At 43.7% G+C, this 144179-nt stretch overlaps 1 protein-coding gene across 1 annotated transcript; it reads left to right on the top strand.

The window, feature by feature from the left end:
* The first annotated feature begins 45911 nt into the window (after positions 1-45911).
* LOC143958846 (Fc receptor-like protein 2) lies at positions 45912-132169 on the top strand. The gene is made up of 8 exons (XM_077467827.1): positions 45912-46203; positions 61448-61591; positions 69956-70222; positions 72971-73021; positions 78638-78868; positions 80891-81169; positions 122351-122632; positions 131841-132169. Exons 1-8 carry the CDS (start codon positions 45912-45914, stop codon positions 132167-132169), a joined length of 1875 nt encoding a protein of 624 aa, XP_077323953.1.
* The last annotated feature ends 12010 nt before the right edge of the window (positions 132170-144179 follow it).

Raw genomic sequence — 144179 nt, 5'->3', positions numbered from 1 at the left:
CTACATGGCAAAATATACAGTTTTCTACAAGGACAATGTTGTCATTCAAAGCTGGAGTGACACACCTGAATTTCATGTAGGAATTGCAAACATGATGAACATTGGGAATTACAAATGTGCAAAGGGAATAACTTTTAACAAATATGAATATTCCACAGCTGACATTTTTATCTCCATACAAAGTAAGTCATAGAATATTTCCATATCTAAGCTTTAATATAGCCAAAGGTTTTTAATTAAAGCCTTTAATGTCATTTAATGCTTTTATGCACACATGTTTAATATATTTATTTCTTAAAGCAGAGACCCTGGACCATAAAATGGTGGTAGTTGCAATTTTTTTTTACATTACACAATGTCAGCACAATGGTTTATCAAACCCGCAAAAGTTTATTTTAGTGCACACAAACACAATATATTATCCAATTTTTGGAAAAATATAGAAGAGTTGCATCAAGTAAATAGATACCAAACATATCAAGTCTTAAAGTGGTTGTACCTACTGGTAAACCTATATTAAGGCTTACCTGTAGGGGCGGGAAATATCTCCTAAACCTCCACTGTTTAAGCCCTTGTACACACGGTCAGACATTCTGACAACCAAATCCGTTGGATTTTGTCCAACGGATTTTGTCCGACGGATTTTGTCCGAAACTGTTGCATACACACGGTCGGACAAAGTTGTCGGAAAATCCGATCGATCAGAACATGATGACGCTATTTCATTACAACGGGACTATGTTCAGGCTAGTAGCCAATAGCTTTGGTCTAGGAATTTGATCTGAGCATGCATGGCACTTTGTCCGATCGGAATTCTCTACACACAATCGGACAAAGTCCGATCGTATCATGTTGTCGGAAAGTTTTATAGCCCAGCTATAAAACTTTGTCCGTCGGATATTGCGATGGAAACAGTCCGATGGAGCCAACATCAGACAACACGGTCCGATCGGACATTTTCTGATCGGAATGTCCGACCGTGTGTACAAGGGCTAAGAGATATTTGCAATAAAGCCATGCTCCGATGTCTATGGTGCATGCGCACTTTAGAAGGGGCAGATCGTGCCGTTTCTAAAGGGGTCATGCTGTGACTGGCGGGTCCCACGCTCATGCGCGGGAGTGACATCAGGGAAATAAAGAGGAAATAAAACACATCAGGGTTTACTTCCTCTTTAAGCTTGCATCCGTGAAATGACAACAGACTTGGGTACAGGCGATGCAATTCTTTACAGGTCATCAGTTTAGAGTTAAAGAGAAGTATAGCCAAAGCTATGTTGAGTTCTTTACTCAGGTTAAGTACATTGTCACCAAAGAAAATCTGTAAGTATGAAAAAATACTTGATGGTTCTGATAGAAATCCAGTTTGCTTCCTGTGCACTGCGCCCCAAGCTCACCCTTTTTTTTTTGAAGCCTATTAAAGCCTCAGATTCTAATCACGTGCTTAAAAAACAAAGTTAGTCAAGTTGTCAAGTTAGCAAAGAAAGTGTATTATTAACAGGATTAGAAGGTAAAAATGAATGATAAAGTCCTGTAGGCCGGTGCAGTCTATTTTCTCCACTGTAGGTGGCGCTCATCAGCAGCGACATTCCAGTTGAAGAGAAAGTCAAAATAAACATGGTTCCTCTATGGTTTACTGGTTCACTGGGGAAGCTATCTGATTGGATGCTGCCAACCGATGTGACTATGGAGGGCGTTTTGGGTCAGACCTTGGCTTCCAGACATGGTATTTAAGCCCAATGACTGGAAAAGAGTTTAAAAAAAACAGTACAAGGAGAAAGGTGCTAAGTACAAAATATTGCACCTGCAGTAATATACAAGAGATTATTTACTGTTACAGAATGTCTATATGATTGTTTTTTTTTAGATCTATTTGAAAATCCGAAGATAAAAGTGACCAAGTATCCAGTGGTAGAAGGTGATGAGATGACCCTGACATGTGAGACTATTCTCAGTCCACTCAGACCGAGGACAGAACTGAAATTCGCTTTTCACAAAGATGGACGAAATGTCCTAGAATCCACTTCATATAATCAATATGAAGTTCAGTCCGCTCAGGTGAAGGACTCTGGGAAATATTCCTGTGACGTGTCAACCGCAACCAACAGTGTAAAGAAATTAAGTCAGGAGATATTGGTCAAGATAAATGGTGAGTCAATCACAGGACTAACCAAGGGATTGAGTAATGCCGCGTACACATGGCCGGAATTTCCGATGGAAACAGTCCGATGGGAGCTTTTCATAGGATATTCTGAATGTGTGTACGCCCATTGGTCCTTTTCTGTCTGCATTTCCAACGGTCTTTAGATTGAGAGACTGTTCTTAATTTTTCAGACGGAAAACCTTTATTGGATTTTTTGCTTGTGTGTATTCCGACACTCAAAATTCCGACGCATGCTCGGAAACAATTCAACACATGCTCTGAAGCATTAAACTTCCCTTTTTATAGTGCTGTTGAATGTGTTGTATGTCGCGGTGTTATTGACCGTCAGAATTTGGTGTGATTGTGTGTAGGCAAGACAGTTTGAGCGAAATTCCGTCAAAATTCCGACAGGGAAACCATCAGAGCTTTTTCCGACGCAAATTCCGATCGTGTGTACGCAGCTGTACATTTCATAACCCAAATTAGAAGACTCAGAGTTGTGAGGATCAGCACTGAATATCTAACTTCAAACTTTCTTAGCAATAGTGCCCAGTCTTAGCTGTGATAGTCTCTACAAAACCACAAGTTGGACAAGTCTTTTGGTATGTAGCTCCCCCTCACCCCCTGGAGGCAGTTAGGGACCCTATGTGGCTCAGTGGGCTGACATTTGACCTCAGGGTTAGATCCCGGTCTTGTTGTAAAGTAGGGAAATTGGGTGGTAGTCACTTTAAGACAGTCCAACAGAGTTTGTTATACAACCAAATAAACTCAGGGGGAGAGATGTTAGGGCACAGAATACCCAAAGTCAAAAAATAGAGACTCCAATAATGAAAAAAAAACCTTTAATTGAAATCGGAGCTCTGAAGTATTCAGACTGTAGAGCAGCTACAATTCAGCACACTGAGCTCTTGGATGAGCCAATAGAAATTCATGCAAGGTCTAGCAGCAGTAGCTTCCCCACAGATGTCCAGGACACTTCAGCAGCAAAGTCTTCAACCCTGGTGTTCTCACCCATGCAATCACCTTTACGGAGGACAGCAGGAAACTTCAGGCTCCAGAATTAGGCTTCTTTGCAGCACAGTGTACAATCTGCAGGTAGCAGACCAAAGAGGACAGGAACGCACAGCAACGCACCCTTCCCAGGCAAAGCCTGAGAGACAACAGTGGTTTTCAAAGTCACTCACTGATATTTATACCCTTCTCCAGCATGCAACACTGCCAATGAGCCTCCTAGTGATTCGCCAGGGAGATATGGATATTCATAACTGCGTTTGCTGGATCCCCTTACACAATTGCCACAATTGAACTAAAAGTATAGGCCTTTACTTTCACTTTAACTCTTAACCTGTCCTTTAATATTTACCCTTCAAACCCTACCACTTAGAGTATATCTAAATCCAAGTACAAATTTGTAATATATTAGAGCGTACAAGCCCTTAGATGTGAATGCTTTCTAATGCAACCACCAGCTTACTATCCATTTTTTTCATTCAGGTTAAAGCAGAAGGTTAGGCATGACAATTTTTACATAGTTACATAATAAAAGTATGTACATGCCATATCAGTGGGATCTCCATGGAAGCTGAAAATCCTTGTGGTAGCCACCAATACTATAGTGATCTTTGCTAACATCTGTGTCCCATGCCGAGCAGCTGCCCTGCTGCATTGTGAGCACAGGAGGTTGTCTACTCAGCGTGGGTGTTATTCATGCCGCGTATACACGATCAGACTATCCGGCGGACTTGGTCTGGCGGACCAGAGTCCGCCGGACAATTCGCCCGTGTGTGGGCTCCAGCGGACTTTTTCTTTCCAAAAGTCCGGTGAACTTAGAAAGAAAGAAAAAAAGGAGCAATGGTGGGACTTTATATGAAGCATGTCACTATATTTATTGAACCACTCGATTTACATATCATTCCATTTATTAATACAAGCTATGCATACAATGGGTAAATAGTACATTAATAAATTAATAAATAATTCAGCTAAAGAATCATAATCATAATACATAATATATAATTGATTCAAAAGTATATAATAAATAGTAATATAGTAATCTCATACAAAAAACTATATTAAATATAAATTAATAATTATAAATCCATAGAAAATGAATATTTCATAATATAACATAAAAAATTCCATATAGTATGCATAGAATTTGACCTTAGTATATAGACCTAAAATTATAATGGTACCCGCATGTAGACCTCAGTAGAAAATAGGTTCGTTAAAAATAATGAATATTAAATAATAAATAAAAACTGTGACAACACATCAAAGGTAAGCTCTATGCGTTTCGTGGTTATATACCACTCATCAGGAGCAGATGCAGAAAATGGGGGTATCTATAATGAGATAAAAAAAGCCAAATAAGTAAGAGGTATATGGATAACATATAATATAATAATAATAATAATATAATATATAATATATAATATATATGGTTATATGAAAAGGGGGGAGCAAGGGGGACATAAATAGTCCCAAACATTCTCACCTATCCATAATATCAAAGGTACATTTGTTTGTAGAAAAATAAAGGCGAGAACCATTATAGAACATGCTGTCCCCGGAAGCTGAGATGGAAAACCTCGGAATGCACAGCTAGCTCTTTTACTAGCGGAGGAGCCCAGATTTTTTCTTCGCCGTTGCTGCCGGAGGTCTTCTTCCGACTTCGGGGGTCTTGTCCTCCTTTTCGCGGGTCTTGTCCCCCTCTTTTGTTCTTCTTGCCAAGCCTCCACTATCTTCTTCCAGCTCTTTCACTAGCGGTGGCCCGGTCTAATGTCACTGCCGCCGCCTCTTCTTACGACTTCGGGGGTCTTGTCCCCCTCTTCGGGGGTCTTGTCCCCCTCTTCGGTTCTTCTTGCCGGACCTCCGCTTTCTTCTTCCAGCTCTTTTACTAGCGGTGGCCAGGTCTGCTGTTGCTGCCTTCTCTTCTTCTCTTCTTCTTCTTCTCTTCTTCTTCTTCCTTGAGATGTTGACTCGACGCTCTCTCTGGCCGCAATGACAGGGACGCATTGTGCGTCGACTTATATAGGGACAATGGGCGGGGTCACCGGGTGATGTCTCACGGTGACCCTGCCCCCTTATGATGTCACAGTCCCAGCATCCTCCCTGTGTTCACTAAGCAGCTGGGCAACTGCTTGGCACAGAACCCAGAAGTTAGTAGAGATCACTCCAAGGTGAACAAACATAACATAAATTCAGCTTAAAGTACATGGCCTGTAAGTATGAAAAAATACCTGATGGTTCTGATAGAAATCCAGTTTCCTTCCTGTGCACTGAATGGAAATCTCAACTTTCAAAAAACAAAAACAAACTTTCCAAGCCATCTTCTGTGAACTATGCCACACCTTCCTTCTATGTGTAGTATCCTCCAGTGTACAGTTTGATTGCGAGGAAAATGTATTCTGACTCACAGCAGTTGAATGAGTCATTGGACTGAGATTACTGTAGGTCAGACTGGAGGGCTCTACAGGTCAGGCCTCTGGTACCCCCCAATTTTGGAACTTACCAGAAGTTTCTAGAGGCCAGTGGATGGAGAGTAGAGGTGAAGAGTTGCTGATCTGCATATTCATGGGAATCTGACCAATCCCCAGGCAGGAGGCCTGGCAGGGTTGTTGGGTCAGCCCATAAATATTGTGGAATCTGGCCAGTGAGTTGTTGTCGGGTGGAAGAGGTTGTGTCGTGGAGCCTGTGAGGACCCCAAGGCTGGGGGGCTCTGCCTCCAGGTTGGAGCTGTGGAAGGAGAGAAGCTGAAGATGTAGACTATCCATTAGTCTCTTCTAGGAGACACCCTGTCTATCATGGGAAAACCTGGCCAGCAGGAAGCCTGAACAACAGTCTTCTCCAAAAGCAGCAGGATTCAAGGGACAGTGTGAGTACGTTTACACCCCCAGGGCTTACAAGGGAGAAGACTGCTAGATGCAATGTCCAGCATGCTTTTGCAAAGGACAGTGTCACAGCTTACCTGACAATGGGTGACAACACTGCTCCTCCACACATACAGTACATTAAATTAGCACTGTTCCTTCACACATACAGTACATGACAACGCTCCTCCTCCACACATACAGTACATTAAATTAGCGCTCTCACCTTATAAAAACAAAGTGTATTATTGGCAGAATTAGAAGGTGAAAAAAATGGAAATAAGCCTGAAAAAGAAAAGGAATGCAGCTACTGCATCTAATAACTGGTAATCTGCAATATATTATGTTTTGTTTGTTGGGTTTATAGAAAGGAAAAGAAGTGACTGGATTATCGCACCATGCCGGCCATAAAAAGGGAGTTATGATATTTTGTTATAATATAAATTTTATTAAATTAAAAGAATTAAAAAGTAGCAAAAATAGATAAAACCAAATGTGCTAAAGAGTTGTACAATTGAGAAAATGAGATTCAATGCTGATAGAACAAGCCTCATGTACTGACGCCTTTCGCCAAATTGCTTCCTCAGGGCTTATGAGGGACACATAGCACACATCTGTCAGAAACCATGAATCAGGCTGAGACAGAAGTACAATTAAATCACACTTGTTTATTAATAAAAAATAAAAAGGTAAATAGAAAAAGCGTAGTCAAGCATAGCCAGAGTCCAGTAACCAGATCGGGTAGTCAGCCAGGCCAGAAGTCAGGGATCCAAGTAGAGCACAGCAAGCAGGATAAGGAGTCAGAAGGGATGTCAGCAAGCCAGTCTTTAAACAAAGCACAGGAGATGGTTTATTGTGATGTGACCAAGGGGAAGGAAGCAGTGAAGTGAGCTAGAAGACTTTAAGTAGGCAGGTCAGACGAGCATCATCAGGAACAGCTGGTAACTGTGGAGAGAGAAGAGAGCTGGTAATTATCCGACAGCTGAGCGGCCAGCCCAGAGAAGGAAGGACTAAGCCAGCCATGACAGTACCCCCCCTCAATGACCCCTCTCCCTCAGAGGGCTACCAGGCTTGAGGGGAAACCGTCTATGGAACTCGTGGAGGAGGACAGGGGCATGTACGTCAGAAGATGAAACCCAGGAGCGTTCCTCCGGACTGTACCCCTTCCAATGTACCAGGTACTGTATGCACCCATGGAACCTACGGGAGTCAACAATGGATTGTACCTCATACTCCTCATGGTTCTCAACCTGAATAGGGTGAGGACATGGCACAGAGGTGGTAAATCGGTTACAGACCAACGGTTTCAATAAGGAGACATGAAACACATTTGAGATGCTCATACTAGGAGGAAGGTCCAACGCGTAAGCCACTGGGTTAATCCTGCAAAAGGATACAGAAAGGCCCAATAAACCGAGGTGAAAACTTCAGTGAGGGAACACGAAGCCGGAGGTTGCGAGATGACAGCCAGACCCTGTCCCCAACCTGGTAGGAAGGCGCAGGCAGGCGTCTGTGGTCAGCATGGAGTCTGTACCTATCATTAGCATGACGCAAAGCCTCCTGGACTTGTACCCAAGTGGAACGAAGACCACGGAGATGCTCCTCTAATGCAGGAATACTCTGCGGAAAAACGAGTCAGGCAACATGGAAGGTTGGAAACCATAATTCGCCATAAATGGAGACAATCGGGAGGCAGAATTCAAGGCACTATTGTTAGAAAATTCTGCCCAAGGTAATAGGTCAGACCAGTTGTTATGATGGTCAGAAATATAGCAATGTAGGAATTGCTCCAAGGACTGATTGGCTCGTTCTGCAGCCCCATTAGACTGCAGGTGATACGCAGAAAAGAACGCAAGCTGGATTCCCAACTGTGCACAAAAGGCTCGCCAGAACTGGGAGACAAACTGACTGCCCCTGTCCGAGACAATCACCTTGGGTAGCCCATGTAAGCAAAAGATCTCCCGAGCAAAAATGGAAGCCAGTTCCTTAGAGGTAGGCAACTTCTTAAGTGGAATACAATGACACATCTTTGAGAACCGGTCAACCACCATAAGGCTAACAGTATTGCCTTGGGAGTTGGGTAACTCCACAATTAAATCCATAGATGAGTCCAGGGCCTCTCTCCATTGGGTATGGGTTGTAGGAGGCCCACAGGAAGGTGTCGTGGAGTCTTACTCTGAGCACACCAGGGACAGGCAGCTACGAAAGCAGTAACATCAGCCCATAGACTACGCCACCAGAATTGTTGGGAAATGGCCCAAATGAGTTGATTCTTCCCAGGATGGCCAGCTGCCTTGGGAGAATGGTAAGTCTGGAGCACAGCAGTACGGAGACTCTCAGGGACAAAGCAGCGGTCACAAGGTTTTAGACATGTGCATTTCGTTTCGTTCCGAATCGAAATTCGGACGAATTTTCATTATTCGGACATTCGGATGCATCTGAATTACCGAATTACAATGCTAACGAATTCAAATGAAATTCGAATCAAATTCGAAAAATGACATTTTGCGGCCCGACTTTGGGGCCACGTATCTCGGGGCCACCTATAGCTAGGAAACCCAAATTTGGTATGCAAACACAGTAGAACTAGCACTACAACATATCCAAATTTTTTCCTAGCTATAAATGGCCCCGAGATACGTGGCCCCAATGTTGGGTCGCAAAATGTCATTCTCTTCTGCAGAAAAGTAATATAAATGAAATAAGAGGTGTGTTTTTTTGCACTGGTACACTGCAAGTATGAGAAGTTGATGTGACAGATATATATAAGTAACTAACCATCTTCCAAAATTTCTAATTCAAATAGAAAAGATTAGAAAAAAATATAATTTAATAGAATAAAATAGAAAGAATATACAACCATCTTCTGAAATTCAAATTTCAAATAGAATAAATTTGAATTTCGAATAGTATGAATTCAAATTGTTTAATTAATTAATTTTAAATTTGGATAAAAAAGATTATAATAAAATATAAAATAGACTAGAAAAACGACAGAACAGAACAGAATAGAATATATTATATTTTATTCTGTTCTGTTCTATTGTTTTTCTAGTCTATTCTTTTATATTCTATTAAAATCTTTTCTATTAAAATCAAAATCATTACATACTAAATTCAAATTTCAGAAGATGGTGGTTTTATAATATATATATATTTCTTTCCGACATTCGAATTTCTTATAGAATGAATTAAAATTTGAATAGAAAAGATTAGAATGGAAATAGAGAGACATAGATTAGAAAAACAATAGAACAGAATAGAATATAGATACTATCTATTTCATTTTTAATTTCTTTTGCAGATTACTATTTGTTTCCATAAGATCTCCTGCAGACTATTAGCATCTATTTACATTTTTTGCAGATCTCCTGCAGACTGTTAGAATCAATTTAATTTTTTTTTGGGAGATTGCTATTTATTTCCATCAGATTTCCTGCAGTATAATAACATATGTTTCATTGTTTGCAGATCTCCTTCAGACTATTAGCATCTATTGCTAAAGGAAATTGCTGTTCTAATGCAAAAATATAAAAATATAAAAAATGAATGAAATAGATGTTAATAGTCTGCAGGAGATCTGCAGGAAAATGAAATAGATGTTAATATACTGCAAGAGAACTGATGGAAATAAATAGTAATCTGCAAAAAAATAAAAATGAAATTGATTCTAACAGTCGGCAGGAGATCTGCAAAAAAAGTGAAATGGCTGTTAATAGTCTACATGAGATCTGCTTAAAAAAGAAATAGATGCTAATAGTCTGCAGGAGATCTGCAAAAAAAAAATTAAATAGATGCTAATAGTCTGCAGGAGATCTGGTGAAAAACTGAAATAGATACTAATAGTCTGCAGGAAATCTGCTGCAAAATGAAATAGATGCTAATAGTCTGCAGGAGATCTTATTAAAACAAATGGTAATCTGCAAAAAAATTAAAAATGAAATAGATAGTATCTATATTCTATTCTGTTCTATTGTTCTAGTCTATTCTCTATTTCTATTCTAATCTTTTCTATTCAAATTCAAATTCATTCTATACGAAATTCAAAAGTCGGAAATATATATATATATATATATATATATATATATATATATATATATATATATATATTTATATATATATATATATATATATATATATATATATATATATAGATAGATAGATATAGATATAGATATATATATATATATAACCATCTTACGAAATTCGAATTTAGTATATAATGATTTTGATTTTAATAGAATATAAAAGAATAGACTAGAAAAACAATAGAACAGAGCAGAATAAAATATAATATATTCTATTCTGTTCTGTTCTATCATTTTTCTAGTCTATTTTCTATTTTATTATAATCTTTTCTATCCAAATTTAAAGTTAATTCATTTAAAAATTTGAATTCATATTATTCGAAATTCCAATTTATTCTATTCAGATTTGAATTTCAGAAGATGGTTGTATATTCTTTCTATTTTATTCTATTCAATAATTTTTTTTCTATTCTGTTCTAATCTTTTCGATTTGAATTAGAAATTTTGGAAGATGGTTAGTTACTTATACTTACTTATATATATCTGTCACATCAACTTTTCATACTTGCAGTGTTCCAGTGTGAAAAAAACACACACATCTTATTTCATTCATATTATGGCATCAATTAAGTTGTAAGCATGCCTGATTGAAGAAGTCACAGATGTCGATCGCAAGGCAGGTGCATATGCTGTATGTCATTGTCCACTTGCCAAAAGATGTGTATTGTATTTGTCCACTTGCCACGTCACCTGCCACAAGTTGTGTTTTGTCCGCTTGCCACGTCACCTGCCACAAGTTGTGTATTGTCCACTTTCCACGACACCTGCCACTAGTGCCACGTGACCTACCACGAGTGCCACGTGACCTGAAACGAGTGCCACATGACCAGCCACAAGTGCCACGTGACTTGACACGAGTGCCATGTGACCAAGTTGTGGATTGTCCACTTGCCACGTCACCTGCCACCAAGCGACCCCAGATATGGGCAATATAAAAGTACTTTTCTGCAGCAGAGAATGACATTTTGCAACCCGAATTTGGGGCCACATATCTTGGGGTCACTTATAGCTAGAAACACCAAATTTGGTAAGCAAACACAATAGAACTAGCACATATACAAATTTGGGCTTTCTAGCACCAAGTGACCCAGAGATACATGGCCCTAAAGTCGGGTCGCAAAATATTTTCGAATCCGGTTGAAATAGTTTTGAATGCGGTTGAAATAATTTCGAATCATGTTGAAATCATTTCGAATTCGGTAGAAATATTTTCAAATTTGGTTGAAATATTTTCGAATGTGACAGATTTTTCAAATTCGGCAGAAAACTAAACGAAATACGAAAACGAATTTAACAAATTTAACGAATATAACTAAACAAAATTAATTAATTAACGAATTAAAACGAAACGAAACTAAACACATTTTTTCCTTTTGCACATGCCTACAAGGTTTATCAGCAGGAGCATGGACCTGAGCAGCAAGAATTTTGTCACCCAAAGGAGAAGTAAGACTGGTGCGAACTATAGCCAAGATAGGATCAGGAGGAATCATAGGAACCGGAACCGACTCCGACTTGGAAGTGGAGGAAAATTGTCGTGACAAAGCCCTTACATTCTTATTACCGGGTAAGAATGAGACAATGTAATTAAAGCTCGACAAGAAAAGAGCCCATCGTGCCCTTCTGGGAGAGAGACGCTTAGCCTCAGACAAGAATGGAAGATTCTTATGGTCAGTAAGAATAAGAACGGGCACAGTGATACCTTCAAGGAGATGTCTCCATTCTTTCAGGGCTAAAATGATCGCCAACAGCTCTGTGTCACCAGTCTCATAATTGCACTCAGCAGGTGACAATTTCTTGGAAAAGTAGCCACACAGATGTATAGCGCTCTCAGAGTTAGGACGTTGAGACAGAAGGGCACCAACTCCAGTCTCAGAAGCATCAACTTCTAGGATAAAGGGCAACGTAGGATCAGGATGTGCCAACACAGGAGCAGAAACAAAGGCAGCCTTGAGAGTCTCAAAGTCCTTAATGGACTCCAGAGACCAACTCTGTGGGTTACCGTCCTTTCTAGTCATATCAGTCAGGGGCTCGACCAGAGACGAGAAGTTACGAATAAACTTCCGATAATAGTTGGCAAAGCCCAGGAAATGCTGCAGAGGACGTAAACCCACGAGTCGAGGACACTGTACGACTGCCGAAAGTTTCTCTGAGTCCATCGAAAAACCAGCAGTGGAAATGACATAGCCCAGAAATGTAACCTGTTCACGATGGAACTCGCACTTCTCCAGTTTACAATAGAGATTGTTGTCTCTTTGTTTCTGAAGCACACGACAGACATCTGTGTGGTGGCTCTCCAGGGACTTGGAAAATATGAGGATATCATCGAGATAAACCAGCACACACAACTGCAACAAATCTCGAAGGACATCATTAATAAATTCTTGGAAAACTGCCGGGGCATTACAAAGGCCAAAAGGCATTACCAGGTATTCATAATGGCCTGTTCTGGTATTAAACACAGTTTTCCACTCGTCGCCCTCCTTAATACGCACGAGAATGTATGCCCCTCTCAAGTCAAGCTTCATGAAAACCGTTGCTCCCTTGAGGCGGTCAAATAACTCTGTAATCAATGGAATCGGGTAGGCATTCTTAATTGTGACACGATTGAGACCCCTATAATCTATACAAGGTCTCAGTTCACTGCTCTTCTTTTTCACAAAGAAGAAACCAGCACCAGCAGGAGACAAGGATTTGCAGATGAAACCTCGAGAAAGTGCGTCAGCAACATACTCCTCCATGGCCTTATCCTCCAAGACCGACAAAGGGTAAACCCGGCCACGAGGAGGTATGGCACCAGGTGGAAGGTCAATTGCACAATCATAAGGGCGGTGTGGAGGCAAATTACCGGCTTGACCTTTATCAAAGACATCGCTAAAATCATGGTACTCCTCCGGCAGGGAGGGAAGTGAAGAGGTGCACAGGACCTTGATTACCTTCAGGAAGCATGTCTCACTGCATTGTGGTGACCAGGAGAGAACCTCAGCACGGAGCCAAAAGAGGGGTTGTGCCTCTGTAACCAAGGATAACCAATAACCAGCGGAAACCTGGGAGAGGAAATAACTTTAAATTGGATTATCTCATGGTGAAGAGCCCCTACGACCATGGACAATGGAACCGTCTCATGAGTCACATGGGCAGGCTGTAAAGGTCTCCCGTCAAGAGCCTCAATGGCAAGGGGAGTGTCACACAGCTGCAGCGGAATCGAGTGCTGCGAAACAAATGCACCATCAATGAACAGGCCTGCAGCCCCAGAGTCGATTAGAGCCTGTATCTCGATGGACGATTCAGCCCAAGAAAGGGTGAACAAAACCAGGGGCTTATCATTCTGGATAACTGGGGACGAAACAACGCCACCTAAGGTCTGTCCATGACAGGACCTCAAGGTTCGGGCGTTCCCTGGACGGGTAGGACAAGACTTCAAAAAGTGACCTGCCTGGCCACAATAAAGGCACAATCTCTCCCTCCTCCTAAAGGCTCTCTCATCCGCAGAGAGACACGTAAAGCCCAGGTGCATGGGTTCATCTTCACTGACCAACTCGGTACCAGGAGGCATGGAAGGTGAGGGAGGCATGGGCGGGACTACAAAGCTCAGAGGCAAACGTACAGGAGGCGTCCGAAAGCGATCCTTAAGAGAAAGTCTTTCTCTGAGTCTGGAGTCAATGAGGATGGCAAACGAGATCAAGCTCTCCAGCTCAGTGGGTATATCTCGGGCTGCTATCTCATCCTTGATGGAATCCGAGAGACCATGAGAAAAAGCAGCCATGAGGGCCTCATTGTTCCAAGAAACCTCTGCTGCCAGAGTACGGAATTCAATGGCGTAGTCGGCAACAGTTCTCGTACTTTGTTTGATGGACATGAGGCGCTTGGCAGCAGAAGCGGAGCATGCGGGAACTTCAAAAACCCTTTTAAATTAGGCCACAAACTGAGGTTAACTAATGACGACAGGTTTTTGCGTCTCCCATAGAGGGTTAGCCCAGGCCCAGGCTCTCTCAGAAAGCAAAGATATCAGGAAACCTACTTTGCTTCTATCCATGGGAAACGCCTGGGGCAGCATCTCGAAGTATATCTCAACCTGATTGAGAAACCCTCTGAATTGAACTGGATCGCCCCCCAAATTGCTGGGGAAGCGGAGCAGAACCAGACATACCTCTTATAGAGGTAATACTCGAGGCGGGTGCCTGCACAGAGACTGGCGCAGCAGCAGGGAAGGCCTGCGACTCAGGTTGTACCGGAGCAGCCACCGTGGGGGATTCCAGGTGAGCCGTGCGACTCAAGAGCATTTGTAATGCCATGGCAAACTGATCCATGCGGTGATCTTGCTCATCCAATCTGGAAAAATATTACCAACAAGTGGATTGACTGTATCTTCTGAATTCATGGCCTTCACCTACTGTCAGAAATCATGAATCAGACCGAGACAGAAGTACAATTAAATCACACTTGTTTATTAATAAAAATAAAAAGGTAAATAGAAAAAGCGTAGTCAAGCATAGCAAGAGTCCAGAAACCAGATCGGGTAGTCAGCCAGGCCAGAAGTCAGGGATCCAAGTAGAGCACAGCAAGCAGGATAAGGAGCCAGAAGGGATGTCAGCAAGCCAGTCTTTAAACAAACTGCAGGAGAGGGTTTCTAGTGATGTGACCAAGGCGAAGGCAGAGGTGAAGTGAGCTGGAAGGCTTTAAGTAGGCAGGTCAGACGAGCATCATCAGGAACAGCTGGTAACTGTGGAGAGAGAAGAGAGCTGGCAATTAGCCGACAGCTGAGTGGCCAGCCCAGAGAAGGAAGGGCTAAGCCAGCCCTGACAACATCTCAACAAATCTTTTTTTTTGCGGTTTAGATATGCTGAGGGCCCCTTTCAGACGGGCAGCTTCCATTCTGATCAGCAGGTTATCTGTCCACTGTTCCCCTGCTGATTAGAGCAGAGTGTCAGCTCAGTTTACACAGAGTGGACCTGGACAGATCCCACTGTGCGTTATGGGTCGCCAGGAGTAACTGTCCCTTTAGACCCAGGCACCTCCAATCTGCTCCACCCAAACAGAAGAGGATGCAGACCTTATCAATTTTTTCTTAATGGGCCTGATATAAAACCAAGTGCTAGGTGGGTGTCAGACTGACAGATGGACCTGATAAGATTGCCCGTATGAAAAGAGCTCTTAACCTTACCATGCCTTAATATTTAACCTCAGAGTGCAATCCCTAGAAAATTGAACCCTATGCCCAATACTAACCTAATAAAACCTCTAATCTAAGCCATAACACTAATTCACCCTTGTTGCTCTGCATAGTCACCTCACCCGGGGTTTGAAGTCCCATAATATGCCGGTATCTCACCTCTTGTATTTGTACATTGAGCATTTATAATTTTCCTTCTGGATTTCCTTCTCTGCAGAACTGTTTGTAAATCCATCAATCATGGCAATTCGATGTCCAACGACAGAAGGAGATGATATGATCCTGATATGTTTCTGTATCAGTCCGCTCGGACAGAGGACAGAACTGCAGTTTGCTTTCTACAGAGATGGACGGAATGTTCAGGAATTCAGTTCATCCGATCAATATGGGGTCCAGTCCGCCCAGCTGGAGGATTCCGGGAATTATTCCTGTGATGTGAGATCTTCGGATGGCAAAGTGAGGAAGAGAAGTGACTTCATCTCTATTAGGATAAAAGGTGAATATGATTTATTCCGGGAACAGATCACAAATATACCCCCAGCTTTATGGTAAAAATCAATCTGTGCAAAATTCAAGACTGTCACCCAACTGTTACAAGTGTTTCTGGCAGATGTAATTTAACCACTTCAGCCATTGAAGATTTGGCTGCTCAATGACCAGACCATTTTTTGTGATACGGCATGTTGCTTTAACTGACAATTGCGCAGTGGTGCGACATTATCCCCAGACAAAATTGACGTCCTTTTTTTCCCACAAATATAGATTTATTTTGGTGGTATTTGATCATCTCTGCGGGTTTGAATTTTTTGCGCTATAAACAAAAAAAGAGCGAAAATTTAGAAAAAAACACTATTTTGTACTTTTTGCTATAATAAATATCACCAATTTTTTCCTCAGTTCAGGCCGATATGTATTCTTCTAAATATTTTTAGTAATAAAAATGGCAATAAGCATATATTGATTTGTTTGCGCAAAAGTTATAGCGTCTACAAAATAGGGGATAGATTTATGTCATTTTTATTATTATTATTTTTTTTTTAGTAGTGGTGGTGATCTGTGATTTTTATCAAGACTTCGACATTATGGTGGACAGATCGGACAATTTTGGCACTGTTTTTTGACCATTGACAATTATACAGTGATCAGTTCTATAAAAATGCAAATGTCACTGACAGGGAAGGGGTTAACTCTAGGGGGCGATCAAGGGGTTAACTGTGTTCCCTGACTGTGTGTTCTAACTGTGGGGGGAGGGGACTGACTAGTATAAGAGATGACAGATCGTTGTTCCTAGCTATTAGGAACTCACAATCTCTCTCTCCTCACAGAACAGGGATTTGTGTGTTTACACACACACGTCCCTGTTCTGACTCTCGTGCCCGTGATCGCATGTGGCTGGTGGTCATCGCGCCCATGGCCATGAGCATCAGCACCTCCGCAGTGCAGCGGGCGCATGCGCGCCTGCTATCCCCCTTAAAGGGAGCGACGTATATCTATATGCCTTGCTATATGCCTTGCATTATTGTTTCAAGCTGGACCAATGAAACTATGCAATAAAATTCATACCTGGACTGAGCTAATGGGCACTGGTGGGGCTGCATTGATTAGCACTGGTGATGCTGCATTGATGGGCACTGATCAGGCTACATTGATGGGCACTGTTCAGGCTGCATTGATGGGCACTGGTGAGGCTGCATTGATGGACACTGATCAGGCTGCATTGATGGACACTGGTGAGGCTGCATTAATGGGCACTGTTGAGGCTAGATTGATGGACACTGATCAGGCTACATTGATGGGCACCAGTGAGGCTGCATTGATGGGTACTGATTAGGCTGCAAAGATGAGCACTGATGAGGCTGCAGTGATGGGCACTGCTGTGGCTGGATTGATTAGCACTGGTCTGGCTGCATTGATGGGCACTGGTGAGGCTGCATTGATGGGCACTGATCAGGCTGCATTTATGGGCACCGGTGAGGCTGTATTGATGGGCACTGATGAGGCTGCATTGATGGGCATTGACATTGATGTATGTATGTATGTATGTATGTATGTATATATATATATATATATATATATATATATATATATATATATAAAATTGTGTTTTATGGTTGGCCCCCTACTTTTGTCCCTGTCCCTCCCATGTTTCCCCCTTAAATATGAAAGCTGGAGACGCAACTGTCCCTTCCCCGACCTAATCTAACTCACCCTACCTCTCCATGATCCATATTTACTTCAATCTGGCAGCATTGAATCCGCAGTGTAAAGCTGGCCATACTTCATTATGACTATTGTAGACGTTTTTGGAGGTCTAATCAGGGCCGTCTTTACCGCGGGGCCTCTGGTGCTGGTCGCATGCTGGCTCTAATACACACACGCTCCTCTCTCTCATCCCTCGGGTACACACATTGCTCTATGAAAGAAGAGGAGGAAGGGGGCGGGGACTCCACACAGAGGAAGCTGCTTCTGGGACTGGCACTCTGCACAGACATCAGAGGACAACATGCTGTGTCTGTGAGTAGCACTTGGGACAGAGGAAAACTCTGTACTGGAATGGGGGGATTTGTGGGAGGACAGCCTTGGAGAGGAGCTCTGTCCTGGAATCTGGGTGGGAGGAGAGCTGTGAACCCACCTCACTCTGCACCCACCTCACTCTGCACCCACCCCACTCTGCACCCACCTCACTCTGCACCCACCACCCCACTCTGCACCCACCTCACTCTGCACCCACCCCACTCTGCACCCACCTCACTCTGCCCCCACCTCACTCTGCACCCACCCCACTCTGCACCCACCCCCCTCTGCACCCACCTCCCTCTGCACCCACCTGACTCTGCACCCACCTCACTCTGCACCCACCCCACTCTGCACCCACCCCACTCTGCACCCACCCCCCTCTGCACCCACCTCCCTCTGCACCCACCCCACTCTGCACCCTCCTCACTCTGCACCCACCTCACTCTGCACCCACCTCTCTCTGCACCCACCTCACTCTGCACCCACCTCCCTCTGCACCCACCTCCCAGTGCACCCACTTCACTCTGCACCCACCTCCCTGTACACCCACCCCACTCTGCACCCACCTCACTCTGCACCCACCCCACTCTGCACCCACCTCTCTCTGCCCCCACCTCACTCTGCACCCACCCCACTCTGCACCCACCCCCTCTGCACCCACCTCCCTCTGCACCCACCTCACTCTGTACCCACCTCACTCTGCACCCACCCCACTCTGCACCCACCCCACTCTGCACCCACCCCCGTCTGCACCCACCTCCCTCTGCACCCACCCCACTCTGCACCCTCCTCACTCTGCACCCACCTCACTCTGCACCCACCTCACTCTGCACCCACCCCACTCTGCACCCACCCCCCTCTGCACCCACCTCCCTCTGCACCCACCACACTCTGCACCCTCCTCACTCTGCACCCACCTCACTCTGCACCCACCTCTCTCTGCACCCACCTCACTCTGCACTCACCTCCCTCTGCACCCACCTCCCAGTGCACCCACTTCACTCTGCACCCATCTCTCTGTACACCCACCTCACTCTGCACCCACCTCCCTCTACACCCACCTCCCTCTGCACCCACCCCACTCTGCACCCACCCCACTCTGCACCCACCTCCCTCTGCACCCACCCCACTCTGCACCCACCTGCCTCTGCACCCACTTCCCTCTGCACCCTCCCCGCTCTGCACCCTCCCCGCTCTGCAACCACCTCACTTTGCATCCAACTCACTCTGCCCCCACCCCACTCTTCACCAACCTCAGTCCTGCACTCTGCACCCACCTCAGTCCTGCACTCTAAACCCACCCCACTCTTGCAATCTGCACCCACCTCACTCTGCACCCACCTCAGTCCTGCACTCTGCACCCACCCCACTCTGCACCCACCCCTCACTCTTGCACTCTGCACCCACCCCTCACTCCTGCTCTCTGCACCCACCTCAGTCCTGCCATCTGCACCCTCCTCAGTCCTGCCATCTGCACCCACCTCACCCCTGCACTCTGCACATAGTGCACCCCTCAATGCTAGCGCAGTTTGGCCACACCCGCAATTTGCACTGTAGTAACCTCTAGAAACTAATCAGTGAGCAATAATGATATGCAGTAACCTCTAGAATCCAATTAGTGAGCAGTAATGATGTTCTGCCCAATTAAAATCTTTGCCCAGGGTCCAATCAATATTAAAGACGGCCCTGGGTCTAATGTACAGCAATGCCAGAGCAGTAAAGACTCGAGGTGCAGGATATAAAAGAAAACAGCAGTATTGTGGCCATGGAATTAGGGTAAGTATGTATCTGTGGAGGAAGAGGGTGGAGGTCAGGATAAGGGACAAAAAGGATCATTGCACTTTGCTTTAACTTATCTTTTATGACAGTGGTCTCCAAATTGTTGGCCCATGTGGCCCTTTGCTTGCCTTTATCAGGCCCCTGAGGCACTGTTCCTCCTACTGATAGAAGGGACTATTCCCAGCTTTGACATGGGGCACTATTCCTGCCACTGACACCAAAGATGGTGCACTATTTCTTCCACTCACACCAACAATGGGACATAAATACCTCCACTGATACAAACAATGGTGCACTGTTCCACCCAATGACACCAAAACAGGGTACAATTCCTCCAAGGAAGACCAATGATGAGGCATTATTCCTCCTCCTATTGACCAAAGGCACTATGTACTTTTTTACTCCTACCAGCCACCAAGCTTGAGGAATTGTTTACTACCACTGATGCTGAGACATTTTCTACTCCAACTGACCACAGTCTGGCCCTCCCGAAGTATGAGTTACAGTAAACTGGCCCTTTGTTTAGAAAGTTTGGAGACCCCTGATTTACACTAATACTAACTTATAGGAATGTATTGAAATTTATTTGATAATCAACCCATTAATTTACTTCAGAACTAATTTTGTCTTTGTTAAATTTATGGGACATTTTAGAAAAAATTTATTGAAACATCAATTTCACCAACATTTCACAGAATGTTTTTTCATTACTCATTTTTAGAGCTGTTTGTCACACCGGTGCTAAATGTAAGCAATTTTGAAGTCCTAGAAGGTGACACCGTGACCATGACATGTAACACAAGTCTCAGTCCGCTCGGATGGTGGGCAGAATTGCATTTTACTTTCTACAGAGATGGACGGAATGTTCAGGACTTCAGTCTATCTGATCAATATGGTATCCGATCTGCTCATCTGGAGAATTCTGGGAATTATTACTGTGAAGTGAGATCTGCAGCCAACATTTCTAAGAGGAGTGAGGATGTCTTTGTCCAGATAAGAGGTGATTCTTTTAAAACAGAAAAATGTTTAACGTGTATTTTCTCCTCTTGCATCTGCGACGGGGCCCTGGCGTTCTGCCACCCCCCAAGACAGCAGGAAGGGGGCCTGCTGCAGAATATGTGAAAGGGTCCCGCTGAGTGACTGTAAGATTGGTTCACATTGCAGTAACCCCCAAAGTTTTGTGACTTCCTTGCACTTTGCTTGGAACTTCCTTGTGATCTCCTTGCGACTTTTGTGATTTAATATTGCAGACTATGGCACTTAAGTCGCACAAAAGTAGTGCAGGAACCTTTCGGAACCCAATGAAATGAACGTGTTTTGACTTGTCGTCCGACTTTTTGGGGTTGATTCACTAAAAAGGAGAGTGTAAAATCTGATCCATCTGTTTATGGTAGCCAATCAGCTTCTAACTTCAGCTTGTTGATTTCAGATTTGACCAAAAAAAAATGGAAGCTGGTTCCAGACTTTGCCCTCTCCAGTTTTGGAATTTCCTATTAGTAGCAGGGCTCGAGTGCTGCGGGAACGCATGGGAACGGCGTTCCCGTACTATTTCCACAGCGGGAACGCCGTTCCCATTAGCTGTCTGAGCAGGGCCGGCTGAGGCTATGCAGCGCGTAGTCCGCGCCGCTCCTCAGCCGCCGAGTGACTGGTTGCTAGGCAGAGGCCGCTCCGCATCTAGCAACCGGTCACATGACTTCGGCGTGGGCACGCACTGGCACGAGCCCGTCAGTGTGACACACGCTGCGCGCCGGACTGTCCTCCCGCTCCCCTCTACCCAGTGCCTCCTGGGGAAACAGCCGCTGCAGTGCACTTTGAGTTTACTGAGAGAACAGAAGTTTATTGAGAACAGAAGGGAAGAAGAGAATACCAGGAGGTCAGTCACTAGTAGTGTCATGTGTAAGTAAGTTGCATTCTGCAATACCCTGCCAAATTGCCAATACTCATCCATACTCTGCAATACCCTGTCAATACTCATCAATACTCTGCAATACCCTGCCAATACTCATCAATACTCTGCAATACCCCGCCAATACTCTGTAATACCCCGCCAATACTCTGCAATACATACCCTGCCAATACTCTGCAGTACCCTATCAATACTCTGCACTACCCTATCAATACTCTGCAATACCCCGCCAATACTCTGCAATACCCCGCCAATACTCTGCAATACCCGTCAATACTCTGCAATACCCTATCAATACTCTGCAATACCCTATCAGTATCAATACTCTGCAATACCCTGCCAATACTCTGCAATACCCTATCAATACTCTGCACTACCCTATCAATACTCTGCAATACCCTGCCAATACTCTGCAATACCCTATCAATACTCTTCAATACCCTGCCAATACTCTGCAATACCCTATCAATACTCTGCAATACCCTGCCAATACTCTGCAGTACCCTATCAATACTCTGCAATACCCTGCCAATACTCTGCAATACCCTATCAATACTCTGCAATACCCTGCCAATACTCTGCAATACCCTATCAATACTCTGCAATACCCTATCAGTATCAATACTCTGCAATACCCTGCCAATACTCTGCAATACCCTATCAATACTCTGCACTACCCTATCAATACTCTGCACTACCCTATCAATACTCTGCACTACCCTATCAATACTCTGCAATACCCCGCCAATACTCTGCAATACCCCGCCAATACTCTGCAATACATACCCTGCCAATACTCTGCAATACCCTGCCAATACTCTGCAGTACCCTATCAATACTCTGCAATACTCTGTCAATACTCTGCAATACCCTGCCAATACTCTGCAATACTCTGTCAATACATACCCTGCCAATACTCTGCAATACCCTGCCAATACTCTTCAATACTCTGCCAATACTCTTCAATACTCTGCCAATACTCTGCAATACCCTGCCAATACTCTGCAATACTCTGTCAATACATACCCTGCCAATACTCTGCAATACCCTGCCAATACTCTTCAATACTCTGCCAATACTCTTCAATATCCTGCCAATACTCTGCAATACATACCCTGCCAATACTCTGCAACACCCTGCCAATACTCTGCAATACCCTATCAATACTCTGCAATACTGTGCCAATACTCTGCAATACTCTGCAATACCCTGCCAATACTCTTCCAATAAATACCCTGCCAATACTCTGCAATACCCTATCAATACTCTGCAATACCCCGCCAATACTCTGCAATACCCCGCCAATACTCTGCAATACATACCCTGCCAATACTCTGCAATACCCTGCCAATACTCTGCAGTACCCTATCAATACTCTGCAATACTCTGTCAATACTCTGCAATACCCTGCCAATACTCTACAATACTCTGTCAATACATACCCTGCCAATACTCTGCAATACCCTGCCAATACTCTTCAATACTCTGCCAATACTCTTCAATACTCTGCCAATACTCTGCAATACCCTGCCAATACTCTGCAATACTCTGTCAATACATACCCTGCCAATACTCTGCAATACCCTGCCAATACTCTTCAATACTCTGCCAATACTCTTCAATATCCTGCCAATACTCTGCAATACATACCCTGCCAATACTCTGCAACACCCTGCCAATACTCTGCAATACCCTATCAATACTCTGCAATACTGTGCCAATACTCTGCAATACTCTGCAATACCCTGCCAATACTCTGCCAATAAATACCCTGCCAATACTCTGCAATACCCTGTCAATACTCTTCAATACTCTGCCAATACTCTGCCAATACTCTTCAATACCCTGCCAATACTCTGCAATACCCTGCCAATACTCTGCAATACCCCATCAATACTCTGCAATACTGTGCCAATACTCTGCCAATACTCTTCAATACCCTGCCAATACTCTTCAATACCCTGCCAATACTCTTCAATACCCTGCCAATACTCTTCAATACCCTGCCAATACTCTGCAATACCCCATCAATACTCTGCAATACTGTGCCAATACTCTGCAATACCCTGCCAATACTCTGCCAATACACACACTGCAATACCCTATCAATACTCTTCAATATCCTGCCAATACTCTTCAATATCCTGCCAATACTCTGCAATACATACCCTGCCAATACTCTGCAACACCCTGCCAATACTCTGCAATACCCTATCAATACTCTGCAATACTGTGCCAATACTCTGCAATACTCTGCCAATACTCTGCAATACCCTGCCAATACTCTGCCAATAAATACCCTGCCAATACTCTGCAATACTCTGCCAATACTCTGCAATACATACCCTGCCAATACTCTGCAATACCCTGCCAATACTCTGCCAATACACACCCTGCAATACCCTATCAATGCTCTTCAATATTCTTCCAATACTCTTCAATATCCTGCCAATACTCTGCAATACATACCCCGCCAATACTCTGCAATACCCTGCCAATACTCTGCGATACCCTGCCAATACTCTGCAATACCCTATCAATACTCTACAATACATACCCTATCAATACTCTGCAATACCCTGCCAATACTCTGCAATACCCTATCAATACTCTGCAATACCCTGCCAATACATACCCTGCCGATGCTCTGCAATACCCTGCCAATACTCTTCAATACATACCCTGCCAATACTCTGCAATACCCTATCAATACTCTGCAATACCCTGCCAATACTCTTCAATACTCTGCCAATACTTATTCCTGTTTGTGGGATATTTTCTAATGGGCTGTGTAACAGAATTTGGAACAGGGTGTATTTGTGGTAGAAATTCCCTGCGAGGGAAAGATCATCACCCATTGTGTTGATTGTTTTGTTTGACACGTTATTTTGTTTTTGTAAACTGGCACTTTACAATAAATGTTGTACTGTATTTTCTGTGAAGTATATATGCATACGAGCGTACCTTTTTTTTTTTTTGGTGGGGGAATGGATCTTGGGTGGGAGTTCCCACACTTTTTTTCCCAGGACTTGACCCCTGATTAGTAGGCATTGACTGGAAATGAAGTCTCTATTCCCAGTCGATGCCTTTCGATGAGGAAACGCATCGGGTAGGAGCCAGTAGACTGACATCAACACACACGGACCATTCTGCAGCCGGCCGTATATATTTGATACTTGTCTGCCTTATACAAGCAACTGTTCTTGAGGGATGTGAGCCTGGATATACCTTTGACCCCGAGACTGGATAGCAATCAATAATATAAAAAGAGGCAATCAGCGCACACTAGACCCTAAAATACATACAAATTGCAAGCTGAACATCATAAGGTAAATCACAAATCCTTAGAAATAAGTAAAAAATATGTAAAAGTGCAGCACAATACAAATCAAATTCACTTAATAAATTTCATAAACCATTACGGTGCCAAAAAACACCCAAAAAAAACAAACAAAAAACTTGTCACATAATAAATATAGTCCATACAGTTCATAAGCTGATAAATGGCTGAATATTGCTGTAGGAAAACACCCGGTGCACGCCACACTTAATATCGTGACATTTCTGTGGTACTTCCTCCACCAAGTAGATAAGGTACTCTTACCAGATACGTGGGACCACTGAGTTAACAGATGGTCATAAAAGCTTGTTTCCACTCGTAAATGAAGGCGATGCTCCAATCCAAGCGGAAAAACGTTCCCAAGATCAGTCATACGAAGGGAAAGGGAAAAAAAAACGATCTCAGTGTAGACTGTACCGATCGATTTATTGATAAAAATGTAACAGTAAACAAACGAATGAACAGCTGGGAAAGTAAAGTGCCTCCAGTATTGCTCCACAGCCTACAGTACTTTAACAAGCAGCAATAACAAAGTGACAAGTGCAAAAAGCTCCAGATGGTACGCGGGTAACGACTACGATCAGTAGCTCTTCCCCCGCAATCAACAATCAGCAATCAACCCTTGCCTGTGATCTTGTCCATGCACATTAGACATGTGCGATTAGTTTCGTACAAATCGAAAATTCGTACCAATTTGTGTAAAGTCGTACATTAGGGAGGATCCGAAATACGAATTTCTATCATTCCAAATTTTGTACAAAATACGAAATTTAGTTTACAAATTTCGGATCCAAATTCCGTTACAACGGAAATGTGACTGGTGTTTTGTTGACCAATCAGAGGTTTGGAATTGAGGGTTGGGAAAACAACCTTTTTTAATATGGGAGTGGGAGACTGGTACTGGTAGTCGATGGGAGATTCAGAGAATGTTCGTTAATTACAATTATTCGTTATGATGTAGTTAAAAAACCCAGGAAGTCAGCAAAGCACAGGGATGGTGGGAGCCCCTCATAATGATAAATTCATCATAATGAACATTCGTAATTGTTACGAAAAGTTAACGAACCTAACGGAAATTCATATTTTGTACGAATCCAAATTCAATTTCGGACACGAATTACGAAATACAAATTAATTCTAATACGAAACGGAACGAAACAAAACAAATTTATTGACGGCGCACATGTTTACTGTGCATAGGACCCCTTAGTGGGATCTATTTATCTGATAAGTGGACATCCTTTTGTCGTGGAGCACAGTGGTGATGCACAAGCACTTTGACTTTTTCTTTTATCTTCTCTCATGTGGGGAAGTTGGAACTACAGTTCAAGTTTATTGAAAGAAACTGTATGAACTGTTGGATCACACTTTTAATTATATGTGCTTTTAAATTACATGTTTACTGCATTTATGGCAAAATGTATATGCATATTTGATTATTGCACATAGCATTTTATCTGCAAGTGACAGATTTTGTAGAGTTTACTATGGGCAATTAAGTGGATTGTCACTTTATGTTGTTAGATTTTTGATGCAATTTTTTTTAAGTGCATTAATACACGGGAGATAGATCATCAAAAATAGCGCAACTATTACAGGATTCTACAAATAATGTAAAAGGTATGGAATATGGATGCAAGCTAACAATGTGAGAGGTACTGTACGTAAAAAAAAAAAGTTTAGCATTAGATCAGCATAGTGTACAGTCCGACAGATGTGCACTCCTCAAACTACTTTGCAGACTATTTCTGACTTTACCATTTATGACAGGGCCTCATTAGAAGTCTTTTGAAGACCCTGTGCTAGTAAAGGTTTATTATGCCTTTCGTACAGTCTAGCATCTCTGCTTTCTATCAGATGTGCCTTAAGCAGTCCACCTTTCTATTAGCATTTCTACCATTCCATTATCATTTAGCATGACTAATCTCCTTTACATTAGCATTCAGAACAGCGGCGGCCCATCCATAAGGGGCGCAGCTGCGCTGCCCCTCTAATCCATGTGTCCGGCCCCCTAATCTACATGTGGGGCACAGGATGCATGGATTCCAATGGGGTTTTTTTTTTTTTTAGAAGCATGTGATTAGAGCCAGAGGCTCTAATAGGCTTGAAAAAAGTGGGGGCTCGGGGCGCAGAGCATTTCTCCTCCTGGCCAATCAGGAAGTGGTTCCTGAGACCTGTAACCCAGCTGAGAGGAGAAGCGATCCTATTGGCTGCCAAGGAGGAGGAGGGAGGAGACGCATGGGGAAGCCACTGTGAAGGAGGAGACGACGCCCACTGCCCGGAGGAAGTGCAAGGGTAAGTGCGAGGCTGGTAACTGACCGACTGACCGACTGGGGCAGTGTGTGCCTATGATCTGACCAACTGGGTGGTGGCAGTGGGTGGATTGTTTGCCACCCCCCATAAAATATACCACCAGCCGTGACTGATTCAGAAGGGTCAGAAGAAGGGTCCATTGTACATTAGAAGTCAGTGGTATGGACCACATTATATTAGAATTCAGATGGATCATCCACTTTTTTTTTTTTATTATTATTTTTATTGAAGATTTTTCAACATACAAACACATGTAACAAAAGTGCTTACAGTATACAAGAAGAGTTGTTCGAAATAAATAAAATTATGCATTGCAAATACGATACTTCAGTATTACAGTATATATCTATAAGGGTACATCTCTGGTAGCCCCAGTCCAACAGTCGTGATAGATCTTGATCCCCTGCAGGGACCTACTAGAACTTGAATAGGCTTGGGACCTTCTGGGGAGGGGGGAGGGAGCACAGCCCCATCAAACAACTTAATTCCCCTCCTCTATTTAGGCTGTTTCAGGTTCAGCTAACCAAGTGTGGGATCATCCACTTTAAATTTGAATTCAGAGGTATTGTCTACTGTACATTAGAGTTCATAACGTTCATTCACTTTACAATTCGCTTTCAGAGGAATCATCCATTTTATATTAGAGTTCAGAGAAATTGTACGCTTTATATTAGAGTTAAGAGAGATCATTCACTTTACATTAACGTTTAGAGAGATTTTCCACTTGAAGCAAGGGAATTCCCCCATGGAATATTTTCCTCTCTATTCTTGTTTTGGGGACAACCCATAATTTGGGATTTTCTTTCACTTTCATTCTCAGTGATAACAATAAACAGAACAAATAGAAAGGGTGAATCTACTGAATGGGGCACAGACAGCAATAAAAACCTGACAGGGGTTCTAACCCCTTTCCACTCTATACAAAACATTAAAAAAGAAGTTATACTTTCATGGTGATAGCTATTTCATATGTTCCTTTTTTTTATTTTTTAAGGTGAAAAGGCCACGCATTACACATTACTAAACACACTTCGATTGTTGGCATCTGGGATCATAATACTTATAGGAGCCTTTATTGTCTACTGTCACATGAAGACTGTAATGGTTTCCAAGACCAAGAATGGTGAAGACGCAGCGGAAAGAGTGGAAGAAAACCAGATGTCTTCTTTATGACTATAAAGCACCAACTATACTGTATGTTGTCAGTATTAGGGAATTATGGGAAAGAAGAAGCCATGACGGTTAACAGATTTATCCTTAAAACTGATTTCTAGTCAGATATGAAAGACACAAATTATTGCAGCTCTGTAATCATTAATATGTTATCAAATAAATGCATAAATAGAAATGGTGTATAGTCAGTACCCGAGTGTGATTGGTATAGGCCAACTGTAGTGCCTGGAGTGTGAGAGCCAATCAGTCGATGTGCTGGCATGGTAAAAGAGAGAGCAGAGTGACAGAGAGATGAGCTCATCACTGTGCTGCTTCTCCATTCACTGTGCAGTCACAGGTTGGGGGCTGGTCCGGGATTAATTGGGATCAGAAGAAGTGGGTTGAATGATGCTGGCTATTCAACTGAGGACATTTATTTTCGGAAGATAAGTACTGTGGAGAAAATATTTGTATTGAAGATGAACATTGCAGAATTTTTTTTTTTACTTTATCTTTTAATAGGCTATTCAATTATATTGTGTTATTTTTGGCTCTAAGAAGTATAGTTATGTAACTGTCTCTGACAATGTATAGTAATATATTACACTGTAGGTCTATATACTGTAGATATAAATACAATTTTAAAAAGGCAAAGCTGTAACTCCCCTCCGCCATCGCTTAACCCCAGGGGCGGACTGACCATTCAGCAACTCTGGCACTGCCCGAGGGCCCCGGACCACTAGGGGGCCCCATCAGGGTTGCCAGCCTCAGTAAAACCAGGGACAGTATGTAAAAATCCTCTCCAGTACCTTCTCAGCCAATAGAAACATGCCTGTGTATACTATGTGTACATGTATGTGTATACTGTGTGATTGTATACTGTGTGTGTTTTTTTGTATACTGTGTGGCCCCATAATCTCTTATTGCCTGGGGGCCCCATAATCTCCTATTGCCCGGGGGGGCCCCATGAGTTGTCAGTCCGCCCCTGCTTACCCCATATGTGGCAGTGTAGACCACAGACTAGGGAAAAAATGTTTGGACAGTGGTAGACCACGTATTCTTTCTTAGCTTCATCAAAATTATTTCTTGCCAAAGCCTAAAGTATGAAAATATAACAGATCTGTACATAGAGAACCATTTTATTTTATACCGGGTGCAAATAATGATACCACCACTTGTCTCTATATTTTTGTAAAATATGGCAATAAAGCTTTTATCAAACAAACTGTATTGCTGATTTGATTTGTTTTTAGGCCCAACCCTATCCAAAAAATTTTTAATCCAATAAACAGTTAGTAAGGGTTAGAACCTCTTTCAAATGTTCATTATCCCTTTTGTCCCCATTTGTGAGATTTCTCCTTACTTCCTGTGTGCTGATGTCAGATGGGACAGGATATAAGAGGGAATTCTCACAGGCAGAAATTAAAACATTTTCCAGCATAAAGAGCAAGGGTTAGAAACTCTGTAGGACTTTATTCTTATCTGTGCCTCCCATGAAAGAAACCTTTCCTCGCCTTTTTTTGTACATATAATGGAAAGGAGATATGGAAAGCTGTTTATAAAATAAATGTTTTGACATAAAAAAAAAAAGGAAAAAATAATAAAAATAATGCCATTTAATACTGATATATATATAATATATATACATTGTGTCCAGCTCTGCGTACAGATAAATTAAGCAGAGGCTGCAAAGTGAGAGACATCAACAGCCATTTCCTGTAGACATGAGAATTTCTCACATATAGATATGTAGCAGTCGGGTGTTGGATGGCCGTGGTCCACTATACACCTCAACATAGAAAAAAACAATCTATAGTCTTTAACCTCTCCAACACCTCTATTCCCCCTACAGACCAGAGCACTTTACATTACTACTATGCATGCATTTTTTTGGTAATAACTTTAACTTTTTTAATTACTTAGGATAACAACATAATACATATATTGTATTGTTTAACAAATGAGGCTTTTATTTAGTAATATTGTCTTGCATTGTATTTATTTTCTACATTCAAAAACAAAAAAAATGCAAAAAAAACAAAAAATTCAGATTATTTCTACTTTGACCAGTAGTGTGTTTTTATAAAAGTTTTACTTTAAACAAAAGTTTCACTGTTATTCAACCATTTCTCCTGTTTATAGTGACACTAAAAATACTTTCTGGTACAAAGCACTGCATTCATTTACAAATGAATTTATGCCTTCTTTTTTAAATTTAACAATTTTTTTTTTTTCGTTTAATACATTTTTTATTATAATTTTGACATTCAAATGATAAAGAAATTGTAAAATTAGCATTACAATCGGTAAGGAAAATTAACATGTCAGTAAATGAGATTGAGAGTAATTGTAAACTGGTCTTCAATATAATAAGTAAAGCATCTGTGCTGTGTCAAAAAAATAAAATACAATACCAAAGGTAGAAAACACATAGGCAGTATAACAAACCTCAAAAAGCATATATATGTGAAAGTGTGGTCTTCAATATACAATATGTTTGCATAACAAATATTTTGACATATCAAAGTTTTCCATATAATATTACAGAATATAAAATAGTATGTAGCACCCTCTACCAATAGGTAGGTGCTAGTAATAGATTTTTAATAGGAAGTTGGAGCTGTCAGCACAGGAAAATTTAGTCAGGCCTATGCTGCAAGCTAGGCTTGTCTGTTTTGATCTGGGGGCTGGAAATGGTCAGAGTAGCAGTGGGTGTGGCCACCTGTGCTCCAGTTCTGGGGCGCCTCCCCTGCTTCCAGGGAGAATGTTCTGGAAGAGGGGCTGGGCCTAGAACTGGAGTGGCAGGCAGCTCATGTGGGAGACTTGACCAATCCCCATCTGGTATTGGCAGGGGGCGGGCCTCCTATATAAGCTGAGGTAATATGCCACTGGAGGGAGTTGTCGGCTAAGTGAAGTGGAGGGTGGCATACTAGATAGCAGCAGGAGGGCACCCCCATCTGGGGGGGTGCGCCAATCGCAGGAGGAGGCCCAGGGAGAGCTGTGAGGGAACTTTGCCATTACACAGTCATTGGCAATGTCTTTATCATCACACGGTCGTTGATAAAGAACTCCTAGAGCAGAGGGGCAGGTGAAGCTGTGCCAGAAAGTCTGTGAGGAAATTTTTCTTTTACACGGTCATCAGCAAAGTCCTTCATCATTACACGGCAACGATGGAGAGTCTTTGGCAATGCCTTTGTCATCACACAGTCGTTGATAAACAACTCCTGGAGCAGAGGGGCAGGTGAAGCTGTCGGAACGTATGGTCCAGTCAAGTTCTCCATCAAGAACTCAGGTCAGAGAAAGGTCAGTGAGTGTACCACAGTGGAGGGTTGGATGTGCCAGGAAGTCTGTGAGGGAACTTTGCTTTTACACGGTCATCAGCAAAGTCTCCATCATTACACGGTCAATGATGAGGAGTCCTGGATCAGAGGAGAGACTATGGGGATATGTGTAAAATCGATGTGGCCTGAGGGCACACAATTTGCAAGTGGGCTGGCTGGGAACAGTAGTCCATCATTCAACATCTGCTTCTAAAGTACTAGGCATCCGGGGAGAGGTGCTGCAGGCCAGAGCCAGCTTTCAGGATTTATTCAGAGTGGGTCCTTCTAGCTTATAGAAGAAGATGTACAATATAAGATTTGTACAGGAGGAGAGGAGTTCTGGGAACATCACCCTTACATGGTCAAGAGTGATGTCCTCATCCCTTACACAGTAATGGAATGCCTGGAGGTAATAGTCTGCGGGAGATAAGCAGAGGAGGAAAAACAGTCTGCATGGTGATACAGGAGGAAGATCATAGTAATTAACACATGCCCATCATCTCTGCTGGTTCTATGTGCTAGTGAGTCAAATCTTTAAAGTATGATGGAAAAATCAACTATCTTATGGGCATCCCATATACCCTTTTCCCCAGCCAAGTTGTACCCCCCCAATAAACAAAAAACAAAACCAGCAAAAGACTGTTCATTTTTCTGTAAGTGATGTATGGGAGTCTGGCAGCGGGGTGATTTGGTGGATGTTAGTAACAAGTGGCAACTACACCGCTACAAGTAAAATAGAGAGAAAAATTAAACACGGTTGAGGTTGAGAGTTGTAAAAAAAAAAATCTAAACGTGCATATCCCATTTTAATTTTTAATTTGGGAGGGACATGAAAAGGTGCCTAAAACTAAGTAAATAAAAAAAAAGTGGAAATGTGGAAGAAAAGGAGGGATGGGGAGGGTGGGATGTAATCCATCCATACCAGTTGGCAATCAAATACAGTAAAAACTTGGATTGAGAGTAACTTGGTCTGGAGAGTGTTTTGCAAGACGAGGAACATACATTTTTTATACATTTTGACTTGATAAACAAGCAATGTCTTGATTAGGGATGAGCTGGGTGTTCGAGTTGAACGCATGTTAGACTCGAACACTGGCTGTTCGCCCGTTCGGCGACACCAGAACTTTATGGGCTGTTCGCGCCAAATTAGAGTGGTGCTCACGGCCCAAAATGCACTGCGGCATTGCAGTGCATTGCTGGCTGATGATTGGCCAAGCATGCATTATGACCCGCATGCTTGGCCAATCACAGCGCCGTCAGCAAGGAGAGCCATAATTGGCCACAGGCAGGATGCTGGTGTTATTCTGGCCCTATACCACAGGCAGCTGCAGCAGTTACAGTTGGTGTATTGTGCCATCTGCACAGTGTACACCTGAAGCTACCCCAATTGCTGGTGTTGTTCTGGTCCTATACCACAGGCAGCTGCAGTAATTACAGTCGGTGTATTGTGCCACCTACACAGTGTACACCTGAAGCTACCCCAATTGCTCGTGTTGTTTTGGTCCTATACCACAGGCAGCTGCAGCAGTTACAGTCGGTGTATTGTGCCACCTGCACAGTGTACACCTGAAGCTACCCCAATTTCTGGTGTTTTTCTGGTCCTATACCACAGGCAGCTGCAGCAGTTACAGTCGGTGTATTGTGCCCCCTGCACAGTGTACACCTGAAGTTACCCCAATTGCTGGTCATGGACGGAGTGCATAGGCATCAGCACGTGGCCATGGGACATGCTTGTCCTTATTTTCAGAAGCTGGACGCGTTGAGCCGCAACATGCCAAAGACTTGGTAGAGTGGATGACCAAGCCCTCCTCATCCTCCTCATCCTCTCTCATCCAGGCTCAGACTAATGGCAAAGCAGCTGCCAACACGGCATCTTCCCTCATCTCAATGGCATCAGTCATTCCTTCCCTAGACCCACCATGTCCTCCTGAGGTGTCCCCCGAACTGTCTGAGCACAGTGTTAGGTACATGCCCAGGGTTTTGAAGGCTCTGATGATGATACCCAGCTAGAGAAAGGCAGTAGCGTGAGCCCAGAGAGAAGGGATGCCCAAGTAGGACAGCAATCTGGCAGTCATGTTCCACCAGCTGCAGCATACTGCCAGGTTTTCTCCAGTGATGATGAGGGGGGGTGATGAGGTCATTAACTCCACGTGGGTGCCTGATAGGGGAGAGGAGGAGGCACATCTCCAATGAGGATGCCCTCCAGGGGCCAGCTTAAGGGCAGCACACCAACTGAATCACACCACAGAGCTCTACCTGTGCAGGGCGCTGCCACTGCGCGTTATTCCAAAAGTTCTTTGGTGTCGGCATTTTTGAGACGAGTGCATCAGATCGCACTGCTGCTATTTGGAACATAAGTCTCAAGCGTATCTCTCATAGCCAAAACATCAGCTGCTCGGGAACCATATGCTTGACCAGACATATGTTGACCTGCCATGCAGTTCATTGGCAAGCGTACCTTAAAGGCCCACACCAAAGAACAAAACAGACCTCTCCTTGCTCATCATCAGCTGGGATCTCCAACCCCACTATACCTTCAGTCCTCTCTGAAACCTGCACTGAGAGGAATGAAGGTGTAGAATTAGGTGTGTCACAACCAAGTACTTGTGGGCAATCTGCTAGCGGTACACCGACGTCTGATTGTAGCAGGCAAATTTCCCTGCCCCAGCTACTGGACCGTCGAAAGAAGTTCACTCCCAGCCATCCACATGCCCAGTGGTTGAATGCTAGCTTGGCTAAATTGCTAGCACTTCAACTGCTACCTTTTCAGTTGGTAGACTCAGCCCCCTTCTGTGAGTTTGTGCAATGTGCGGTTCCTCAGTGGCAGGTTCCCAAATGCCACTTTTTCTCGAGGAAGGCGATTCCGGCTCTCTATCGGCATGTGGAAGGCAATGTCTATGCCTCGCTGGACAAGGCGGTCAGTGGTAAGGTGCATATTACCGCTGACTCATGGTCCAGCAGGCATGGACAGGGACGTTACCTATCTTTCACGGTGCATTGGGTGACTCTCCTTGATCCACGGTACAAGGGTAAGGTTGCGGACCGTATCTTGCCGTCGCAGAGGGAGCAAAGGATAAGACATCTCCAGAAGTTCTTGCAGAAAGGTCTGTGCAACGCGTTCCCAGAGACTGGGAGGTTACAAATTCCTGGTCCTGGACAACGTGTTTGTGAGGCTTCGGTCAGTCATAGAAGGTGCAGTGGATAAGCTGGCCGTCTGACCAATGCGTTAAGTCAATTTTTTAGTGCACAGCCCCAAGGTATGATCGGTTCCAGCAACCATCGCCAGCGTCTGATTTACATGGTGCAGGAATGTTTAACAGGGGCATGTAATTACAATTTTTGATGCAATACTTTGCAGCAGGGCTCATTCATGCTCTCAAACTAGAGTATCTGTGAGGGGTTGCAGTGTCATGGCACCAGCACCAGTGCCTAAGGCCCAATTTTTCAGCCCCTGTTTAACAGAAGCGTGTAATTACAATTTTTGATGCAATACTTTGCAGCAGGGCTCATTCCCGCACTCCAACTAGAGTATCTGTGAGGGGTTGCAGTGTTGTGGCACCAGCGCCTATGGCTAAGGCCCAATTTTTCAGCCCCTGTTTAACAGGGGCGTGTAATTACAATTTTTGATGCAATACTCTGCAGCAGGGCTCATTCCTGCTCTCCAACTAGAGTTTCTGTGAGGTGTTGCAATCCTGTGGCACCAGTGCCCAAGGCCCAATTTTTCAGCCCCTGTTTAACAGGGGCATGTAATTACAATTTTTGATGCAATACTTTGCAGGAGGGTTCATTGCTGCACTCAGCTACAATATTTGTGAGTGGTTGCAGTGTCGTGGCACCAGCACCTATGGCTAAGGCCCAATTTTTCAGCCCCTGTTTAACAGGGGCATGTAATTACAATTTTTGATGCAATACTTTGCAGCAGGGATCATTCCTGCTCTCCAACTAGAGGTTCTGTGAGGTGTTACAGTGTTGTGGCACCAGTGCCTAAGGCCCAATTTTTCTGCCCCTGTTCAACGGGTGCATGTAATTACAATTCTTGATATAATATTTCACAGCAGGGCCCGTTCCAGCGCCCACCAAGACTAACTGTGAGGACTTACAGTGTTATGGCACCATCACCACCATCACCAAAGGCCCAATTTTTCTACCACTGTTCAACAATGTCACGTAATTACAATTCTTGATATAATAGTTCACAGCAGGGCGTTCCAGCGCCCACCAAGAGTCCCTTTGAGGGCTTACAGTTTTGGGGCAACACCAACACCTTAGGCTCAAATTTCTGAAGAGCATATAGGGCAGCCCCCCACTTTCAAGCATCCAATTTAGAAATGTCTCCTACTTGCAAACGGAAGGAGACAACAGGAAGTGAGATTAAATCTACAGCTAGGAAGGGAAATTCTCTCCTGTAAGAGTTGATATGGGAAAAACATGTCTCCTCTCCACTAATGCTTTATCCCAATACTTGTTTTACTAAAAAACCCAACTTTTTAAAAAACATTTGTCATTGGGACAGAAAGTGAGGTGAAATCTTCTGAAGAAGTGCACTGATGGAAAAAAAAATGTTACAGGGGTGATAACCCTTTTCTATGTTTTCCAAAAAGCTTGAAAATGTATCGGTTCAAAATTACAAACAGATTTTACTTAACAACAAACCTACACAGTCCCTGTCTTGTTTGCACTGCCTGTATACTGCTGTTCTGAGTATATAGGGCCTGGGGGCCCTACGCTTTTCCATTTTTTAAATTGGGTACGGGTTCCCCTTAATATCTGTACAAGACCCAAAAGGGCTGGTAATGGGCAGGGGGACTACCCATGCCATTTTTCTCAATTATTTTCATCCATATTGCCGGAACCAGACATTACATTAAAACCGCAAGCATTTTTAAATGACTTTTTTTCCGTTAGAAATTTCAATTACAGGGACTGTTCTAAACACGGGAAACATGTGCCACTTCACAGGCATACTATAGACACCCCCAGGCACGATATTTAAAGGAATATTTCACTTTTTTTTTTCACTTTAAGCATCATTAAAATCAGTGTTCTCAAAAAAAACTAACGTTTTTAAAACTTATTTTGGCATTGATACATGTCACCTGGGGCAGGAGCCGGGTCCCCAAACCCTTTTTAGGACAATAACTTGCATATTAGCCTTTAAAAGTAGCACTTTTGATTTCGAAAATTCGAGTCCCATAGACCTTAATGGGGTTCTAAAGTTTGCACGCATTTTTCGGGGGTTGTTCGGCTCATCCCTAGTCTTGATATAAAAGTAGTGTCAAGTCACATAAAAGAGAAGAGGGGCTCCTCTAAGTGTAGTGATATGGTTACATTTAATGAAGGTACAACATTTAGCAACTCACATGGTTCATGATTAAAACAGGCACATCTGAGTATGCAGGTATCCGGGGGAAAAGCTTTTTTATAACGGAGTTAAAGAGGAAGTAAACCCTGATGAGTTTACTTCCTCTTTCATTCCCTGCAAAGATAAAGCATAATGGACTACTATGCATTGCACTTACCTGACACAGGAGACAGCAATGTCACCGCTGCCCCCTGTAGTCCAGCGCATTCATCTTCTCGTGGGTCTCGCTGCTCCGCCGCTGTCATTCGGCAAAGCCGCGGTGACGTCATTCCCGCGCATGCGCACGGGAGCCGCCACACGCGGCATATTCGCCGTTGACGGTTCCACGCTCAGTGCGCCTGCGCGCCGCTATCTACGGCGCATGCGCCGTAGACAGCGGTGCCTGTCTTTCGGGAAATATCTCCTAAACCGTGTAGGTTTAGGAGATATTTCTTGGACCTACAGGTAAGAATTAATCTAGGCTTACCTGTAGGTCAAAATGTGTTGTAAGGGTTTACAACCACTTTAAGCTTTAGAGAGAGAACATCTTTACATGTCACTTGCTTAGTTCCTGTTTAATTATTTTTAGTTATGTTGTTAGTTTCTTAACTCTTCTTTGTGGGTGTTAATAACATGAACCCTCCAGGTGTCCCGGAAAACCCAACACTTCTTAAAGTCCTCGTTCTTTCTACACTCGTTAATACTGAACCACAAAGTTGAAATGATGGTCCGGACCACAGCTCTGATAGTCTTCATCTGTAAGTATCTGCTTTGATTATTGTCAATATATTAAATTACTTATTTACCTATTTGTTCCATATCTACCAAATGTTGTTACGTATTTTAGTTAATCAATGAACAGTTAACTAGTAAATATTTTCAAAAGAACTACAAAATAGAAGAACTTTTTACTTGAAGTTCTTGTAAGGCAACACCAGTTGAGTATTGTCCGTGATACTTTTTTACTTGCACTAAAATACAAATTTTCAGGACGAGCTTTCGCGGTGTGTCTCCTTCAAGGTCCAAGTCGTACCAATACCAGCATGGACCTCGAAGAAGGGGGTACACCATGAAAACTCCTCCTGAAAATTTTGGTTTTATTGCTAATTAAAAAAAGTATAATGGACAGTTCTCAACTGTTGTGCACTAAAACAGCCACAATCACCTCATACGAGGCAACAAAAACCTTTCTAGTAAAAACCGAGACAACATTTGTATTACTTAGAAAAGTGGATAGAAGGTGCCAGAACTCTGAGGATTCTTTGTGTGATTGCTTTGTATCCTTGTTTTTATTATCACAAAGTGTAGAAGTAAAGTGTAGGTACAGTGGGTATAGAAAAGAATCACCCCCCCCCCCCTTTAAAATAATCACATTTTGTTGCTTTGCAGCCACAAATTAAGACAGACACAGTTTTTTGTTTCATCCAGTTGTATGTAGTCAGTGCAACTTATAACATCCAAGTGAAAGATATAACACTAACATGTCAGAAATAAAAAAATAAAAATAAAAAACAATTACTGAGTTGGATAAAGGATCACCCCCTTATGTCAGTATATTGTTGGACCACCTTTTGCTTTAATTCCAGCCTTTAGTCTGTTGGGATTTGTCTCTACTAACTTTGCACATCTAGACTTTGCAATATTTGCCCGCTCTTCTCTCTGAACTGAACTGCTCATGTTCAGTTACATGTGATGGTGACCGTTTGTGGACCGCGGTCTTCAAGTCATTCCACAGATTTTCAAAGGGGTTTAAATCTAACCTCTGACTAGGACACGCCTTTTTTCTCCTTCATCCACTGTGGGGTCATTTTTGCTGTGCTTTGGGTCATTGTCGTGTTGGAAGGTAAACTGTAGAGCTGTAGAGAAACACTCTCATAAAAGGGATAATACCACCTCCATGCTTTCCTTTAGGAATGGTGGTATTTGGATCGTGAGCTGTATTGGATTTCTGCCAGATATGGTGTTGAGGCCAAATAATTGAATTTTAGTCTTATCTGACCATAACACCTTTTTCCATGTGGCATTAGAATCTCCAAGATGCATTTTGGCAAAGCTCAGTGGTGACTGTATGTGGTCTTTCTTGAGGAGCGGATTTTTTCTTGCACTTTTCCATACAAGTCACATTTGCGGAGAATTTGTGGTATTGTTGTCACATGCACACAACGACCACTCTTTGCTTCAGACTTGTTGTAGACCTCTTGGTGGCCTCTCTGAACAGTTTCCTCCTGACTCTTTCATCCAGTTTGAAACGACGTCCTTATCTAGGGAGGGTCTGTGTTGTACCACTTCTTAATAATTGACGTCACTGAGCTTCTAGGCATTGATAAAGCCTTTGAAATGTTTTTGTATCCATCTTCTGACTTGTGCCTTTCCACAATTTTATTCTGGAGATCCCGGTGATAGTGCCTTGTCACCCATAGTTGATTGTTTGCTTCAGTTGCAGGAATGCTCCAGGAAAGCTCTCTTCATGCTGAGCTAATCAAAATGACCCCAGCTGATCACAGTTGAAAGTCAAATGGTTTTGTGTGCCATTGAGAAGGTCATTAGCTACACCTGATTGATTCATTTTTAGGAGGGGGGGGGGGGGGTGATCTTTTTACCAACTCAGTATTTAGATTTTTTTTAAATGTTAATGTTATATCTTTTACTTGGATGTTATAAGGTGCATTGAGTAAGTACAGCTGGATAAAACAAAAAAGGGTGTCTTCATTTCAGGCTACAAAGCAACAAAATGTGATTATTTTAAAGGGGGTGAATCTTTTTTATACCCACTGTATAAAGAATCTGAGTGTTGGGTTGGCGGCTTCTTCACACTTAATGGCTTCCACAATGACCTTAGCTTGTGGTAAGGATGAGTGATTAAAGTGATTGTAAAGGTATATTTAAAAAAAATAATAATATATGTGTATATATATATATATATATATATATATATATATATATGTATATATATATATATATATATATATATATACAGTATATATAGATATATATATATATATATATATATATATATATATATATATATATATATATATACAGTGGTGTGAAAAAGTGTTTGCCCCCTTCCTCATTTCCTGTTCCTTTGCATGTTTGTCACACTTAAGTGTTTCGGAACATCAAACCAATTTAAACAATAGTCAAGGACAACACAAGTAAACACAAAATGCAATTTGTAAATGAAGGTGTTTATTATTAAAGGTGAAAAAAAATCCAAACCATCATGGCCCTGTGTGAAAAAGTGATTGCCCCCTAAACCTAATAACTGGTTGGGCCACCCTTAGCAGCAACAACTGCAACCAAGCGTTTGCGATAACGTGCAATGAGGCTTTTACAGCGTCCTGGAGGAATTTTGGCCCACTCATCTTTGCAGAATTGTCCTAATTCAGTTACATTAGAGGGTTTTCGAGCATGAACGGCCTTTTTAAGGTCATACCACAACATCTCAATAGGATTCAGGTCAGGACTTTGGCTAGGCCACTCCAAAGTCTTCATTTTGTTTTTCTTCAGCCATTCGGTGGTGGACTTGCTGGTGTGTTTAGGATCATTGTCCTGCTGCAGAACCCAAGTTCGTTTCAGCTTGAGTACACGAACAGATGGTCGGACATTCTCCTTCAGGATCTCTTGGTAGACAGCAGAATTCATAGTTTCTTTTATCACGGCAAGTCTTCCAGGTCCTGAAGCAGCAAAACAGCCCCAGACCATCACACTACCACCACCATATTTTACTGTTGGTATAATGTTCTTTTTATGAAATGCAGTGTTCCTTCTACGCCAGATATACTTGGACACACACCTTCCAAAGAGTTCCACTTTTGTCTCATCGGTCCACAGAATGTTGTCCCAAAAGTCTTGGGGATCATCAAGATGTGTTGTGGAGAAATTGAGACGAGCTTTGATGTTCTTTTTGCTCAGCAGTGGTTTTCTCCTTGGAACTCTGCCATGCAGGCCATTTTTGCCCAGTCTTTTCCTGATGGTGGAGGCATGAACGCTGACCTTAACTGAGGCAAGTGAGGCCTGCAGTTCCTTGGACGTTGTTGTGGGGTCTTTTGTGACCTCTTGGATGAGTTGTCGCTGTGCTCTTGGGGTAATTTTGGGGGGCCGGCCACTCCTGGGAAGGTTCACCACTGTTCCATGTCTTCGCCATTTGTGGATAATGGCTCTCACTGTGGTTCGCTGGATTCCCAAAGCTTTGGAAATGGCTTTATAACCCTTTCCAGACTGATAGATCTCAATTACTTTCTTTCTCAATTGTTCCTGAATTTCTTTGGGTCTCGACATGATGTGTAGCTTTTAAGCATCTTCTGGTGGACCTTACTGTGTCAAGCAGCTCCTATTTAAGTGATGCCTTGATTGTGAACAGGTGTGGCAATAATCAGGCCTGAGTGTGGCTAGAGAAATTGAACTCAGGTGTGGACAACCACAGTTATAGTATGTTTTAACAAGGGGGGCAATCACTTTTTCACACAGGGCCATGATGGTTTGGATTTTTTTTCACCTTTAATAATAAACACCTTCATTTACAAATTGCATTTTGTATTTACTTGTGTTGTCCTTGACTATTGTTTAAATTGGTTTGATGTTCCGAAACACTTCAGTGTGACAAACATGCAAAGGAACAGGAAATGAGGAAGGGGGCAAACACTTTTTCACACCACTGTATATATATATATATATATATATATATATATATATTATGTTATACTTACCTGCTCTGCAAATTGGTTTTGCACAGAGCCTCCCCCGATCCTCCTCTTCTGGGGTCCCCTGCTAGTGCTCCTCCCCTCTTCTGGGTGCCCCTATATCAAGCTGCATGCTATGGGGGCACTGGTGTGGGTGTCGATCCCAAGCCAGTCTCTGTGTGTCCATTGATGGTCAGCCCTGCCCCACCCTTTCCTCTAAGGCTGTGATTGACAGCAGCAGGAGACAATGGCTTCCTTCCATTTCTGCCTGCTTGTCCAATGAAGAGAGATGTAAGAGAGAGATGCTGCTCTTGGGCACAGGGCTGGATAGAGATCTGGCTCAGGTGAGATGGGGGGGGGGGTTTGGGGGGGCTGAACACAGAATTTTTTTTTTACCTTAATGCAGAAATGCATTAAGGATAAAAAAAAACTTCTACCTTTTACAATCACTTTAAGAACTGCAGTGCCACACAGTATTATTAAAGTCGAAATACAAGTTTATTCCAATGATGAAATGTTTGTCAAGCCAAAGAGTTTCGGGGCTGTATACCCTTCATCAGAGTTTGAAAGAATAATACATTGTAACGGTCTATATCAGTGATTCTCAACCAGGGTTCCGTGGAACCCTAGGGTTCCTCCAGTGGTTGCTGGGGGTTCCTTAAGCAATGGGCAATTCCTGCCTCTCAGATAAGTTCCCACTGACACCATTGATCTTTTTAGCTATCTGTAAGGAGGTAATTCTTCCCGATGACCACAAGTGTAAGGACCATTCTTCCCACTGACCATCACACTAATGTATCATGAGTTGTAGATTTCTAATTTTTACCAGGGGTTCCCCCGAGACCAGAGAACTATTTCAAGGGTTCCTCTGTGTTGAAAAGGTTGAGAAAGGCTGATCTATATGAACTAAAATTGGTTTATAGTTATGTATTGTTGGTTTGATTTTCTATGACAATCTGTTGGTGGCTAATTTAGATAATAAGGCTTGGGGTCGTCTGTATCTTAAAGAATGCTTAAACCGGCTGCTGAAGGATAGCTGTGCAAACTCACACTAACAGTATACAACTATAAACCGATTCTTACCTCCATATACACTGTTACAATGTATCATTATTTCAAGCCCTGGTGAAGGAGGTGGAGATACAACCCCCAAAGTGTGTTGGTTTTACAAACATTTTTTCATTGGAAAAATCTGGATCCTTAATATTACCATATGGCGCATCAATTCTTATTCATTCACAATTATTAATACATCTTATATTTATATATATATATATATATATATATATATATATATATATATATATATATATATATATATTGATTTGTTCTTCTTCTAGACACAATATCGCATTTTTTGCATAGACTGCAGTTTGTATTTCAGACATGTAACAGTTTTTGTCTTATTTTACAGCCACAATACTGGGGCACACAGGTGAGTCTTTATTTTATATCAATCAATCAATTAATCAAATTGATCAGTCAATTACTATAGCAAAATTATAGAAACTGAGAGCCTGAGCCGGCCGCTCCCGACCCCTCCACAGCCCAGCACTCCAGTGAGTGAGGAGGAGGCAGAGCAGAGACATCAGCTCTCCGCTCATGGAGTTGTATCAGTGTTGCCGGGGACAGATGCTGCATCCACCTAGATAAGTATGATTCTAAAAAATAAAAAAAAATACTTCTATTTTAATAAATGAAATCATTATTTGAAAACTGCATTTTGTATTGACTTGTGTTATCTTTGTGTAATATTAAAATTTGTTTGTAGATCTGAATCATTTCAGGTGTTTGTTACCCCAACATTTCTTATTCCTGATTAGGGATGAGCTTCGAGTTCGAGTCAAACTCATGTTTGACTCGAACATTGCCTGTTCGCCCGTTCGCCGAACAGCGAACAATTTGGGGTGTTCGTGGCAAATTCGAAAAGCCACGGAATACCCTGTAAAAGTCTATGGGAGAAATCTAAAGTGCTAATTTTAAATATGCAAGTTATTGTCATAAAAAGTGATTGGGGACCTGGGTCCTGCCTGAGGGGACATGCATCAATGCAAAAAAAGATTTAGAAAATGCAGTTTTTTTGTGAGCAGTGATTTTAATAATGCTTAAAGTGAAACAATAAAAGTGTAATATTCCTTTAAATTTCGTACCTGGGGGTGTCTATAGTATACCTGTGAAGGGGCGCATGTTGCCCGTGCTTAGAACTGTCCCTGCACAAAGTGTCATTTCTGCAGGAAAAAAAGTCATTTAAAAGCACTCGCGGCTATAATGAATTGTCGGCTCCCCGTAATACAGAGAACACTCATTGAAAGTCATTGATAAAAAAAAAAATGCGTGAGGTTCCCCCCAAATTCAGTTACGAGGCCCTTCAGGTCCAGTATGGATATTAAGGGTTACCCTGCGTCAAATTATTTAAAGAAAATGACGTGTGGTTCCCCCTAAAAATCCATACCAGACCCTTGAAAGTGAAACAATAAAAGTGTAATATTCCTTTAAATTTCATACCTGGGGGGTGTCTATAGTATGCATGTAAAGGGGCGCATGTTTCCCATGCTTAGAACTGTCCCTGCACAAAGTGTCATTTCTGCAGGAAAAAAAGTAATTTAAATTCACTCTCGGCTATAATGAATTGTCAGCTCCCGTAATACAGAGAACAGTCATTGAAAGTCATTGATAAAAAAAAAAAAAAGCGTGGGGTTCCCCCAAATTCAATTACCAGGCCCTTCAGGTCTGGTATGGATTTTAAGGGGAATTCCATGCCAAATAAAAAAGTAGTTCCCCTTAAAAATCCATACCAGACCCTTTAACCCAAGCACGCAACCTGGGAGGCCACAGGAAAAGAGGGGGGATGAGAGAGCGCCCCCCCTCCTGAACCGTACCTGAACCTGAACCGTACCTGAACCGTACCAGGCCACATGCCCTCAACATTGGGAGGATGCTTTGGGGGTCACAGACCCCTCAAAGCACCTTGTCCCCATGTTGATGAGGACAGGGACCTCATCCTCACAACCCTGGTCGGTGGTTGTGGGGGTCTGCGGCGGGGGGCTTATCAGAATCTGGAAGCCCCCTTTAACAAGGGGACACCAGATCCTGGCCCCCAGAATGTTGAAAAGGCAAACACACTTTTGAAAAAGTCCTTTATTAAAAATAAAATAAAAATAAAAAAAGATTCCAGCGGTGGTAATCCCCTCTTGCTATACAGCGACGCATTATCATCTCTCCGGGGTCCAGCGATGGCTGATCTGATCCAGTGAGGGGTGATCTCTCCCTCCAGCGCAGCGCAGTCCATCAATCCTCTGTCTCCACTGGCGGAGACACTGCGGAGATCCCGGCAGCCTGACATTTCTTATATGAGGAGGGCGGGGTCACCCGTCACCTGACCCCGCCCCCCTCTGACGCAAGTGGGGAAGCCCAATGACGTGTGGGTGACCCCGCCCCCTCTGATGTAACAGAAACCTATATATAGCGGGATCTGGCAATACATCACAGCCGTGAGTAGTTTTAAATTACATTTTTCCTTTAGAAATGTCATTTCTCTGCAGTACTTTTATAAAAAAATGGGGAAATGCGCTACTTTACAGGCATACTAAGGGGACCCCCCAGGCACAATATTTAAAGGAATATTTAATTTTATCCATCATTCTTTCATTTTAAGCATTATTAAAATCACTGCTCCCGAAAAAACGGCCGTTTTTAAAACTTTTTTTTGCAATGATACATGTCCCCTGGGGCAGGACCCAGGTCCCCAAACACTTTTTATGACAATAACTGGCATATAAACCTTTAAAATGAACACTCTTGATTTTTCATGTTCCTGTCCCATAGACTTGAACAGTGTACACACATACTTTTTGTCTGTTTGGGGGTGTTTGGCTCATCCCTGCTAGCTATGTAGATGAATTAAACACAGTGGTGTAGTGGGTAGCACTTTCACCTAGCAGTAAAGAGGTTTGCTGGTTTGAATCCCAACCGCCTGCCTGGATGTTTGCATGTTCTCCCTGTGCCTGCGAGGGTTTCCTCCGGTTTCCTCCCACACTCCAAAGACATGCTGGTGGGTTAATTGGATCATGTCTAAAACTTGGCCTGTGAGTTAGGGACCTTAGATTGTAGGCTCCTTGAGGGTAGGGACTGATGTGAATGTATAATATATATGTAAAGCGCTGTGTAAATTGACAGCGCTATAAAAGTACATGAAATAATATTAATAATAAACTGAATGTTCAGTTGGCTGAGTACCATGTCATGCAACTTTCTGAGAACATATTACATTTTATTGTGTGGAATTACCATGGCAGAAGTTACAATTCCACTTTATTCCTCTTCAGGATGGGCAGTGAGTCCTGTGGTCAACTTCACCCCAAACTGGAAGAAGATCATCATAGGAGACTCTATAACAATGACGTGTGATGTGGGGTCCTCTGGAGGAGAAGATCTGACCTACGCCTGGTACAAAGATGGTAACTGGATGTATATGGAAAAAATCTTCACCATTACACCTGCAATCGCTTTGAATAGCGGGAACTACAGCTGCGAGGCCGGTATAGAAAGAAGTGGCACTGCCAGACTGGACGTTGTTGCTGGTCAGTTGATTATTTCATATTTGGAAATATATAATTTATTATGTTCTTCACACATTCCAGACATGATAAAAGAAACCCAGCATCAAACAGTACCCACATGTTTCTTCTTAGTGTAGCCAGCAGTTGACTTTATTAGGGGCTCCCATGTTATAGGAATTGTTTTACCTGCCAAAGGATTCATATTTTGTCTATGCAGTGATCAGATTTGCAGAGCTCTGTTACACAATACAATCCTGTCTGGCAGGACAGAAGACCTTATTTTTTTTCTTCTGCAATTCAGTAACACCTACAGGTCTTGTCCCTCCCCAGCCAGTGACTGAGAAGCAGCAGACTGATGAGCTCATCTATAGCTAGAATCTCTCCTCCTATCAGCAAGATCTTTGTTAGAACTGTAGATCTTTGTCCCGATTTTCCCTTCCTCAGTCAGACCTTAGCTGTACTAGCAAGAGTCTGATACAAAGTCAAATTCAGATACTTATGCCGCGTACACGCAGTCGGAAATGCCGCCAGCAAAAGTCAGATGCAAGCTTTTGGTTGGAAAATGCGACCGTGTGTATGCTCCATCGGACGGAGCATGTTCTCAATTTTTGAGACGGAAAACGTTTCTATCGGAAAAGCCCTTCGTCTGTATGCAATTCCGCCGCGCAAAAAAACACGCGTGCTCAGAATCAAGTACGAGACGGAAGTGCCCGGTCTGGTAAAACTAGTGTTCATAATGGAGATAGCACATTGGTCACGCTGCAAATTATTGGATTTTTTAATGAAGCGCATTCTTTTGTTCTTTATAATGCTAGAAGAATTAATTTGTTTTGCTGCTGATATTTACACACAGTTCTGACAAACTGATTTCTTTATTATTTCTCGTGATCTCCTGAATAATATTTTTTGTTTTTAAAGCCAGATATCCATAATAATGTTTAGAAGTATTTTTTATATCTTTTATTTTTTTTTTTTATCAAGATCTCCTGTTTTTTTTTTTATTATTATTTTTTTATTTTCTAGTGATCTCCATACTTTTTTTTTTTTTTTGGTGTGTCAAGTTTCCACAACAACGTTATTATCTTGTATTTTTTAAGCTCAAGGAGGTTGGTTGGTGTCCCTTGTTAATTTCACATTGTATTTTGGAAATGTACCTGCCTACTCACAAACTGTCCTATTTGAATAAAAACACATAGGCAAGTATTTTCATAACAAAAAATCTCTATTTATTCTGGCTCATAAAAACAAAATAAAGAGGGAAGGCAATGCTGGAGAAACGGCTTCAATTTGAGAAGCTTTTTGCCCCCCAGAGCAGACATCAACTTTGTAAAGAAAAATTGGTAGCTTGAGAAGTCCATTTTGAAGGAAGCATAATCTGGTCCAGGACTCCCAGACATCGGGAACAGCAGCAGATGACATCTATGTCCCCAGGCTGTGGTACTACAAAAGGCTGCGTCTTCTGTCAGACCAGACTGAACCCAGGTCATCACTTTCATATATTTCCTGCAGCCTTCCTTGGAGGCTGTGGCTCTGGAGGTAGACTTGTGGCAGAAGAAGGAGGATGGCCGAGCACACATAAGTGGACGTCATCGGTCATTTGGCCCCTCAACCCCTTATGAAGGGCCTCAAAAAATGTTTTTTCGCAGTTGAGACGTTGGCCCTCCACCATTTTTTGCAAATTTGCAGCTATATAGAAGCCATAGGCCTCTACAGCGTCGAGGGGTGGCTTTTCAGGGCCGCATTAACATCCTTAATGAGGGCAAGTGCTGCCTCCTCCACATTACTCAACTTCTTGGCCCTTTTGGGTGGAAGGCGGAGGGGAGGCACCTGGGATTGGGTGAGACTCCTACTGGGTCCACTTCCTGGTGGCAACTTCCCCCTGCCTCCTCCTGTCTGCCACATTTCCCAGCCTCGTCCTGGCTGAGGTCTTCCTGTGTATGAAAAAGGGACCTAGTTTTAGTTTTTGGTTCATCAATCACACACAATTTTCAACTCATGACTGTTACAAATTGAATGTTAAGAAATAGAAAAGACTATCATTCTGACCCCAGCATTTTTCATTCTTGTCACAATCATTTTTGGCCCCTACTGTCTATTGATAAGTGAAACACTTTCTATGAAATCATTAATTTGTTATCAATAATAACATCTAGTTAACCTCAGCTGGGGTTGAGGGAAGGGTGGATGGAAGTGTAGAAAGTGATTCCCTGGCTTCAATCTGGCCTTCCAGAAACTGCATCCTGTTGTAGTACCACAAACTGGGTACATACACGTCTTCTGCTCCTGATCTCATGGAAGCCTGGATCTTATTAAGCTCCTTCCTATTCGTTCCTCTCAAGTTACCAATTTTCCTCTCCACAAAGTCGATGTCTGCCTCGTGGACCTGCGTCTTCACAAATTGCAGCAGTTTCTCCAGCGATGCCTTCCTAGCTGGTTTGTTTCTATATAAAGGGTTTTTTACCTCCCACTAATTTTTCATATCCCTGTATTTGTCAATAAATTGGCCCATGAATTCCGGGTCTTTGAATTGTATCATATTTTCTGCAAGGCAAAACACAAGACAAATAACACTAATATCAGGCTAAACTATCATAATCTTATCCCAATATAGGTCTCAATCTCTAATCAGTATAGGCCACTGATGTCCCAAGTTCAAATGTTACCTTCGTTATCACGATCGGCACTTCCTCCACTCACAGATCTTACATGCGACAAATGTGTGTTATCTTTATATACACTGCGCATGTGTGAAACTCCGCCCGCGTCACCCATCCCTAACGTTCTTTCGAGAATCTTCCCCGCCCCTTCTCTTTTGGCGCAGTGGGAGATGACATGGCGGAGACACAGCAGGTGTGTAATAGCAGTAGCGAGGAGGAAAGCCCAGAGCAAGAAACGTCTCGATCCCGCAGGAGATTTAAGGCCTCAAATATGTCCTTTGTAGAGATGGAGGACATCTTGAAGAGGGCCGACTATGACGAGAAGTATGGACCTTACCTAAACCCAAATGTGAGAAAGGAAAAAGATGATGACTAAAGTTGTGAAGAGTCTGGCCAGGAATTTTGGGGTATGACGATCCAAGGAGCAATTGAGGAAATGCTGGTCAGACCTGAAATTGAGGGAGCAGGAGCAGTATAGAAGGATCAAGAAAGTGCTTCTAAAAAGTAAGTATTTGTCCTGTGTTCCTATTATTATTATTACTTGCATGTTGTGCCATGTGCTTTTCTTTACTGTTGTACACTTTTAAATGGCTACTTTCATGTTCGTGGGCACAGTAATCGGTCGCAGTAAACATTGTTCTGTTTGCAAAATAAATACAATGTTTTTGGCAGATACAGCGTTAACTACATTTGGTCATGATAATTTGTATTAAAAGTGTAGCGCTGGTATTTTTGCCATATAATGCTATTAATAGGACTATGTTAATAGATTGGTATTTGGCTTCCTCTACTGGTTTACAATGGAAAGAGACTTGTTTTAACTTTCGTCTAACAGCTAAGCAGGAAGTGACTTAATTGTTTACCTTGTGAAGGGACTCACCCACCCACAGTGCCCACTCACCTACCCATGAACACTAGTGGCTGAACTGCATGCTGGGTAGGTAATAAAAGGCCCAGCGCGGCCATTTTATGTCTCTTGCTGGGACGCGTGGCCTGCATACAGGGATCTGTGGGTGTGTGTCTGAAGAGCCGCGGCCTGCTCGGTGCGGAGCAAAAGTTGAAACCACCAAAGACAGTTTACACCACAGCATGCTGGAGCAGTGGCATGGTCAGATTGGGAAGGATCCAGAGACACCTGACGGAGCCCGACGGAGGTCCCAGTCATCTTGCGGAGCAGTGCAGCGTGAGGGAGCTGACTGTGGCAGGACTGGGAACCAAAGGAGCGGAGGCATCCATCTGTCCAGGCCTGGTGTGGTGAGAGGGCTGTTGCCCAGAAGTTAAATACCGCACTTCACACATTTAGACTAATCTTATGGCATTGCTGGGACCTGTAGTCCCACGGATCAGTTCTTTTCGGTTGAGTTGCACTCACACAGGCCTCAAGCCTAAATTCCAGTAACAAGGGACTGACGCTGGGAGTACATTCCCAGGGAAGGAGTTCACAAATACATTGCACTATCGAAGTTACTGTTTTGTAGACATGTGCAGAGTAAAATATTTCGTTTCGGAATTTCGTTTTCGTCCGAAAACTTAATTTATTTAGTTACTCCCGAAATTCGTTTTTATTTATTTCGTTTTTCGTTCAAAAATTGCATTCGTCCGAAAATCCACATGAATTACGGTCGAATCTGTCTTTGAAGGCTTATGGTGTCTGTCGAATGTATAAAGAAGATTCGATGGAGCTAGAATATAGCATACTTTAGAACCCTATTAAAGTCTATGGGACTCCAACGTTCAAAATTTAAAGTGCTAATTTTAAAGGCTAATTTGCAAGTTACTGTGCTAAAAAGTGTTTGGGGACCCGGGTCCTGCCCCAGGGGACATGTATCAATGCAAAAAAAAGTTTTAAAAACGGCCGTTTTTTCGGGAGCAGTGATTTTAATAATGATTAAAGTGAAACAATAAAAGTGTAATATTCCTTTAAATTTCGTAGGGGGGGGGGGGGGGGGGGGTTGTCTATAGTATGCCTGTGAAGGGGCTCATGTTTCCCGTGCTTAGAACTGTCCCTGCACAAAGTGTCATTTATGCAGGAAAAAAAGCCCTTTAAAATCACTCGCAGCTATTATGAATTGTCGGCTCCGTAATACAGAGAACACTCATTGAAAGTCATTGATAAAAAAATAAAAATAAATAAATAAATAAAAAAGCGTGGGGGTCCCCTAAATTCAATTACCAGGCCCTTCAGGTCTGGTATGGATATTAAGGGGAACCCTGCCTCAAATTTAAGAAAAAATTTGACGTGGGGTTCCCCCTAAATATCCATAACCAGACCCTTCAGGTCTGGTATGGATATTAAGGGGAACTCCGCGTCAAATTTAAAAAAAAATTGACGTGGGGTTCCCCCTAAAAATCCATACCAGACCCTTTATCCGAGCACGCAACCTGACAGGCCGCAGGAAAAGAGGGGGGGACGAGAGAGTGGCCCCCCCTCCCTCCTGAACCGTACCAGGCCACATGCCCTCAACATTGGGAGGATGCTTTGGGGGTCTGTGACCCCTCAAAGCACCTTGTCCCCATGTTGATGAGGACAAGGGCCTCATCCCCACAACCCTGGCCGGTGGTTGTGGAGGTCTGCGGGTGGGGGGCTTATCAGAATCTGGAAGCCCCCTTTAACAAGGGGACCCCCAGATCCCGGCCCCCCCCTGTTTGAAATGGTAAGGGGGTACAAAAGTACCCCTACCATTTCACAAAGAAAGTGTAAAAAATGGTTAAATAAAACAAACACTTTTGAAAAATTCCTTTATTAAAAATAAAAAAATAAAAAAAAGATTCCAACGGCGGTAATCCACTCTTGCTATCCAGCGACGGACGGTCATCTCTCCAGCGATGTCTCATCTCATCCAGCGCAGCGTATCCATCCTTCTTCTGTCTCCGTGAAGGAGACACTGCAGGCATTCCGGCGGCTGACGTTTCTTATATACGGAGGGCGGGGCCACCCGTCACCTGACCCCGCCCCCCTCTGACGCAAGAGGAAACCCGGGGTTCCCTGTGACGTATGGGTGACCCCGCACCCCTCTGATGTAACACAGGCAGGTTTCCGTTACATCAGAGGGGGGCGGGGTCACCCATACGTCACGGGGAACCCCGGGTTTCCCCTTGCGTCAGAGGGGGGCGGGGTCAAAGTGACGGGTGGCCCCGCCCTCCGTATATAAGAAACGTCAGCCGCCGGAATGCCTGCAGTGTCTCCTTCACGGAGACAGAAGAAGGATGTATTCGCTGCGCTGGATGAGATGAGACATCGCTGGAGAGATGACCATCCGTCGCTGGATAGCAAGAGTGGATTACCGCCGCTGGAATCTTTTTTTTATTTTTTTATTTTTAATAAAGGAATTTTTCAAAAGTGTGTTTGTTTTATTTTTTTTTAACAGAAACGTTTTTATTGGTCATAAAACGGATACAACAATACATCACAGCTCGTTTTTCCTTTTTACATAGAAACTACAGCATATCAAGCATTAGGTAGAAACGAAAAGAAAACTCAGAGAGTCATCACATCATACTCATACATTAGCATGTTTCATATAGACACATTCAGCAGTCACAGTCCTTGGAGCATTTCTCCCCCCCCACCCGAGCCACTATCTAGAGGGGCAGCACTCGAGTGTATTTGCCACAGATTTCCAGGGCAAGAGACCGAGCATATATATAGACTCCCACTCCAAAGCATAACAGGGATGGAAAGGGGGGTCTCTGGAAATGGGAGGGTTCCAGAAACCTAAGGACCACGCGCACAGGAGCGGACAGGCTAGTGTCTCACTCCCGTACCCAGCAACCCCAGATCTTAGTAAATTTCTTGGGGCATTTACGACTCATATAAGTAAGCTTATACAACGGAAGGGCAGCATCTATCAAAGCCTTCCAATGAGTTATACTAGGTGGGTCCGACTTCTTCCACTGCATGAGGATAGCCTTTCGGACGTAAAATGCTGCATAGAACACAAACAACTGACGATGTATGTTCGGTGTCACCCTATCACACACACCTAGCAGTAGGACTACCGGGTCCAGGCCCACAGAGAGGCCCCCGACCTCATTGATCTCCCGTACCACCCCCTCCCAAAATTGATATATAGCCGGACATTCCCATACTACATGCAGGAAAGAGCCCACTGTGGTAGTACACTTCAGGCACCTATCCGAGTGTCCCGGATATATTCTGGACAGGCGTTGCGGGGTATAGTATGCCCTATGGATGAATTTTAACTGAATGAACCTGTCCTTAGCCGAGATCATCAGCGGCAAATACTGTTGTATACCCTCCTCCCAGTCATCTGTCGCCAGGGTGGGGAGGTCCGCCAACCATTTCTGGAAGAGACCAGTTCCCCCTCCGGGCGACTCCATCGAAATCCTAAGGTAGAGAGACGATAGAAACACGGTCTGCATCCAGGGCCAAAAGAAATCTCTCAACATTGTTAGAGTGGAGGATTACTCCTGCAGGAAATTGAGCTCTAAGGGCATGGCGTAGCTGTATATAGCGAAAAATCATTCTGGAGGGGAATTGACAGTCCTCTCTAAGGGAATCAAAGGGAATGAGGGAGCCCCCAGGCATCACCTGTTGCAGAGTAGTGACACCATATCTAGTCCATAGAGCCGGATCAGGAACCGACTGGAGATGTTTCAGTCGAGGATTCCCCCATAGTGGAGTATGTGGTGACAATGCGGCGTGTGGGTCTAACCGAGCCGCAACCTGAGTCCAGACCCGAAGCGTAGTTCGCATAGGGGTGGTGACCTCAGGGCGAGCCCTCGGTCCCTTGTATACCAAGGCACTCAATTCAGCATGAGAGCCTAGAATCGCCGCCTCCAGATTAACAGATGGGTTAGAGCGGATCTGCCGGAACCACCACCGCACCGTGACCAGTACAGCCGCCCAGTAATATTCCTTGAAGCAGGGAAGGGCCAGGCCCCCCGGGACAGAGGCAACTGGAGGGCAGCTCGCGCTATCCTCGGGGTCGCCCCAGCCCAAATGAAAGTAGACACCACCTGATCCATCTTTTTGAAAAAGGAGTTTGGGATCGGAACTGGGGTATTACGAAATACATAAAGAAACTTTGGAAGAAACGTCATCTTAAGCAGGTTGACCCTCCCCACCGGGGTGAGGGGTAGGGCCTTCCACACTTGGCACTTATCCATCAGGCTCCGGAGGACAGGATAGACATTATCTGCGAGATACTCCTTGGACCCCCTCTGCACCTCTATGCCCAGGTAGCGAAATTTATCTACCGTCCGCAAAGAGGTACGGGCAGATACAACCAGGGGAGCGGGAGACAGGGGAAATAGCAGAGACTTGTCCCAGTTAATACGTACCCCCGATAGGGAGCCGAACTCGTCAATGAGCCCGAGGGCCGTGTCCAGCGCAGCGGAGGCATCCGGGAGATACAGGAGGGTGTCGTCCGCATAAAGCGAAATCTTTTCACACACCGGTCCAACCCACAGCCCTCCTAATTCCACCGAGTCACGCAACAACACTGCTAGGGGTTCAATGGCAAGTGCGAACAAGCCCGGGGAGAGAGGGCACCCCTGTCTAGTACCCCTACCCAAGGAGAAGCTTTCAGACAATAGGCCGTCAGTGCGCACCCTGGCAGTGGGAGCTCTATAGAGCAGTTTAACCCAAGATATAAATTGGGGTCCGAAGTTAAACCTCTCCAGAACTTTCCAAAGGAACTGCCACTCAACCGAGTCAAACGCCTTCTCGGCGTCCAAGGAGGCGACGACTTTCTGTGAGTCCTCAGTCGCAGCCAGGGATATGTGAGTATATAAACGTCTGAGGTTTATGTCGGTGCCTTTACCCGGCATAAACCCCGTCTGATCCCCCTGAATCAGTGTTAGAATGACCGAATTGAGTCGGGTGGCTAGGATCTTAGTGACAATTTTAGCATCGACATTAAGTAGTGAGATTGGTCGGTAGGAGGAGCACAGACCCGGGTCCTTGCCAGGTTTGGGAATCACCACAATGATCGCCTCGGACATCGTGGCCGGTAGCTCCCCCTCCCGTAACATGGAAAGCAAGAGGGCGTGTAACTGTGGCACCACCACATCGGCATTCGTCTTATAGAACTCCGCGGGAATCCCATCCGGGCCCGGGGTCTTCGCCGACTGGAGTGTAGCCACCGCCGTCTGTACCTCCTTAAGCGTAATGGGGGCATCTAATCTAATACGGTCCGCCTCAGAGAGCACCGGAAGAGCCCTACGGTTGAGAAAGTCCTCCAGAGCCTCGGGGGCGGCCGTAGCCCTAGACGTGTACAAAGCTCGGTAGTAATCTGCAAAGCGACTATTTATAAGCTGCGGGCTGGAAATCATCTCCCCCTGTTCCCCTCTAATATGGGCGATATGGGAGGCGTTCGATCGCTCCTTGGCCAACCAAGCCAGAAGCCGACCCGTCCTCTCACCCTGCTCAAATATGCGTTGGGACTGGTTAAGAAGGAGTTTTCTAGTGGCTTCGGTACGGAGCAATGAAATTTCCCTATGAGCTCTCAGGAGGTGTTTGTTTTATTTAACCATTTTTTACACTTTCTTTGTGAAATGGTAGGGGTACTTTTGTACCCCCTTACCATTTCAAACAGGGGGGGGCCGGGATCTGGGGGTCCCCTTGTTAAAGGGGGCTTCCAGATTCTGATAAGCCCCCCGCCCGCAGACCTCCACAACCACCGGCCAGGGTTGTGGGGATGAGGCCCTTGTCCTCATCAACATGGGGACAAGGTGCTTTGAGGGGTCACAGACCCCCAAAGCATCCTCCCAATGTTGAGGGCATGTGGGCTGGTACGGTTCAGGAGGGAGGGGGGGCCGCTCTCTCGTCCCCCCCTCTTTTCCTGCGGCCTGCCAGGTTGCGTGCTCGGATAAAGGGTCTGGTATGGATTTTTAGGGGGAACCCCACGTAAATTTTTTTTTAAATTTGACGCGGAGTTCCCCTTAATATCCATACCAGACCTGAAGGGTCTGGTTATGGATATTTAGGGGAAACCCCACGTCAAATTTTTTCTTAAATTTGAGGCAGGGTTCCCCTTAATATCCATACCAGACCTGAAGGGCCTGGTAATTGAATTTGGGGGAAACCCCACGCTTTTTTTTAAATTTATTTATTTATTTTTTTATCAATGACTTTCAATAAGTGTTCTCTGTATTATGGAGCCGACAATTCATAATAGCTGCGAGTGATTTTAAAGGACTTTTTTTCCTGCATAAATGACACTTTGTGCTGGGACAGTTCTAAGCACCAGAAACATGTGCCCCTTCACAGGCATACTATAGACAACCCCCCCCTACGAAATTTAAAGGAATATTACACTTTTATTGTTTCACTTTAATCATTATTAAAATCACTGCTCCCGAAAAAACGGCAGTTTTTAAAACTTTTTTTTGCATTTATACATGTCCATTGGGGCAGGACCCGGGTCCCCAAACACTTTTTAGGACAGTAAGAATATTTTCTCTCTGTCAAATCTTTTTTCTCTGTCGAATATTTTCTCTATATAATCTTGTACTAATAGAGGTAAGGTTAGGCACATTCGACCACAGGTTCTATAGACACAGATTGTTGTCAGAGTCATGTCAAATCTCCTATTCTATATCGAACTGTTGTAACAATGAAAACGAAAATAAAGCATTTATTTATGTCGGATCTTTCGTTTTTCGGATTTTGTGCTTTCGTTATCGTTTGTCAAAACGAAAACGAAAATAGCTGAAATTCGGACGAAAATGCATTCGGACGAAAACGAATGCACATGTCTACTGTTTTGTACTATTCTACATTACATTACTGCTTGGAAATCCTGTGGAATATAAATACTGCAGTATAAATGGCTAGTTGAAGAAAAGAAGACAAGAGACTATATCCCTTACTGTAAGGCCTTACAGTGTTGCTACTACATACTAGAAACTGCAGGGGGAGCTTTGAGTAATTAAACTGCATTATATAATCTTGTCAAATACTGTGTAGGATATTACAGATCTTATCGTGTCTGCACTGTGTACTGGAAGTGGGAAGGTGCCCAGGGCTGAGATCTTATTGCCTGAGCATTATTCCCACTTGGAGACACGCCTGCAGGAGCAATCCAGGTTTCATTATTGTGTCAGAATTGTATGTCATTACGGTTCTTATGTTTAATGCTCAAACCTGTTCCAGTAAACTTATATTTTGGTTTAACACAATCTATCCTGAGGTTTGTTCATTCCGCGTACACGCGATCGGATTTTCCGATGGGAAATGTTGGATGTAAGCTTGTTAGCGGTAAGTCCGACCACGTGTATGCTTCATTGGACAGTTGTTGTCGGGCTTTCCGGCAACAAATTTTGGCTAGCAGGTTCTCAAATTTTCCGCCAACAAATGTGTGTTGTCGGACTTTCCGATCATGTGTACACAAGTCCGTCAGACAAAAGTCCAAAGTACAAATACGCATGCTCGGAATCCAGGATGAGCCGGAAGCGCTCGGTCTTGTAAAACTAGCATTTGTAATGGAGATATCACATTCGTGACAAAATTATGAAATCTCTCAATGTAGAGCATTCTCTTCTTCTTTATAATGTTATATTAATGAAGCTGCTTTGCTGGTGATATTTACAGAGTTCTGACAAACATTTTTATTTTTTTTAGTGATCTCCAGAATGATTTTTTTTTTGTGTTTTTTTTTCCAGTGATCTTCAGAAGAATATTTTTTATTTTAGTTTTTTCTACTGATCTCCAAAATAATATTTTTTGTTTCGTTTTTTTCTAGTGATCTTCAAAATAATATTTTTTATTTAGTTTTTTTTCAAGTGATTTAATATATGTATATATATATATATTTTCTAGTGATTTTCGGAATAATATTTTTTATTTTTTATTTTTCTAGTGATCTCCAGAATAATGTTTTTTAGTTTTGTGTGTCAAGTTACCACAACACCATTATTATCTTGTATTTTTTAACCTCAAAGATACAACTATGTTGGTGTCCCTTATTAATTTGACATTGTATTTTTGAAATGTACCTGCCTACTCACAAACTGTCCTTTTTGAAGTAAAACACATAGCCAAGTATTTGTCAAATCAAAACTATTTAATTCAATAGAGAACACAAGGTCATATCAAAATAAAGAGGAAGGCAATGATGGGCAAACATTTGGAATTGGTGATGCCTTTGTACCCCAGGGCAGACATCAATTATTTGACAGTCAAAATTGGTAACCTGAGGAGTCCACTTAATAGGGAGCACAATACGGTCCAGGACTCCAAGAGATCGGGAGCAGCAGCAGATGACATATATATCCAGAGGCTGTGGTCTTCCAACAGCCTGCATTTTTTTCCAGACCACACCGAACCCAGGCCATCACTCTCAACACTTCATTCCACCCTTCCTTCCATGCTGCTGTGGTGGGTGGGGTGGATGTGTTGTTGGTGGAGGTGGTGGAGGAGCATGGTCCAACTCGCAGAGTTTTTTTCCGGGTGATTTCAACCCTTTGTCCCCTTGTTTAGAGTCTGAAGAAGTATTTCCTTGCACATAGTGCGCTGGTCCTCCTCCATCTCTCCATATCAATTTATTGCCTGTCAGGCATCCAAACACCCCCTGGCCATCAGGGGCCATGCTAATAGCAGCTGTAGCTTTGCAAAGAAAAGCAGCCGTGGCATCGCCCAGGTTCCTGGACTTCCTGTCCCTTTTTGTTGGAGGGCGGAGGGCAGGAACCTGTGATTCTGTCAGGCAGCTTGCCATATCATCCTCTTGGCTAAGGCTGAGACTTACCTGTGTATAAAAATGGTACATATTTTTAGTTTTTTGGTCATCAATCACACACAATTTTGAGCTCATGACTGTTGCAAATTGAATGCTAACAAATAGAAAAGACTATCATTCTGACCCCAGCATTTTTCATTATTGTCCCAATCATTTTTGGCCACTTCTGTCTATTGACATGTAAACCACTTTGTTAAATCATAAATTTTTGATTAATTACATCTAGTTAACATCATTCAATTTTTGATAATACATATGTTGAACAATGCTATACCTGGGTCAAGCTGGGCTCCTCCACATCTTCTTCCTGGGTGGAAGGCCCAGGGTGGACCTCAGAAGCCTTAGCCGATGTGAAAGGAAGTGTTGAGAGTGATGGCCTGGGTTCCATCTAGTCGGACAAAAAACACAGGCTGTGGTAGTACCACAGCCTGGGGACATATATGTTATCTGCTGCTGCTCCGGATCTCTGGGAATCCTGGACTTTCTTGCGCTCCTCAGGCTACCAGTTTTGCCCTTCAAATAGTTGATGTCTGCCATGGGATAAACAAGCTTCACCAATTGCAACAGTTTCTCCATCGCTGCCTTCCTATTTAGTTTGAATAGTCCCTGCATTTTACTTGCAGCTCCCGGTATTTTTCGATAAACTCAAGCAGGAAATCAGGGGCCGTAAATTTATCAACTATTTTATCTGCAAGACACAACACAAGACAAGCCCTAATGTCAGGCTAAACTCTCATAATCTTGTCCCAATATAGGCCTCAAGCAGTATAGGCCACTAACCACTGAGGCTCCAATTTACAATTGTAGCTTTGTTTGAATGATCAGCGATAACGATCCTCTGTCCTCCACTCACAGATTGTACATACGTTCGTTACATCACCCGCGTGTTATGGCTTTATATACACTGCGAATGCGTGAAACTCCGCCCCTGTCCTTCTTTCTAGTGTATTCCCCGTCTCTTCTCTTTCCGGGCAGTGGGAGAGCACATAGCAGAGATACAGCAGGTGCAGCCCGGAGCAAGGCAGTTACTGACCCAGGAGGATATATAAGGCCTCAAATATGTCCTTTGAAGAGATGGCGGAGATGGACATCTTAAATAAGACAGACTACAGAAACCCAAATATCAGAAAGGCCATTAAGATCATGGCTAAAGTTGTGAGAAGTCTGCACAGGAATTTTGGGGTACGACAATCCAAGGATCAATTGAGGAAACGCTGGTCATATCTGAAATTGAGGGAACAGGATCAGTATAGAAAGATCAGAAAAGTGCTGCAAAAAGTAAGTATTTGTCGTGTGTTCCTATTATTATTACTTTCATGCTGGTCCATTCTTTACTATTGTACAGTTTAAAATGCCAAGTTTGAGGTTCGGGGACACAGGAATCATTTGTATTAAACATTGTTCGTTCGACCATTAATACATAATTTTTGGCAGATGCAGGTTAACTACATTTGTTCAGGCCTATTATGATTAACTGCTTCATATCCGCGCTATAGCCAGATGACGGCTACAGCGCGGATCTGCTTTGCCGGGAGTACATCTATTGACGTCCTCCCCTTTGCAGGCTCGTTACGCTACCCTGAAGGGGGCACGGGGTGCTCACTGTGATCGCCTAAGTCAATGAGACTTGGGTGATCACAGATCTGAGTAAGGGGTCGATCCCGGCCCCTTACCACGTGATCAGCTGTCAGCCAATGACAGCTGATCACATAATACAAACAGAAGATCGGTAATCGTTTTTTATTCTTCTCACACTGACAGCGTGAGGAGAAAAAAAGCTGATCGCCGGCTTCTGTTTGAAGGGACATCGGCCCCGAAGAGGAAGAGAATCATATGTGCCATATGTACCACCTACCAGTGCCACGAATCAGTGCCCACAGTGCCACAAATCAGTGCCCACAGTATGTAAGTGCCATCAATCAGTGCCACCTATCACTGCCCACAAGTGCCACCTATCAATGACAAGTGCCACCTATCAATGCCCACCAGTGGTGCCAATCAATGCCTCATCAGTGCCCATCACTGCCACCCATCAGTGGCCATCAGTGCCCCTATCAATGTCACCTATCAGTGCCACCTATTAGTGCCCTTCAGTGCCACCTATCAATGCCCTTCAGTGCCGCCGATCAGTGCCACCCATCAGTGCCACCCATCAGTGCCATCTCTCAGTATCCACCAATGCCACCTTGCAGTGCCCACCAGTGCCACCTATCAGTGCCCACCAGTGCCACCTCGTCAGTGCCCATCAATTCAGCCTATCGGTGCCCAGCAGTGTAGCCTCATCAGCGTACATCAATGAAGGAGAAAAATTACCTGTTTGCAAAATGTATTAATAAAATATAAAACATTTTTTATTTATTTTTTTAAAATGTGGCCTTTTTAAAAAAATGTAACAAAAAATAAAAAACCCAGAGGTCATCAAATACCACCAAAAGAAAGCTCTATTTGTGGGGAAAAAATTATAAAAATATAATTTGGGTACTGTGTTGTATGACCGTACAATTGTCGTTGACAGCACTAAAAGCTGAAAATTGGTCTGGGCAGGAGGGAGGTTTAGGTGCCAAATAAGCAAGTGGTTAAAATAGGTTTATTACATTGTTGTCTAGATGTGTTTGAAACTATAATGAAATGACAACTCTGGACGCAGGAGCACTAGTGTGGGACAGCATAACAACCTTGTTATGGTGTCCCATGCAGGTGCTCCAGTGGATACTAGGGGTCTCTCCATGTGTGAAACTTGCACAAAACAGGTAATTATTCCAGCTTTTGAAAGGGAAAAAATCATGTATTCAGCTTGGAACTCTGCCAAAACAGACAATTGGAAAACACTTCCAAGCAATGTTTCATATTACTATTTCTAGCCAAACATATCTGTCTGCTAAGTATGCATTTTTTGCATTCACATAGGGGAGAAAAGAATAGGGACATCTGAGAACACCAGTAACCCCACACAACCGAATGAAGAAAGGCAACTCACCACACACCCTGAAGATGTGGATGCAGATGTTCAGGAAGTGCTGGGTGAAGTGGTAGCAAAGGTGTCGACAACAGGTCAGTGTTAGGTAATAGATGGATGCCTGCATATTTATAATACATGGTGTGTTTTTTTATTTTTAGGTGATGTGGATGTTGCGGAAAAAGAAACTCACTTCAGCAGTGCAAGTGCACAAATCCTGAGCAGTCAGATCATGGCTTGTAATCGTGATTTGGAAAAGATGAAACAAAACATCCATGATGTTCAAAAAAGACTGAGCAACATCATAGATATTTTAGGAAAAAGCTAAACAAAAAAACATTTTAAAGTTGTCGTTATGGTGTACATGTTTTTCCAGTTTTAAATGAATTGCAAAGCCAAATTTTGAAGATGCACACAGTGTGTCAACATGTGCTATCTCCCATCCTGGGATATCAATGTACATGTTTTGTGGGTGCAACCCCCTTCCTCCAAACTAAAGTAGGTGAGAGGAAGGGGTTGCACCCCTGAAACACGTCCATTGATCCCCCATGATGGGAGCGAGCACATGTTGACACACTGGGGCTTATTTCAAACAGGCAAAACCACTTTTCACTACAAGTGCAATGCAAGTGCACTTGTAGGGCAAAGTGGATTGTCCTTTCTGAAATAAGCCCCAGTGTTTCAACATGTGCTAGCTCCCATCATGGGGGATCAATGGACATGTTTTTGGGGTGAAACCCCTTCCTCTCGCCTACTTTAGTTTGGAGAAAGGGGTTGCACCCACAAAACACGTACATTGATATCCCATGATGGTCAAGGAATAAGGGTTCTAGGAATACCGGTGCAATTGCTGAAGTTGCTCCCTTTGTATCCACACCCAAAAACGTTTTGTTGTATGGACTATCTTGGTACTTGGTAGAAAATGCACAGAAAAAATTATAAAAAATTACAAATAATTTAATAAAGATAGACAGGAGTGTAGCGAGATTTCACTCCTGTCTATCTTTATTAAATTATTTGTAATTTTTTATAATTTTTCCTGTGCATTTTCTACCAAGTACCGAGATAGTCCATACAACAAAATGTTTTTGGGTGTAGATACAAAGGGAGCAACTTCAGCAATTGCCCCGGTATTGCTAGAACCCTTATTCCTTGACGATTATTAATCGGGATGGTGGTACTTTTATGTGTATTGTGTCTAATATTTACTTGAGGCTATACTCAAGTTTATGGCAATATCCCATGATGGGCGATAGCACATGTTGACACACTGTGTGTTTTGTGGCTTTAGCAAAATAGATGTAGGGAAAAGACACACATTTTAGGCATGGGACCATGAGGGAAATCCAAATTTTGAGTCCCAATTTGTGTGTATCTTCAAAATTTGTCTTTTAGAGGGGTGAGATCACCCCATCTAATGAAGGCAAGATCAACACAGTTTTGACATACTAATGTCTCATATGGCGTTCACTTTAGCAAAGTCAAACTTTGTAAGTTCCTGAGTTGGGGATGTGTATGTTATGTTTTTAAACATGCCTGTTTAGCCCCAAAAAAGTCAAATATATGTCAAACATACATGTTATACACCAAGATGTTGGTTTGTTCTAAAACTGTTTATAACGTACATGTGAATGTGCTTGGAGTAAAATGTTTTATACTCAACAATGTGTCGCTTCTTATTTCAATGCTCATTACCAGTTTATTTGTTACGTTGGTATAGTTACAGTGACAATGGGTGTTATTTACTAAAGGCAAATCCACTTTGCACTACAAGTGCACTCTCAGTGCACTTTCAAGTGCACTTGTAGTGCAAAGTGGATTTGCCTTTAGTAAATAACCCCCACTGTGCTGTAAAATGTGCCAAAATCAGGCCATTTTAGGGACTTCAAGCAATTAATTCATGGAGTTGAAAAAGATGAATATTTTTATCATTAATGCATTACATACATTAACAACAATTACATTGTGTGTGTGAGGCAGACCCACAGCACAACATAATAGTTAGCTGAAGTAGAGATTGTCACCTCATGTATCAAATAAGTTACGTTTGCAATATTGAAGAAAATGGCCAAAATTAAAAGGCCATTTGAGAACCTAGGAGACAGATAAGAAACACAAACAGTAATTCAAATGAAATATGAGTTTAGTTTTTTGAAAAAATTGTCATTACACATCCACAAGATTTTGTTGTAAAGCAATTGCCACTCTACCCACAAAGTACTCTACATATTTTTTCCCTGACTTTGCGGGTGCTTTGGGGGGATAAGCAAGGATAGCCACTTTCGAGCGCAGTCATTGCTGCAGGTTCTGATGAAAAGTCGGCCTCAGTCGGAGGCCAGATAGCTGGCTGCATTCTTTCTTAGGTAGTTGTGCAGAATGCAGCACCTCAACACAATGTGGTTAAGTTTATATTTGGCCAGGTTGATGGGCGTAAGGAAGATACTGAACCGGCTGGCCATAAGCCAAAGGCATTTTCCACCACTCTTCTGGCACGTGCCAGCTGGTAATTAAAAATCTTCTGCTCTGGGGTCATATATCTCTTAGATGTTCCTCCAGAGCATAGGCCTCATCCGCGACAAATATGAAATTGAGACCCTTGACATTCTCCTCCGGAAGTGGCAACCGCAATGTGCCATTTTAAAGATGCCTGTAGAACATCAGAGTTTCTGCTGTTCTTCCCAACATCCAGGTAGCGAAACTCATAATTGGCCGACAACACCGCCAACATCACAATACTACTAAACCCCTTATAACTATTAGTAAGACCCTGAGTTGGGTGGTGGTACGATCCTTACATGCTTCGCATCTATAGCACCACCACAATTGGGAAAGTCCCACTGGTGATGAAACTGGGAAGCCACGGTCTGCCAATCCTCTAGGTTGGAAGGAAACTGTGGAGTCAAACAAGAAAAAAATAATTAGTACTTTTGCACATAACATTGTAAGCAGATTAGACAAAAACATTCTTGGCCAACATAAGTATTACATTTTTTTAAATGAGTATTTAAAGACAAAAGTATGAGGTCAACTTATCAAATTCCTCACCCCCTCCGATGGCTCATTTGAAACATTTTATGCTGGGGGGGTAGATGTTTTGGACAGGTAAGCCTCTCTACTTCATTGAGAGCTGAATGCATAAATAGTGTGTGTTACTTTGGCCTGCCCCTCCTTACTTACAATATTGGCAATCAACTGGACAGGTAAGAAGTGTCATAATCCAAAAATATGAATACGCACTGTCCAAATTGAAGCACATTTTTACATTCTGCAATTACCTATCAAGATAATAGGAGAAAAAAAACTTTAATGACTTAAGCCCCGGACCATTTGGCTGGCCAAAGACCAGAGCACTTTTTACGATTCTGCACTGCATAGCTTTAACTGACAATTGCATGGCGTGAGACGTGGCTCCCAAACAAAATCAACGTCTTTTTTTCCCCACAAATAGAGCTTTCTTTTGGTGGTATTTGATCACCTCTGCGGTTTTTATTTTTTGCGCTATAAACAAAAAAAGAGCGACTATTTTGAAAAAAAACAAGTACTAATATCACTGAACAATATATAAAAATATTCCTCATTGATCCCAGCGCTCAAATAAAAGAAAGTTTTCAAAATCCAATTGTAAGCTGCTATCATAAATTAAAATCATAAATCACATAGAGATATATAGTATACATCATCCGTTAACCCTTCATCAAATAAAATATACTATATTGAAAGCGCTAAATATTCAATAAATTCCAAAACAAATACACATAAAAAGATGACAGTTCGTAATTTTCAAAAAATCCACCAAAAAAGTTTTTTGAAGCCCAAAAACGTGATTATGAACTATCCACTTCAATGTTCACAAGGTGATGAAAAAGAGAAGAAAGTCCATCTCCAAGCCAGAGACACCAGTGCACAGAAGTTTCACAATCGGTGATACCCCTTATGGTAAAAAACTTACCAGAACTCAAAGGGTTACAGGCACATCATAAAAAAAAATATTATTGGTTCCTCGGATTCCTTATAGAAATGCTTCTCAATATAACCAATACCAAAACGGTTGCCAACATGAATAGTTAAAGGTTTCTTGATCTCCTTACAACAATATCTTTCGATTTACAGTACTCCACTCAGCACGGATTCACATGTAGGAAAAGATGAAAAACATATTCCATAGTGCAAACCGTTTTTTATTTAATACATTTCTCATGCGCTGATAAAAACATACGTACACAATTTAAAATTGTAAAATCATTATCATCATTAGTGTCACTCGCAGTGCGTTCAGGTTTGTCTCACCACAGTCCTGAGAACAAAAGATCGTACACGGTCTCAGCGTCCACGGCGGGTCCCGGGCTAACAATCAAACCCTCTCCTCTGCGATGACGTACAGCTGCTTGGTCACACCCATACGCGTTTCGTCACTATGTCTTCATCTGTGGGCGTGGCCAAGCAGCGCAGCTCGTACGTTTATATACAGAGCGGAAGGCGAGCGGACACAAAGTCACTCCTCCGTCCCGCCTACTCATCTCTCACACTAATACTAGAAGCGGAAGTGCCAGGACACGCCGTGCACGCCGTCACCATGCCAACGCGCCTCATAGCGCAATGACTCAGAAGCGCATTTACGTCAGACAGACTAGTCATCAGTACGCTGCTGAATCACCCGGCGCCATCTATAAACAGGTACAGCCCTCACCTTATTATCAGACGTGCCAATACCTATTCAACACACTTTATCACTCCCACTTCCAGAATCTCTGGTAATGCTGCATATGCCAACAACCGGCAAATGATTAGCAAAAAAAGCAAAGAGTAGTTACTACTTTGAATATGTTCTGGACAGCTCCAGACATTACATCACCTTTCTCTATGCTTTATAAACATTTTCAAAGAAAAAATATATAATAACATTTTCAAAGAGAAAAACAACATTAGTATCTCATACATTTTATGTATGCATAATTTACGATAGAGTAAATTAATACAACAATTAAAATTAACACTCAAAAACGACACAAATAAAATTATAGAAACGGAAGTGAATTACTCCTCCCGTACAGATCTTAACCACCTTTAGATTATAATAATGGTTCTCCACAGATACCACTATATACACTATTATTGATAACAGTGTGATTTAATACCATTCCTACCTCAATTACCACTCCTTACCACTCCTTACTAAAAAATAAAAGTAAAAATAAAAATTCGCTCTAAAGATAGAATAGTTCAAATTCCATCAAATACCACTAATAATATCTTAATACCATTTATATAATTGTTTATCAAAAAAATACAAGTAAATTGTTATAGCCTGTGCAGGGCATATTCTCAACTGAATCTCAACCTTATTTCTGGTGCGTTAACATGCGTTAACGCCTCCTGCCAAACACAAATAAAAATAAAAATAAATAAAAATAAAAGTAAATAAGAAAATAAAAATAAAAATAAATAATAAAGATGAAAAAATAAAAATAAAAATAATAATGATATAATAAACATAAACATAAAACTAAATAATACAATTGAAAATGAAATAAAAATAAATATGAAATAAAAATGAAAATAAACATATATAAAATTAAAAATAAAATAAAAAGATGTGAAAAAAAAGAAAAAATATATATATATCTAAAGAACCTCGAGAATCCTTAAGAGCAAACTAAACAATACCGTCAGTAATCACTGATAAAGCAGTTAACGTCCACCTCTATATTTAAGCCATGGGGACTCAATGTATTAGCACGAAAAATCCATTCAGTTTCCCGTTTTGATATATCCCGAACTAGGTTACTCCCCCTCCAAGCTGGAAAAATCCTATCTATGCCCCAAAACTTTAGGCCTGTAGGATCCCTATTATGCTTAAGTCTGAAATGCAAAGAGACACTGTGGTCTCTGTATCCGATAGAGATATTATAAATATATTCTGCCACCCGTTTACATAGCTTTCTTTTCGTTCGCCCTATATACATAAGGCCGCATGGACACTGAAGAGCATACACCACATGCGTCGTTATGCATGTGATGTACTGCTCTATTTTAAAATTGTGTCCATTACCGGTAGAGGTAAATTGGTCAATCCCCCTCAGATGGCTATGTACCGACTTACAGGCTTTACATCTACGGCAGATGTAAAGATTTTTTTTGAAAAAAACACATTATTTTTTACTTTTTGCTATAATAAATATCCACAAAAAATATATTAAACAAACATTTTTTTCCTCAGTTTAGGCCGATACGTTTTCTTCTATATATTTTTGGTAAAAAAATCGCAATAAGCGTATATTGATTGGTTTGCGCAAAAGTTATAGCATCTACAAAATAGGGGGTAGTTTTATGGCATTTTTATTAATATATATATATTTTTTTTGTTTACACACACAGTTCCGGGTTCGCTGTGTGCCCCGAGCGATCGCAGGAGCCCGGCGGTGATCGAGACCACCGGGCACTCACATCAGGCAATGAATAAACAGTGGTTCTGGACAGCCACACTCTGAAAAAAAGCCTTTTATTCAAAAGCTATGATTAAGCACTGTGTGTAATGTGAAACGCATCAGTTTCCTGTTCTGCTGTGACATGCATTTTTGGACTTTGTGTTTCTTTGAATAAAAGGCTTTTTTTCTGGGGTGCGGCTGTCCGCACTTGGGTGAAGAGTAGTGTTATCAGATGATCCTCCTGGAGCGGTGACCCCCCTTCTATCTCGATTCTTGGGCACTTGCATCAGCTCGGGGGGTGAGTGGGGGGCCCACAGGGCGAAGAGACGTTACATAACGTTGTTTCGCCTAGCTATGCCATTCTGCCACAGTACAACTGTGGCGGCTGGTCGGCATGTGGTTAAACAGTACCATTTGAAAGTATTCAGGCAGGCACTTGCACTACATGCTTTGGTGAATTCATCCATAAATATGACCACAAAAGAGGTAAAGTGTGTATGGGTTTGGCAAAGTCAGCAGATAGAGTATTGGAACTGGTTGACTTAGCGGTTGGGGGGGAGGGAGGGCTCCAAATGAGTTTGGGCCCCCAAAAAATAGCATCTTGCACTCTGCCTGAATTTAAGGACAACAATAACATTTGTACACATTTTAGGGGGTGTTTAGGGTAAGCACTAAAATGGAGCTGACAAAATACATTGTTAAGTTACTAGGCTAGGTATGTATGGGCCCAGGATAGCATGCTAGCGAGGTTAGTGAAGGCAAATATGCATGAAGGACAAAAAAGGAGCATTAAAAGCTTACAGCATGCATGAGGACAAAGAGGACATTCACAGCATATTACAATCATGGTAATTATGGAATGAAGAAATTAATACAATACATTAGCAAACATTGTTTGCATGTTCAGCTCCTTGTTGGTGGGAACTGAGGATCATATATAGAAATGGTTACATAGTTAGTCAGGTTGAAAAAAGACACAAGTGTATTTTTGAACCTTGCTGAACCCTGAAGAACATGGCTGAACCTTACTGAACCCTGCAGAACCTCACTGAACCTTGATGAACACTGCAGAACCTTGCTGAATCTTGCTGAACCTTGAATCTTGCTGAGTCTTGCAGAACCCTGCAGGACCTTGCTGAACCTTGCAGAACCTTGCTGAACCCTGCAGAACCTTGCTGAACCTTGATGAACCCTGCAGAAGCTTGCTGAACCCTGCAAAACCTTGCTGAACCTTGCTGAACCTAGCAGAACTTTGCTGAATCTTGCTGAATCCTGCTGAACCTTGCTGAATGTTACTGAACCCTGCAGGACCTTGCAGAACCTCGCTGAACCTTGCTGAATCCTGCAGAACCTTGCTGAATCTTGTTGAACCTTCCTGAATCTTGCTGAACCTTGCTGAACCTTTCTGAATCTTGGTGAACCCTGCAGAACCTTGCTGAACCCTGCAGAACCTTGCTGAATCTTGCTGAACCTTGCTGAACCCTGCAGAACCTTGCTGAATCTTGCTGAACCTCATTGAACCCTGCAGAACCTTGCTGAACCTTGCAGAACCTTGATGAACCTTGATGAACCCTGCAGAACCTTACTGAACCTTGCTGAATCTTGCTGAACCTTGCTGAAACTTGCTTGAAATGAGCCCAGGGCAGTTTGGTTCATCACTACTTAGCTGTTGCAGAGCTACAGGCACTACTGCTATCTGACACTTCCAGTCGTGTTAGGTAGTGCCCCTTGCGGTACTCTGGGGCTCCCCCTGCTGGCCAATACAACATGTGGCAACACCTGGAAGAGAAGATTGGACTCACTGCCTGCCAGACAGATAAGTATTGGACATCTTCTCTTACAGCCTTTTCTCCTAAATTGTTATCCTAGTGATGGGATCACTTTAATTCCGACTAATTGATAAATGGAAGAATTATGATAAGTCCTGGAGGTCACACACAGGAGGCATCTACTACACATCTATACTACAAATGGTTGTGGGAGTAATTCTGTGTCAGTCCTCCATCTTCTCATGAGATCTTCTCTGTGTTCCAGACCTGGTGATCCTGCAGGTTCCTCTCGATGTTCATGAAGGAGATGATCTGACTCTGAGATGTCTCCACCGTTATGACTACACGGGAAGATATACAGAATTCTACAAGGAAGATTCTGTCATTCAAAACTGGAGCGAAACATCTGAATTTCATGTAGGAATTGTAAACATGATGAACATCGGGAGATACAAATGTACAAAGGAAATAACTCCGAAAACTTGGAATACTTATGTACCTTACACAGATGAAGCTTTTATCTCCATACACAGTAAGTCATGGGATCTTTACTTATCTACCCTTTGGATAGCTCAAAAAAAATTATTATACCCTTTCCAAATGCACATTTTAGGCCTGAAGATTAGTTACACTCCCAAATATTATGTATTTTCTGAAAGCAGAGACCCTGGAGAATAAAATGGTGAGAATTTCAATTTCATAATTTCACAGTAAAAATATGTTAATTTTAGTGCACACAAACACAATATGTTATCCCATTTTTAGAAACATATAAAAGATGGAGTTATGTCAATCAAATAGATACCAAACATACAAAGCTATAAGCCCACACCTGTGATATGGTAAAAAATATTGGTACCCGAAATTTTTACAGATCAAGAGTTTAGAATTAATCATGAAGGATGGCCCCAGAATCATTGCTGTCAGCACTAGACAAGTGCAGAATGAAAAGAATGGTTTAATTTTGATTTCTTATTTAAATAACTTTGTTTAGTTAAATTAATTTAATGTGTTTAATTCTTTTTCAGGTTTCATTTATTTTAGTTTATTCGAATTTCACTGAAACACAGAGTATCAAATCAAGATTCAAATTTATTGTATTTGAATTTCGCAAGACAGTTCAATTATTTCTATTTTATTCCATTCTATTATGTTCTATTATTTTCTATTTTATTTCATTATTTTCTAATCTATTGTATTTTTTTCTATTCTATTCCATTCTATTCTTTTATTTTATTTTCTGTGTTACTCTACTCTATTCTTTTCAAATGTTGGAAGATGGCTATATTCTAACACTAATGCACATTCTTTGAAGGAAATCAGCAATATTCAGCGATATGTTTATATTTTGAATTTGTTTTCAAATTTGCTTTGAAATCTGGCCAAAATTTTATTTAGTTATTTGAGATTCATTTAAATTCATTACTATTGTAATTCGGAAATTTGGATACATCCAAATTTGCAAAAAAATGTGTCGAAAAATGTGTCGAAGCACATATGTCTGGGTTAGCACAACTGTAATTTTTATGGGTTTTTTTTATGGCCACACTCAACACGTGATTATGTTCTTATGCACTTGAAGACCAGACTTTTTCTGCCACTTTTTGTTTACGAGTTTAAATAAGTATTTTTTATTAGAGAATTACTTATAACCCCCAAACATTATATATTTCTCCTTTACATCAGACTCCGCGAAGTTTCCCCTATACATCAGAGTCCCCAGAGTTCCCCTCTACATCAGATTCCACAGAGTTCTCCTTTACATCACAGTCCACAGAGTCCCCACTTACATCAGAGTCCACAGAGTTCCCCTTTACATCCCAGTCCACGGAGTTCTCCCTTACATCAGACTTCACAGAGTTCTCCTTTACATCAGATTCCACAGAGTTTCCCCTCTACATCAGACTCCACAGAGTTCTCCTTTACATCAGAGTCCACGGAGTTAACCCTTACATCAGACTCCACAGAGTTTTCCCTTACATCAGACTCCACAGAGTTCAAACTTACATCTGACTCCACAAAGTTCCCTTCCGTTACATCAGAATCCTCAGGGTTCAGTGTAAGAGGGATCTCTGCAGATCCTAATGTCAAAGGGAACATTTTGAACCCTGATGTAAAGGATAACTCTGATGTAACAGGGTCTCTGATCACCAAACCCCCCCTCTCCCTTACACAAGAGTCCATAGAGTTCCCCCTTACATCAGTGCAAGGGGGAATTCTGCAGACTCAGCTGTAAAGGGGAACATGGATGTAAAGAGGAATGCTGTGGACAATGATCAAAGGGGGGATGCTATGGACAATGATCTAAGGGGGGATTCTGTGGACTCTGGGGTAAAGGGGAACTCTGAGGGTCACCAGTGCCCCCCTTACATCAGAGTCTACAGAATTCCCTCTTACATCATGGCCCACAGCATTCCCCCTTTACATCAAAGTTCCTTTATATATCCAGGTCCGCAGAGTTCCCCTTGCACTGTAAGAGGGAATCCTGCAGACTATAAAATGAAGGGGAACTCTGAGGACACTGATTCAAGGAGGAGAACTGCAAACTCTGAATGTGGGGGGGGGGGGGGGGGGCTCTGGTGACCACCTACCACCTTCTGTATAGTGAATACACTAAGGTAAGGGAGAGTTATTGATATAAGGGGGGACCTTTATATGAGTGTCCTCCCTTACCTTAGTATATTCACTACCCCCATTACATCAGTGACTTCTTCCCCAGACTGTGTGGCCTGGCTAGAGCTGTCACACTGACCTCCTCCATAATAGCTTGGCCTTGGGTGCAGGGAGGGCACTGAGGACAGGCTCAGTCAGCCTTGCTTGCCTTTGATCCTCTTCTCCTCCTTGGTCAGCACTTCCGCTCCCCCTCTTTGCATTCTCAGACAACATTTTTGGAAAAGGCACCAAGCGTTATGACGTCACCATGCACCCGCCCCCCGCCCAGGGCCAAGTATGTCTGACTCCAGAACTGCACAGTGTTAAAGATGACTGCAGCCATCTTTTTTATGGGCACTCGGTACCCGTTCTCAGTCACTTACAGACAGGTAAAAAATAGCTGATTTTTACAAACTGTCCTTAAATTTATGGTCGGTTGGCAACCCTGGCTGATACAGATGTAGCATTTACGCCCATGGCAGTGATGAGGTTGAAAAAAGGAAAGCACCAAGTACAGAATAATACACCTGCAGAATTTTGTACGGGTGTGATGTGAATTCTGCACTCAGTAATGATCAATGCAGGAGATACATTATTATTACTGTTTGTCTATGTGATTATTTTTTAGATCTGTTTGAAATTCCAAAGATAAAAGTGACCCCGTATCCAGTGGTAGAAGGTGATGAGATGACCCTGACATGTGACACTCGTCTCAGCCCGCTCAGACCGAGGACACAACTGAAATTTGCTTTTTACAAAGATGGGTGGTATGTCCAAGGATTCTCTTCAACTAATCAATATGGAGTTCAGTCCGCTCAAGTGATGGACTCTGGGAATTATTCCTGTGAAGTGACAACTACAACCAACAGTGTAAAGAAGAGGAGTCAGGAGACATTGGTCAAGATAAACGGTGAGTCAACCTCAGGACCAACCAAAAGGAATGAGTAACATTTTATAAACCCAAAACAGAGGACTCAAATTTGTGATGATCAGCATTTACAGTAACAATGAATTCATGAGAAATCTACGTTACACAAAGAACGAAAAGTGCAGACTCCAAATTTCTATTTACAGTCAATACAGAAAATTAACTTTAAATGATATTGGAGCTGTGTACTATTCAGACTGTAGAGCGGCCTCAGTTCACACAGTGACCCCTTGGATGAGCCAACTCCCCAGCTTCCCTTCACTAGAAACGTAAAAAATGTGCACAAAAACCCAGAGGCAGGGACTTAAAAAGACTATGTATGACCCAAGACGGCCGCCAGGGACACCTAGATCCAGCATAGCCAACCGGAACGTTGCTATAGGGAATCATAGAGAAACCCAGTTTCCATTGACTTCCTCCTTCAGCTGCATTGCTGTTCCAGACTAGCGCCACCTGCATTGGAGAAAATAGACTGCACCTGCCTATACACCACTAGCAATAGAATGCATTAAGGTGAAAAACCTTAATGCCACGTACACACAATCGGATTATCCAGCAGACAATCCGCCCGTGTGTGGGCTCGGCTGACTTTTTTTTCCCCCAAAAGTCAGGCGGACTTAGAAAGAAAATTTGACTCAAAATTGTCCGCCGGACTCGGCAATCCGGCGGACAATCCGCCCGTCTATGTGCTAGTCCGCCCACACACGGAGTAAAGTCCGTTCATTTTGAACGTGGCTCCAGGTAGACGGAACTAGCAAAGGAAGTGAATGTCGCCACCTCCATCTGTGAGATTTACACTTCGCTTGCCCCGTCACCGGGTATGGATTTAAAGGGGAAGCCCTACGTCAAAAAAATGGTGTGGGGGTCCCCCCAAAGTCCATAGAAGACCCTTCTCCGAGCACGCAGCCCGGCCGGTCAGGAAAGGGGGTGGGGACGAGCGAACACCCCCCCTCCTGAGCCATACCAGGCTGCGTGCCCTCAACATGGGGGGGTGCTTTGGGGAAGGGGGGGCCCTGTGGCCCCCCACCCTAAAGCTCCTTGTCCCCATGTTGATGAGGACACGGGCCTCTTCCCGACAACCCTGGCCATTGGTTGTCGGGGTCTGCGGGCGGGGGGCTTATCAGAATCCGGGAGCCCCCTACCCTATGTAAATGAGTATGGGGTACATCATACCCCTACCCATTCACCTGGGGAAAAAAGTGTACATAAAAAAAAACACAACACAGGTTTTTAAAATACTTTATTAGACAGCTCCGGGGGTCTTCTCTTCTTCCGTCTTCAGGGGTCTTCTCGCCAGACTCCTCCGCTATATTCTGCTAGCTCTTTAACTAGCGGAGGAGCCCGGTTTTCTCCTTCGTCGCCGCCGCCGTCCAGGGGTCTTTTTCTGACTTCGGGGGTCTTGTCCTGCTCTTCGGGGGTCTTCCTGTGGTTCTTCTTGCCGGGCTTCCGCTTTCTTCTTCCAGCTTTTTTACTAGCATTGGCCCGGTCTTCTGTCGCTGTCGCCGCCGCCGCCTTCTGCCACCGCCATCGCCTTCTGCTTCTTCTGCTTCTTCTTCTTCCTTCTTCAGATGTTGACACAATGCTCTCTCCGGCCGTAATGCTGGGGACACGTTGTGCGGCGACTTATATAGGGACAAGGGGCGAGGTCATCAGGTCATGTCACATGGTGACCCCGCCCCTTATGATGTCACAGTCGATGTACCCCATACTCCTTCACATAGGGTAGGGGGCTGGGATCTGGGGGGACCCCTTCTTAAAGGGGGCTCCTGGATTCTGATAAGCCCCCGCCCGCAGACCCCGACAACCAATGGCCAGGGTTGTCGGGAAGAGGCCCTTGTCCTCATCAACATGCGGACAAGGTGCTTTGGGGTTGGGGGACTGCAGGGCCCCCCCTCCCCCAAAGCACCCCCCCATGTTAAGGGCACGTGGCCTGGTGCGGCTCAGGAGGGGGGCGTTCGCTCGTCCCCACCTCCTTTCCTGACCGGCCGGGCTAAGTGCTCGGATAAGGGTCTGCTATGGACTTTGGGGGTACCCCCACGCCGTTTTTTCGGCCTAGGGCTTCCCCTTTAAATCCATGCCAGGTGACAGGGCTATCAAGGTGTCAATCTCACAGATGGAGGTGGCAACATTCACATTCACTAGTTCCATCTACCTGGAGCCACATTCAAAATGAACGGACTTTACTCCATGTGTGGGCAAGTCCGTTCATTTCAAAAGTCCACCAGAAAAGTCTGGTCGTGTGTGTGCAGGTCCGCTCCTTTGGAAAGTCCGGTGGACCTCCGCTGCAAAGTCCATCCAGATAGTCCGATCGTATGTACGCGGCATAAGGCTTTACATATGTTTTCAAGCACACAAAAAAGCTGACTGACTGAGCCTACCTAGAAGAGCTTCAATAAAACAGCAACTATTGGGACTATGAACACATGGGTCAGGACTATGTAATCTACATAAAATGTATAGAGTGCAGGGGTCAGGAGTAAGTAACATGCAAAACAACATATAGAGTGCATCAGTCAGGATGAACCCTGTGGTCACATCAAAGTCCCCAGTATTTCCCTATACATCAGGGTTCTAAGAGTTTCTCCTTATATCAGAGTTCCCCTTTACATCAGACTCCACAGACTTCCTCCTTAGATCAGAGTCCACAGAGTTACCCCTTACATCAGAGTCCTCAGAGTTCTCCTCTAAATCAGACTCCACAGAGCCCCCCTTACATCAGAGTCCACAAAGTTCCCCTTTATATTGCAGTTCACAGAGTTTTCCCTTACATCAGACTCCACAGAGTTCACCCTTACATCAGAGTCAAGAGCCCCCCTTTACATTAGAGTTTGCAGGGTTCAGTGTAAGGGGAAACTCTGCAGATCCTGATGTAAAGGGGGACACTGTGGACACTAATGTAAGGGATGACTCTGATGTAATGGGGACTCTGATCACCAAACCCCCCTCTCCCTTACACAAAAGTCCACAGAGTTTCCCCTTACATCAGTGCACTGGGGAATTCTGTTACATGCAGAGGTCAGAGCTGTAGAGGGGTGAAAGTGAGATGTGGATAGGGGAGGCCTCATACACACAATCTGACTTTGTACAAACTTTCCCGTGGACTTTTGTACAAAGGGTGTAGTCCACAAGTTTGTATTGCACACACATGATCTGACTTTTTAGGCAACAAACACGAACGTAGTGACGTTTTAACATACTGGCGACACTTCAAAAGAGGAAGTTCAATTACTCCAGCGCCACCTTTGGTCAACTTCTGTATTGTTGTCTGATCTTTTGGTTCTGAGCATACATGTTTGTACCTTGTACAAAAGTCCGATGGTTTTGTGTACACGCGATTGGACTTTGCTCCATCGGACTTATGTTGTCAAAAAGTTTGTCCGTTCACACAGCCAACAAAAGTCTGATGAAAATGGAAAAGTTTGTCCGATGGAGCGTACACACGGTTCGGATGTTGCTCCAAAACAGTTAATTTGCATGTTTGTTGACAAAAAGTCTGATCGTGTGTACGGGCCTTTAGACTTACCAAAACTATGTAGTGCAAGGGCCTGCCTGATTGCATACAAATTGAAAATGTTAAGGTTTAACCTCATATTATGTGGTTTTGGTAAAAAGGATAAAATCTAAAGAAAATTGTATAATGTGTATGGACCCTAAGCCAGAACACTAGTGAACCTTTGTGGATCTGTGTGGTCACCTCACCATGTGTTAAGGCTTATACACATGATCTGACTTTTTGACAACAAACATGCAAATTAGCTGTTTTGGAGCAACATCCGACCGCGTGTACGCTCCATCGGACAAACTTTCTGGCAAAAAAAGTCAGATGGAGCAAAGTCCGATCGTGTGTACAGAAAACCATAGGACTTTTGTACAAAGTACAAACATGCATGCTCAGTAGACATGTGCATTCGTTTTCATCCGAAAGCATTTTCGGCTGAATTTCAGGTATTTTCATTTTCGTTTGGACAAACGATAACAAAAGCGTAGAATCCAAAAAACGACAGAGCCGACATAAACAAATGCTTTATTTTCTTTTTCGTTGTTACAACAGTTTGATATAGAATAGGAGATTCAACGTGACTCTGACAATAACAATCTGGGTCTATTGAACCTGTGGTCGAATGTGCCTAACCTTACCTCTATTAGTCCAAGATTATATAGAGAAAAGATTCGACAGAGAGAAAAGATTCGACAGAGAGAAAAGATGACACCTGACACTGTGAGACTAAAGCCTCATACACACGATCAGACTTTGTACAAACTTTCCCTTGGATTTTTGTACAAAGGGCGTCGGCCCTGAACTTGTATTGCATACACACAGCAGGACTTTTTCAGCCAACTTTCACCAAATCATGTGGTTTTACTGCTCTTTACCGCCACCTTTGGTCAACTTCTGTATTGTTGTCTGATCTTTTGCATTGGTTCTGAGCATGCCTGTTTGTACTTTGTACAAAAGTCCTATGGTTTTCTGTACACACGATCAGACTTTGCTCCATCTGACTTTTGTTGCCAGAAAGTTTGTCCGTTCGCACAGCCAACAAAAGTCCAATGAAAACCAAAAAAGTTTGTCCGATGGAGCGTACACACGGTCGGATGTTGCTCCAAAGCAGCTAATTTGCATGTTTGTTGTCAAAAAGTCTGATTGTGTGTATGGGCCTTTAGACCATTCATTCAACATGAACGATGGAGATTCGACAAAGCAACGAAAAACACACAGGTTTATAATAATATTCGACGGAGCATCGAAACTGTACGACGCTGCAATCTAACATTTCCGGGGTCAAATGCTCCGCTTATAGGCTATATAGAGTTTAGCAGCTCTGTCAAATCTTCTTTATACATTCGACAGACACGATAAGCCTTCAAAGACAGATTCGACCATAATTCATGTGGATTTTTGGACGAATGCAAGTTTTGAACGAAAAACAAAATAAATTAAAAAAAGATTTCAGGAGTAACTAAATAAATTTATTTCCGAAAACGAAATTCTGAAACAAAATATTTCACGCTGCACATGTCTAATGCTCAGAACCAATGCAAAAGATCAGGCAACAATACAGAAGTTGACCAAAGGTGGCGGTAAAGAGCAGAAAAAGCACGTGATTTGGTGAAAGTTGGCTGAAAAAGTCCTGCCGTGTGTATGCAATACAAGTTCACGGGCTGACGCCCTTTGTACAAAAATCCAAGGGAAAGTTTGTACAAAGTCTGATTGTGTGTATGAGGCTTTAGTCTGATATCATGCTGGTAGCTCACCTGTTGTATTTTTTTCACAGAAAAAGCATTTATATTTTTCCTCCTTGATTTCCTTCTCTGCAGAGCTGTTCATAAATTCAACAATCAAAGCAATCCGATATCCAGATATAGAAGGAGACAATATGACCCTGATATGTAACACGAGTCTCAGTCCGCTCAGACAGAGGACAGAACTGCAGTTTGCTTTCTACAGAGATGGACGGAATGTTCAGGAATTCAGTTCTTCCAATCAATATGGTGTCCAATCCGCCCAACTGGAGGATTCTGGGAATTATTCCTGTGATGTGAGAGCATCAAACGGCAAAGTGAAGAAAAGTAGTCACTTCATCCATATTATGATAAAAGGTGAATATGATTTATTCCCAAACCGATCACAAAATACACCTCCAGGTTTATGGTAAAAAATCAATCTGTGCAAAATTATAGATTGTCATCCAACCATTACAATTGTTTCTGGCAGATTCTGTTCAAATATCTAGCAATTTATAGGGATGATCAGACACATTGTTTTGAAATTTCTTAAATTAGAAATTGCAAGGAAAAGGGGAAGGGGGAAAGAGAAAAACCTACACACAAAAAGACCTCAAGGAAAAGTGTTGGTTCTATTGGACTTTTAAGGGTCCTTTCACACGGGGCGGATCAGTTCTGATCCGCCCCGTGGATATCCGTTTGCTCAGCGGGGATCACTCCGCCGATCCCCGCTGAGCAGGGAGATGACAGGTCTGTCTCTGCACACTGCGCAGGGACGGACCTGTCACAGCGCCGCTCTCCCCTATGGGAGATCGGATGACGACGGACCGCAGTGCCCGTCGTCACCCGATCCGATCCGCAGACGGATGGAAAAATAGCTTTTTCCTCCGTCACACTTTTTCGGATCGGAGCGGGTCGGATGTCAGCGGACATGTCACCGCTGACATCCGACGCTCCATAGAGCTCTATGGAGCACCCGTTCAGGTCCGCCTGAAAAACTGACAGGCGGGCCTGAACGGGACGTCAGTGTGAAAGGGGCCTTAGGCAAAATTAAATATATTGTAAAAGGAAAAATAAGATATATTCAAAAATATTTATTTATAAAACAAAAAATTAAAATTAAAAGAAAGAAAAAAGAGTAAAAGCATATCAAGTGCTGCTTTGTATCCTGTCTGTGTTAGTACAATCTAGACAAAATCCATATCCATTTCCATTGGTTATATATACCCAAAGGGTGACAAGTTGTACATTAATATTCTAAGATAAAACAGGAAATATACTAGACAAGGTATCAATTAGACCCCTTTCACACTGGGGCGTTTTTTCAGGCGTTTTTCATGCGCTTTAGCGTTAAAAAAAGCGCCTGAAAGAAGCTGCAACTGCAATCCCAATGTAAAAGCCCGCGTGCTTTCACACTGAGGCGCTGCGCTGGCAGAGCGTCAAAAAAAGTCCTGCAAGCAGCTTCTTTGCAGCGCTTTTGGAGCGGTGAATACAACGCTCCTAAAACGCCCCTTCCCTTTGAAATCAATGGGAAGCGCTTGTAAAACGCCCGAAAAACGCCTGAAAAACGCTATTGGCAGCAGCGTTTTGTGGGCGCTTTTAACCCTTTATTTGGCCACTAGCAGGGGTTAAAAGCGCCCCAATAACGCTCGAAAAACGCTGTTAAAGCGCTGCTAGTTTAAGCGGCGCTTTACGAGCATTTTTCGGGCGCTGACATTTCACATTGGGACTGCAGATGAGGCTTCTTTCAAGCGCTTTACATGCGCTTTTTTGTAACGCTAAAGCGCTTGAAAAACGCCTGAAAAACGCCCCAGTGTGAAAGGGGTCTTACAGAACTAGATCAGACATATTCTGGCGCTCTACATGTTTCGCGTTTTGGGCAACGCTTCCTCAGGAGCTTTAGCAATTTTCTACAATACAGAAAATGTATCAATCAGATCAAAATCATAGAATACTTCACATATATTTAAAATCTGTTTATAAATTAGGCAGAAACAATAAGCAAAAATATAATTGCAAAAAAAAAAAAAAATTCTAATTTAAGTCATGATAAGGACGTGGCAATTGGTTTTTTGACTTTTGAGTGTATCCACAGAAACCACCCTGTGATAGATACAGACCTTTGTTTATTGTTTTGAAATTTCTGTAAAATTTGACCCCCTTATTGACCCCACAATTGGTCGAACCTTTGTTAAAATGTTGGGACTTTTTGCCTAAATTCATTGATGTTAAATCTGAATACCAGATATGGATTTTTTTTGCATTTGTGCCAGTGAAACTATGCAAAAAAAAATCCATACCTGGAATTCAGATTCAAGGGAGACAAATTTCACCAAATTTTCTGACTTTTGACGCTCATCCATTCTAAGCAAATAGTCAATTTTCTTTTTTTTGCAGAGTTGTTTTTCACCCCGGTGCTAAATGTAAGCACAATGGAAGTCTTAGAAGGTGACAACATGACCATGGAGTGTGACACGAGTCTCAATCCGCTCATACAGAGGACAGAACTGCAGTTTGCTTTCTACAGAGATGGTCGGAATGTTCAGGAATTCAGTTTATCTGATCAATACGGAGTCCAGTCCGCCCAACTGGAGGATTCTGGGAATTATTTCTGCAAAGTGACATCTGCATCCAACATTTCTAAGAAGAGCAAGGATGTCTTTGTCCAGATACGAGGTGATTGTTTTACCGTCAGTTAAGAAAAAATGTAACCTGCATACAGTATCATACAAAAGTAAGTACACCCCTCACATTTTTGTAAATATTTTCTTCTATCTTTTCATGTGACAACACTGAAGAAATGACACTTGTCTACAATGTAAAGTAGTGAGTGTGCAACTTGTATAACAGTATAGATTTGCCATCCCCTCAAAATAACTCAACACACAGCCATTAAAGCGGGAGTAAATCCGCTGACGTTTTTTTTTTGACCTGCAAAGGAAAAGTCATAATAAGCTAGTATGCACCGCATATTAGCTCATTATGAAATACTTACCTTAGAACGAGGCCCCAACATCTGGCCCGATCCACGCTGAGGGAGCTGACATGTTCCCTCAGCGTGTCTTCTGGGTATCGTGGCTCCGGCGCTGTGAGTGGCCGTAGCCGCAATATCGTCACTCCCACTCATGCCCGCGGGAGATTTCTCTCTGGCAGAGTCCGGACTTTCAGCCGAGAATCCCCTGTGCGCATGCGCCGCTGCAGTCAGCGGCGCATTGCAATGGGAATATCTCCCAAACCGTACAGGTTTAGGAGATATTTTTTTTAACTACAGGTAAGCTGCCTTATAGGCCTACCTGTAGGTCAAAGTTTAAAAATGACTATACAACCACTTTAATATCTACAAAAGTAAGTACACCCCTAAGTGGAAATATCCAAATTGGGCCCAATTAGCCATTTTCCCTCCCCGGTGTCATGTGACTTGTTAGTGTTACAAGGTGTCAGGCGTGAATGGGGAGCAGGTGTGTTAAATTTGGTGTTATTGCTCTCACTCTCTCATACTGGTCACTGGAAGTTCAACATGGTACCTCATGGCAAAGAAAAAAAGAATTGTTGCTCTACAGAAAGATGGCCTAGGCTATAAAAAGATTGCCAAGACCCTGAAACTGAGCTTCAGCATGGTGGCCAAGACCATAGAGTGGTATAACAGGACAGGTTCCACTCAGAACAGGCCTCGCCATGGTCGACCAAAAAAGTTGAGTGGATATGCTCAGCGTCATATCCAGAGGTTGTCTTTGGGAATGTATGAGTGCTGCCAGCATTGCTGCAGAGGTTGAAGGGGTGGGGGGGTCAGCCTGTCAGTGCTCAGACCATACGCCGCACACTGCATTAAATTGGTCTGCATGGCTGTCATCCCAGAAGGAAGCCTCTTCTAAAAATGATGCACAAGAAAGCCCACAAACAGTTTGAAGACAAGCAGACTGCGGCCCAGACCCTTTGGAGACTGGGCCGCAGGGCAGTATTCCAACATAACAACCCCAAACACAACTCCACGAAGACCACTGCCTTGCTAAAGAAGCTGAGGGTAAAGGTGATGGACTGGCCAGACCTAAACCCTATTGAGCATCTGTAGGGCATCCTCAAACGGAAGGTGGAGGAGTGAAGGTGTCTACCATCCACCAGCTCTGCGAGGTCGTCATGGAGGAGTGGAAGAGGACTTCAGTGGCAACCTGTGAAGCTCTAAAGGAACTCCATGCCCAAGAGGGTTAAGGCAGTGCTGGAAAATAATGGTGGCCACACAAAATATTGACACTTTGGGCCCAATTTGGACACTTTCACTTAAGGGTGTACTCGCTTTTGTTGCCAGTGGTTTAGACATGAATGGCTGTGTGTTGAGTTATTTTGAAGGGAGGGAAATGTACACTGTTATACAAGCTGTACACTCACTACTTCAGTGTTGTCACATGAAAAGATATAATAAAATATTTACGAAAATGTGCGGGGTGTACTCACTTTTGTGAGCTACTGTAGGTATGTACATCCAGTTCCGGGACAAGGTCATCCAGTGCCCTGGGACCACACTTCCACCCCACTCCATGCTTCACTCCTATCAATCAGGCATTACTGGAGAACAAAGCATTGGCCAGCTCCCAGCACCCCACCCCTCCACATTAAAAATATATTTTTTGCCCCCCTCCTTGTCCTGTGTGCATCCACTAATATGCATTATCTGTTCTCGTGAACTAAAAACTGTTCTATTTTCCTTTATGCAGAGAAAAATAGCAAGCACACAATACCAATAATCATTGTGACTCTTCTGGTCTTGCTCTTGGTTGCCACTTTCCTGCTCTTCAAGTACAGACACAAGCTACACTGGCCAACCGTTGGGTGTCCACATCAACGAAGAGGACTGCAACTAGAGCCTCAAATTTCTCTAACATGTATGACCATTATCTATATATTAAAGGAGTACCAATGACTAGGATGTAGTACAAATATGCTATCAAAAGCCCAAAGGCAGTTTCTCTAATATATATGACTTAAAGCTAAAGTTTATTCTTCCTATTTTTTTGTCTTCATTGGTTCCTTCTTTCCCTCCACATCAACATGCTAATAGAAATTTTACATTAAACCTTTTCAATTTTATTACATACTTTATTTTAGGCCAAAATGCATAATTTCTTGGTCTTTCTGCTTCTGTATGCAATGCAGGCACATCATGGCTGATTAAATATATACTGTATATACATACACACACACGTGCACACATTTTTTTTTCCAAGGGTCTTCTGTCCAGTCTGCTGACATCACAAGTCCTTCCTCTTTGCTTCCAGCCCATGCATCCTGTTGGACTGTATGTCACTCTCTAAAACAATTTAGTGCAGTAGTGCCCTGGGCTCACAGGAAGTGGGTTGAACGATGCTGTCATTCAACCTGGAGGTTCAGGACACTGAGGAGGATTGATTGATTAAATATTTTCAAAGGTGATTTTTTTTTTTTTTTTAGTTTCACTTTTGCAAAGTTACAGTATTTATTTTCTTATGTTTAAGTGGAGCACAGGCATGTACTGGCTATCGGGACTACCGGGAGTTTCCCGGTGGGCCGATGGCTCAGTGGGCCACTCTGATGTAAGGGGGCTGGTGATGGTTAGGGGGTGCTGATGGGACACTCTGATGTAAGGAGGTGCTGATGGGACACTCTGATGTAAGGGGGTGCTGATGGGACACTCTGATGTAAGGGGGTGCTGATGGGACACTCTGATGTAAGGGGGTGCTGATGGGACACTTTGATGTAAGGGGGTGCTGATGGGACACTCTGATGTTAGGGGGTGCTGATGGGACACTCTGATGTAAGGGGGCTGCTCATGGGACACTCTGACGTAAGGGAGTGCTGATGGGACACTCTGACGTAAGGGGGCTGGTAATGGGACACTCTGATGTAAGGGGGTGCTGATGGGACACTCTGATGTAAGGAGGTGCTGATGGGACACTCTGATGTAAGGGGGTGCTGATGGGACACTCTGATGTAAGGAGGTGCTGATGGGACACTCTGATGTAAGGGGGTGCTGATGGGACACTCTGATGTAAGGGGGTGCTGATGGGACACTCTGATGTTAGGGGGTGCTGATGGGACACTCTGATGTAAGGGGGCTGCTCATGGGACACTCTGACGTAGGGGAGTGCTGATGGGACACTCTGACGTAAGGGGGCTGGTAATGGGACACTCTGATGTAAGGGGTGCTGATGGGACACTCTGATGTAAGGGAGTGCTGATGGGACACTCAAAATGTAAGTGGGCCGGTCTGGATGAAGTCCAGGGCCAAATTTCTGTCCCAGTCCAGCCCTGGTGGAGCACGTCTTTAAATATATGTTGCATTGTACAACTTTAATACAGAAGAATATGTCATTATCATCTCCCTCTTTCACAGTTGTTGCCGGAGAGTCAGCTGATGACACTGAAGTCACTTACACCAACCTTATTCTGCATCGTGTACCTAAAGGTAATCCCTGTGAAGGAGTTCATGTTCCTGTTTGCTGTTTACAAATTTATGTGGCATTGACACATAGAACACAGTGGTAGTCTCCTCCTGCTTGTAAGCTCTCTTTGTATGACTGAAACCTGCTCTGACTCATTCACCTATGTATTCAGATCTTGGCTTGAGCTACTGATCCCTGTAGACATAGACCTTTTACAACACTGCGGTAAGAAGATATGGAAAGCATATGAGAAGGAGTGTCTATAGCTCTATCTGGTGGCAAGATAGAAACCTATTATATATGTTATAATTCAATACCTGATGGAATAAAAAAATGTCTAAAATATGAGTATTTTTTTAAATTACTTTTTCACGCATATTGATAAAATAATAACATTTTTGTTATATTTTGCAATATATTTAATGAAATGGGATGAAATGGGTGAGGCATAGGCAGGACTTGGCAGATGGGGCCCAAGTATAAAAAGGTTGAGAACTGATGGGGTAAAGAATCGGTGACCGGAGAAGGGGATGGATTACTTTTTGATCATGTAAAGTAGCCACTGAAAATCAGAATTTCCTTCCTGTTGAAAATCTGAATTTAAAATCTGTTTGTCACTATTGATCAACATAATGATAATTCATATTTATAATGGGGAACATACACACACAGCAACGTTTAAAGAACTACAGCACATTTTTAATAAATTCCCATTCTGAACTTTTTTTTTAAGTATACCAGAAAGTATATTTTCACATTTTGAATTAAATTTTCATAGCCTACTAGTGGATATCAGTTTGTCAGAAAAGGCAGTTGGAATCATTGCTAGACACTTGTTGAGCCTAAACCAATTGCACAGTAGATGGCATATTGTTTTCATTGCCTCACTAAAGTCTGTCCATGCACGTGTTATGGACTAGGAGAAGTAGTAAATTGTGAATATTGTGTACATTTATTGTATGTTCATTTTCCAGGGTCTTCAACATTGACCAGAGAACCTGTGAGTATAATTCAATATTTAAAAACATTGGTTAAGTGCAAGATTTACAATATCAGGTTCAGAAGAATAATTGGAAGGATTAATGGGTGATGATGGGTACCCAAAGTATTGATTCCAGATGGTGGTGTGCAGATGGTGGCAACACTAGACTGGCTCTATTCCCAAACCAAAGGGCTTCCAAGCCCACTTTGGACTGATACCGGGAAAAGAGATAAGGACTGGAGAACGACACCAGAGTATTGAAGCATTAGATGTTGAGGAACATGTTTAAGCCCTTGTACACACGGTCGGAGAATCCGTCGGAAGGTGTCCTATCGGACCGTGTTGTCGGATAATCCGACTGTGTGTGGTATGCATCGGACTGTTTCCGTCGGACCAAATTTTCCAACTTGCTGGAAATATTTTCCGACAAACTGGTCCGATAGGACATACTCCAATCATGTGTAGAGAATTTCGATCGGACAAAGTGCCACGCATGCTCAGATCAAATTCCTACATCAAAGCTATTGGTTACTAGCCTGAACGTAGTCCCATCGTAACGAAATTACGTCATCACGTTCTGAAAGATCGGATTTTTAGACAACTTTGTCCGACCGTGTGTATTCAACAGTTTCGGACAAGATCCGACGGACAAAATCCGACGGATTTGGTTGACGGAATCTCCGACCGTGTGTACAAGGGCTAAGAGCTGCCTTATAACAACTCTGTGACTCTAATGCCTAAAGTCCATTCAATAGACCAACATTTATCAACCTTTTACCCCAGAGGAACCCTTCGAAACAATTTTTTGTTTTTGTTTTTTTGGTTGAACTAGATGGACTTGTGTCTTTTTTCAACCTGACTAACTATAGAGCTATGTAACTATGTGTTGGGGAACCATTGCAAAAACCAATTCATTGGTGGTCAGTGGGAAAAGTACCCCCTACATTGCTGACCAGTGGTAAAAATGTTCCCCTTTAGTGGTGGTCCAAATGCCACCCTTACAGATAGCTAAAAAGTTAATTGAGTTAATAGTTACATAGTTAGTCAGGTTGAAAAAAAAAAAGATACAAATCCATCTAGTTCAACCTATAGAAAAAAAATAGAACAAATAAAATTAATAGAACAAATAAAATGCAAGTGGTGTTGATCACCGAACTATGCAGAACCATAAAAATAAGAGGTCAGTCAGCCACAGCTCAAGGTGCCCCTGGCAACCTCTGGAGGAACCCTAGTTGAGGATGGCTGCCTTAGACATTCCCTCTGTTTATCAAGCCCCGATGAAAAGGGTGTCCTAGAGCCCGAAAAGAGTTGGCTATACAAGCAAATTCTGCTTGAACTTCATAGTTGAAATAACATATTTTGGACTTTAATACTCTGATGTAACGCTCCAGTTCTTATATCTTTTTTGAGATTTAGGAAGAATATGAACACTGTGTGAGCTGAACAGTAGGCATAGACCAGGTCACAAGTAGGTTGAGCCAATACAAGAAACAGTAATGTATTCTTCAAATTTTCAGCCTGACAGGAGTATTGGGTTGGCAGGGTAACTAGAGCAGTAGGCAAAGGTCAATGCACAAGTAGGATGAGACCTTCAATCCAATATTTGTACAGGGAATAGTAATACATTTCTCAGATTTTGATCCTGGCAGGAGCGCTGGGTTAGTAAGGTAACTAGAGCAGCAGGCAGAAACGGACCGTAATCCTCTACAGGTGCAAGTGTTCTGAAGCTCTCCTACAAAAATTTTCACATTTGTAATCATAAGATACATGGATCCTCTCTTACCCAATCTCCAAATGTCCCATTGTGGTTCAACATCAATCTGGCAGAGCTTGCTAAGCTTCATGATGTACCATGCTGAGCTTAAGTATGCTCATCAACTGTTTTCTTCCAGGACATTTAAATCATTTTCCGCACTAAGAGCTGAACTCAGCATTCCTAACACTTATTTTTTCCCTTATGTATAACATCATCACGCAGTAGCAGCCAAGTTCGGCTAGGGGGATGTCCTACTTTAGCCCTCAGAACTGGAAACTCTGTTATTCGTAAATAATTATTCTAAGTTGGTTTCTAGATTTTATTGCTTGGAATTAGCGCTAACACATGGGGGGCCCCAGTGTCAAAGGGGTTTTTCTATCCTCATCTAGACAAGATTAAAGCTCAATGGCAGACAGCTATACCAGCATTGCAGCATGACTCTTGGGTGGAAGTGTTGGGGAACCAGCTTTATGGGGTCATAGCAGTCAGGAATAAGGTGATAGATTGTGCAAAATGGGTAGATTGGATTCCCCAGAATGCTATAGGTGCCACGTTGCCACTGGAGATTTTTTTCACATGATATGGGATTGCCAAGGTATGCGACGGCTTTGGTCTATGATTACTACATTTACAGAAGAGAAGTTAGCCTTACCCAATATATGTACCCTCATTAGATGACTCCTAGGAGACCTTGAGGATGAGGGCCTTCGCGATTCCCAAAAAACTTTGCTGAGGTTCCTCTTCTTTGATGCTAAAAAAACTATTGTTTTACAGTTGAAGAAACCAGACCTTCCTAGCTTGAAAATGTACATCGATTTAATAAATAAAACCCTAACTATGTACAAAATGACTTACACTGCAATGGTTTTCCAAAAAAATGCGATAGAATTTGGTCGAGTTGGACTTCTGCAGTCTCAGACAACATAGAGGTCGAGTTTGATTTATATTCTGTTGCCTTAGTGGTCCTGGTCAAGCTATGTAAGTTTTGTGCCTTATTATTTTACCTATACTGGCTATATTTCCTTTTTTGCACCTTATGTTGTGAATTCATCAGCTGTTTTCTGTTGGAGTTGTGCTTAAGGCTTTGGGCTTTGCGAGCGATGCTTATGTGTCTATGTACGAAATTGGCCTTATATCAGTATGTATTGCTGGTCTGTTAGTATGTACCCTGTTCAGTTTTTCTCAGTTTTGTTGACTGAAAAATAAATAAAACTACCTTTAAAAAAAAAAGGAAAGAAAACTTTAGCAGCCCACAAGTAGGACAAGATCTTCATTAAAACATTTTTACTAGAAAGAGTAATTATATTTGGAATGGAGCCCGATTCCCACACACTCCGCTTGAGTGCTTCTGTCAGTATACCGCATCCTCCAGGTGGAACATCAATATCAGATATTATAGCAGATCGTACAAGACTAGCTGACAATAGCTTGTCTAAACATGGAACATTTTATTTGAAACTCAGACACATACTTTTATATCCCACAGGAGGGCGGCCCCTCCTGATCATATTACCCTAACAATACAAACTGTAACCAGAAACATAATTAACATGAGATAATTAACTTGTCATTTAACCAGCCTAGGTGTCTCAATGCCCACCCAGACAATGTTGTGATTAATCAGATATCCCCACTTCAGGTCAGACTTGCCGGCATTAAACTCCCAAAGTACAATACACATTGTTATAAGTATAAACACATCCCACAAGAGTTTGCTAGCAGAGACAAACATTATTCCAATTAGCACAATTTACAATACAAACGGTGATCTTCCTCAGCCTAGTAGGCAACAGACTATAGCAGGAGACCTCAGTAGCAGACTGTTCCTCTCCTACATTGAAGACCATGGCATCCACATCTAAGCAATGCTTTAATTAATCAGGAATTGCAGACGGCATGGCAACGGTCTACAACAGGCTATGAGGCAAAGCTCATACAATGTTGCATTTGAAGTAAACCACATTCTCACTGTCATAATTTTCTCGGTCACCCTGTGCCCCTAATAGATACAGGTTGACTTACACATAAGTGGGACATGGGGAGCTGAAACAAGGGTTTCCCAACCTCTCCAAGGGAAACTGGGTTCCATGGGCTGCCCAAAGTGCCTCTCGTCACAATATTCTTCAGATTTTATTCCTGGTGGGAGTCCTGGTGTGGCAAGGTAACTAGAGCAGTAGGCATAGGTTGATGCACAAGTAGGGTGAACACTTTATTAAAGAAAATTATATAAGGAATTGTATTTATATTCTTCAGAGTTTGGGCCTAGTAGTAGGTAGAAGCCTTAGGGTGGCATGATAACTAGTGCACACATATGGTGAGGCACTCATTCCAAAAACTGTCCCAGGAATAGTAATACAGTATATTCTTGCAAACGATTTTGGTCCTGGTAGGTCCTGGTAGGCAAGGTAACTAGAGCAGTAGGCATGACCTGCTGCACAAGCAGGGCCAGGCCCTCATTTCAAAAGTTGTACAAGGAATAGTAAAATATTATTCAGATTTTGGGTCTGGTAGGAGCCTAAGGGTGGCAGGATAGAGCAGTAAGCAGTAGTGTGATGCAACCATTCCAATAAATTGCTCAGCAAATTATATTCTTCAGATGTTGGCCCAGCAGTAACCCCCAGGTGGCAAGGTACCAGGGAAAGCAGGATTTTGCTCAGAGTTTGGCCCTGGCAGGGTAACTCGAGCAGTAACTATAAGTGAATAATTAGGTGCGATAGTTGAAAAGTGTCATAGCCAAGTTACATTTTTTGTTTGCTGGTTAAGGTTGACATCTATGAGGACAGATGTTCAGATCACATTGGAGTTATCAATGCCCTTAGGTGTTGGTCCATGGGTACAGTGCAGTTACAAAGTTTAAGGTTGCAAGCTTTCTATGGTTAACAGTATTATGGAGCGCATATATTAAAAGGTTTAAAATAAAGTCTATAAAATAAGAAATGATTTATATCGATCAATATATATCATTCTTGTACCTTTACAGGACGTCACCTATGCCGCTGTGCAATGCAGAAAAGCACCATATTAAAGAAGATGATCTCTATCTGTAATGACCAGATAGCATCACCCCATTATAATATTTTAAAGACTAACCCTTGTTTGGGGAATAAATTTACTTTCATCGTTGCTATTATGTATAGATTTATTATGCTAACAGTGCTGATGCATTCCACCGTGCTTTGCCTAAAACTGCATTAGTTCTTGGACCCACTAAAGCAGATCCTTGTGCTAAAACTTTTTTTCTTATAAGGCCAGAGATTTTTTTACTAGGCCACTTCATTAGAAATGTAGCTGGTGTTAATTACAAAAAAGAGGAGATGAGAAGAAAAGAGGAGAGGAGAGAAAAGGAGAGGAGAAGAGAGGCGAAGAAGAGAAGAGAGATGAAGAGGAGAGGAGAGGAGGAGAGGAAAAAGGGAGAGGAGGAGAGGAAAAAGTGAGAGGAGAAGAAAAGGGGAGAAGAGAAGAGAATAGAAGGGGGAGAGGGAAGGGAAGCAAAGGGAAGGGAGGGGAGGGTTTTTATTTTCTCGCTATTGATCTATGTTAGAGAAAAATTTTAATTATAATGTAGCACCCTCTAGGTAGGTAGGTGCTAAGGTGATTTTTTTGGAGGACAGGTAAATTTAGGCAGGCCTGGCTGATCTGGGCTGGGAGTGGCTCAGGATAGAGGCTGGTGACTCACAGGCAGCATCACTGAGACCTCCCTCTTCTTTCTAGAGTTTGCTGGAAAGTTCTGGAAAGAGAGGAGGAAAGGAGAGGTGGCACTGCCTGGAGTGTTTTAGGGAGCCCTGACCAATCCCCAACATGAATTGGTAGGGGGCAGGCCTCCTTAAATACCCAGGGTCAGACCAGGTGGGGAGGAGTTGTCGGATGGAAGAGCTGGAGGGAGAGAGTGCTGAGGCTGTCTGGAACTTCGAGGGAGCTCCCCAGTCTGGGGGGGGGGGGTGACCTTGGGCCTGGGCCCCGGGCGCAGTTGGGAACACTTTCAGGAACACATGAATTGGTCCTGGACCAGAGGCACAAGAGAGAGCAAGAAGAGGACAGCAGGAGAAAGCAGGGCTAAGAGACTCCTGGGAAGACAACTGGTCACAGTCAGGAGGGCTAGTGAGTGAAGCACAGTCAGAAGGACTGGGGAGGCACGCCTGAGTGGACTGGGAGTTTGCAGTCTGAGATGGGTGCAGAACCAGAAGTGTGGACTGTGGTGGAAGGGGCAGTGGAAAGAGGCAGCTTCAGCCAGGAGGGCTGAGAGGGCCTAACTAGGATCAGTAGCTGTAGTTGGGCAGCTAGCACAAGTACTTTTCTGATACACCATTGGGGCCCGTGGTCCCAGCCTCAGCCTACAAAGGGCATTTGCTGAGGCCTGGCTGAATCAGTATCAGGCCTAACCAACAAATAGTGCTAGCTGTTCCTGGGGAACCAAGTGATGTGCTGGAGGTGACTAGAAGTATCAGTCTGCAGCAAGTGATGTTCTGGTGGAGTGAGGAGTGATGAGCTTCAAGCAAGTTGTGCAGGAGAAAGCTGAAGGAGTATGTACAGGGAGTATACATAGTTGTCCCAAAACCAATTTTTCTTTTATCCACGGTGGGCATCCCATAGCCCCCATCTCCATCCAAATTATACCCCTCAATAAAACTAAAAAAAACTAAGTTCACTGTCTGCTTTATGTCTCGGAGTGTCTGAGATTGAATGCTGGGCTGGGCATGGTGACAGACACACCACAATTGTCAGCAGCCCCCTATGAGGGTACCGCTACAATAAAATATAGGTGGTGGTGGGGGTGGGGCGTGTAGCATAAACAGTGAGTGTAAGTGTGAGTGTTATTGTGAGTGCAACTTCCTCCATCTTGGGTGTTGGAAAATCAATCATTACGTTTGACATGCAGGTTTGAGTATCAAAGTCAATATATCCCTTTAAAATAAAAACGCGTACTCATTATACGAGGTAAAAAGAAAGTGAAATAAATCCACGACCACTTAAAGCGGAGGGCTACCCTAAAAAAAAAAAAAAAAAAAAAAGACATTAAAATTCTCCTAAAAATGTGAAGAAAAAAAAAATAGAAAATATTTTTATTTTTTTACTTACCAAAAATGGCTGTTGCTAGGCAGATTGTCTTAACCTGCCACTTCCGACAATGCGGTGATCTTCAGTCTTGTCCTCCTCGTGTTGTCTTCTGGGGAAGGTGGCGCGCCATTCACAAAGCGCCGTGCGACTCGCGCATGTGCAGTAGGCAACGGGCAGTGAAGCCGCAAGGCTTAAAAAAAGAAAAAGAAAAAAGGGGCAAGGAAGAAGGGTGAGGAAATCGGCAGGTTCCCCACTCTGCTTACTTGCCCCTTTTTATTTTTTTCTCTTTTTTCCCCCCATCACCTTCCGTGCTATTTCGTTTTCTTTTTTCCCCATCTCGGCATGCCACATCCAAGTGTATTGTGGTATTCATTGTTGATTTCAAGAAAGCAGATGACATAACCACTTCAGCTCCAGAAGATTCTACCCCCCCCGTTTTGACCAGGGCATATTTTGCTATTCGCCACTGCGTTACTTGGCAATTGCACGGTCATGCAATTCTGTACCTATATTAAATTGATATAATTTCTTTCACACAAATAGCGATTTCTTTTGGTGGTATTTGATCACCACTGTTTTTTTTTTTTTTTTGTGCAATAATTAAAAAAACTAATTCAAAATAAACTATTATTTTTTTTCTGTTATAAAGCATATCCTATAAAAATTCTAAATAAAATCGAATTTCTCCTTAATTCTAGGACAAAATGTATTCTGCTACATATGTAAAAAAATAAATAAATAAATGTATATTAACTGGTTTGCGTGAAAGTTATAGCGCCTACAAACTATGCTATATAATGGAATGTTTATTTATGTATTTATTTATTCTTGTAATTAGGGTTGCACCGATAGTAGTATCGGTGCCGATACAGTGTATCATGCAAATGCACCGATACCTGAAACCGATACTTTCAGGCTCGGTTCTTTGAGCTGTCAGTGGGTCTCCCAAGTGTGAGCCCTTGTACACACGGTCGGAGATTCCGACGGAATGTGTCCGATCGGACCGTATTGTCGGATAATCCGACTGTGTGTGGTCTCCATCGGATATGGTTAATTATTGAAATATTTTCTTAAAACAAAAATTTTCTTAATATCCCCCAAAGACTGCAGACATACTACAGGAGATGGTCAGAGACTGTGAACATGATACAGGAGATGGTCAGAGACTGTAAACATGATACAGGAGATGGTGCGAGACTGTAAACATGATACAGGAGATGGTCAGAGACTGTGGACATAATACAGGAGATGGCCAGAGACTGTAAACATGATACAGGAAATGGTCAGAGACTGTGAACATGATACAGGAGATGGTCAGAGACTGTGAACATGATACAGGAGATGGTCAGAGACTGTGAACATGATACAGGAGATGGTCAGAGACTGCGGACATACTACAGGAGATGTCAGGGACTGCAGGCATATTACAGGAGATGGTCAGAGACAGTAAACATGATACAGGAGATGGTCAGAGACTGTGAACATGATACAGGAGATGGTCAGAGACTGTGAACATGATACAGGAGATGGTCAGAGACTGTGGACATACTACAGGAGATGTCAGGGACTGCAGGCATATTACAGGAGATGGTCAGAGACTGTAAACATGATACAGGAGATGGTCAGAGACTGTAAACATGATACAGGAGATGGACAGAGACTATAAAAATGATACAGGAAACGGTCAGAGACTGTGAACATGATACAGGAGATGGTCAGAGACTGCGGACATACTACAGGAGATGGTCAGAGACTGCGGACATACTAGAGGAGATGGTCAGAGACTGTGGACATAATACAGGAGATGGCCAGAGACTGTGGACATAATACAGGATATGGTCAGAGACTGTGAACATGATACAGGAGATGGCCAGAGACTGTGGACATAATACAGGATATGGTCAGAGACTGTGAACATGATACAGGAGATGGTCAGAGACTGTGGACATAATACAGGAGATGGTCAGAGACTGTGGACATAATACAGGAGATGGTCCGAGACTGTGGACATAATACAGGAGATGGTCAGAGACTGCGTACATACTACAGGAGATGGTCAGCGACTGAATATGATACAGGAGATGGTCAGAGTCAATGTGTTCACATGGTGGGTACTGGGCCAATTACAGCCCATCTGTACCATGTGATTAGCTCTGGTCAATCACAGCTAATCACAACAAAACTAAAAAAAATGACTAATTACTTCCCACAGTGCTACAATGTTAATGGTAACGCTCAGTTTTCTTAAAACAAAAAATGTCTTAATATCCCCCAAAGTGCATCCATGTAAAAAAAAGTCCAAAAAAATCCTGAAATCCAAATCCCAATACTCAATCAAAAAGGCTGAAACAACGTGATCCAACACTTCTTAAATTCAGATGGCTAATGTGCTCCTTTCATCCGAAAAGTTCTAAAGTGACTCAGTTCCTGCCATACAGAGTTTAAGAACCCCCTCACCAGTCCTGTACTTCCCCGTTGAATTCCAATGAAGGAGGGGCTTGTCATGGATCGATGATTTGAGCTCTGGTGAACCCCCACAATGAATGATGGCGATGCTGAAGATGATCAGCCAATACTCTTGCTTTCTTTGGAGCACGCTGGAACCGACGAGCGGCAGTTTCAGCAATGTCCCCTTACTGCTGCCAGTGGTGCTACACAGGCCATGCTCCTAGCAGAGACCCTGATCAGTTGGGAGTGCTACCCCGAAGGTGTGTACTCTTCCACGTCCTGCTGTCAACTGCCTTAAACTTTCCCGGGCAGTGCACTATGAATCCCTCCACTCCTCCCTCCAGGGCCCTGGCCTCCTGGGAACCGTAGTCTTTTCCAGCATTGGAGCAATACCTCCACTCTACAGCAGAACTACATCTCCCATAATCCTCTTCAGCAGCTCTGCTTCCTCTACAACCCCATGCTGCCCAGTGAAAGGAGGGCGTATAATAACCATAGAGAGATAGCAGACATGCATGTATGAGCCTGTAATTCTACATTACCAGTCTTAGCCAATCCAGTCTTGGGGCCAATCCAACAGCAGCTGGCTACATATAAAAAAAAGGATGACCTTTTTGTCATTGCATTAAATTGGATTTAAGAGTTTGGGTTTTTACAAAATTACAAATATTCTGGCTGATTAAACAGTTCACATACTTTACATACATTTCTAAAGTGTAAAGGTGTATTTAGCAGTTTAGTTAAAGCACCACTTAAAAATATGAAACCCACTTGTTTGCTATTAGTCACTACATTCTGCTCATACCCATAGACCTTTGCCGGAACTTATTATGTAGAAACCAAGATGAGAGAGAATACATGTCTGACTTGAAGCATATTTTCCGCAGAAAATAAAGCCTTTTTCAAAATTTTAGCTGTATAGCCTTAACCTCAAAGCTAACTATTACCATCTCTATACACATGTCACGTATCTGTGTGGTCAGTTCATTGGTCCGAGCTCTCAGAATTGGGGACTCAAATGGAAAATGACCCAGACACACCGTTGACCCAACCTACAAATGAGGTTTGGTGCATTAACATCTCAGCGGTTTGTTGAAAGGTATTGAACACAAAACAAGTTCTCTGGTTCACTGGACTCACAACCTGCCATCGTAGACCTCGCTAACCTCTAGAAGCCATAGCAAGATGGAGCTCCTACTTTTATTTGTGTTGGTTTTTTGGTACCTGCCAACAGGTAAGTCATCAGTTAAGTCCTCCTTGGATAATTCTAATCACTAAATTAATGATGTTCTTGAGGCATTCAAATTATTTTTTTACAGCAAGGGCAAGAATGAGCAAAACTTATTAGGAAGCAAAGGTCTCAAGGAGCCCGTTTTGTGGGCTTAAAATGATTAAGGTCCCCATTGGAATACCATCACCAATTTCTTTCCTACCATCCTCTAGTTGCAAGCCATGATTCCTGTGCTGGAATGATAGGCTGTTCAACCAATCAGTAACTCTGCCTGCGCATTTATACCATCAACTTGCCAAAGCTCAATCTTACGCAAGAGAAAAGAGGAATCAGCACCACATAACTACCTGGACAATTGTGGATCCCAATTGAGAATGCTGCTGCTCAATCCTAGTAGACTAATGGTAGATAATGCAATAAATACGTTTGCAGCGCAAAGCTCTAGAACAGGGGTCTCAAACTGGTGGCCCTCCAGCTGTTGCAAAACTACAAGTCAGTGGCGGCCTGCCCATAGGGGGCGCCCGGGCGCCGCCCCCCCTCTCCCTAGGTGTAAAAAAAAAAAAAAAAGTAAAAAAAAAAAAACTAAAAAAAAAACTAAAAAAACAAAAAACGGGCCCTTTAAGACATTAAAAAAAAAAAAAAAAAAAAAATGTCATTTAACAATTTAACATAGTGTACTGTGGCGCCGGTCACAGTGCACTATGAGAAGCGCCACGTCGATGCAATCACAAGATTGCATCCATGGCGCTTCATTTTCGGGTTAAAAACCCGCCTTGCGGCGCACTGCAGAACGCCGACTAGCTTCCGACTTTTGCCGTGGCCAATCAGAGAATGAGCTCTGAAGGGGGAACTCCACGCCAAATTTCTGAAAAAAAAATTTGACGTGGGTTCCCCCTCCGAGAGCATACCAGGCCCTTAGGTCTGGTATGGATTCCAAGGGGAACCCCCTACGCCGAAAAAACGGCGTGGGGGTCCCCCCCAGATCCACACCAGACCCTTATCCGAGCACGCTACCCGGCCGGCCAGGAAAGGGGGTGGGGACGAGCGGGCGGCCCCCCCCTCCTGAGCCGTACCAGGCCGCATGCCCTCAACATGGGGGGGGGTGCCTTGGGGGAGGGGGGCGTGCGGCCCCCCCACCCCAAAGCACCTTGTCCCCATGTTGATGAGGACAAGGGCCTCTTCCCGACAACCCTGGCCGTTGGTTGTCGGGGTCTGCGGGCGGGGGGCTTATCGGAATCCGGGAGCCCCCTTTAATAAGGGGGCCCTGGATACCGGCCCCCCACCCTATGTGAATGAGTATGGGGTACAATGTACCCCTACCCATTCACCTGTGAAAAAAAGTACAAAAAAAAACACAACACAGGGTTAAAATATTTTATTGCACAGCTCCGGGGGTCTTCCGTCTTCGGGGGTCTTCTCGCCGGACTCCTCCGCTATCTTCTTGTAGCTCTTTTGCTAGCGGAGGAGTCCGGCTTTCTTCCTCGCCGCCGGCCTCTTCTCCCGACTTCGGGGGTCTTGTCCCCCTCTTCGGTTCTTCTGCCGGGCCACCGCGCCTTCTTATAGCTCTTTTAGAGGCGGTGGCCCGGTCTTCTGCTGCCGCCGCCGCCCGTTCTTCTTCTTCTTCTTCTTCTTCTTCTTCTTCTCCTTCTTCTTCTCCAGGAGATGTTGCCTCGACGATCTCCCTGGCCGGAATGCCAGGGACGCGCTGCGCTGCTACTTATATAGGGACAATGGGGCGGTGTCACATGGGTTGATGTCACATGGGTTGGTCACATGGGTTGATGTCACATGGCGACTGTGACATCAACCCATGTGACCAACCCATGTGACATCAACCCATGTGACCCTGCCCCATTGTCCCTATATAAGTAGCAGCGCAGCGCGTCCCTGGCATTCCGGCCAGGGAGATCGTCGAGGCAACATCTCCTGGAGAAGAAGAAGGAGAAGAAGAAGAAGAAGAAGAAGAAGAAGAAGAACGGGCGGCGGCGGCAGCGGCAGCAGAAGACCGGGCCACCGCCTCTAAAAGAGCTATAAGAAGGCGCGGTGGCCCGGCAGAAGAACCGAAGAGGGGGACAAGACCCCCGAAGTCGGGAGAAGAGGCCGGCGGCGAGGAAGAAAGCCGGACTCCTCCGCTAGCAAAAGAGCTACAAGAAGATAGCGGAGGAGTCCGGCGAGAAGACCCCCGAAGACGGAAGACCCCCGGAGCTGTGCAATAAAATATTTTAACCCTGTGTTGTGTTTTTTTTTTGTACTTTTTTTCACAGGTGAATGGGTAGGGGTACATTGTACCCCATACTCATTCACATAGGGTGGGGGGCCGGTATCCGGGGCCCCCTTATTAAAGGGGGCTCCCGGATTCCGATAAGCCCCCCGCCCGCAGACCCCGACAACCAACGGCCAGGGTTGTCGGGAAGAGGCCCTTGTCCTCATCAACATGGGGACAAGGTGCTTTGGGGTGGGGGGGCCGCACGCCCCCCCCTCCCCCAAGGCACCCCCCCCATGTTGAGGGCACGGGGCCTGGAACGGCTCAGGAGGGGAGGGGCCGCCCGCTCGTCCCCACCCCCTTTCCTGGCCGGCCGGGTAGCGTGCTCGGATAAGGGTCTGGTGTGGATCTGGGGGGGACCCCCACGCCGTTTTTTCGGCGTAGGGGGTTCCCCTTGGAATCCATACCAGACCTAAGGGCCTGGTATGCTCTGGGAGGGGGAACCCACGTCAATTTTTTTTTCTGATTACATAAGGGGCGTGTTTTGTGAGAAGTGGGAGGGGCCAAAATGGTGGGCGGGGTCATGATGGGCGGGGTCTGGCGCCCCCCCATCCAAAAACTTCACCAGCCGCCACTGCTACAAGTCCCGTCATGCCTCTGCCTGTGGGAGTCACGCTTGTAACTGTCAGCCTTGTAATGCCTCATGGGACTTGTAGTTTCGCAACAGCTGGAGGGACACCAGTTTGAGACCCCCTGCTTTAGAATATCCACAATTGTATTCACAATTTGTACTAAATATATATTAGTTCTAGAAAATATGGACTTTATATGATTCAAAAATCTCAGCCCTTCACTGAAACAATCTGCCCCTCCTCTTATATGTGGAGTAACTTAAATAATATTCATAATATGTGAAACTGGAAATTCTCTATATAATAATCTAAATAAAGTGCAAATGCTTCTTCACTGAATAAATGTCCGTATTAACGCAACATTCGATGTGTTGAAAACAATACTCTCAAATCTGTGGACAATAGTGTGTGTGTGTGAAAAAAATTCAAAAAAATATTAATTACCATATGATAAACAAAAAAATAACAATGAAAAATAAGTGTATATAACTCAAAGACTGAATTTATATACACCTAATCTTTAAACTGTGCAAGACCATATATGTGTCATAATTGTGTGTTGAAGGACTTATTTTGTATATGGTTAATTATTGAAATATTTTCTTAAAACAAAAATTGCATCCGTGCAAAAGTCCAAAAAATTCCTGAAATCAAAATCCCAGTTCTCAATCAAAAAGGCTGGAACAACGTGATCCAACACTTCTTAAATTCAGATGGCCAATGTGCTCCGAAAAGTTCTAAAGTGGCTCACCAACAGTTGTGGCTGGAGAAATTATAAACCAGCAATTGCACAGAATTTAATATTTGAATGTGTTTTGAGGTGGGGCAATAAATGTCTTATCTTTGGCAATAGACATTTTTTATGATGATTTAAATTATTATACTGGCATAGGGTAAATTAGCAATAATATAAGTAATATAAAGGACATAACAAAAAGAAAAGACAAAAATTAAGCATTTCTTACCTTGGGTGTTATAGAGCCTCTCTTGATCAAGATCTTTGCTTATAAGGTTTCATGAAGACCGGCTTCAGCTTGTAAATATATATTATGCACTATATTGCCAAAAGTATTGGGACACCTACCTTTACACGCACATGTAAACAATATTGAACACTACGGACTAAGACAGGGATGCCATTAAAGTTCATGTGCGAGTAAAGGCAAGTGTCTCAATACTTTTGGCAAAATAGTGTGTGTATATGTATATGTGTGTATATATATATATATATATATATATATATATATATATATATATATATATATATATATATATATATATATATATATATATATATACACATATATATATATATATACACACATATATATATATATATATATATATATATATATATATATATATATATACAGTATCTCACAAAAGTGAGTACACTCCTTCACATTTTTGTAAATCTTTTCATGTGACAACACTGAAGAAATTACACTTTGCTACAATGTAAAGTAGTGAGCGTACAGCTTGTATAACAGTGTAAATGTGCTATCCCCTCTAAATAACTTCATAACTCCACACAGACATTAATGTCTAAACCGTTGCCAACAAAAGTGAGGACACCCCTAAGTGAAAATGTCCAAATTGGGCACAAAGTGTCAATATTTTGTATGGCCACCATTATTTTCCAGCACTGCCTTAACCCTCTTGGGCATGGAGTTCATCCGAGCTTCCCAGGTCACCACTGGAGTCCTCTTCCCCTCCTCCATGAGGACATCACAGAGCTGGTGGATGTTGGAGACCTTGCGCTCCTCCACCTTCCGTTTGAGGATGTCCCACAGATACTCAATAGGGTTTGGGTCTGGAGACATGCTTGGCCAGTCCATCACCTTTACCCTCAGCTTCTTTAGCAAGGCAGTGGTCGTCTTGGAGGTGTGTTTGGGGTTGTTATCATGTTGGAATACTGCCCTGCGGTCCAGTCTCTGAAGGGAGAGGATCATGCTCTGCTTCAGTATGTCACAGTACATGTTGGCATTTATGGTTCCCTCAATGAACTGTAGTTCCCCAATGCTGGCAGCACTCATGCAGCCCCAGACCATGACACTCCCACCACCACTTGTCTTTGTACTTCTCACCTGGTTGCCACCACACATACTTGACACCATCTGAACCAAATACATTTATCTTGGTCTCATCAGACCACAGGACATGGTTCCAGTAATCCATGTTCGTAATCTGCTTGTCTTCAGGAAACTGTTTCTGAGCTTTTTTGTGTATCATCTTTAGAAGAGGTTTTCTTCAGGGATGACAGCCATACAGACCAATTTGATGCAGTGTGCGGCATGTGGTCTGAGCACTGACAGGCTGACCCCCCCCCCCCCCACACCTACAACCTCTGCAGCAATGCTGGCAGTACTCATACGTCTATTTCCCAAAGACAGCCTCCGGATAAGACGCTGAGACTGTGCACTCAACTTCTTTGGTCAACCATGACAAGGCCTGTTCTTAGTGGAACCTGTCCTGTTATACCGCTGTATGGTCTTGGCCACCATGCTGCAGCTCAGTTTCAGGGTCTTTGCAATCTTCTTATAGCCTAGGTCCACTTTATGTAGAGCAACAATTCATTTTTTCAGATCCTCAGAGAGTTCTTTGTCATGAGGTGCCATGTTGATCTTCTAGTGACCAGTATGAGAGAGTGAGAGCGATAACACCAAATTTAACACACCTCCTCCCCATTCACACCTGAGACCTTGTAACATCAATGAGTCACATGACACTGGGGAGGGAAAATGGCTAATGAAACCCAATTTGGACATTTTCACTAAGGGGTGTACTCACTTTTGTTGCCAGCGGTTTAGACATTAATGGCTGTGTGTTGATTTATTTTGAGGGGACGGCAAATTTACACTGTTATACAAGCTGTACACTCACTACTTTACATTGTAGACAAGTGTAATTTCTTCAGTGTTGTCACATGAAAAGATAGAATAAAATATTTACAAAAATGTGAGGGGTGCATTCAATTTTGTGAGATACTGTATGTACCCGATACTTATTCACATAGGGGGGCTGGGATCTGGGGCCCCTTGTTAAAGGGGGCTTCCAGATTCCGATAAGCCCCCTACCCACAGACCCCAACAACCACTGGCCGCGGTTGTGGGGATGAGGCCTTTGTCCCCATCAACATGGGGAAAAGGTGTTTTGAGGTGGGGGAGCAGAGCCCCCTACCTCAAAGCACCCACCACTCCATGTTGGGGGCATGTGGCCTGATATGGTTCAGGAGGGGGGGTGCTCACTCGTCCCTCCCTTTCCTGACCTGCCAGGCTGACTGATCAGATACGGATCCATTATGGATCTTGGGGGGACCTCAAGCCATTTTTTAAAATATTTTGGTATGGGAGTCCCCTTAAATTCCATATCAGACCTGAAGTGCCTGGCATAGACCCCAGGTTGTTGTTCTTTACATTTTTGTATTGCCAGCATTCTTTACATTCGCCTGTCAGTGGGGAAGCCCGCTGGCAGATGATAACTCATGGTTGTTAAGGACGCGGACTGCCGGATTCTCGGCCCGCTGCTTAACAACCAGCTATTCTTTACACAGAATTTGAATTGGTCGATAATTTTTTGACCGATCTGAATTTTAATTGTTTGGAAAAGTTGGGATTCATTAGAAAACTAATAAACAAAACAAATTTCAATGAAAACTAAACAAAATTTAGCGACAACTAAATAACGAAAATAGAAATGGACAAAAAAATTACAGAAAATCTATGTATTGAGGAGAGTCACAAATCTAATACAGGTACCTATATTATGTATCTCCATATATTCCATACTTCTGGGTGTGGTATACCTGTTACCTCCACTTTGTTTTTTTATACCATTTTTTTCTACCATGTCATACATCAATACAGGACAGGCCAAAGGGACAAACTCCGCTTCCCTGCACTGCAAGTGGTAAATGCTCATTTTTGTTAGAAACAAAAAAACAATAATACTTACCTTATTTCTTGTTTCCATGGAACCCATTGCTGTGCTGTACCATGTGATACTCATGGGTTTGGGGGGCCCTCGGCATCCTTACAATGCAGGAATCCTGGTCCTGCGAGTGATGACTTCTGCAACCCATGGAACGCCTAACAGAAGATTTTTTGGGACCAGTTGTATGGAGAAGAGAAAACCTGAAAAAAATAGGGATAGCCGGTCATGGTAGACAAAATCAAGCTCTTAACCCTTGCAGTGTTGGGGGAGCCCCCCTGCCTGGTGAAATAAGACTGAGCCTTGCAGTGGGTCTCCTCCTGCACATCAAGGGTTACATACTCATTTTTGTCTAGAGGGGAGCAGAAAAAGCAAGTATACTTACCTTATTCCTTTCTCTCTTGCGAGCCGGGACTCTTCTTTTTTTTACTACGCTTCAGGTTTTGGGAGGGCGCTTGGTGTCCTTAGGACTGGTGCTCTTGCATTTTCTGTGATCATCACAGTGCCTGCAACTGGTGACAAAACGGTGAAGAAAAGCTGCTTTGGAGGACCTGTTGTGCAGTTGGGAGGAAGCCAGCAAGAACGAAGAATAAGGTAAGTATAACTGTTTTTCTCTCATGCCCTGTCCGAGAACGGTCCGCAGAAGAACTGGCACATCTGCTAATGCCCAACAGAATCGCAGATTGCCACATAGAAATTTGCCAATGCTAATGCGCATGCGGGCATGAAGATTCATGTGCCAGTGCATACCCGCGTGCACCATGGCGCACGCAATGTGTGACAGAGTCTGGCACCCAGTGGTCTATTTAAAGCCAGTAGCATCAGGCACCAGTTGCTGGATGATCTTCAGCTCCCCGTGTGTTCCTGAGTTCCTGTTCCTGCTATTATTGGATTTCCAGTTACCGCCCCGGCTTGTCTTTGACCTGTCTTGTCTCCATTCTTGGCTTTGACTCTCAACTTGTTCCAGTGACTCTGTTTCTGCCTGCTGATCCATGTATGACCTCTGGCTTCCTCTTCTGACTCCGCTGCTGCCTGATTTCCAGTGTATGACCCCGGCTGACTCCTGACTCTGCTTGCTACCTTAGTCCAGGCTGATATTCCACATGACTTCTGGCCTGGTTCCTGACTCCGCTCCTGGCTCTCCCTTCTCCCCAAGTCTCATCTGGTTCTCCTGAGGGATTCCTGCCAGTGCATCCTGCTTGTCAGCCGCTATCCAGCGGACATCTCCTCATCACCTCAGCCTGGCCCAGCTGGCAATTCCTGCTTCTTTGGGCATAGCACTCCCTGCCACCACCTTCAGGGGTTCTCTGCATATGGCCGCAAGGGAAGCCCTCTCAGCACTTTGGCCTCTGACCAGGTACGTGACATGCCCCCAGACATAAATCAAGTATTTTAACCCTTATAAGTTGGGGGAACCTACTGCGGGGGGGGGGGGGGGTTAACTTTTTTTCCTACCGGAGTTTCTTTATTCTTCTTTGTGGGTGTTAATAACATGAGCCCTCCAGGCGTCCCGGAAAACCAAACACTTCTGAGCCCACGTACACACGGTCGGAGATTTTGCCAACCAAATCCGTCGGATTTTGCCCGTCGGATTTAGTCCGACGGGTTGTGTCCGAAACTGTTGCATACACACGGTCGGGCCAAGTTGGCGAAAAATCCGATCTTTCAGAACGTGATGACGTAATTTCGTTACGATGGGACTACATTCAGGCTAGTAGCCAATAGCTTTGATGTAGGAATTTGATCTGAGCATGGGTGGCACTTGGTCCGATGAAAATGCTCTACACATGATCAGATTAGGTCCGTCCGGCCCAGTTGGTCGGGAAATATTTCCAACATGTTGGAAAATTGGGTCGGACGGAGATTCGGACGGAATCAGTCCGATGCATACCACACACAGTCGGATTATCTGACAACACGGTCCGATAAGACTCATTCCGACAGATTCTCCGACCGTGTGTACAGGGGCTAAAAGTCCTCGTATCGTCTACACTCGTTAATACTGAACCACGAAGCTGAAATGACGGTCCGGTCCACAGCTCTGATAGTCTTCATCTGTAAGCAGGGCAGGACTTAGGGTAGTTGGGGCCCCTGGGCTTGAGTCATTTTCGGGCCCTACCATCTACACATTATCGGATTTATCGGCGTATAACATGCAGCGGCGTATAACACGCACCCGAAGTTTAGGAGGGGATTTTAAGGAAAATAACTTACATTTAAATGCCCATCAATGCACCCTTATCAGTGTCCATCTGCAGCCTTGCCCATCCATCTGCAGCCTTGTCCAGTGTCATTGCAGCCTTGTCAGTGTAGCCTTGTCATTTGCAGCCCTGCCCCAGTGTCATTTGCAGCCTTGTCATTTTTAGCCTTGTCATTGCAGTCTTGAAGTTTAAAAATGGCACTGCCGAGATACATCTCGGCAGCTCTCGGTCCTCTTGGCAGCTCTCGGGTCCTGTTGCAGTCCCGAGCGGAGCAGAGAGTATCCGAGTGTACTCGACTTGGCTCACGTTCACGCCCAGTCCCTGTGTTATGTCCATCATAGGGCGGGACTGGGCGTGACTGTGAGCAGTACTGAGCCAAGTACACTCGGCTATGTATCTCGGTGGGGCCCCCTATTTGGCGGGGCCCATGGGCTTGAGCCCAGTCAAGCCCAATGGTAAGTCCTGCCCTGTCTGTAAGTATCTGCTTTGATTATTGTCAATATATTAAATTATTTACCTATTTGTTCCATATCTACCAAATGTTGTTACTTATTCTAATTACTTAATCAATGAACAAATATCTAGTAACTATTTTCAAAAGAACTGCAAAAGAGAAGAACATTTTACTTGAAGTTGCTGCGAGGTAACAACAGTTGAGTATTGTCCGTGATACTTTTTTTATTTGCACTAAAATACAAATTTTCAGGACAAGCTTTCGGGGTGTGTCCCCTTCAGGGTCCAAGCCGTACCAATAAAAGTATGGACCTTGAAGAAGGGGGTACACCATGAAAGCTTGTCCTAAAAATTTTTTTGCTAAACAAAAAAATAAAAAGTATCACGGACAGTTCTCAACTGTTGTTGTTGCAAGTGCACTAATACATCCACAATCACCTCATACAAGGCAAGAAAAACATTTCTAGTAAAAACCGAGACAGCATTTTTATTACTTAGAAAAGTGGATAGAACTCTTGTTGATAGGATTCTTTGTGTGACAAAAAAAAATCTTATGTCCGGATCTTTCATATTACCATATGGCACATCAATTCTTAATCACTCACAAGTATTGATACATCCTACATTTATATATATTGAATTGTTCTTCTCCTAGACAAAATATCGCAACAGTTTTTTATCTTATTCTACAGCCACAATCCTGGGACACACAGGTGAGTCTTTATTTTAATTCTATAATCATGCAGTTTTGTAACATATTCTGTATATACTGTGTTACCTAATTTACTTGAATATCATCGTCAATGTGCAATATGCCAATGTATGAATTAATTAATCATTATGGAAGATGGAATATGTACCACTGCTTTTGATGTATTTTACTGTGTAATATTTAATAAATTCAACATGATCAGACCTATACAGCTCATTTTTTGCTTCCAAATCCGCATGCTTCATGCAAAGTCCCAACTTCTTCTCTTGCTTAGTTTTGACAGAGATGGAGGCAATTGTGACGTAACTGTCCTATGCCTCATACAAAGTCCCAACCCTTTTTTCCCTTACACAGTCTTTATTTTATATCATTCAATCGATCGATCCATCAATCAATTAATCAATCACTGTAGTAAAATGATAGAAACTGAGAGCCTGAGCCGGCCGCTCCCTCCACAGCTCAGCGCTATAGTGAGCGAGGAGGAGGCAGAGCAGAGATCAGCGACTGACAGTCAGCAGCTCTCTGCTCATGAGGTTGTGAGAACCGAGCTATCGGTGTTGTTTGATCGCTCGGTTCTCTGTATTAGAGGTGCCAGTGGACAGATGCTGCTTCCATTTAAGTATGAATCTAAAAAAATAAAACCTCATACTTCTCTTTTAAGAAATTAAATCATAATTTGAAAACTGTATTTCGGATTTACTCGGGTTATCTTTGTGTAATATAAAAATGTGTTTGATGATCTGAATCATTTAAAGTGTTTGTTACCCCAACATTTCATATTCCTGATATGTACCTGCTGTACCATGTACTTGTATGAGAAAATCTTCTATTCTTTTTGTATTACTTCCTTTGTGTGAAATTCCTTGAAATCCCCCTGCTTTCCTATTAAAATCTGAATACACTAAGCATGAGAGCACAACATGGTCAGTTCTCTAGCTATGCTGGGAACTTAGCTTGCTCCCCTCTAATGATCAGACTTGTCTTGACATGCTCCCCCACCTCGCTCAGCACAGTCTTTCACTGGGAAGATCAGTGTGCTGTTGCTTCTCCTCCCCCAGCTCTTATGCAGCTGAGGACAGAGGGAATGTGATCAAAAAAGGGGAAAAAGGTATTTATAATGTTTTTATATCTATACACAAATGTTTTGCCTTTCATTTTTATTTTAAACGGAATGGGTTGTTTTTACAAGGTGATTGTTTAAGTGTGACATATTTGTCACACTTTAAGTGTGACAAATATGCAAAAAATAAAAAGAGAGGGGCAAACACAGCACTGTATATCGGAAAATATTTTTATATTGATTTTCACTATGCTTGTGGGGGAAATTTGTGCTACCTCTTTATGCAAGCGTGGTTTTCAATTCACATTTGATCACCGTGATTGGTCATCACAGCAATCACATACAGTGGTGTGAAAAAGTGTTTGCCCCCTTCCTCATTTCCTGTTCCTTTGCATGTTTGTCACACTTAAGTGTTTCGGAACATCAAACCAATTTAAACAATAGTCAAGGACAACACAAGTAAACACAAAATGTAATTTGTAAATGAAGGTGTTCATTATTAAAGGTGAAAAAAAATCCAAACCATCATGGCCCTGTGTGAAAAAGTGATTGCCCCCTAAACCTAATAACTGGTTGGGCCACCCTTAGCAGCAACAACTGCAACCAAGCGTTTGCGATAACGTGCAATGAGGCTTTTACAGAGTCCTGGAGGAATTTTGGCCCACTCATCTTTGCAGAATTGTCCTAATTCAGTTACATTAGAGGGTTTTCGAGCATGAACGGCCTTTTTAAGGTCATACCACAACAACTCAATAGGATTCAGGTCAGGACTTTGGCTAGGCCACTCCAAAGTCTTCATTTTGTTTTTCTTCAGCCATTCGGTGGTGGACTTGCTGGTGTGTTTAGGATCATTGTCCTGCTGCAGAACCCAAGTTCGTTTCAGCTTGAGTACACGAACAGATGGTCGGACATTCTCCTTCAGGATCTCTTGGTAGACAGCAGAATTCATAGTTCCTTTTATCACGGCAAGTCTTCCAGGTCCTGAAGCAGCAAAACAGCCCCAGACCATCACACTACCACCACCATATTTTACTGTTGGTATAATGTTCTTTTTATGAAATGCAGTGTTCCTTCTACGCCAGATATACTTGGACACACCTTCCAAAGAGTTCCACTTTTGTCTCATCGGTCCACAGAATGTTGTCCCAAAAGTCTTGGGGATCATCAAGATGTGTTGTGGAGAAATTGAGACGAGCTTTGATGTTCTTTTTGCTCAGCAGTGGTTTTCTCCTTGGAACTCTGCCATGCAGGCCATTTTTGCCCAGTCTTTTCCTGATGGTGGAGGCATGAACGCTGACCTTAACTGAGGCAAGTGAGGCCTGCAGTTCCTTGGACGTTGTTGTGGGGTCTTTTGTGACCTCTTGGATGAGTCGTCGCTGCGCTCTTGGGGTAATTTTGGGCGGCCGGCCATTCCTGGGAAGGTTCACCACTGTTCCATGTCTTCGCCATTTGTGGATAATGGCTCTCACTGTGGTTCGCTGGATTCCCAAAGCTTTGGCAATGGCTTTATAACCCTTTCCAGACTGATAGATCTCAATTACTTTCTTTCTCAATTGTTCCTGAATTTCTTTGGGTCTCGGCATGATGTGTAGCTTTTAAGGATCTTCTGGTGGACCTTACTGTGTCAAGCAGCTCCTATTTAGGTGATGCCTTGATTGTGAACAGGTGTGGCAATAATCAGGCCTGGGTGTGGCTAGAGAAATTGAACTCAGGTGTGGACAACCACAGTTATAGTATGTTTTAACAAGGGGGGCAATCACTTTTTCACACAGGGCCATGATGGTTTGGATTTTTTTTCACCTTTAATAATAAACACCTTCATTTACAAATTGCATTTTGTGTTTACTTGTGTTGTCCTTGACTATTGTTTAAATTGGTTTGATGTTCCGAAACACTTAAGTGTGACAAACATGCAAAGGAACAGGAAATGAGGAAGGGGGCAAACACTTTTTCACACCACTGTAGTACTGAGCCGCTCAGATCAGCTCTGTACATCGTGTGTGTGACAGCTCAATTTACAGACATTAATAGGGACATTTCTGGAGTGATGTTTATAAACACAGCTACAGAAATAGACATCCACCAATCTGCGATTTTTTTTTTTTTTTTACAGTATGTTTATAGTAGATTTGTCTTCCTAAGAACGCAAACCACATCCTGAGTATCAGTACCTTCCCCGGCCAGCAGGCTGCAGAGAAGGACCCTAACTAACTGTGGGAAAGCAGTGGTCTATCTATAGAGCCTGACACGCCCTCTGCTCAGTCACTCCTATGGCTCTGCAATCAGAAATTCTACTGCCCCCTGCTGATTGGAGATCTCTGACTGAGCAAGGGGCATGTCAGGCTTCTGCAGAGAGACCACTGCTTCCACACGGAGATAACGGTTCCTACTCTGTAGCATGCTGCCAGGAGACAGGGAAACTCTGCACACCTTTTTTTTTTTTTTGATGCATCTAAATATACTTAGCCATACAAGTCCTTCTGAATGTGACGTACGATGACTAGTTATGTAGATGAATTCATCTGAAGGGTCAGTTGGCTGAGTACCATGTCATGCCACTTTCTTAGAACATATTACATTTTATTGTGTGGAATTACCATGGCAGAAGATAGAATTCCACTTTATTCCTCTTCAGGATGGGCAGTGAGCCCTGTGGTCACCTTCACCCCAAACTGGAGGAAGATCTTCACAGGAGAGTCTATAACAATGACGTGTGATGTGGGGTCCTCTGGAGGAGAAGATCTGACCTACGCCTGGTACAAAGATGATACATGGGTACATACAGGAAAAATCTATACCATTACAACTGCAGACATTCGGAATAGTGGGAACTACAGCTGCCAGGCTGGTACAGAAAGAAGCGGCACTGCCAGACTGGACGTTGTTTTTGGTCAGTTAATTTTTTTCATATTTGGAAATATATCATTTATTATTCTCTTTGCCCATTCCAGACAAAATAACAGAAACCTATTATCAAGCAGTACCCACAGTTTTCTTCTTAGTGCAGCCAGCAGTTGACTTTATTGCGGATTACGGATATTACAAGTCCCAGCAGAGCAGGTTGCTCTTACAGAACAGGAGAAGGAGCTGGGGGGGGGGGGGGGGATGTGCTGGGAGGGGAGAGAAGGAGGCACAGGTTTGAGATGAAGGAGGATTTTTTCTGAAAGTGAGGATTTATGCTGGGGGGGAGATGTGGGAGGATTTTTGCTGAGAGGGGTATTTATACTGTGAGGGGGAGATGGGGAAGGATTTGTGCTGATAGGGGTATTTATGCTGGGCGGGGCAATGGGGGAGGATTTGTGCTGGGAGGGGTATTTATGCAGGGAGGGGGAGATGGGGGAGGATTTGTGCTGAGAGGGGTATTTATGCTGGGAGGGGGAGATGGGGGAGGATTTTTGCTAAGAGGGAGAATTTATGCTGCCAAGGGGAGATGGAAGAGGATTTATGCTGGGAGGGGGATTTATGTTGGGAGGGAGAGATGGGGGGGTTGAGGCAAGGGTATGTGCTGAGAAAGGGGATTTGTACTGGAAGGAGTTATATGAGGGTGATGATTTGTGCTGAAGGGGTATTTTTGCTGCTAGGGGGGAGATGGAGGGGGGCCGGGGTCTGGAAGGGGTGTGGTTTACAGATGATGATCTTATATAGGTAGGGGTGTGGCCTTGACAGGAAGGGTGGGTTGTATTTAAATTAGGGGGTGCATGAATTTAGTGAGGTCTAGTAGTACAAAACCTAAATACACCACTGCTCTGGGGCGCCCCCTGCTGGCCAATACAACATGTAGGAACACCTGGAAGGGAAGACTGGAGCCACTGCCTACCAGACAGATAAGTATTGGACATCTTCTTTACAGTGTTTTCTCCTAAATTGTTATCCTAGTGATGAGATCTCCTAAATGAAAACTAATTGATAAATGAAGCATACAGTATATACTAATTCCTGGAGGTCACACACAGGAGGCATCTACTACACATCTCTACTACAAATGGTTGTGGGAGTAATTCTGTGTCTGTCCTCCATCTTCTCATGAGATCTTCTCTGTGTTCCAGACCCGGTGATCCTGAGGGTTCCTCTCCATGTTCATGAAGGAGATGATCTGACTCTGAGATGTCTCCATCATTCTGACTACACGGGAAGATATACAATATTCTACAAGGAAGATTCTGTCATTCAAAACTGGAACGAAACATCAGAATTTCATGTAGGAATTGTAAACATGATGAACATCGGGAGATACAAATGTACAAAGGGAATAACTCCGAATACTTGGAATTATTATTTATATTTCTCAGATGAAGTTTTTATCTCCATACACAGTAAGTCATGGGATGTGTACATATCTACTCTTTAATACAGCCAAAATGGTTTACTAAATCCTTTCCAAATGCACATTTTAGGCCTGAAGATTCGTTTGCAATTTTTGGAAACATATAAAAGATGGGGTTATGTCAATCAAATAGATACCAAACATAACAAGCTTTAACCACTTCAATACCGGCCATTTTCACCCCCTTCCCTGCCCAGGCCAATTTTCAGTTTTCAGCGCTGTCGCACTTTGAATGACAATTGCGCGGTCATACAACACCGCACACATATGGCATTTAATTAATTTTTCCCCACAAATAGAGCTTTCTTTTGGTGGTATTTAATCACCTCTGCGGTTTTTATTTTATGTGCTATAAACAAAAGAAGAGCGACAAGTTTGAAAAAAAACAACAATATTTTTTTACTTTTTGCTATAATGAATATCCAAATTTAAAGAAAAAAATTCAAAATCGCAATAAACTTACATTGATTGGTTTGCGCAAAAGTTATAGTGTCTACAAAATGTATGGAAATTTTATTTATTTTTCTTTCGTTTTTTTTACCAGTGATGGCAGCGATCTGTGATTTTTATCGGGACTGTGACATTGCGGAGGACATATCAAACACTTTTGAAACCATTTTGGGACCATTCATATTTATACAGCGATCAGTGCTATAAAAATGCATTGATTACTGTATAAATGTCACATTTGGTATGCAAACACAATATAACTAGCACTACAAAATCTCTAAATTTGGGGTTTCTAGCACCAAGTTACCCCGAGATGCATGGCCCTAAAGTCGGGTCACAAAATATTTTCGAATGCGGTTGAAATCATTTCGAATGCGGTTGAAATCATTTCGAATCTGGTAGAAATACTTTCGAATTTGGTTGAAATATTTTCGAATGTCGAAATCTTATATATATATATATATATATATATATATATATATATATATATATATATATATATATACATCTTCCAAAATTCACATTTTGTATATAATGATTTTGATTTTAATAGAAAAGATTTTAATAGAATATAAAAGAATAGACTAGAAAAACATAAGTACAGAACAGAATACAATATAATATATTGTATTCTGTTCTGTTCTATCGTCTTTCTAGTCTATTTTCTATTTTATTATAACATTTTCTATCCAAATTTAAAATTAATTAATTAAAAAATTTGAATTCATACTATTCAAAATTCTAATTTATTCTATTTGAAATTTGAATTTCAGAACATGGTTGTATATTCTTTCTATTTTATTCTATTAAATTATATTTTTGTCTAATCTTTTCTATTTGAATTAGAAATTTTGTAAGATGGTTAGTTACTTATATACATCTGTCACATCAACTTCTCATACTTGCAGTGTACCAGTGCAAAACAACACACACATCTTATTTCATTTACTGTATATTGATCACATCAATGAAGTTGTCAGCATGCCTGATTGAAGAAGCCACGTATGTCGATCGCAAGGCAAGTGCATATGCTGTATGTCATTGTCCACTTGCCACGTCACCTGCCACAAGTTGTGTATTGTCCACTTGCCATGACACCTGCCACGAGTGCCACGTGACCTGCCACGAGTGCCACGTGACCTGCCACAAGTGCCACGTGACCAAGTTGTGGATTGTACACTTGCCATGTCACCTGCCACAAGTTGTGGGGTTCCTAGCACCAAGTGACCCCGAGATATGGACAATATGTCAAGTACTTTTCTGCAGAAGAGAATGATATTTTGTGACCTGAATTTGGGGCCACGTATCTCAGGGCCACTTGTAGCTAGGAACCCTGGTATGCAAACACAGTAGAACTAGCACTACAAAATCACCAAATTTGGGGTTTCTAGCACCAAGTGACCCCGAGATATGTGTCCCCAAAGTCGGGTCGTAAAATGTCATTCTCTGCTGCAGAAAAGTGCTTGACATTTGGATATGTTGTAGTGCTATGATAACAGTGATTAGGGGCGCTCTACGAAAAAACATTGCCTACACCACAAATTTACAAAAACTGTGGAAAAAATATTTAAGACGATGAATAATCACTAAAGTCAAAATATGCACATATAATGATAACATTCATTACCTTAAAAAAATAATAATAATGAACATTGGTGAACCACCATAAATAATTGAAATAATTAGCAAAGTAAAGTCCAAAATGACGTGTCTCTACAATAAATTCTGCTGATCCAGAATTTGGAAAACAAATATTGATCGTGAGAAAACAGTAAGTCGGGGAAAAAGGCTTGCGACTCCCTCCACCGTAAACGCAGCACTACACCAGTTGTGAAGATGCAAGTACAAACTGCTTACCAGATCCGTTTGACCACTTTAATTAAAAAGTAAGTCAAATAACGCTTATACAGGATAATGCCTGCTCATATGGATAGTGATGCAAATGACAGTAGCTGGTACGTCTCTCTTCACAGACTCAAGCGGCAAATGTGGAAGAATACAAAAAGATCCATAGCATAATACTGACTTTAATAAAAAATACATAAAAAAACACAGACAGCTTACATGGTTATGTGCCCGACCTGGCACTGGGACTGCTCACTCTGACCAAAAGACTCACTCTTCGAATCATAGAAGAGGTCCTTCCACATTCGATATCGGCGTGCGTTCCAGGCCTGCCGACCAACGAACCAGAGGGCTGGAAGTGGCGTCGAATAGCGTGACCAAGTACCGCTCCGATGTACGTTTCGTTGTTAACGTCTTCAGGAAGCGTACTAGGTCACTCGTAATTACTGCTTACAGTATACTGGATCACTCATCGAATTATAGCGAATAAGAAACACCGATCGTGCGCAGCCTCAGTACGATCAGGCAAAACACAACGAACACTAGTGATTCAAAATTTGTAGGAAAACTTTAACAACTTATAACAAATACAATTGGAGACTATATCAAATCCTTAACGAATTATAGCGAATATAGTATGCAATTGTATCGGATCCCTAACAAGTTCTAATGAATGGCAAAAACAGGTCGTGCGCAGCCCCAGTGCCACCCAGGCATCACAACAAACAAATACAATCATTAACGTTTATGTCCTCAATATTAATTTATAGGACAATGCACCAACAATACATTTTCCATTCGAAAGTAAAAATATATAAAACAAACACATGATTGGCTAATATTAGACAAATGACAGATGAATTACTAGTCTTTTGTAAAATTCTAGCACAAAAGAATATTGTATAAAAAAAAATAACAATAAACAATTATGTTTTTTTGAGGATATATATATTGTAAGGAATATAAAAAAAGGAAAATGAACAATATACATGTTACACCTCCCAAGCCATTAGGAGGAAACGTACAAAAGCATATACCAACCATAAAATAAAACAAATAAATGTAAATAAGCACACGCGCCTATCATATAAAAAGGGGTACATGCCTGCCTAAAAAAGATAAGAAACCCTATAAAATAACACCAGAGTGTAATCAAAAAAATGATTAAACACTCGATAGCAGATATAAATTTAAAACTGAAAACAGGAAATGGAGAGAGGATAGAGGGCCAAGACTAGAGGACAAAGTGTACCTTACTTCGTGTACCTCTGAAACCTGAGGGATTCTCCAAATTATTTCCAATCCATTAATCATTGGACAAGAAACTATTTAGATCTAGTTCGATATTCATTCCCAATGGCTGCAAAGTTTGTAATTTATAAATCCATCTAATTTCATTTTTCGAAATTTCTCTTTTCATATGTGTTCCTCTCCAGTGTCTCGTGATTTTATCAATCCCATAAAACCTACATAAGGAAGGATCACTATTATGGTACTGTTTAAAATGTCTCGAGACACTGTGATTGGGAAAACCTTTCTTTATATTAGCAAGATGCTCATTTATTCAAATTTTTAGTTGTCTGATGGTGCGGCCTACATATTGCAATGAACACGAACATTCCAATACGTATGTTACGTGGTTTACAGACCCATTTAGCTAAATACGATATTGAGATCCAAACTAAGAAAACTAAAAAGTACCAAAGAGATATTAAAGATTATGAACAAAACAAGGTTTATAAATGGCAAGAGACCTTACTATCTACTTCTGGATCTGAATTATCAGTTGAGAGAGAACAGGTTCCAGTAACAGTGGCTAAAGCTTTTAAAGCGCAAGCCAGCACCCCCAAAAAAACGTCAAAAAATTCTCAACCCTCTAAAACTAATCTTCCCCCTAAAACCAACCATCCTCCATCCAATTATTACCCCTACCCCACCCCTTATTCAGTATAGACCTATAATGGATACGGCCCTTTAGATAATAGGCCTCAGGACTACGGCTATTATGATTATAACTAAAGTCAATACCCCCCAAGACCCCCTAGAGGGGTTTTTAGAGGGAATTTTAGGGGAAGACCTGGTCCCCATCAGAATTACCAGCAGGGGGGAATGGAGGGGATGGAAAGAACCCTATCGTATCCAACCCAATTCACCCATCTTTCCAAAGATCAGGTAGAAAGAGAGGAAAAAGAGGAAGAGGGAGAAAGAAAAAGAAAAAGAGACAAGTAGGACAGGGTATTTTTAATTTAACAGATGTGGTGTTTAATAAACAGGAAATGGAGGTTTTGAATCAGGGATTAAAATTTGCGCCCAGTAAAGATGTTGATAAGTTTGAGGTATTTGTCGACATCGAAAAGTATATCAGGAAGTTAAATATTAAGAAACATTTTGCTAGTAATTTGAGTTCTGGTATTACTCCTGTGGGGACTGATTGTCCCTATGTCCATAGTGGACTGAGGAACAATTCAGTCTTCAATCCTAAAAGAAACTCCAATCATCACATTGAAGTTTTTAAAAATATGGTACAGAGTGAGGTAAGAGACATGGAAATAAAAAAAGCAAGGGTGAGCCATAAAAATTGGGAAGGGATAAAATCGCTGGAAGAAAATAAACAGGTAGTGATAAGAGCAGCTGATAAAGGGGGAGGGTTGGTGATAATGACACGTGAATATTACTATCAAGAGATGGGGAGGCTTCTAGCTGATTCCACTACCTATGTGAAACTTAGGGGTGACCCTACCCAAGAATTAAAAATAGAACTTAGTAAGTGGGTGTCAGAAGGAAAAACCAAACAAATTCTAAATGTCAAAGAAGCTGAGTATCTCATTCCTAATGCTCTTAAAATCCCTGTGATGTATATATTACCCAAAGAACATAAAAATAAAGAATCTCCCCCTGGTCGACCCATTATTAGTGGGATGGATTCCCTTTTTTCAAGGCTGGGAGAATATTTAGATGTTTTTTTTTCAAAACGCTAGTCCCTTTGAGTCCCTCCTATCTTAAGGACAGTAGAGATTTGATAATCTCTTTGCAAGGACTGGTGGCTACAGATGATACCATTATGATTACAGTAGACATCGAATCCCTTTATACCAACATCTGGCATAATGACGCATTGGATGCATTAAAATGGGCATTAAATAAAGAATCCAATCTTAAAAAGCTACAGATTAATTTTTTACTAAAAGGGTTAAAGTTAGCTATGACAAATAACTTCTTTTGGGCAAATAATGATTTTTACAACCAGATAAGGGGTGTGGCCATGGGGGCATGGTATGCCCCGAGTATAGCTAATATTGTACTCAACAAATGGGAATCTGAGAGCATCTTTCTTAATATGAATGGTTCTTTGGTGTTCTACAAAAGATACATTGATGATGTGATCTTGTTTTGGCAGGGTGACCAGGCCAGTTTTGTTTCTTTTTTGGGAACAATGAACAGGAATAAATATGGTTTGAAATTTACAGCAGAATCAAGCATGAAAGAGGTTAATTATTTGGACCTCACCATCACCAAACTAGATGGGGAGTTCCAAACTAAAACCTTTTTTAAGGCCACCGACAGGAATGGCCATGTGCCGACACACAGCTGCGATCACCCCCAGAGGATTGGAGCAGTCCCTAAGGGACAATACATGAGACTCAGGCGAAATTGTACTAATGAGACAGATTTTTCTACACAGGCCGGAATTCTAACAGAGCGATTCCTAGAAAAAGGGTATAAGTCAGAGATCCTAACTAGAGATCTTGACAAAGTGCCAAATATGGAGAGACAATCCCTATTGACCCCCAAGCCCAAATCCACTTTTAAGGGCAATTTAGCTTTTGTGAAGGGATTTAATAGACACTATAAACAAGTAGAGACCATTTTTAAAAAATATTGGCCCATTTTACTGAAAGATAAAGACCTTGCATCTACCATTTCAAGTAGGCCTAGGTTCATCTATAGGAGGGCCCCTGGCCTTCGAAATCGGATACCTCGAAATGTACCAGACCCCCCAAAGAAATTGGTAACTTTCTTGGATGACTCTGGTTTTCATTTCTGTACCAGGTGTCGTGCATGTAATATTGCTAGGGGTCCTGGGACACCTAAAAAAATGCAGATTTTCACATCATGTGTAACGGGAGAGGAATTTAAGATTAAACCTCTCATCACTTGCAATTCAGACCACGTAACATACGTATTGGAATGTTCATGTTCATTGCAATATGCAGGCCGCACCCCCAGACAACTAAAAATTAGAATAAATGAGCATCTTGCTAATATAAAGAAAGGTTTTCCCAATCACAGTTTCTCGAGACATTTTAAACAGTACCATAATAGTGATCCTTCCTTAAGTAGGTTTTATGGGATTGATAAAATCACGAGACACTGGAGAGGAACACATATGAAAAGAGAAATTTCGAAAAATGAAACTAGATGGATTTATAAATTACAAACTTTGCAGCCATTGGGAATGAATATCGAACTAGATCTAAATAGTTTCTTGTCCAATGATTAATGGATTGGAAATAATTTGGAGAATCCCTCAGGTTTCAGAGGTACACGAAGTAAGGTACACTTACTCCTCTAGTCTTGGCCCTCTATCCTCTCTCCATTTCCTGTTTTCAGCTTTAAATTTATATCTGCTATCGAGTGTTTAATCATTTTTTTGATTACACTCTGGTGTTATTTTATAGGGTTTCCTATCTTTTTTAGGCAGGCATGTACCCCTTTTTATATGATAGGCGTGTGTGCTTATTTACATTTATTTGTTTTATTTTATGGTTGGTATATGCTTTTGTACGTTTCCTCCTAATGGCTTGGGAGGTGTAACATGTATATTGTTCATTTTCCCTTTTTTTATATTCCTTACAATATATATATCCTCAAAAAAACATAATTGTTTATTGTTATATTTTTTTATACTATATTCTTTTGTGCTAGAATTTTACAAAAGACTAGTAATTCATCTGTCATTTGTCTTATATTAGCCAATCATGTGTTTGTTTTATATATTTTTACTTTCGAATGGAAAATGTATTGTTGGTGCATTGTCCTATAAATTAATATTGAGGACATAAACGTTAATGATTGTATTTGTTCGTTGTGTTGCCTGGGTGGCACTGGGGCTGCGCACGACCTGTTTTTGCCATTCATTAGAACTTGTTAGGGATCCGATACAATTGCATACTATATTCGCTATAATTCGTTAAGGATTTGATATAGTCTCCAATTGTATTTGTTATACCGTATATACTCGAGTATAAGCCGAGATTTTCAGCCTCTTTTTTGAGGCTGAAAGTGCCCCCCTCGGCTTATACTCGAGTCATCGCCGTCTGACTGCTCGATCAGCGTATCGAGCAGACAGACGGCGGACATACTACAATTCGAAAGCCGCGCCTCCGCCTCCGCCTCCGCCTGTGATAGGCGGAACACTGAATTTCCCAGCAGCCTGTGTTCCGCCTATCACGGACATCGTCTCATCCTCGTCCGTAGTACGAGGATGAGACGATGTCCGTGATAGGCGGAACACAGGCTGCTGGGAAATTCAGTGTTCCGCCTATCACAGGCGAAGGAGGAGGCGCGGCTTTTGAATTTTAGAATGGCCGCCGAGGCGCCGACGAAGAGCGGCGATCCTGGCACGGGACGGAGGCAAGGCAAGGCACGGCACGGGACGGAGGCAAGGCACGACACGGGACGGAGGCAAGGAGGCAAGGCACGGCACGGGACGGAGGCAAGGCACGGCACGGGACGGAGGCAAGGAGGCAAGGCACGGGACGGAGGCTCGGGACACAGGTAGGCTGGACACACACACACACACACACACACACACACACACACACACACGGACACACACACACAGGGATGGATGGATGGAGACACACACACACAGGGATGGATGGATGGATGGAGACACACACACACAGGGATGGATGGATGGATGGAGACACACACACACAGGGATGGATGGATGGATGGAGACACACACACACAGGGATGGATGGATGGATGGACACACACACACAGGGATGGATGGATGGATGGACACACACACACACAGGGATGGATGGATGGATGGACACACACACACACAGGGATGGACGGACACACAGGGATGGACGGACACACAGGGACGGACACACACACAGGGATGGACAGGCATGTCTCACCCTCGGCTTATACACGAGTCAATAAGTTTGCCAGTTTTTTTGGGGGTAAATTGGGGGCCTCGGCTTATATTCGGGTCGGCCTATACTCGAGTATATACGGTAAGTTGTTAAAGTTTTCCTACAAATTTTGAATCACTAGTGTTCGTTGTGTTTTGCCTGATCGTACTGAGGCTGCGCACGATCGGTGTTTCTTATTCGCTATAATTCGATGAGTGATCCAGTATACTGTAAGCAATAATTACGAGTGACCTAGTACGCTTCCTGAAGACGTTAACAACGAAACGTACATCGGAGCGGTACTTGGTCACGCTATTCGACGCCACTTCCGGCCCTCTGGTTCGTTGGTCGGCAGGCCTGGAACGCACGCCAATATCGAATGCGGAAGGACCTCTTCTATGATTCGAAGAGTGGGTCTTTTGGTCAGAGCGAGCAGTCCCAGTGCCAGGTCGGGCACATAACCATGTAAGGAGCCTTTTGGCTGTCTGTGTTTTTTTACGTATTTTTTATTAAAGTCAGTATTATGCTATGGATCTTTTTGTATTCTTCCACATTTGCCGCTTGAGTCTGTGAAGAGAGACGTACCAGCTACTGTCATTTGCATCACTATCCATATGAGCAGGCATTATCCTGTACAAGCGTTATTTGATTTACTTTTTAATTAAAGTGGTCAAACGGATCTGGTAAGCAGTTTGTACTTGCATCTTCACAACTGGTGTAGTGCTGCGTTTATGGTGGAGGGAGTCGCAAGCCTTTTTCCCCGACTTACTGTTTTCTCACGATCAATATTTGTTTTCCATATTCTGGATCAGCAGAATTTATTGTAGAGAAACATCATTTTGGACTTTACTTTGCTAATTATTTCAATTATTTATGGTGGTTCACCAATGTTCACTATTATGGAGGTTCCCCTGAGCTAACCAACAGAAAGGGAGATGCGACGATCGGCTGGTGGGTTTACACCTGTGCAGCCCGGTAACTCTTCTTTTCCTTCAATAGGGCTAGACTGTGGCAGTATTGAAACGGGCTGTGGGGGTGTTGAGCAGTCACAAACAGGGGTAGCGGGCAAGACGGGGGGGACTGGCTAAGGGCACGGTACTGCAGGGGTGGCGGAAAAGGTTTGAGAAAGAGGACAGGGCTTCCGCCAGTCCGGCGGCAGCCTCGGTCCCTCCGGTTGGGGCGGCTACCTCAAAGCACCCTCCCAATGTTGAGGACATGTGGCCTGGTACAGTTCAGGAGGGGGGAAACTCCCTTGTCCCCCCTATTTTCCTGCAGCCTGCCGGGTTGAATAAGGGTTTGGTAGGGATTTTTGGGGGGACCCCACGCCATTTTTTTTAAAATTTTGGTTCGGGATTCCCCTGTGGGGAAATCCCCATGCCGTTTTTATCAATGAACTTGTATGTGTATTGCGGACCATTGTAGCTCCGAGTAGTTTTAAATTACCTTTTTTACTTTAGAAATGTCATTTTGCTGTCAGACTGTTCCAAACATGGGAAACATGCGCCCCTTTACAGGCATACTATAGACACCCCCCAGGTACGAAATTTAAAGGAATATTATACTATTATATTTATACATTATTAAAATCAGTGCTCTCAAAAAAACAGCCATTTTTAAAACTTTTTTTTACATTGATACATGTCCCCTATGGCAAGACTCGGATCCTCAAACACTTTTTATGACAATACCATGAATATAAGCCTTTAAAATTAGCACTTTTGATTTCTCTCATAGACTTTTGTGGGTGTTCCGCGGCTTTCGAATTTTCCGCGAACACCCAAAATTTTTTGCTGTTCGGCGAACAGCCAATGTTCGAGTCGAACATAAAGCTCATCCCTGGTTACTAATTGTCTGAACAAAGTTCACAATTTTACCATAAGGTTGGAAGCACTGAGCAAAACACTAAGATCTTAATTTAAATTCCCCATATGTATTATTAAGATTCCATACCACACTCACAACAATACAGAAGATACATTACTATTACTGTTTGTCTATGTGATTATTTTTTAGATCTATTTGAAATTCCAGAGATAAAAGTGACCCCGTATCCAGTGGTAGAAGGTGATGAGATGACCCTGACATGTGACACTAGTCTCAGCCCTCTCAGACCGAGGACACAACTGAAATTTGCTTTTCAAAAAGATGGACGGAATGTCAGAGAATTCACTTCATATAATCAATATGGAGTTCAGTCCACTCAGGTGAAGGACTCTGGGAAATATTCCTGTGAAGTGACAACTGCAACCAATAGTGTGAAGAAGAGGAGTCCGGAGATATTGGTGAAGATAAAAGGTGAGTCATTTACAGGACCAACCAAAAGAATGAGTAACATTTTATAAATCCAAATCAGAAGACTCAGATTTGTGAGGATCAGAATTTACAGTAACAATGAATTCATGTGAAATCAAGCATTCTTGGATGCCCAGTTTCAACTGTAATAGTCTCTAAAGACAAGTGGACAAACCTCTTGGTATGTAGCACCCCCTCAACCTCTGGAGGCAGTTCAGGACCCCCAAGTGCCTCAGTGGGCTGACTTTTAACTTCAGGGTTGAATCATTGACTTGTAGGGTGGAAGAAAGTGAGAGCCAGTCACTTTAGGACAGTTCAACAGAGTTTATTATATGACCAAATTAACTCAGAGACAGAGGGATTAGGGCAAAGGTTACATAAAGAGTGAAAAGTGCAGACTCCATATTTCTACTCAGTCAATAAAGAAAAAGGAACTTTAAATGAGATTGAAGCTCTGTACTATTCAGACAGTAGAGCAGCTTCAATTCAGTACAGTGACCACACCGAGCCACCAGAACTTCCTGCAATGTCCACCAGTAGAAGCTTCTCCCCAGCTTCCATTCACTGGGCACTTCACAAATGTACACCAAAACCTGGGGGGGGGGTCATTGACTTAAAAAGACTCTGTATGACCTAAGATCAGGTAATAAGATAAGGGAATCTTAGAGAAACCCAGTTTCCCTTGACATCCTCCTCAAGTTGCATTGTTGTTACACTCTCCTGCAGTGGAGAAAATAGACTGCACCTGCCTAAACACCACTAGCAATGAACACCCTAGTAGTTGGCCAGGGAGATGTAATTATTGATAACTAACTTTTTGGATCCTCTTGCACCATTCTCTAGGCTGTGTTCCTAGGTAAACTGTGAGTGAGTCACTCCCTTGGCTGAGAAGCAACCCCACACATGAATGGTCTCAGGATGCTTTACTGTTGGCATGACATAGAACTGATGGTAGCGCTCACCTTTTCTTTTCCAGACAAGGTTTTTTTCCGGATGCCCCAAACAATGGGAAAGGGGATTCATCAGAGAAAATTACTTTACCCCAGTCCTCAGCAGTCCAATTTCTGTACCTTTTGCAGAATATCAGTCTGTCCCTGATGTTTTTCTTGGAGAGAAGTGGCTTTTTTGCTGCCCTTCTTGACACCAGGCCATCCTCCAAAAGTCTTCTCCTCACTGTGCATGCAGATGGACTCACACCTGCTTGCTGCCATTCCAGAGCAAGCGCTGCGCTGGTGGTGCCTAAGGATAAGCCGAACACCCCCCTCGGTTTGCACCAGAACCTGCGAACAGACCTAAAATTCGTGTGAACTTTAGAACCCCATTAAAGTCTATGGGACTCGAACGTTCAAAATCAAAAGTGCTAATTTTAAAGGCTAATATGTAAGTTATTGCCATAAAAAGTGTTTGGGGACCTGGTCCTGCCCCAGGGGACATGTATCGACTCGAACATAAAGTTCATCCCCAGTTACTGATTACAAAGTTCACAATTTTACCATAAGGTTGGAAGCACTGAGCAAAACACTGAGATCTTAATTTAAATTCCCCATATGTATTATTAAGATTCCATACAACACTCACAACAATACAGAAGATACATTACTATTACTGTTTGTGTATAGGGATGAGCCGAACACCCCCCGGTTCGGTTCGCACCAGAACTTGCGAACGACCCCCGCGTTCGGTACGAACGTTAGAACCCCATTGAAGTCTATGGGACTCGAACGTTCGAATTGGAAAGTGCTAATTTTAACGGCTAATATGCAAGATAGTGTCCTAAAAAGGGTTTGGCGACCTGCCTCCTGCCTCAGGGGACATGGGTCACTGCAAAAAAAAGTTTTAAAAACTACCGTTTTGGTGGGAGCACTGATTTTAATGACGATTAAAGTGAAAAAAAAAAGTGAAATATTCCTTTAAATATGGTGCCTGGGGGGTGTCTGTAGTATGCCTGTGAAGTGTCACGTGTTTCCCGTGTTTAGAACAGTCCCTGCACAAAATGACATTAAACGGAAATAACACCATTTAAAACTGCTTGCGGTTTTAATGTTATATCTGGTTCCTGCAATATGGTTGAAAATCATTCAGAAAAATGGCATGGGTAGCCCTCCCTGCCCATTACCAGCCCCTTTGGGTTTTGTACGCATATTAAGGGGAACCCCGTACCCATATTAAAAAAAAGGAAATGCGTGTGGCCCCCAGGCCCTATATACTCAGAACAGCAGTATACAGGCGGTGCAAACAAGACAGAGACTGTGAAGGTTTGTTGTGTTAAGTTGAATCTGTTTGTAATTTTCAACTGGTACATTTTTAAAGTGTAGCTCCAGTCAAAAAAACTATTTTTAAGCTTTTTGGAAAACATAGGGAAGGGTTATCACCCCTGTATAATTTGTTTTGTCGTCCATCTTTTTTCATCTCACTTGCTGTTGTCTCCTTCCGTTTGCAAGTAGGAGATGTTTGTAAATTGGATGTTTGAAAGTAGGGGCCTGCCCTATATGCTCTGCAGAAATGGCGGAACAAGGTGTTGGTTTTGCAACAACATTGTAAGCCCTCAAAGTGACTCTTGGTGGGCGCTGGAGGGCCCTGCTGTGAACGATTATATCAAGAATTGTAATTACATGCCATTGTTGAACAGTGGTAGAAAAATTCACCTTTGGTGGTTGTGGTGCTGGTGCCACAACACTATAAGTCCTCACCGTTACTCTGGGTGGGCACAGGAAGGGGCCCTCCTGTGAAATATTATATCAAGAATTGTAATTACATGTCCCTGTTAAACAGGGGCAGAAAAATTGGGCCTTAGGCACTGGTGCCATCACACTGCAACCTCTGCCATACACTCTAGTTTTATTGCAGGAATTAGCCCTGCTGCAAAGCATTGCATCAAAAATTGTACTTAAACGCCCCTGTTAAACAGGGGCAGAAAAATTGGGCCTTAGGCACTGGTGCCATCACACTGCAACCTCTGCCATATACTCTAGTTTTATTGCAGGAATTAGCCCTGCTGCAAAGCATTGCATCAAAAATTTTACTTAAACGCTCCTGTTAAACAGGGGCAGAAAAATTGGGCCTTAGGCACTGGTGCCATCACACTGCAACCTCTGCCATACACTCTAGTTTTATTGCAGGAATTAGCCCTGCTGCAAAGCATTGCATCAAAAATTGTACTTAAACGCCCCTGTTAAACAGGGGCAGAAAAATTGGGCCTTAGGCACTGGTGCCATCACACTGCAACCTCTGCCATATACTCTAGTTTTATTGCAGGAATTAGCCCTGCTGCAAAGCATTGCATCAAAAATTTTACTTAAACGCTCCTGTTAAACAGGGGCAGAAAAATTGGGCCTTAGGCACTGGTGCCATCACACTGCAACCTCTGCCATACACTCTAGTTTTATTGCAGGAATTAGCCCTGCTGCAAAGCATTGCATCAAAAATTGTACTTAAACGCCCCTGTTAAACAGGGGCAGAAAAATGGGGCCTTAGGCACTGGTGCCATCACACTGCAACCTCTGCCATATACTCTAGTTTTATTGCAGGAATTAGCCCTGCTGCAAAGCATTGCATCAAAAATTTTACTTAAACGCTCCTGTTAAACAGGGGCAGAAAAATTGGGCCTTAGGCACTGGTGCCATCACACTGAAACCTCTGCCATACACTCTAGTTTTATTGCAGGAATTAGCCCTGCTGCAAAGCATTGCATCAAAAATTGTACTTAAACGCCCCTGTTAAACAGGGGCAGAAAAATTGGGCCTTAGGCACTGGTGCCATCACACTGCAACCTCTGCCATATACTCTAGTTTTATTGCAGGAATTAGCCCTGCTGCAAAGCATTGCATCAAAAATTGTACTTAAACGCCCCTGTTAAACAGGGGCAGAACAATTGGGCCTTAGGCACTGGTGCCATCACACTGCAACCTCTGCCATACACTCTAGTTTTATTGCAGGAATTAGCCCTGCTGCAAAGCATTGCATCAAAAATTTTACTTAAACGCTCCTGTTAAACAGGGGCAGAAAAATTGGGCCTTAGGCACTGGTGCCATCACAGTGCAACCTCTGCCATACACTCTAGTTTTATTGCAGGAATTAGCCCTGCTGCAAAGCATTGCATCAAAAATTGTACTTAAACGCCCCTGTTAAACAGGGGCAGAAAAATTGGGCCTTAGGCACTGGTGCCATCACACTGCAACCTCTGCCATATACTCTAGTTTTATTGGAGGAATTAGCCCTGCTGCAAAGCATTGCATCAAAAATTGTACTTAAACGCCCCTGTTAAACAGGGGCAGAAAAATTGGGCCTTAGGCACTGGTGCCATCACACTGCAACCTCTGCCATATACTCTAGTTTTATTGCAGGAATTAGCCCTGCTGCAAAGCATTGCATCAAAAATTGTACTTAAACGCCCCTGTTAAACAGGGGCAGAAAAATTGGGCCTTAGGCACTGGTGCCATCACACTGCAACCTCTGCCATATACTCTAGTTTTATTGCAGGAATTAGCCCTGCTGCAAAGCATTGCATCAAAAATTGTACTTAAACGCCCCTGTTAAACAGGGGCAGAAAAATTGGGCCTTAGGCACTGGTGCCATCACACTGCAACCTCTGCCATATACTCTAGTTTTATTGCAGGAATTAGCCCTGCTGCAAAGCATTGCATCAAAAATTGTACTTAAACGCCCCTGTTAAACAGGGGCAGAAAAATTGGGCTGCTGGCATCACCCAGAACCAAAAATGTTCTTCCAACATATCAGCGGAGGAGGAAAAGGATAGACAATCAACATAACAGGACAGTCACTCAGCATCAGCATAGGCAGTCTTGAAGGGATGTGGTATTTCAAAAAAAATTATTCGGTTACATCAGCTTCAGGTGCTTGGTAGCTGTGGGTGATCCAAGACTGATTCATCTTGATGAAGGTCAGTCGATCAACTGATTCGGTGGACAGGCGCACCCTGTGATCGGTAACGAAGCCACCAGCAGCACTGAAGGCGCGTTCCGAAAGAACGCTGGATGCAGGACAGGCCAGTAGCTCAATTGCATACTGTGCAAGCTCTGGCCAGTGATCCATCCTCAAGACCCAGTAAGCCAGAGGATTTTCAGTGGGAAAGGTGTCCAAGTCTGACCTTGCCCCTAGGTATTCCTGCACCATGTAAATTAGATGCTGGCGATGGGTGCTGGAACCAATCATACCTTGGGGCTGCGGACTAAAAAATTGTCTGAAAGCATCAGTCAGACGGCCACCTTCTCCACCGCTCCTTCTGACTGATGCCTCAGCAACACGTTGTCCAGGACCAGGAGTTTGTGACCTCCCAGTCTCTGGGAACGCGTTGCACAGAGCTTTCTGCAAGGCCTCCCGGAGATGTCTCATCCTCTGCTCCCTCTGCGATGGCAAGATAAGGTCGGCAACCTTACCCTTGTACCGTGGATCAAGGAGAGTGGCCAGCCAGTAATGGTCCCTCTCCTTGATCCGAAGAATACGAGGATCCTTCCGCAGGCTTTGCAGGATCAGGGAGGCCATGCAGCGTAGGTTAGCTGAGGCATTCGGCCTGGAGTCCTCTGGGTCACTAAGGACAACATGATCCGCAGCTACCTCCTCCCAGCCACGTACAAGTCCACGTGTTTCTTGGGACTGTAAATCATCCCTATAAGACTGCTGCTGCTGATGCTGATGCTGAGTGCCAGCCTCCACCTCCATGCTGACACAATCATCCTCCTCCTCCTCTTCCTCCTCCTCACCCTCTTCCTGTGTGATGAGTGGCACAGCAGGAACACTGTCTGGATAAAGGGGGCCTTGAGAGGCAAGGAAGTCCTCCTCTTCCTGCCTCTGTTCTGCCTCAAGTGCCCTGTCCATTATTCCACGCAGCGTATGCTCCAAGAGGTGGACAAGAGGTATAGTGTCACTGATGCATGCACTGTCACTGCTCACCATCCTTGTGGCCTCCTCAAATGGTGACAGGACAGTGCATGCATCCCTGATCATGCCCCACTGGCGTGGTGAGAAAAAACCAAGCTCCCCTGACCCTGTCCTGGTGCCGTAGTCGCACAGGTACTCATTGATGGCCCTCTGCTGCGTGTGCAGCCGCTGCAGCATGGCCAATGTTGAGTTCCATCTGGTGGGCATGTCACATATAAGGCGGTTCTTGGGCAGGTTCAACTCCTTTTGGAGCTCAGCCAGCCGAGCACAGGCATTAAATGATCGGCGGAAATGCACACAGACTCTCCTGGCCTGTTTCAGGACATCCTGTAAGCCGGGGTACCTGCCCAAGAACCGCTGCACCACCAGGTTAAGGACATGAGCTACACAGGGCACATGGGTCAGTTGTCCCTGTCGGAGGGCGGAGAGGAGGTTGGTGCCATTGTCGCAAACCACCATTCCTGGCTTAAGCTGGCGTGGCGTCAACCACCTCTCGGCCTGCCCCTGCAGAGCTGACAAATCATCCGCCCCAGTGTGGCTCCTGTCCCCCAAACAAACCAGCGCAAGCACGGCATGGCATCGTTTTGCCTGCGTACTTGCGTAGCCCCTGCAACGCCTACGGAGCACCGCTGGTTCTGAGGACAGAGCACTGGAAGAGGCCATGGAGGAAGAAGAAGAGGAGGGGGTGGAGGAGAGAGGTGTGTCACAACCAATAGTAGCATTTTGGAGGCGTGGTGGCGGAACAACCTCCAACACTACTGCACCTTGTCCTGCATCCTTCCCAGCAGCCAGAAGGGTGACCCAATGGGCCGTGAAAGACAGGTAACGTCCCTGTCCATGCCTGCTGGACCATGAGTCAGCGGTAATATGCACCTTACCACTGACCGCCCTTCCACATGCCGGTAGAGAGCCGGAATCGCCTTCCGTGAGAAAAAGTGGCGTTTGGGGACCTGCCACTGAGGAACCGCACATTGTACAAACTCACGGAAGGGGGCCGAGTCTACCAACTGAAAAGGCAGCAGTTGAAGTGCTAGCAATTTAGCCAAGCATTCAACCTCTGGGCATGTGGATGGCTGGGAGTAAACTTCTTCCGCCGGTCCAGCAGCTGGGGCAGGGACATTTGCCTGCTATAATCGGATGTGGATGTACCACTAGCAGAGTTCCCGGAAGCACTTGGCTGTGACACACCTAATTCTACACCTTCATTCCTCTCAGAGCAGGTTTCAGAGAGGACTGAAGGTCTAGTGGGGTTAGAGATGCCAGCTGATGAGGAGCAAGGAGAGGTCCGCTTTGTTCTTTGGTGTGGGTCTTTCAGGTACGCTTGCCAACGAGCTGCATGGCAGGTCAACATATGTCTGGTCAAGCATGTGGTGCCCAAGCGGCTGATGTTTTGGCCACGTGAGATACGCTTGAGACATATGTTGCAAATAGCAGCGATGCGATCTGATGCACTCGTCTCAAAAAAGGCCCACACCAAAGAACTTTTATAATAACGCGCAGAGGAAGCGCTCTGCACAGGCGGAGCTCTGCGGTGTGATTCCGTCGGTGTGCTGCCCCTAAGCTGGCCCCCGGAGGGCATCCTGCCTCGTTGGACATGTGCCTCCTCCTCCTCCTCCTCCTCCTCCCTCCTTCCAGGCACCCACGTGGAGTCAGTGCCCTCATCATCCCCTCCCTCTTCATCGCTGTAGCAAACCTGGCAGTATGCTGCAGCTTGTGGAACATGACTGCCAGATTGCTGTGCTTCTTGAGCATCCTCTCTCTCTGCGCTCACGCTACTGCCTTCCTCTAGCTGAGTGTCATCATCAGAGCCCACCAAACACTGGGCATCCTCCTGGAGCATGTACCCAATACTGTGCTCAAAGAGTTCAGGAGACTCCTCAGGAGGACGTGGTGGGTCTAGGGAAGGAGTCACTGATGATGACATTGAGAGGAGGGACGACGATGTGTTGGCAGCTGCTTTTCTACTACCCTGAGACTGGGTGAGAGAGGATGAGGAGGATGAAGAGGGCTTGGTCATCCACTCTACCAAGTCGTTGGCATGTTGCGGTTCAACATGTCCAGCTGCAGAAAAGAAGGACAAGCATGTCCCATGGCCACGTGCTGATGACAATGCACCGCGTCCACGACCAGCACTGTTGTCTCTAGACACAGAGCCTGCTTGCCCTCTTTTATCGGCTCGCGCCTGTCTGCCTCTCCTTGCTGGCCTTCCAGACATGGTAATGGCCTGAAGGGAGTTGGGTAAAACAGTGGTTGGGTAGTTTATATTGTGCTGGAGGCACACAACACCCACTAACTCCTGCAGATGCCTTTTTTATAGAACAGCAGAGTTAAAGGGGTATATACAGATGTATACTGTGCTGTGCTGGAGGCACACACAACTTCCAATAACTCCCGCAGATGACAATCGGGCCCAAATAGAGAACAGCTATGTAGGTGGATAATAGCGGTATGTACTGGGTACAGAGCACGCACACAGCACGCACTATCTCCTGAGTGACACTACTGACTGCAAGCTCTATTGTTAAAGATGGACCACTAGCTATATAGGTGAGGTGAATATCACGGTGTATACTGCGGTCAGGGCACGCAGACAATAACCAGAAAACAGCAGAGTTAAAGGGGTATATACAGATGTATACTGTGCTGTGCTGGAAGCACAGCACAACTTCCAATAACTCCAGCAGATGACAATCGGGCTCAAATAGAGAACAGCTATGTAGGTGTATATAGTGGTATGTACTGGGTACAGAGCACGCAGACAGCACGCACTAACACTACTGACTGCAAGCTCTATTATTAAAGCTAGATCACTAGCTATATAGGTGAGGTGAATATAGTGGTGTATACTGCGGTCAGGGCACAGACAGTAACCACTACACAAGAGCAAAATAGTAAATCAGCCAAAAACGATTGGTGTGTAACTGTGTTGAAGGTACACAGAACACCCACTGCTTCAGATGCTAACAAACACTACACGAGGCCGCCTGAAAGGCGGCTTTATATAGTGTGGGGCGTGCACTACACAGGCTGAGCTATGATTGCCCACAGGCAGGATGCCTGTGTCCAACCATTGCTCTCCTCACTGCTGGCGCTGCGATTGGCCAAGCATGCGGGGTCACAGTGCATGCTTGGCCAATCGTGAGACAGCAATGCATTGCGCCATCGCAGTGCATTGTGGGCCACACGAATTTTGCCGCGAACGGCCCAAACGTTCGGAATTCGGCGAACGCACGAACGACCGATGTTCGAGTCGAACATGCGTTCGACTCGAACACGAAGCTCATCCCTATTTGTGTATGTGATTATTTTTTAGATCTATTTGAAATTCCAGAGATAAAAATGACCCCGTATCCATTGGTAGAAGGTGATGAGATGACCCTAACATGTGACACTAGTCTCAGCCCTCTCAGACCGAGGACACAACTGAAATTTGCTTTTCAAAAAGATGGACGGAATGTCAGAGAATTCACTTTATATAATCAATATGGAGTTCAGTCCACTCAGGTGAAGGACTCTGGGAATTATTCCTGTGAAGTGACAACAACAACCAACAGTGTAAGGAAGAGGAGTCCGGAGATATTGGTGAAGATAAATGGTGAGTCATTTACAGGACCGACCAAAAGAATGAGTAACATTTTATAAACCCAAATCAGAGGACTCAGATTTGTGATGATCAGCATTTACAGTAACAATAAATTCATGGGAAATCAAACATTCTTGGAAGCCCAGTTTCAACTGTAATAGTCCATAATAGGGATGAGCTTCGTGTTCGAGTCAAACATACATTCGACTCGAACATCGGCTGTTCGCCCGTTCGGCGAATACCAAACGTTATGGGCCGTTCGGGCCAAATTCGTGTGGTGCTCACGGCCCACAATGCACTGCGCCATCGCATGCTTGGCCAATCACAGCGCCAGCAGCGAGGAGAGCCATGATGAGGATGCCTGTGGCCAATCATAGCTCAGGCTGTGTAGTACACGCCCCACACTATATAAGGCCGCCAGTGCGGCGGCTTTGTGTAGTGTGCTGGTGTCTGTAGGAGTTAGTGGGTGTTCTCTGTGTACCTTTAACACAGTATACACCGTTCATTATAGGCCGATTTTGCATTCTTGCTCTTCTGTAATTGAGCTGTTAGCAATCTGCAGGAGTTTCGCCTGTTGTCTGCGTGCCCTGACCGCAGTATACACCGTTATATCCACCCATATAGCTAGCTATATTGCTCTTTTGTAATAGAGCTTGCAGTCAGTTGTAGGAGATTGTGCGTGCTGTCTGCGTGCCCTGACCGCAGTGTAAACCGCTATAGCCACCTATATAGCTAGCTATATTGCTCTTTTGTAATAGAGCTTGCAGTCAGTTGAGAAGATTGTGCCTGCTGTCTGCATGCCCTGACCACAGTGTACACCGTTATATCCACCTATATAGCTAGCTATATTGCTCTTTTGTAAGAGAGCTTGCAGTCAGTTGTAGGAGATTGTGCGTGCTGTCTGCATGCCCTGACCACAGTATACACCGTTATATCCACCTATATAGCTAGCTATATTGCTCTTTTGTAATAGAGATTGCAGTCAGTTGTAGGAGATTGTGCGTGCTGTCTGTGTGCCCTGACCGCAGTATACACCGTTATATCCACCTATATAGCTAGCTATATTGCTCTTTTGCAATAGAGCTTGCAGTCAGTTGTAGGAGATTGTGCGTGCTGTCTGCGTGCCCTGACCGCAGTATACACCGTTATATCCACCTACATAGCTAGCTATATTGCTCTTTTGTAATAGAGCTTGCAGTCAGTTTTAGGAGCTTGTGCGTGCTGACTGCGTGCTCTGATCTGTGAGAGCTTCCAGAGTGGTGGAGGAGGAGAGGGAGCTGATGGCTTTAGTCAGCCCAGGCCAGGGGCCTGTTTCTCGGCCTAGTGAAGGACGTGGAGCCCCTAAGCTCCTGGAGCTCGTCAAGGAGGAGAGGTTGTTCTTGGAGAACCAACTGGATCTTGCAGATTGGTCTCTGAGACAGCCAGGAGAGGATGCGGAGAAATCTGCAGACAGAAGAAAGAAAGCTAAAAGCTTACTTGTGAAGGTTTCCCGCAGCTACTGCGAGAAAATGAAGGTCCTGGCGGAGCTAAGGAACCGGAGAGACAGATCGGGCATTGTAAAGAGACTGGAGTTCAAGACGGTGATAGACGGGTTGAAGAAGCAGTGCAACATGATGGGTGAGCTGTTATCCAACCTGATTGACAGTGCTTCTAGTGAGAAAGACTTTCTATCTAATGTGGAGAAGGCGGTGAGAGTAGCGTGTGACGAGGGGTCCCAGGCAGGGAGACGTCGCAGACAGCGTTCAGCCCCAAGCACAGCGCCAGAAGAGGAAATGGTGGGTCACTCTGTAGAGGCTACCCATGAAGAGACAGAAGGAGTGGTGGAGGGAAAGATGGACGGTGAGAAGCCAGTGAGAAAGACTGTGGTTGAAGGAAAGCCATTGATGTGCAAAGAGACAGCCCCGGTGGGCAAAGGTGCAGAGAAAGCTGGAAATGTGAAAAGTGTCCCTAAAGACAAAACTGCTGACTCCGGTAGTCCTACAGAGGGGCCAGGTAAGCCTAAGGGTTGCCAGCCTATGAACGAGGCTGTGTCCCCAGAGGGCAGGTTAGACCCCAATTAAGTAGGAAGGAGACAGCAAAGAGACAGTAAAGAGAAGAAGGACACCAAAGACAAGAAGATTCCGGTGGTTCAGCTAGCCAGACTAGTGAGCAAAGATAAAACAGACTTACCAGTGCAATCCCCAATGATCCCGGCCGGTGGTTGTAAGCAGGGCACGCCGTCAGTTGCATTGTCGGCTGCCGCTGCTATAAGCCGGTCTCAGGGTAAGGGGACTGGGGTGTGTGTGAGTCAGGCCAGCTTGGCTGCCACTGTGGGGAGCGGTACAGTGTCGGCCGGCGGCATGGCGTCTGCTAGTTTGGCAATGGCGGCCGTGAACAAAAAAACGCCGTCTTCCCGCGGGAGGAGGGGCGGTGCTTCTGACGGTGAGGCCAATGGTAATGGAGTAGAGGTGGATGGCGTGCTTCCGGTGGGCGGGCTGGTTCCTGGCGGGATTAGCCCGCGGCCGGAAGTGATGATAGCGGGACTGGAAGTTGACCGCGGAGGATGTATTCGGCCAGTGACTACTGTGGCTTCCGGCCCTCCTTCCGGTCAAGGGAATGTTAATGAAAATGTTGGTGATGCAGAAATGTCAAACTGTATAGAGCCAGGTCAGGTTTCTGCCTGGGGTGACTGCCCAATGGGCGAGTTAGATGGTGAGAACCCTGCATTGGCGTTTATTCGCGGTTTGGAGGGATCTCAACAAAAACAGGGTCAGGTGTTGGTAGATTCCTGCGGGGCCCACGTGGAAGTGGAGTGGCAGGAATCTTGGAACGCTTTATTCTATAGCTCAGAGGAGGAAGTTTCTCCCATGGGACAGCCTGGTGTAAATGGTATGGGGAATGTGGGCTCTCATACTGGGGAGGGGGGGGCCTCTTCCCATGCTGTTCCCCCTGTATCGGTGACAGAAGCTCCTCCTCCGGAGCCCATATTAAGGGGTATGCCGGAGGCAAGGTTGCTGAAAGCCCTTGGCGAAAAACGCTCCTACGCCAATGTGGTTGGTTCCAGTGTGCCTCTGGACCACCTGTACCATCAGTTCGGGGCCGGTAATTTTAGGGTGCCTCCGGCTGATCAGACCTCTGGGGCCAATTCCTGGTCTAGGGGGACAGGTGGTCCAGAGCGCAAGCGTAGAAATGTGGTTCAATTAAGATGGGAGGGAGATGGTCAGTGCCCCACAAGGGGTCAAGTTGTGGACATGGTCCTGTCGTTGGGGGTCAAGGTGGAGGAATTATTTGCAGTAATTCACCCATCGGGTACCCCTGACTTTGATGTCAGTTTTACTAACGCAGTGACCATGGAGCGTTTTATTACTGCCTTTGGGCTAGTCAGAGGGGCTGACCCTTGGAAGGGTTTCCGTCTGATCCCATTGAGCAGACAGGAGGACATTAAAAGCCTCACAGTGTTAGTAAGGAATGAGAGCCTACCCCCGGAGGACATAGCAACTTGGTTGGGAAGGCACGGCCAGTTGCAGTGTCCTTTGAATAAGTGCCTGGACGAACGTGGGGTATGGACTGGGGCATGGAACACCAGGATTCGCCTGAGAAGATCTGGCAATACAGTTGCACATGTCCCAGGAAGTGCTTTCTTGGGTAGGGACAGAATCCTGGTGTTTTACCCAGGCCAGCTTTGCCGGTGTTTTAGGTGTGGGTGTCCAACTCATTTGAGTGCAGATTGCACAATTGTGCGCTGCACCAAATGCAACAAGTTTGGGCACTCAGGTGACACCTGTGGATTAATCTGCTGCAACCTTTGTGGTCAGATGGGGCATCCCTTTAGTAGGTGCCCCAGGGCTTACAAGAGAGAAGCAGCAGCAGCAGGTGGTGGGCCAGGGAGGGATAGTGCTCCGCCCCCTGCTTGGCAGAGTTCTAGGGGGGAAAGACAGGATGGTGTTCCTTAAGCAGAGCCACAAGGGGAGTCCCAAGCTCAAAGGGCAGGTAGGGTCCCTCAAAAAGAGAAAGGTGTACGGCCTGTTGATGTTGCCCAGGCCCCTGTTGTTGAAGTCCAAGTGTCTGAACAAAATGTTGGCCAAGTTGAGGTAGTTGGGCCTCCTCCCCAGGGTGGGAGGGTTTAGGGTTCCCATTCCCAAGTTTCTGTTCCCACTCCTTTCCCTCGGAGATGCCGGCCAGGTAGGCGTCTGGTCGCTGTCTCTTCGTCCGATTCTTCGGCCGGAGACAATAGGTCTGGGGAGGAGGAGATGGAAATCTCAGTAAAGGGAGCTCAGAAACGCCCAAAAGAGGTGTCTGATGAGGAGGGTGAAGTGGCTTGGGTCACAATTAGGAAGAAACAAGGGAAGAAGAAGAAAAAGAGGGCCCCACCACCTGAGGTGGAACCTAGGCCATTGCCAGGGCCTAGTAGTAGAAGTGAGGCCCTACTTATAGATTTTTCTTCTGGGGAAGAGGATGGGGAGGATGACATGTAAAGTTGTTTTTCCCTTTTTTGATTGTATAGTTTGTTATTTGTTACTTTGTAAAGTGAATGTTAACTGATATTTGATTTGTAATGAAAAGTTTGTATGTTTGGTAGCAGATAACCATTAAAAAAAATATCCACCTATAAAGCTAGCTATATTGCTCTTTTATAATAGAGCTTGCAGTCAGTTGTAGGAGATTGTGCCTGCTGTCTGCATGCCCTGACCACAGTATACACTGTTATGTCCACCTATATAGCTAGCTATATTGCTGTTTTGTAATAGAGCTTGCAGTCAGTTGTAGGAGATTGTGCGTGCTGTCTGTGTGCCCTGACCGCAGTATACACCGTTATATCCACCTATATAGCTAGCTATATTGCTCTTTTGTAATAGAGCTTGCAGTCAGTTGTAGGAGATTGTGCGTGCTGTCTGCGTGCCCTGACCGCAGTATACACCGTTATATCCACCTATATAGCTAGCTATATTGCCCTTTTTTAATAGAGCTTGCAGTCAGTTGTAGGAGATTGTGCCTGCTGTCTGCATGCCCTGACCACAGTATACACCGTTATATCCACCTATACAGATAGCTATATTGCTCTTTTGTAATAGAGTTTGCAGTCAGTTGTAAGAGATTGTGCCTGCTGTCTGCATGCCCTGACCACAGTATACACTGTTATATGCACCTATATAGCTAGCTATATTGTTCTTTTGTAATAGAGCTTGCAGTCAGTTGTAGGTGATTGTGCGTGCTGTCTGCGTGCCCTGACCGCAGTATACACCATTATATCCACCTATATATCTAGCTATATTGCGCTTTTGTAATAGAGCTTGCAGTCAGTTGTAGGAGATTGTGCCTGTTGTCTGCGTGCCCTGACCGCAGTATACACCATTATATCCACCATTATATCCACCTACATAGCTATCTATATTGCTCTTTTGTAATAGAGCTTGCAGTCAGTTGCAGGAGTTAGTGGTTGTTGTGTGCCTCTAGCACAATATACACTACCCAATTGCTGGTTTTCCCATCTCCCTTCAGGCCATTAACATGTCTGGAAGGCCAACAAGGAGAGGCAGACAGGCGCGAGCCGATAAAAGAGGGCAAGCAGGCTCTGTGTCTAGAGACAACAGTGCTGGTCGTGGACGCGGTACATCGTCATCATCAGCACGTGGCCATGGGACACGCTTGTCCTTCTTTTCGGCAGCTGGACATGTTGAGCCGCATCATGCTGAAGACTTGGTAGAGTGGATGACCAAGCCCTCTTCATCCTCCTCTTCCTCTCTCACCCAGGCTCAGGGTATTAGCAAAGCAGCTGCCAGCGCATCGTCTTCCCTCCTCTCAATGTCATCATCAGTGACTCCTTCCCTAGACCCACCACGTCCTCCTGAGGAGTCTCCTGAACTCTTTGAGCACAGTGTTGGGTACATGATCCAGGAGGATGCCCAGTGTTTTGTAGGCTCTGATGATGATACTCAGCTAGAGGAGGGCAGTAGCGTGAGCGCAGAGAGAGGGGATGCTCAAGAAGGACAGCAATCTGGCAGTCATGTTCCACAAGCTGCAGTATTCTGCCAGGTTTGCTCCAGCGATGAAGAGGGAGGGGATGATGAGGGCCCTGACTCCATGTGGGTGCCTGGTAGGAGAGAGGAAGAGGAGGAGGCACATGTCCAATGAGGCAGGATGCCCTCCGGGGGCCAGCTTAGGGGCAGCACACCAACTGAATCACACCGGGGAGCTCCGCCTGTGCAGGGCGCTGCCTCTGCGCGTTATTATTTATAAAAGTTCTTTGGTGTGGGCCTTTTTTGAGACGAGTGCATAAGATCCCACCGCTGCTATTTGCAACATATGTCTCAAGCGTATCTCGCGTGGCCAAAACATCAGCCGCTTGGGCACCACATGCTTGACCAGACATATGTTGATCTGCCATGCAGCTCGTTGGCAAGCGTACCTCAAAGACCCACACCAAAGAACAAAGCGGACCTCTCCTTGCTCCTCATCAGCTGGGATCTCCAACCCCACTAGACCTTCAGTCCTCTCTGAAACCTGCTCTGAGAGGAATGAAAGTGTAGAATTAGGTGTGTCACAGCCAAGTGCTTCCGGGCACTCTGCTAGCAGTACACCCATGTCCGATTATGGCTGGCAAATATCCCTGCCCCAGCTGCTGGACCATCAAAAGAAGTTCACTCCCAGCCATGAATGCTAGCTTGGCTAAATTTCTAGCACTTCAACTGCTGCCTTTTCAGTTGGTAAACTCGGCCCCCTTTCCGTGAGTTTGTACAATGTGCGGTTCCTCAGTGGCAGGTCCCCAAATGCCACTTTTTCTCACATCCTTAACCTGGTGGTGCAGTGGTTCTTGGGCAGGTACCCGGGCTTACAGGATGTCCTGAAGCAGGCCAGGAAAGTCTGTGTGCATTTCCGCTGATCATTTAATGCCTGTGCTCGGCTGGCTGAGCTCCAAAAGGAGTTGAACCTGCCCAAGAACCGCCTTATATGTGACATGCCCACCAGGTGGAACTCAATGTTGGCCATGCTGCAGCGGCTGCACATGCAGCAGAGGGCCATCAATGAGTACCTGTGCAACTACCGCACTAGGACAGGGTCAGGGGAGCTCGGTTTTTTCTCACCACGCCAGTGGGGCATGATCAGGGATGCATGCACTGTCCTGTCACCGTTTGAGGAGGCCACAAGGATGGTGAGCAGTGACAGTGCATGCATCAGTGACACTGTACCTCTTGTCCACCTGTTGGAGCATATGCTGCGTGGAATAATGGACAGGGCACTTGAGGCAGAACAGAGGCAGGAAGAGGAGGACTTCCTTGCCTCTCAAGGCCCCCTTTATCCAGACAGTGTTCCTGCTGTCCCGCCCATGACACAGGAAGAGAACGAGGAGGAGGATGAGGAGGATGATTGTGTCAGCATGGAGGTGGAGGCTGGCACTCAGCATCAGCAGCAGTCTTGTAGGGATGATTTACAGTCCCAAGAAACCGCCACACTTGTACGTGGCTGGGAGGAGGTAGCTGCGGATCATGTTGTCCTTAGTGACCCAGAGGACTCCGGACCGAATGCCTCAGCTAACCTACGCTGCATGGCCTCCCTGATCCTGCAAAGCCTGCGGAAGGATCCTCGTATTCTTCAGATCAAGGAGAGGGACCATTACTGGCTGGCTACTCTCCTTGATCCACGGTACAAGGGTAAGGTTGCCGACCTTATCTTGCAGTCGCAGAGGGAGCAGAGGATGAGACATCTCCGGGAGGCCTTGCAGAAAGGTCTGTGCAACACGTTCCCAGAGACTGGGAGGTTACAAACTCCTGGTCCTGGACAACGTGTTGCTGAGGCATCGGTCAGAAGGAGCGGTGGAGAAGGTGGCCGTCTGACCGATGCGTTCAGACAATTCTTTAGTCCGCAGCCCCAAGGTATGATCGGTTCCAGCAACCATCGCCAGCATCTGATTTACATGGTGCAGGAATACCTAGTGGCAAGGTCAGACTTGGACACCTTTTCCACTGAAAATCCTCTGGCTTACTGGGTCTTGAGGATGGATCACTGGCCAGAGCTTGCACAGTATGCAATTGAGCTACTGGCCTGTCCTGCATCCAGCGTTCTTTCGGAACGCACCTCCAGTGCTGCTGGTGGCTTTGTTACTGATCACAGCGTGCGCCTGTCCACCGACTCAGTTGATCGACTGACCTTCATCAAGATGAACCAGTCTAGGATCACCCACAGCTACCAAGCACCTGAAGCTGATGTAACCGAATATTTTTTTTTTTAAATATCACATCCCTTCAAGACTGCCTATGCTGATGGTGAGTGACTGTCCGGTTATGTTGATTGTCTATCTTCTTCCTCCTCCCCTGATATGTTGGAAGAACATTTTTGGTTCTGGGTGATGCCACCAGCCCAATTTTTCAGCCCCTGTTTAACAGGGGCGTTTAATTACAATTTTTGAAGCAATGCTTTGCAGCAGGGCTCATTCCTGCACTACAACTAGAGTATATGGAAGAGGTTTCAGTGTCGTGGCACCAGCACCAGTGCCAGCAGCCCAATTTTTCAGCCCCTGTTTAACAGGGGCGTTTAATTACAATTTTTGATGCAATGCTTTGCAGCAGGGCTCATTCCTGCTCTATAACTAGAGTATATGGGAGAGGTTGCAGTGTCGTGTCACCAGAACCAGTGCCTAAGGCCCAATTTTTCAGCCCCTGTTTAACAGGGGCGTTTAATTACAATTTTTGATGCAATGCTTTGCAGCAGGGCTCATTCCTGCACCACAACTAGATTATATGGGAGAGGTTTCAGTGTCGTGGCACCAGCACCAGTGCCAGCAGCCCAATTTTTCAGCCCCTGTTTAACAGGGGCGTTTAATTACAAATTTTGATGTAATGCTTTGCAGCAGGGCTTATTCCCGCTCTACAACTAGAGTATATGGGAGAGGTTGCAGTGTCGTGTCACCAGCACCAGTGCCTAAGGCCCAATTTTTCAGCCCCTGTTTAACAGGGGCATGTAATTACAATTCTTGATATAATATTTCACAGCATGGCCTGTTCCTGTTCCTGTGCCCACCCAGAGTAACTGTGAGGACTTATAGTGCTGTGGCACCAGCACCAGCACCACAACCACCAAAGGTCAATTTTTCTACCCCTTCAACAATGGCATGTAATAACAATTCTTGATATAATCGTTCACAGCAGGGCGCTCCAGCGCCCACCAAGAGTCACTTTGAGGGCTTACAATGTTGTGGCAACACCAACACCTTGTTCCGCCATTTCTGCAGAGCATATAGGGCAGACCCCTACTTTCAAACATCCAACTTACAAATGTCTCCTACTTGCAAACGGAAGGAGACAACAGGAAGTGAGATGAAAAAAGACAGACAGCAAAACAAATTATGCAGGGGTGATAACCCTTCCCTATGTTTTCCAAAAAGCTTAAAAATAAATTTTTTGACTGGAGCTACACATTAAAAATGTACCAGTTCAAAATTACAAACAGATTCTACTTAACACAAAAAATCTACACAGTCCCTGTCTTGTTTGCACCGCCTGTATACTGTTGTTCTGAGTATATAGGGCGTGGGGGCTTCATGTCTTTCCTTTTTTTAATATGGGTACGGGGTTCCCCTTAATATCCGTACAAGACCCAAAGGGGCTGGTAATGGGCAGGGGAGCTACCCATTTTTCTCAATGATTTTCATCCATATTGCCGGAACCAGATATTACATTAAAAATGCAAGCAGTTTGAAATGACTTTTTTCCGTTAAATGTCATTTTTTGCAGGGACTGTTCTAAACACGGGAAACACGTGGCACTTCACAGGCATATTATAGAACCCCCCCCCCCAGGCATGATATTTAAAGGAATATTTCACTTTTTTTTCACTTTAATCGTCATTAAAATCAGTGCTCCCGCCAAAACGGCCATTTTTAAAAACATTTTAGGCATTGACCCATGTCCCCTGGGTCATGAGCTAGGTCCCCAAACCCTTTTTAGGACAGTATCTTCCATATTAGCCATTAAAATTAGCACTTTTTATTTTGAACGTTCGAGTCCCATAGACTTCAATGGGGTTCTAAAGTTTGTACGAATTTTCGGTCCTTTCGAAAGTTCTGGTGCGAACCGAACCGGGGGGTGTTCGGCTCATCCCTAGTCCCTAAAAATAAGTGGACAAACCTCTTGGTATGTAGCACCCCCTCAACCCCTGGAGGCAGTTTAGGTCCCCCAAGTGCCTCAGTGGGCTGAATTTTAACTTCAGGGTTGAATCATTGACTTGTAGGGTGGAAGAAAGTGAGACCTAGTCACTTTAGGACAGTTCAACAGAGTTTATTATATGATCAAATTAACTCAGAGACAGAGGGATTAGGGCAAAGGTTACATAAAGAGTGAAAAGTGCAGACTCCAAATTTCTACTCAGTCAATAAAGAAAAAGGAACTTTAAATGAGATTGGAGCTCTGTACTATTCAGACAGTAGAGCAGCTTCAATTCAGCACAGTGACCACACTGACCCACCAGAACTTCCTGCAATGTCCACCAGTAGAAGCTTCTCCCCAGCTTCCATTCGCTGGGCACTTCACAAATGTATACCAAAACCTGGGGGGGCAGGGACTTAAAAAGACTCAAGGGTCACCTAGATGCAGTGTAGCCAAACAGAACCCTGCTATAGGGAATCTTAAAGAAACACAGTTTCCCTTGACATCCTCCTTAAGCTGCATTGCTGTTACACTTCCCTTTAGTGGAGAAAATAGACTGCACCTGCCTAAACACCAACTACAAAGAACCGCTTAGTAGTTGGCCAGGGAGATGTAATTATTTATAATTAACTTTTTGGACCCTCTTGCACCATTCTCTAGGCTGTGTTCTTAGGTAAACTGTGATTGAGCCCACTCCCTTGGTTGAGAAGCAACCCCACACATGAATGGTCTCAGGATGCTTTTCTGTTAGGATGATATAGAACTGATGGTAATGGTAACAATGGGAATGGGGATTCATCAGTAGTGATGGCCGAACGGTTCGTCAGGCGGTCATTTCGCGGCGAATTTCGGCTGTTCGCGGTCCGCCCGATCGGCGGATTATTGCCGCCGTTCGCCCGGCGGACATCCGTGTTTACTGTGTAAAAGAAATTTGACCTATGATGACACATCCATCATGGGGTACAGGACAGCCAATTGAGACATTAAAGCACATGGACACTTGGACATTCCCCCTAACTTATAAATAGACCCGATCCGGTGGCCATTTTACATTCTTTCTTCTGTCACTATAGGGAGAGGTTGCTGTGTGGAGCAGGGAGAGATTGCAGTGACCCAAATCACTAGCTATTTGGTACACAAAAGTTCTTTTCAGGACTAGTATAGGTGTTAGGTGTAGTTCAGGATAGGCAGTGCTGTGCTACTGATTGTTGCAGCAGTCTGAGTGTCTTTTGTCAGTTTAGAGAAAGGGACAGGACTGTGTGTGCTGCAGGGACAGTCAGTTTAGTCATTAGCTGTTACTATCAGGTCCACAAAAGTGCTATTCAAGTTATTGTTCCAGAAGCCTCTGTTTTGTCAGTTGATATAGGGACAGGCAGGAAGCTGTGTGTGAGGCAGTGAGGGTCAGTTTAATCAGTAGCTGTTACTATATTAGGTCCACAAAGGTTCTTTTCAGGAATGGTATCAGTGGTATGGTAATAGGCTTGTACACGTATAATATTCTTTCTTCCAAGTATAGAAAGAATATTATACTTGACTGCTGCCCTTCTGCTGCAGTCTGCTAATCAGTCACAACCTACTTGTTCCACAAAGGTCCTTATCAGGACTGGTAACCTGGTGTAGGGTGCTACAGTACATAGGGTTGAGTGAGGTACAGTCTGCTATTCCGTAAGGACTGGTATAGGTCCACAATACATAGGGTTGAGGTGCATTACTGCTGACCGCTGCCCTATACTGCAGCAGTCCTTCATCAGCATAGGGACTGACGTACAGTCTGCTAATCAGTCACACACAACCTACTTGTTCCACAAAGGTCCTTATAAGGACTGGTAACCTGGTCTAGGGTGCTACAGTACATAGGGTTGAGTAAGGTACAGTCTGCTATTCTATAAGGACTGGTATAGGTCCATAATACATAGGGTTGAGGTGCCCTACTGCTGGCCGCTGCCCTATA

Source organism: Lithobates pipiens, unplaced genomic scaffold, assembly GCF_037356315.1.
Source record: "Lithobates pipiens isolate NorthernLeopardFrog02 unplaced genomic scaffold, aLitPip1_a1.2 Scaffold_62, whole genome shotgun sequence".
NCBI classification, from domain to species: Eukaryota; Metazoa; Chordata; class Amphibia; order Anura; family Ranidae; genus Lithobates; species Lithobates pipiens.
Note: the sequence above shows the minus strand (reverse complement) of the source record. Positions and strands in the feature narration are given on the sequence as shown.

Excerpts from the sequence above, each read along its gene's own strand:
- LOC143958846 (XM_077467827.1), top strand. The coding sequence starts at position 45,912 with ATGGCAGAAGTTACAATTCCACTTTATTCCTCTTCAGGATGGGCAGTG. Across the intron at positions 61,592-69,955 it reads AGCAAAGGTGTCGACAACAG|ACCTGGTGATCCTGCAGGTT; the intron begins GTCAGTGTTAGG and ends TCTGTGTTCCAG. Across the intron at positions 81,170-122,350 it reads TGTCTTTGTCCAGATACGAG|ATCTATTTGAAATTCCAGAG; the intron begins GTGATTGTTTTA and ends ATTATTTTTTAG.